General features: G+C 43.7%; 1 protein-coding gene, 1 long non-coding RNA gene and 3 other non-coding genes across 7 annotated transcripts; 3 read left to right on the top strand and 2 right to left on the bottom strand.

The window, feature by feature from the left end:
• Window positions 1-8,170: 8,170 nt before the first annotated feature.
• Window positions 8,171-10,794, top strand: LOC131705302 (uncharacterized). Its single transcript, XR_009310298.1, has 4 exons — window positions 8,171-8,434; window positions 8,635-8,739; window positions 9,225-9,295; window positions 10,111-10,794. It is a non-coding gene; the product is annotated as an uncharacterized LOC131705302 (long non-coding RNA).
• Window positions 10,795-19,487: 8,693 nt separating this feature from the next.
• trnak-cuu (transfer RNA lysine (anticodon CUU)) lies at window positions 19,488-19,560 on the top strand. Its single transcript has one exon. It is a non-coding gene; the product is annotated as a tRNA-Lys (tRNA).
• A 347-nt stretch (window positions 19,561-19,907) lies between these two features.
• trnal-caa (transfer RNA leucine (anticodon CAA)) lies at window positions 19,908-20,018 on the top strand. The gene is made up of 2 exons: window positions 19,908-19,945; window positions 19,973-20,018. It is a non-coding gene; the product is annotated as a tRNA-Leu (tRNA).
• Window positions 20,019-20,733: 715 nt separating this feature from the next.
• Window positions 20,734-20,939, bottom strand: LOC131705501 (small nucleolar RNA U3). Its single transcript, XR_009310454.1, has one exon. It is a non-coding gene; the product is annotated as a small nucleolar RNA U3 (small nucleolar RNA).
• A 17,342-nt stretch (window positions 20,940-38,281) lies between these two features.
• On the bottom strand, window positions 38,282-112,583 carry LOC117397300 (major histocompatibility complex class I-related gene protein-like). 3 transcript variants are annotated; one of them, XM_059007572.1, is made up of 9 exons: window positions 112,449-112,583; window positions 98,156-98,416; window positions 71,736-72,008; window positions 69,921-70,208; window positions 68,737-68,847; window positions 67,508-67,540; window positions 45,908-45,955; window positions 44,008-44,152; window positions 38,282-38,585 (listed from the first exon to the last, which is right to left on the bottom strand). In XM_059007572.1, the coding sequence occupies exons 1-8, from the start codon at window positions 112,501-112,503 to the stop codon at window positions 44,034-44,036; spliced, it is 1,188 nt and encodes a 395-aa protein (XP_058863555.1). In that variant the 5' UTR covers window positions 112,504-112,583; the 3' UTR covers window positions 38,282-38,585; window positions 44,008-44,033. The 3 variants fall into 3 exon arrangements, with proteins under 3 accessions (XP_058863555.1, XP_058863557.1, XP_058863556.1); XM_059007574.1 differs by lacking the exon at window positions 71,736-72,008; XM_059007573.1 differs by lacking the exons at window positions 38,282-38,585; window positions 44,008-44,152; window positions 45,908-45,955 and adding an exon at window positions 51,188-51,604.
• Between the last annotated feature and the right edge of the window lie 13,930 nt (window positions 112,584-126,513).

The following is a 126,513-nucleotide window of genomic DNA, read 5'->3' on the forward strand; positions in this document are numbered from 1 at the left end:
CCCCAAGGGTCAGTCTTGTGTCCTCCTCCTGTTCTCTCTCTCTACACCCGCTCCCTGGGCCCCCTCATTGCATCCCATGGTTTCTCATACCATTTCTATGCTGATGATGCTCAGATTTTCCTCTCCTTCCCCACCTCTGACTCCACCATCTCCTCCTGTATCTCTACCTGTCTGTCTGCTATTTCCTCCTGGATGCACTCGCATCACCTCAAACTAAACCTCTCTAAATCTGACCTCCTTTTCTTTCTCTCCTCCTCCTCCCCCTCCTCTGATCTCTCTATCTCTGTTCCTCTGGAATCTACCACACTCTCTCCCTCTTCCTCCGCTAAGAACCTTGGAGTCACCCTGGACCCCTGCCTCTCTTATTCCCAGCACATCTCCACTCTGGCACGCACTTGCCGATTCTTCCTGAGTAACATACGAAGAATCCGACCCTTCCTCACCAACTACGCCACCCAGCTCCTGGTCCAGGCCTTGGTACTCTCCCGCCTAGACTATTGCAACTCCCTCCTGGCTGGCCTCCCTGCGTCCGCCACCCGTCCGCTCCAGCTCATCCAGAACTCCGCTGCCCGCCTGGTGTTCTCTCTGCCTCGCTTCTCCCATGCAACTCCACTACTCCGCTCACTCCACTGGCTCCCGATCACCGCTCGCATCCAGTTCAAGACTCTTGTACTAGCCTACAGATGCCTTGACCAGACTGCACCCAGCTACCTCCAGACCCTCATCTCTCCCTACACCCCCACTCGACCTCTCTGCTCCGCCTGCAATAGAAGACTGGCTCTACCTCCGCTACGCTCCCCTGCCTCCAGAGCCCGCTCCTTCTCCACCCTCGCTCCGCAGTGGTGGAATGACCTTCCTACAGATGTCAGGACTGCCCAGTCCCTGACCACATTCCGGCGCCTCCTTAAGACTCCCCTCTTCAGACAGCACCCATAGAACTCCTCTTTTCCCTCTGGACACTTATCACCCTTCCTTAAATGTGCTCTATTTGCTCTTATCTGCCCATATTTTACTTCAATTAATCAGAGTACTGTAATCTGCCAAGTGTTTAATCTGTAGTATTTTGTATTCAATCATATCCTGATGTAACTATCACTGTTATCTGCTGTATTATTGAATTGTATTTTGTCACACTTGTACTTGCTTGAACCAAAGTCATTGTATTTATCTTGCTCTTAATTGTATTATTACTTGTACTGTAACACTTGAAATGTATTTGCTTACAATTGTAAGTCGCCCTGGATAAGGGCGTCTGCTAAGAAATAAATAATAATAATAAAGATGGATGTGACCATTCATTTTTAAATACATGTAATATGATTTTTGTATTTGTATTGAGGCAGGGAGGCTGCACTTGTTTCTAAGCGACAATGAATCTGGAATAACATTCTTAGGGTTCGTGTCATACGACTTTGTGTCATCAAAGCTGTTTCTGGTGACGTCCAGTGGATTATATTTGGAATCTTTGGTTCCCTTTCAAGTCGAAAATAACCATCAAGGTATGGGACATTGCCGTCAGGCAGTAGGGATTGGCTGAGCTTTATATCAAAGCTGCCGATAGGCCTCCGCGCAAGCTGCCGTGTAAGCCCGTCCCCCTGGGAGCTTACTATACGCTGCGCGCGGATAGTCACTTCCTCTTTTGCCTTCAGCCTCAGTAGCGGTAGGACTTAGAGCTCTTAAACTGATTGTACTCAATAAGCTTAGGCTTGAGAAGCTGGTTTATCCCCTTCTCCGAGTTTATTTCAGTTATACTCTTCGGAGTAATTATTATTATTATTATTATTATTATTATTATTATTATTATTATTATTATTATTATTATTATTTTTAGGATTATATATTGTTTTTACATTATATATTTCCTTCTCGCTTTGCTTCGGCATCGCGTTTCTTCGTGGTCTCTCCGTCTTTCCTCTGTTCTTATTATTATTGTGTTTGGGTTTTTGTATATTATTGTGTGTGTATATATATTGTTATATATATATTGTTATTATTTTGTTCGGACGCGTGTTGCGTTGGCCTTGGCCCACGTGCATTTTGCATCCTAAGCTAGACCGTGCATGTGCGTGTAGTCTGCTCTGCACCTCCCCACCGCGGCGCGTTCCCGCCACGTGGTATTGTACTACACCCTCTTACTTTCTGCAACGTCCTAAAAAAATAAATAAATAAATAAATAAAAAAATAAAAAACTTTTTTCCCTTTCACTATACAGAGGAAGACAACCACCAACGTGCAAAATCCCCAGCACCATCAGGTAGGTATTGCACAGCATCAGACAACGTACCAGCACTTAGCGTCTCCGCTTGGCGGGTCAGCTGACGCTCGGTACTCGTGCTTCGGCGCTCGCGCTCCGGCGCTTTTGGTGTCAGCGCTTGTGCGCTTGGTGCAGCGCTTCGGCGCTTTGTGCAGCGCTTCTGCGCTTGGTGCTAGTGCTTCTGCACTTGGGGCTCAGTGCTCGACGCTCGACGCTTCGGCGCTCGACGCTCGGTGCTCGACGCTCGACGCTTCGGCGCTCGACGCTCAGGCGCTCGACGCTCAGTGCTCGGCGCTTGGCGCCTCGACGCACGCACCCTCGACGCACGCACCTCGGTGCTTGACGCTCGACGCTCAACACTTCGGCGCCTCGACGCGCGCACCCTCGACGCTCGACGCACGCACCTCGGTGCTCGACGCTTCGGCGCTCGGTGCTCGACGCTCGGTGCTCGACGCTCGGTGCTCGACGCTTTGACGCTCGACGCTTTGGCACCTCGACGCGCGCACCCTCGACGCTCGACGCACGCACCTCGGCGCTTCACGCGGCGGCGCTCGACGCACGCACTTCAGGTGCTCGACGCTTGGTGTCCGACGCTTCGGCGTTCGACGCACGCACCACGGCGTTTGACGCGACAGTGCTCGACGCACGCACTTAGTGCTCGACGTCGGTGCTAGACGCTTCGGCGTTCCACCATGTCTGGGTTCCACCGTTGCGTGACTTGCCAGGCCAAGTTGCCTGTCAGCGACCGAAATGAGGACTGCGTCGCATGCTTGGGGCCGGACCATGCCGCATCTGCCCTGGCAGATAGGGCATACTGCCAGCTATGTGCGGGGTTTCAGACACGCACCCTTCGCCAGAGAGCTAGGAAGGCAGTTGGAGGTCGTTCCCCATCCTCGGGCTCATCCCACACCGTCTCGGCCCCACCATCATCTGTCGTGTCGCTGCCGGCAACGTCTCAGCTCCCTCTGAGCCCATCTTCCCAGCTTACAGCTGGTCAGAGGTCTCCAGTCAGGCGTGCTCGGGAACGTTCCCGCAGTCCCTCCTCTCGCGGGGCTCGCCCCCGTCGGGAGTCTCGATCTAGATCTCGATCGCCTCACCGGAGAAGGCACTCTCGCTCCCCTCGAAAGGGTAGGCGTTACCAGGACACATCTGGGGTGGCTGAGCTCACCTCCAAGATGTCACAGTTTATGGAGCTCATGATGGGACAGCAATCCCTCCTCATGACCCTAGCAAATGTGGCGCCTCGGGCCCCAGAGCTAGTAACCGGACCCATCGCTAGTCAGCCGACGGTTCCTCCACCAGTGCCTCACAGCCAACCCCAGGAAGTAGAGTGGGACGCCGATGCTGTCTCAAGGGACGCATCTGACGCAGACCCGCTCTTTGAAGACACAGAGCCTGAGGTGGCATCCCAGCACTCTGGGCAGGACAACCCTGAAGTGCTGGATACTAATGACCCTATCTGGTCAGTGGTGGAGAGGGCAGCCCGTCACTTAGGCGTGGACTGGCCTGCGTTAGAGCCAACACGACGCTCTCTATTTGAGTTGCCATCGGCTCCGCCCCTTCAGTCCAGGATGCTCCCGGCATTCCCGGATTTTATTAAGGAGGTGCAGTCCACCTGGGGAGCCCCGGCCTCCGCCCCTGCAACTTCTCGCAAGGCTTCGGCTTTCACCATGCACGGGGCGAGCGAAGCTGGGTTAGCGTCTTTTCCGCCAGTGGGCGCCGCGTTCGCCGCGCTAGTAAAGGCGCCGACATTATCGGGGCTGGCTAAGGACCCTTCCTGCCCTAACAGGCAGTGTAGGACTACGGAGGCCCACCTGAAAAAGGGTTATGCCGCGGCTACAGAGGCAGTTAGGCTGTCTAACGTGGCCAGCCTCCTGACGGTCTACCAGGCGGCGCTGATTCGCGATCTGCCTGAGTCCCCATCTGTTGGACTTAGGACCGAGCTGGGTGCAGTTGCGCAGCTTTTGGTTAAGCTGGCTCAGCTGAATGCGCGAGCACAGGGCAGGAGCATTGCTTCCCTTGTGGTGGCAAGGAGGCAGCTCTGGCTCTCGCAGGCCAGGGTACAGGAGCTTGATAAGGCCCCATTGCTAGATGCTCCTATATCCCCGGGGCACACGTTTGGCCCAGCGGTGGAGGAGATGCTGCAACGCTCCGTCAAGGCGCGTGAGGCGTCGCAGCAGTTGGCAAAGATGTGGCCAAGCAAGCCCTTCCAGCCAAGGCGGCCACAGGAGCGCCAATGGCGCAGGGCACCGCCGCAGCAGCAAGCGCACCCACAGGGCAGTAAAACCACCCCTTAGGGGGTTTCAGCACGCAGCCAACCCGCGTTTGCAAGACCGCAGCGCGGAGGGTGGCGCCCTAGAGGAGGTAGCAGACCGCGTCCTCGTGGCTCTGGCCAGGCCCCTCGTGAGCGAGCGCAGCCTAAGCAGCCCTGAGAAACCCAGGCAGCCGTTAACCCACCCCTACACTGTTCCACAGCTTCTGTTCAGGCAACAATGCACCGACGACATCTCGGTGCGCAAAACTATATTCACCGCGTTCACCCTTCAATTCCGGTTAACCCCCCCCCCCCCCCTTCAGGGGAGTGGTGGTAACTGCAGTGAAGGACTCGGTTCAGTCCTCAGCTCTAAATGCAGAAATACAGGCATTGCTCAAGAAGCGTGCCATTCAACTAGTAGACCCTGCTCTGACCGACCAGGGGTTCTACTCCAAGTACTTCCTAGTGCCAAAAAAGGACGGCGGGCTCCGCCCTATTTTAGATCTGCGACTACTGAACAAATACCTACGGGTGTTGTCGTTCAAGATGCTTACGCACAGGCACATTGTCCAGTCTGTCCGGCAAGGCGACTGGTTTACCACCGTAGACCTCACAGATGCATACTTTCACGTTCCCATCTGTCCGGGTCACAGGAAGTACCTACGATTCGCATTTCAGAGCAGGGTCTACGAGTTTTGTGTCCTGCCATTCGGCCTGTCTCTAGCTCCTCGAACCTTTTCGAAGTGTATGGACGCCATTTTAGCCCCCTTGCGGGCTCAAGGCGTCCGACTGCTGAACTATCTGTACGACTGGCTCGTCTGCGCGCAGTCAAAGGAGCAGTTGGCACAGCACACAGTGATGGTTACAGACCATCTTCAGCGGCTAGGTCTGAAGGTCAATTCAGAAAAGAGCCGCCTCGTGCCGAGCCAACAGACCGAATTCTTGGGTCTGCATCTGGACTCTGTGTCCATGGAAGCGACCCTGTCGACACAGAGAGTTGCCTCACTGGAGCGGTGTCTCTCCCTATTCAGGTTGAGAGAAACAGTCAGCATGGAGCTGTGTCAGCGCATGCTGGGGTTGATGGCTGCCGCCTCGCAAGCCCTTCCTTTGGGCTTACTACACCAGAGACCTCTGCAGGCCTGGTTCAATGCCTTCGCGTTGCATCCGCGGAGAGACAAACGCCGCAGGTTGAGGGTATCCCGAACCTGTTGGGAAGCACTGCGCTGGTGGAATGTTCCGTCGAACATCCGCCAGGGCGTACGCTTGGGTCCCATCTTCCGAAGGGAGGTTATTACGACCGACGCTTCCAACCAGGGTTGGGGAGCAGTCTGGAACGGGTCGGGGACTCGCGGAGTGTGGTCAGGACCCTGGAGGTCGGCCCACATCAATGCTCTGGAACTCAGAGCGGTGGACCTCGCCCTTCGGCACTTCTTGCCAGTGCTTCTAGGCAAGCACGTGTTAGTGTGGTCAGACAACACCACGGTAGTGGTGTATATCAACCGCCAGGGCGGCTTGCGGTCCCCCGGTCTTCACCGGATGGTAACACGGCTGTTGCTTTGGGCTCAACCGTGTTTAGCCTCTCTGCGGGCGGTTCACCTACCGGGCAGAGTCAATTACGCAGCGGATCTCCTGTCCAGAGGAGGTCCTCTTGCAGGCGAATGGCGTCTTCACCCTCGGGTGGTGGAGCGCATTTGGGACTGGTTCGGCACAGCGCAAGTCGATCTCTTCGCTTCGCGAGAGACCACGCACTGTCCCCTATGGTTCTCGGTGAAGGACCTCGACAGCCCCCTAGGAGTCGATGCACTGGCTCACGAATGGCCGCCAGGGCTCCTGTATGCATTTCCACCGATTCCGATGCTCCCCGCCTTCTTGGAGAAGGTCAGGGTAGAGCAAGCGACAGTGATTCTGATCGCTCCTCGGTGGCCTCGGAGGATATGGTTCCCGAGTCTAGTGCAGTTGTTGCAAGGTCGCCCTAGGGAGCTCCCTCTGCGAGCGGACCTGTTGTCCCAAGCCCAAGGAGGGCTATGGCACCCAAACCCCAAACTCATGCAGTTATGGGCTTGGCCCCTGAACGGGAGCGCCTGTCAGCCTTAGGGCTTTCGACGGCGGTTATATCCACCATTCAGAGTGCGAGAGCGCCCTCTACTCGGTCGCAATATGCGTATAAGTGGCAATTGTTTCAGAGTTGGTGTCTGGCTGAGGGCCATGACCCGGTCTCCTGCCCTATGGCAGTGATATTACAGTTTCTGCAGAAGCTGTTAGATGAGGGGAAGTCTCCCTCTACACTTAAAGTGTATTTGGCCGCTATTTCGGCTTGCCATGTACGCATTGACGGGTTATCACCTGGTTGCCATTTCCTGGCATCTCAGTTCCTAAAGGGCGCAAGACGCTTGCGGCCTCCAAGGTCGACCAGTTTACTGTCATGGAGCCTTGATGTGGTGCTAGAAGCACTTACCAAGGCACCGTTCGAGCCTCTCCACAGTGTGGATATGAAGTTTGTGTCTATTAAGACTGCGTTTTTGCTGTCAGTGGTATCAGCAAAACGTGTGGGCGAGTTACATGCACTTTCGGTGCATCCATCATGTACTCGTTTCGCAGGAGACGGTTCTAAGGTCTCCATGCGTCCAAATCCGGCCTTTTTACCCAAGGTCATATCCCCGTTTCACATGAACCAACCAGTCGAGTTGATGGCGTTCCATCCTCCTCCTTTTTCTTCCCCAGAGGAAGAGCGGTTACACATGCTCTGCCCTGTGCGGGCATTGACGTGTTATATTGATCGCACAAAGACTGTGAGGCAAACAGAACAGCTGTTCATATGCCATGGTTCTAAAACTTTGGGTCAGCCGTTGTCTAAGCAACGCCTTTCTCATTGGATAGTGGATGCTATTCAGTTAGCATATGATTCTATGGGCCTTCCGCCACCAGGGCAGTTGAAGGCACATTCCACTAGGGGTATGGCAACATCCTGGGCCCTCTTTAGAGGGGTGCCGATGTCTGGCATTTGCGCTGCAGCCAGTTGGGTTACACCGCATACATTTACGAGGTTCTACCGGTTAAATGTACTGGAATCCTCTGCTCCGTCATTTGGAGCATCTGTGTTGCACTCTATGACGCCTCAGGTTGCGGACGTCTAGAGTGGTTGACAATATGGTGTGACTATTCCACCTTGGGACAGGTGTCATTGCGAGCATAGACGCTGAGGCGCAGCTCCGCATATGTGTAGATGTACTGCCTACGCAGTTGCGTTATGACGTAAGGCTGTCCTACTGCCGAGAATCCTCCCTCGCGACGGCTTGGGTACACTGTTCCCATACCTTGATGGTTATTTTCGACTTGAAAGGGAATGATAGGTTGCGGATGCAACCCCGGTTCCCTGAAAGAGAAAATAACCATCAAGCCGCGAGGTCGCTCTGGAGGCCTTCACGGCCTGAAGGGCAAAAGAGGAAGTGACTCTCCGTGCGCTGCGTATAGTAAGCTCCCAAGGGGGCGGGCTTACACGGCAGCTTGCGCGGAGGCCTATCGGCAGCTTTGACATAAAGCTCAGCCAATCCCTACTGCCTGACGGCAATGTCCCATACCTTGATGGTTATTTTCTCTTTCAGGGAACCGGGGTTGCATCCGCAACCTATCGTTATACTCTCCTGGTCTGTTTGAAGGCGATACGGACTGGACCGAGCCGGTTCCGGTGCTGTGTTTGGTGAGAGACACGTCTCCGGGGCAGCACCGAGTCCTCTGGACTATCGGCGCCGAGGCAGACGCGCCGGGCAGCGAGGAGGAGGGAGAGATCGAACCCGACGGGTCCTATAGCGTGCGCAGCTACGTCACAATCAGCGCGGATCAATGGAACAGCGGCGCTGTAAAGTGCAAGGTTTACAACAACATCACCAACGTCACAGAAAAAGTCTCCGCGTCACTCCAAAGGCAAGGTGAATTACGCAGCTGAAGGGTCATTATTTGAAATTTGAGCAGAAAAAAGTTACAATGTAAAAAATCTGCTTTTGCATATTCTGTTAAAGAACACACACTTAAAAACACAAAACATAGTGTGATAATAATAATAATAATAATAATAATAATAATAATAATAATAATAATAATAATAGCTGTTGCGCATGTTTTATTTCAGATTGCGTTCCTGTGTTGTTTTACGGACTGCCCGCCGTTTTCCTGCTAATTCTGATCGTGGTGTCTGTGGCGTGTATTTACAGAAGACTTCATAAAACTAAAACCGGTAACTGCTGGATATTCTCTTTGTGATCGCTGGTGTTTCTGCATTTGAAATATCCGCATATCGTTCATCTCATATACACTAGACCCTGTTTATTGCATTTTTACGGAACTATGAAGTATTACTATAATAAGGAGGCTTGGTGGTCCAGTGTTTAAAGAAAGGGGCTTGTTACCCCAGAAGTTCCTGGTTCAAATCCCAGCTCAGCCCCTGACTCCCCGTGTGTGACCCTGAGCAAGTCACTGAACCTCCTTGTGCTCCGTCCTTCGGATGAGACGTAAAACAAACGAGGTCCTATTTGAAGTGTCTCAGCAGCAGTTGTTGATGAAGCTAGTTCACCCCCTTGTCTCTAAGTCGCTTTGGATAAAAGCATCTACTAAATAATAATAATAATATATAAAATGTCAGCTATATTTATTTGATTGCATTTTTACTGAACTATAAACTCTTACTATAATAACATGTGGTTTTTTTTTTACAATCTACAGATCACAAGTCCAGCGACGCGCCCTGCCGTCCCCAACGCCCCGCCCGACACAGAACAGTCCAGGATTACTCGGTAATCAATCTGATTCAGGGTTTTATTTATTTATTGATAGACAAAGAGAAGGAGAGGCGATACCTTTCATTGGACTAACTAAACAATAATTAATCACAGGCTTTCAAGACCTCAAAGGTCTCTTCTTCAGATGAAAGTAGAAAAGAGAGATTGATGTTTCCATGTATCACAATGGAAACATCCTTGTATTTATTTCAAATTGCATTCGCTGGAAACCCCACAGGAGCTTCAAGCAGCTGTTTTACAAAGCGTCCAGTCAGGAAGCCGGAGTAAGCGCAATGCGTGTGTTCTTGTATTCACTTCACATCATGATGTGCAATCACACGAGGCTGCTTCTAAATGACCACACAGCAATCTCTTACAAAGATACAGGGACGCGGCGCGTACATTGAGTTCTGTGGGTAGTTAGATTATTAATGCGGATAGGGATTCTCAACCAGTTCACTAATCATAGACAATACAGAAGATAAGAAAAAAAAAAACACATGCAATATGTAGCACACACTTGTGTCTAATTAAGACATGGCATGTGTACAGTAATATGTAACCAATTCACTATTGCACTATTAATATGCCATTGTAGATCATTGTAGATTACTTATTGTAATCCTAGTAGTGTTACTTACTGTGAATTACACTACATTTAAATATGAAGCTTGCATTGTAACCCTGTACTGCTCTGTAACACGTCTGTAAGTTGCCTTGGAAAAAGCCGTCTGCCAAATTCATAATAATACTAACATTCCCCTGTAGATTGAAACATGTTAAGAATGTGATCAGTGCTGATCTCCTGAACCCTTTCTCTTTCTTCTCAGACGGAGTACGCATCGCTCAATCTGTGACGGGCTCCACAAAGCAGCGCGCTCATCTTTCAATGCAGCCGTGGAGATGTTTTTCATGTGCAGAGAGAGAGAGAGAGAGAGAGAGAGAGAGAGAGAGAGAGAGAGAGAGAGAGAGAGAGAGAGAGAGAGAGAGAGAGAGAGAGAGAGAGGACTGTGCTGTATGTTTTAGAACCAAGGTCAATGTCAATTCCTGTTTTTCAATTCACTGTATACATACACGCGTAACGGTAATTGCAATGTCTTTGTCATGTCCATGTTATTAATCATTGTTACAATGTACTTAATGTGGAAATCTTTGTGCACAATTACAATGTACTTGCATATATCGCGCAAAAAACATCTACACCAAACACACTGTAACTATGAACAATAACATTTTAATGATGTGTCAGCCCACATGCATTTACCAAATACACAGTAATTACAGACTCCATGTAACGTGTTACCCTTTTAAGGAAAACAAACAAAAGAAAACAGCCGAAGTCAAATTCCAGCCTGTCATGTTGTGCGCCTACCAGGAATCTGTTTCTTTGTATTCCAAGAATGTCTCTTGTATATTTATTATTTTGCCTTGCTGTAATATTAATAGTCACTGTATTTGAATAATTGTACATTTAAAGAAATATAATAAAAAATGTGAAAAAGGATTTGAACAGATGCAGTCTTCTTCGGTGTGTTGTTGAGAATCCATATTAAAAGGTGATGTTGTTGTTTGAAGATAGCGCTCCCATTAATACAAGTACAGGAAAATGTTAGGTAACATGAGAGAATGAATTGCTCTAGGGACCTGGATGGACCTGGATTTGATAATTAAACGATTTTGAACAGGGTTTGGAACACAGACCCGGAGTGAACGGGTCCGCTTTGGCCGCCCCTCGCTCCAGCGCTTTTGGGAAGGTTTTTATTTTGTGTTTGCTCTGAACACGAAGCCCTGATTTTGAAGGCCTATCTTTTTTTTTTCTTAAATGGGAAACTCAAGTTGCATATCTAGCAGAATTTGTCCTGAAACAATGACTATTGATTAAACTATTAACTTAAAGCAGCGCGCAAACTCCCCCCCCCCCATGCAAAAACGCACCGATTCTAACCCTGCATGCACGCACGCTCGAGATATGAAGCATGCATATGCTGACGTGACATATTCATATCTGATGAAAGAAAGGAGCCACCTTCATGCAGAAATACCCTTCTGCCGTGCCGATTGCAGTCCAGTGGAAAATCACCTCGCGCTGAGAGAGCTCGTTGTGGGTTTTTGCTGAGACCACGAGTCAGTCTGAATACCCCTGTGAAAGCAGAGTGCATTAAACCGCTCCACAGCCTCTATCTAGATGCACATGCGCGGACAGAATAACTGAATACACCTGCTGACCGCAACAGAACGATAGGTTACGGATGCAACCCCGGTTCCCTGAAAGAGAAAATAACCATCAAGGTATGGGACATTGCCGTCAGGCAGTAGGGATTGGCTGAGCTTTATGTCAAAGCTGCCGATAGGCCTCCGCACAAGCTGCCGTGTAAGCCCGCCCCCCTGGGAGCTTACTATACGCAACGCGCGGAGAGTCACTTCCTCTTTTGCCCTTCAGGCCGTGAAGGCCTCCAGAGCGACCTCGCGGCTTGATGGTTATTTTCTCTTTCAGGGAACCGGGGTTGCATCCGCAACCTATCATTCCCTTTCAAGTCGAAAATAACCATCAAGGTATGGGAACAGTGTACCCAAGCCGTCGCGAGGGAGGATTCTCGGCAGTAGGACAGCCTTACGTCATAACGCAACTGCGTAGGCAGTACATCTACACATATGAGGAGCTGCGCCTCAGCGTCTATGCTCGCAATGACACCTGTCCTAAGGTGGAATAGTCACACCATATTGTCAACCACTCTACACGTCCGCAACCTGAGGCGTCATAGGTGCAACACAGATGCGCCAAATGACGGAGCAGAGGATTCCAGTACATTTAACCGGTAGAACCTCGTAAATGTATGCGGTGTAACCCAACTGGCTGCAGCGCAAATGTCAGACATTGGCACCCCTCTAAAGAAGGCCCAGGATGTTGCCATACCCCTAGTGGAATGTGCCTTCAACTGCCCTGGTGGCGGAAGGCCCATAGAATCATATGCTAACTGAATAGCATCCACTATCCAATGAGAAAGGCGTTGCTTAGACAACGGCTGACCCAAAGTCTTAGAACCATGGCATATGAACAGCTGTTCTGTTTGCCTCACAGTCTTTGTGCGGTCAATATAACACCTCAATGCCCGCACAGGGCAGAGCATGTGTAACCGCTCTTCCTCTGGGGAAGAAAAAGGAGGAGGATGGAACGCCATCAACTCGACTGGTTGGTTCATGTGAAACGGGGATATGACCTTGGGTAAAAAGGCCGGATTTGGACGCATGGAGACCTTAGAACCGTCTCCTGCGAAACGAGTACATGATGAATGCACCGAAAGTGCATGTAACTCGCCCACGCGTTTTGCTGATACCACTGATAGCAAAAACGCAGTCTTTATAGACACGAACTTCATATCCACACTGTGGAGAGGCTCGAACGGTGCCTTGGTAAGGGCTTCTAGCACCACATCAAGGCTCCATGACGGTAAACTGGTCGACCTTGGAGGCCGCAAGCGTCTTGCGCCCTTTAAGAACCGAGATGCCAGAGAATGGCAACCAGGTGATAACCCGTCAATGCGTACATGGCAAGCCGAAATAGCGGCCAAATACACTTTAAGTGTAGAGGGAGACTTCCCCTCATCTAGCAGCTTCTGCAGAAACTGTAATATCACTGCCATAGGGCAGGAGACCGGGTCATGGCCCTCAGCCAGACACCAACTCTGAAACAATTGCCACTTATACGCATATTGCGACCGAGTAGAGGGTGCTCTCGCACTCTGAATGGTGGATATAACCGCCGTCGAAAGCCCTAAGGCTGACAGGCGCTCCCGTTCAGGGGCCAATCCCATAACTGCATGAGTTTGGGGTTTGGGTGCCATAGACCTCCTTGGGCTTGGGACAACAGGTCCGCTCGCAGAGGGAGCTCCCTCGGGTGACCGTGCAACAACTGCACCAGACTCGGGAACCATATCCTCCGAGGCCACCGAGGAGTGATCAGAAACACTGTCGCTGACCTTCTCTAAGAAGGCGGGGAGCATCGGAATCGGTGGAAATGCGTACAGGAGCCATGGCGGCCATTCGTGAGCCAGTGCATCGACTCCTAGGGGGCTGTCGAGGTCCTTCACCGAGAACCATAGGGGACAGTGCGTGGTCTCTCGCGAAGCGAAGAGATCGACTTGCGCTGTGCCGAACCAGTCCCAAATGCGCTCTACCACCCGAGGGTGAAGACGCCATTCGCCTGCAAGAGGACCTCCTCTGGACAGGAGATCCGCTGCATAATTGACTCTGCCCGGTAGGTGAACCGCACGCAGAGAGGCTAAACGCGGTTGTGCCCAAAGCAACAGCCGTGTTACCATCCGGTGAAGATGCATTGATGTGGGCCAACCTCCAGGGTCCTGACCACACTCCGTGAGTCCCCGACCCGTTCCAGACCGCTCCCCAACCCTGGTTGGAAGCGTCGGTCGTAATAACCTCCCTTCGGAAGATGGGACCCAAGCGCACGCCCTGGCGGATGTTCGACGGAACTTTCCACCAGCGCAGTGCTTCCCAGCAGGTTCGGGATACCCTCAACCTGTGGTGTTTGTCTCTCCGCGGATGCAACGCAAAGGCATTGAACCAGGCCTGCAGAGGTCTCTGGTGTAGTAAGCCCAAAGGAAGGGCTTGCGAGGCAGCAGCCATCAACCCCAGCATGCGCTGACACAGCTCCATGCTGACTGTTTCTCTCAACCTGAATAGGGAGAGACACCGCTCCAGCGAGGCAACTCTTTGTGTCGACAGGGTCGCTTCCATGGACACAGAGTCCAGATGCAGACCAAAGAATTCGGTCTGTTGGCTCGGCACGAGGCGGCTCTTTTCTGAATTGACCTTCAGACCTAGCCGGTGAAGATGATTTGTAACCATCACTGTGTGCTGTGCCAACTGCTCCTTTGACTGCGCGCAGACGAGCCAGTCGTCCAGATAGTTCAGCAGTCGGACGCCTTGAGCCCGCAAGGGGGCTAAAATGGCATCCATACACTTCGAAAAGGTTCGAGGAGCTAGAGACAGGCCGAATGGCAGGACACAAAACTCGTAGACCCTGCTCTGAAATGCGAATCGTAGGTACTTCCTGTGACCCGGACAGATGGGAACGTGAAAGTATGCATCTGTGAGGTCTACGGTGGTAAACCAGTCGCCCTGCCGGACAGACTGGACAATGTGCCTGTGCGTAAGCATCTTGAACGACAACACCCGTAGGTATTTGTTCAGTAGTCGCAGATCTAAAATAGGGCGGAGTCCGCCGTCCTTTTTTGGCACTAGGAAGTACTTGGAGTAGAACCCCTGGTCGGTCAGAGCAGGGTCTACTAGTTGAATGGCACGCTTCTTGAGCAATGCCTGTATTTCTGCATTTAGAGCTGAGGACTGAACCGAGTCCTTCACTGCAGTTACCACCACTCCCCTGAAGGGGGGGGGTTTAACCGGAATTGAAGGGTGTACCCGGTGAGTATAGTTTTGCGCACCCAGATGTCGTTGGTGCATTGTTGCCAGAACAGGAGCTGTGGAACAGTGTAGGGGTGGGTTAACGGCTGCCGGGGTTTCTCAGGGCTGCTTAGGCTGCGCTCGCTCACGAGGGGCCTGGCCAGAGCCACGAGGACGCGGTCTGCCACCTCCTCTAGGGCGCCACCCTCCGCGCTGCGGTCTTGCAAACGCGGGTTGGCTGCGTGCTGAAACCCCCAAAGGGGCGGTTTTAGTGCCCTGTGGGTGCGCTTGCTGCTGCGGCGGTGCCCTGCGCCACTGGCGCTCCTGTGGCCGCCTTGGCTGGAAGGGTTTGCTTGGCCACATCTTTGCCAACTGCTGCGACGCCTCACGCGCCTTGACAGAGCGTTGCAGCATCTCCTCCACCGCTGGGCCAAACGTGTGCCCCGGGGATATAGGAGCATCTAGCAATGGGGCCTTATCAGGCTCCTGTACCCTGGCCTGCGAGAGCCAGAGCTGCCTCCTTGCCACCACAAGGGAAGCAATGCTCCTGCCCTGTGCTCGCGCATTCAGCTGAGCCAGCTTAACCAAAAGCTGCGCAACTGCACCCAGCTCGGTCCTAAGTCCAACAGATGGGAACTCAGGCATATCGCGAATCAGCGCCGCCTGGTAGACCGTCAGGAGGCTGGCCACTGTAACAAATACACTCTGCTGTACTATATTTTTATTCTGTTCCCCCTCCTCTTCCAGATCAACAGTAACCACAAGACTGTCAGTTTGGTTTAACAGGGCGGTGCCTGTTCTTTTATTGGACAATCCAAAGCCTTAGGTGATAATCCATACAGAGGTCAAACACAGTTCAGGTTCTCATACAGTCCAGGTTAATCCGCCAGAAGGGTGGTCAAAACAGTCCAAGTCATACACAGAATTATCTTTCTTCCTTTTAGTTTTAAAGCAATAATTCTTACCAGCACTTTTCTTTCTCTCTCTCTCTCACTTAACCACCTTGTACTCCTCCTCCCCCGTGCTGTGCCCCAGCCCTTTTATAGGTGGACGATTATGTCTAATTTAGGGCAGGTGTGGCTACCACACCCTGGGCACCTTGCATTGTGGGAATTGTAGTGTGCTGTGGGTGGCCATTTTGTGACATGTAGTCCTTTACCTGCTGCCATTTTGTGATGGTAGAAAGTGCTGTCAAAACCTCAGCCCTGACGTATTTACCATCTACAACCACACCCTTTACTTTATCACACCACGTTAGACAGCCTAACTGCCTCTGTAGCCGCGGCATACCCCTTTTTCAGGTGGGCCTCCGTAATCCTACACTGCCTATTAGGGCAGGAGGGGTCCTTAGCCAGCCCAGATAATGTCGGCGCTTTTACTAGCACGGCGAACGCGGCGCCCACTGGCGGAAAGGACGCTAACCCAGCTTCGCTCGCCCCGTGCATGGTGAAAGCCGAAGCCTTGCGAGAAGTTGCAGGGGCGGAGGCCGGGGCCCCCCAGGTGGACTGCACCTCCTTAATAAAATCCGGGAATGCCGGGAGCATCCTGGACTGAAGGGGCGGAGCCGATGGCAACTCAAATAGAGAGCGTCGTGTTGGCTCTAACGCGGGCCAGTCCACGCCCAAGTGACGGGCTACCCTCTCCACCACTGACCAGATAGGGTCATTAGTATCCAGCACTTCAGGGTCGTCCTGCCCAGAGTGCTGGGATGCCACCTCAGGCTCCGTGTCTTCAAAGAGCGGGTCTGCGTCAGATGCGTCCCTTGAGACAGCATCGGCATCCCACTCTACTTCCTGGGGTTGGCTGTGAGGCACTGCTGGAGGAACCATCGGCTGACTAGCGATGGGTCCGGTTGCTAGCTCTGGGGCCCGTGGCGCCACATTCGCTAGGGTCATGAGGAGGGATTGCTGTCCCATCATGAGCTCCATGAACTGTGACATCTTGGAGGTGAGCTCAGTCACTCCAGATGTGTCCTGGTAACGCCTACCCCTTCGAGGGGAGCGAGATTGCCTTCTCCGGCGAGGCGATCGAGATCTGGATCGAGACTCCCGACGGGGGCACGCCCCGCGAGAGGAGGGACTGCGGGAATGTTCCCGAGCACGCCTGGCTGGAGACCTCTGACCAGCTGTAAGCTGGGAGGATGGGCTCCGAGGGAGCTGAGACGTCACCGGCGGCGTCACAACAGATGACGGTGGGGCCGAGACGGTGTGGGACGAGCCCGAGTATGGGGAACGACCTCCAACCGCCTTCCTAGCTCTCTGGTGAAGGCTGCGCGTCTGAAACCCTGCACATAGCTGGCAGTATGCCCTATCTGCCAGGGCAGACGCGGCATGGTCCGGCCCCAAGCATGCGACGCAGTCTTCATGTGGGTCGCTGGCAGGTAACTTGGCCTGGCAGGTCACGCAATGGTGGAACCCAGACATGGTGTGTAGCCTTCACAAGCACTGATGAGCAGTAGCGTGCGTGGAACGCCGAAGCGTCTAGCACTGACGTCGAGCACCGAAGTGCGTGCGTCGAGCACCGCCGCGTCAAACGCCGAGGTGCGTGCGTCGAACGCCGAAGCGTCGGGCACCAAGCGTCGAGCACCTGAAGTGCATGCGTCGAGCGCCGCCGCGTCAAGCGCCGAGGTGCGTGCGTCGAGCGTCGAGGGTGCGTGCGTCGAGCACCGAGCGTCGAGCGCCAAACCGTCGAGCACCGAGGTGCGTGCGTCGAGCGCCGAAGCGTCGAGCACCAAGCGCTGATGGAACGTGCACCGAGCGTCGAGCACCGAGCGCCGAAGCTTCGAGCCCCAAGTGCAGAAGCACTAAGCACCACGCGCTGAAGCGCTGCACAATGCGCACAAGCGCTGACACCAAAAGCTCCGGAGCGCGAGTACCGAGCGTGGAACGCTAGCACAGACGCCTACGCGTCAGCTGACCCGCCAAGCGGAGACGCTAAGTGCTGGTACGGTGTCTGATGCTGTGCAATACTTACTTGATGGTGCTGGGGATTTTGCACGTTGGTGGTTGTCTTCCTCTGTATAGTGAAAGGGATTTTTTTTTTTTTTTTTTTGTTGGACGCTGCAGCAATAATAAGTAAGAGGGTGTAGTACAATTACACACGTGGCGGGAACGCGCCGCGGTGGGGGAGGAACACTGCAGAGCAGACTACACGCACACGCACAGTCTAGCCTAAGCTAGACCGAGGATGCAGATATGCGCGTGGGCCAAGACCAACGCAACACGCGTCCGAACAAAAATATATATACACAATATATATAACAATATATATATACACACAATAATATACAAAAAACCCAAACACAAAAATAATAGTAAGAACAGAGGAAAGACGGAGAGACCACGAAGAAACGCGATGCAAAAGCAAAGCGAGAAGGAGTATATAAAGTAAACAATATATATCCTAACAAATAATAATAATAATAACAATAATAATCACTGAAATAAACTCAGAGAAGGGGATAAACCAGCTTCTCAAGCCTAAGCTTATGGAGTACAATCAGTGTACAGCTCTAAGTGCTACCGCTACTGAGGCTGAAGGCAAAAGAGGAAGTGACTCTCCGCGCGTTGCGTATAGTAAGCTCCCAGGGGGGCGGGCTTACACGGCAGCTTGCGCGGAGGCCTATCGGCAGCTTTGACATAAAGCTCAGCCAATCCCTACTGCCTGATGGCAATGTCCCATACCTTGATGGTTATTTTCGACTTGAAAGGGAACCGTGAGAGCATGTAGTCGTGGCCAAGTGGTTAATGAACAAACAGAGTTGTCAGAAATGGAATTCGAACCCACGCTTCCAGGGTAACTGTGATCTGAACGCAGCGCCTTAGATCGCTCAACCATCCTGAATTACACACGTCTTTCTACAATATTGCAGTACACTGCTGAACCTCCGATGTCTGACGCTGCAGTAAATCATCTGGTGAGTGCGTGTACTTATTCTTTTTCTGTTTATATGAAGGAGGGCGACCTGTTTTGTTGCATTCTATATGGGATTGAGCAGTCACCCAGTGAGAGTCCTAATACCGCCACTACTAAAAAAAAATTAAAAGGTTTGGAATAGGAATGACAACAGAATGATAAAGGCAGAATAACAATTCACAAAGCTTTATTACAATGATCCAAGATTCACATAAATCAGTTCAAATAACTATACAATAAAATGTATTAAAGTTTTACTAAAAACAAGGAGGGGAAATTAAATAAAGCCAGCCAATAGCCACATTTTAAAAGCATGGAGTATTAGACCAACATATAGCAGCGATTACACTTCTCATTAAGAGTGGTAGGTGATTGAAAACAGCTCTTCCCAGCAAGGGTTCAACAACAAAAGCCAGATTGTTAATACACACAGGGTTTAACAGTATTAGGGAACGTTAGCTGCAACATAACAGGTTTAACTATATTAGAACAATTCAACAACAATACAAGTTTAGTTATATTTAAGACAATTAGCAGCAACGTTCAGGTTTAGCAGCGGTGTAGCATAAGTAAACAGAACCAAAAGGTGTGGGGACATTTACCTGCTGCTGGAACACTTTTAATCTAACAAAACAACATTTATGAGACCGGGATTTAACCACACGTCTCAGAGCTTTATTCAACACACTAGCTCTCGAATTATCCAACACTTTACTTTTGGAATATACTCACACGACTGTAACACCGCAGACACAGAAACAGCGCGTCTCCAGAACACTCATCTACAGCAGCAGCACACCGAATCTCAGGTCCCACGCACCTGTCGGTACTTCCTCTCTCGCCCCGCCTGAAACAAAGAAACTTGCACCAATCAGCCCGGCTAGCTCAGTCGGTAGAGCATGAGACTCTTAATCTCAGGGTCGTGGGTTCGAGCCCCACGTTGGGCGTACTTTTTAAATACAAATTGTAAATGTTTCTTCGAGGCAACTGAGCAATGTCTGATTCTGTTCACATTGTATAAAGTATTGTAACAAAATTACTTATTGGTCATTGTCATATAGCAATTGCTATTGTAAAATGCATGCATCGTTTATAGCTATAACGATATTGAAATAAAGAATCTTACTTTCGTGGGTTGGCTTCAATCCATTTCGTTTTTTACACTTGTCATTACATCATTCATGGAGCAAGTTAGTATGTGCATAATAAACCCAATCGGGCCTTGATACAATAGACCACCCTAGTCTGTGCTGAAATTAAATAATGCGGTTTTCTAGTGTAGCAAACGCAGCTTGTCAGAATGGCCGAGTGGTCTAAGGCGCCCGACTCAAGGACTCTGTCTTTCCAAAAAATTGTGTGTTCTGGTCTCCGAATGGAGGCGTGGGTTCAAATCCCACTTCTGACAGTTCACTTTTACTTATTTTTAAAATGAATAAATGTGTTCATTTTACTATAAAAGATTGTTTCAAGGAAATCAACAGCTGATACCAAACTCTAGTCACCTCTCAATACCATTTTAATTTCCATTTTAAATCCGACTAAAATAGCGTTCCTAAAGATTGCATTTTTGTTGTAAACAGGCTACTTGTTGAAGTCACTGAAAATTATTTTGTGTCCAAACATGTGTTATTTAACTTAAGATTGTTTTAATATTGCAAATAACATATTACTTTGAAAAACATCTCCGTCGGCCACTGGATCGTGGTCTCAGGCTGGGATGCTGACCATTGAGAACAGTATAAACGATCTATTAGTGGAAGTAGCTTACATGAGAAATGCCCTCGTTTAACATGCCAGGAAGATCGACTTCGGAATTCTCTAACTGCTGTTTACATTTTCTAACACGTTATGAGGACGAATACAAAGTTTGACCCTTTCCTTGTAAGTGGGGTTAAGCACAAGTTATTTTCAGATGTAATGTCTTTATTTAAGCTCAATCTAGTCCTGCGTAGTGCAAATCACATTACTATATTTTTTTATTAGTCAAGGCCTATTTAAAGTGTTCTTAAATTGCTTTAACATTAGCATTGATCAATTTGAAATTTGCTTATTGATATAAACAACTGAACAATTGTAGGCTTGATGGATTCTATTTTCTGTGTTTCTCCCAATATGAGATACGCACTCAAAATGTGTCCCCTTCCTTCAACAACCCCCGACTGAAGATAAGAGTGGTCATCACTAGCAGCGAGCAGGTGCCCGAAAACAACACTCATTGTCAGTTCGGTGCTGAGATGAAAACACTACCACTCCTCCTGGTGGATACCGAGACCAATCCCTTCAAAACATGTTTCATTCTAGAAATGATCCTTGCAAATATAGTCTTAACTTTTATTGGCAGACCGTCGCCCCCAACTGGCAAGCTCTACTTCATTAATATGATACAATGACTGGGCAACAACGAGGTGTTACATTAACAATACAAACTAACTTGAGACAGCCAAGTCGTTAAATCATACCTTAAGTTTGTCATGTGATATAAAAGCAAGTTTTGGCACTTTTTCATTGCCTGCCTCGTCAAACAAGCTCGAGGCACAGCACACAGCGCTGCTGCATCGGGACACAGAGGTGGATTTTAAAACGACTGAATCAACGAGCTGAGACTATTTTTTGAAGAAATTGAAAACATACCTCCAGTCGAAATATTTGCTATTTTGTTCATTAATTTATTTTTTGAATTTGCAAATCGCAGACTACATTGCCAATAAAAAACTATAGGACAATCTGAATTGCTCGTATCAAGCTGCGATGTAGCCTATGAGAATCGCTGGCACAATTCATGGGGAATTAGCTTAAATGGTAGAGCACTCGCTTAGCATGCGAGAAGTAGCGGGATCGATGCCCGCATTCTCCAAATAGTTTTAATGTATCTGCGTATTTAGTCCCAACGCATTATGGAGATTGGACTATTGCATTATGGAAAGTGTGACAATTCTTTGTAACAGAGACGCCCGGCCTACATGTGTATTTTAAAGCACAGTCTACTGTATTCCCCAGACTGAAAAACGTTAGGTTACCTACCGTAACCCTGGTTCCGTGAAAGAGAAGACGACCACCAACATTAAGTATGGGATATTCCCTGCCCTTGAGGTAGGTAATACTGAGCTCTCTATATCAGAGCTGCCGAAGGCCCCTTCCTGTGATGACGCACTCGGTCCCGCCTACCGAGGGTTTAAAACCGTCACTCACCGGAAGATCTCTCTTTTTCCGCCAAACCCGTGAGGGCGACCGGAGCGACCTCATGGTTGGTGGTCGTCTTCTCTTTCAGTAACCAGGGTTACAGTAGGTAACCTAACGTTCCCTTTCAAGTCGAAGACGACCACCAACATTAAGTATGGGATAATGTATACCAGAGCCGTCGCAAGGGAGAAGGAATGGCAGCATATGAGGGACGCACAAGCGCTGTCTAACCTAAAGGTTAGCGGTGTGAACTTACACCCTCAAGGACCCTTGTGCCCACAGACGGCACAGCAGGTTCTACCACATTAATGCGGTAGAATCTGGTGAAAGTATGCTAGCTAGCTAGCCACAGTACAAATCTCAGACATCGAAGCGCCCTTAAAAAGGGCCCACGATGTAGCCAACCCTCTAGTCGAATGCGCAGCTACTCTACCAGGTGGGGGTAACCCAGCACCATCATATGCAGTCAACACCGTGTCTGCAATCCAGTGTGACAGACGCTGCTTAGAGGGGCTGTCCTAGGGTCCGTGTTCCGTGACAGACAAAGAGCTGGTTAGATTGACGCAGCGCTCTTGTCCTAAGCACTTAACATCTCAATGCCCACACTGGGCAGAGAAAATTAAATCTCTCATCCTCCGTTGAAGCAACGGTGGTGGATGAAAAGACTCCAGTTCCACAGACTGGTTAATGTGGAAAGCTGTAATCACCTTGGGGAGGAAAGCGGGGTTGGTGCGCAGCGACACTCCGCTTCCATCCTCCCACACGTGCATGCAGGAGCTGTGCACAGACAGCACCTGCAGCTCACTGATCTGCTTTACGGAGGTGATAACTAAGAGGAAGGCTGTCTTCATAGACAGATACTTCAGCTCAATGGAGTTTAAGGGCTCAAACGGGCCTTCGTGAGAGCCTCTAGTACAATATTAAGGCTCCATTCGGGGAGAACAGTCCTCCTAGGAGGGCATAATCACCGTGCGCCTTTAAGGAAATGGGAAGCCAAAAATGCGCACACAGAGACATAGAATCTACGGGGGCATGGCAAGCAGAGATAGCCGCTGAATACACCTGCAAGGTGGAAGATGACCTTCCAGCACCAAGCAGTTCCTGCAGGAACTGCAATATGACTGGCCTAGGGCAAGTGATGGGGTCATGGTTTCCAGCCAGACACCAAGCTTGAAAATACTTCCACTTATAGGTATACAAAAAACCTAGTGGAGTCCGCCCTAGTGCTCTGCATGGTACCCACAACTGCGTCCAATAGCCCTAGGGCTAGCCAGCAGTCCCTTACAGGGGCCAGACCCGTAGCTGGAACCTGCGCGGCTCCGGGTGCCAAAGAGAGCCTTCCGCCTGACTGAGGAGATCCAACGAAGTGTAATCTCCCAGGGCTGGCTATACAACAGCTGGCATAGGGTCGAAAACCACATTCTCCTGGCCACCTGGAGAACTGACGCTTTCTCTAACCCGACTTTTCCTAGAAAAGCGGGAAAGCGTACAAGAAACGCTTTGGACCACTCGTGGGCTGCTCTCAGTTCCCACGCATTATGTCCAGTGATCCGACCAGGGTCTGCGAACTCCTCCACCTGCCCAGACCGGCCCCCCCAACAGAGTTGGGTGCATCTGTCATCACCAATTGACAGTTGTGTATCACTCCTATGCTTGCGCCTTCGCTCAGAAGAGAGGCTTGCTTCCACCAGCGTAGGGCTTCCCAGCCTAGGCGAGACACGGTCAGCTGACGGTGTCTGTTGCGCTTGGGGTGCAGCCTAAGGCACTGAGCCACACTTGGATCGGGCGCTTGTGGAGTAACCCTAGTTGGGTGGGTGATGAAGCCGAGGCCATCAGACCCAATAGTTTTTAACACAACACTAATTATACTGTGAACCCTTGTTGAACAGGGCCAGACAGTTGCAAATGGCAGTCACTGTGTCATCCGACAGGTAGGCTTGCACTGTGTGGGCCACTGCTCCTTCCTTCGACTGGGCAGATCAACCAGTCGTTCAGCTGCTTCATCACTCTGATCACTTGCAGCCGCAAGGGAGCTAGGATGGCATCCATGCACTTTGAAACGTGCGGGGGCTAAGGAGAGGTTGAACCACAGCACAGAAAACTCAGGACGCTCCCCTGTAAGGCGAAGCGGAGATACTTCCTGTGTACTAGACGAATAGCAACGTGGAATCTGCGTTCTTTCAGTCCAGTGTGATAAACCATTCGCCCGGCCAGACAGCCTGCTGAGTACGGCAGATGCCAGCGCGTAACATCCGGGGCAACCACCGGTGCAGGCGGGGTCAGCTCCAGGGCCGGCGCTATTGGCTGAGCTAGGGCCACAGCAAGGGCTTGAGCCTGCTGCCTGGCCAGGCCCAGCGTCGCGTACAGCTCAGCCGTGTACTGAAGCACTCAGGCACCAAGGACACTGAGTGAGGTAGAATACAGTACTGGTGCACCGAAGCATCGGGGCACAGAGTGCAGGTGTTATTCACATGCTGTGGTGCTAAGCACTGAGGCATGGAGCACCTAAACACCGAGGGCGCCAACTGGGGGCGCCCAGCATTAACCCCGTGAAGTCAACACAACCTGGGGTAGCGCATAGCATACACCGGGGTGGATACCCAGACTCGAGTGGCTGCGGTAGGCAACCAGGAGAGCAGTACAGGGGAGCGCACGGTGCTGCACCATGGTGCAGAGCGGCGATAACCTGGTTCTGGACCACGTGTAGTCACACAACGTGGATAATAATAATAACGTGGCAGCACATAGCGTATGCCAGGGTGGAGCACAGGCTCAAGGAGCTGCAACCTGTTATTTCTTTTTAACTGCAAAGGCAGTAACAGGAACATACAGGCTTATACCCAGCCATTCAGCTATGGGAGAAACACCTTCACCATGCCAGGCGGGTGACCAAGCGCGCCGAGTAGGCGGGCTGAAACAAGCCGGTGAATTCAACTCAACCGTGGGACACAGTAGAGCTGGGTTCCCGTGGAAGAATCAGCTTATTATTTATTTCTAACTGCCGGGCAGTAAGAAACAAATGCGCACACACACACCACAGAAGCTGCGTGGGTAAAAATATCATTCACCACGGCAACGCGGTTAACTGATTTTGTTTTGTTTTTACCAGCCCACCGAGTAGGCGGGCTGAAACAAGCCGGCGTAAGCATCTCGACAGCGGGGCTCAGCATTGCTGAGTCCCGATGGAGGAATCGCGCTTGTATAGTTTTTTTATTATTTTTAAAAATGCAAGGCAGTGAAATAAAAACACACATACACGCACACAACAGCAAGCTGTGAGGGTAATAAAGCAGACACCACAGCAACTTGAGTGAACTGAATATTTTAAGCGCACCGAGAGGGTGGGCTGAGGCAGTCCAGCAGAGTCAATTCCACAGAGGGGCACGGCAGAGCCGGTGGAGGAACACATGTCTCTTTTTCTTTTAAACTGCAACATTATTATTATTTTATTCCTTAGCAGACGCCCTTATCCAGGGCGACTTAATAGCAGAGGAAAGCAGAAAACAGTGATCGCTGTAAGGCTTTCGGAAGACTGCAATCGCAAAGCGATGTAGGCAGTTAAGCAGAAAAAAAGAGTAAACACAGCGTAGTAACTGGACAGGGGTGTCTAGTCTGGACTACGTGCAGTCACACGACCGGGGCAGCGCGTAGCTTACCGCAGAGTGAAGCACCTTCTACAGGCAGAAGGTAACGAGGCACCTCGTGCATCGAGCACCCGAGGCATTATGAGCCCTGATGTACTAAAGCCCTGCTCCTCCTACCCCCACTGTCACCTCTCGCCGTAACCTCCGCTCTCTCTCCCCCTCTGTCCTTGCCTCCACTGCTCTCTCTCACCTCCCTCCTATCGACTCCTTTTCACAACTCTCCGTAGACTCTGCTACCTCCACCCTCTTCTCCTCACTCACCTCCTCCCTCGACTCCCTCTGTCCCCTCACCTCCCGACCTGCTCGCCCCTCCCCTCCCCATCCCTGGCTCTCCTCTGTGCTCCGCTCGGCAAGAATCACACTGCGATCTGCTGAAAAGAAATGGAAGAGAACCAAACTCCCTGCTGCCCTAGACCTTTACCGCACTCTCCTCTCCTCCTTCTCCTCTACTCTCTCCTCTGCTAAATGTGCTTATTTCCAATCTGTAATCCAAGCCTCCACTAACAACCCACGTAAACTATTCTCTACCTTCTCCTCCCTCCTAAACCCTCCCCCTCCTCCTCCCTCCTCTATCTCCCCTGATGACTTTGCCTCCTTCTTCTCTTCTAAAATCTCAGATATCCGCAAACTCTTTAACACCTCTCCCTCCCCCGCACCCCCTCCTGCTCCAACCCCTACACCCACTACATCCCCTACTTACTTGCCCTCCTTCTCCACCTTCTTGCCCCTCTCAGACTCTGACCTCTCCTCCCTGCTCCAGGGTCACAAACCCACCACGTGTGCCTTGGACCCCCTCCCCACTCACCTCTTTCAAGCTGCTGCTCCTGCTCTACTCCCCTTCATCTCCTCCCTCCTCAACACCTCTCTACTTTCTGGTATCTTTCCCTCTGCCTTCAAAAAAGCCTCTATCACTCCCCTCCTCAAAAAACCTACCCTCGACCCCACCTCCCTCCAGAGCTACCATCCTGTCTCCCTCCTACCCTTCCTCTCCAAAACCCTCGAGCGGACTGTACACCGCCAGCTCTCTGCTTTCCTGTCCAACCACTCTCTGCTTGACCCTCTCCAATCTGGCTTCCGCTCTGCTCACTCCACTGAAACCGCCCTCCTGTCTGTCACCAACTCACTTAAGTGTGCCCGAGCTGCCTCTCTCTCCTCTGTCCTAATTCTCCTCGACCTCTCTGCTGCCTTTGACACTGTTGATCACTCTATTCTACTATCATCTCTTGCTGACCTGGGGATCTCTGGCACTGCTCTGGCCTGGTTCTCCTCCTACCTCTCCAACCGCACTTACCAGGTAACCTGGCGTGGAGCAACCTCCACACCTCACCCTCTCTTAACTGGAGTCCCCCAAGGGTCAGTCTTGGGTCCTCTCCTGTTCTCTCTCTACACCCGCTCCCTGGGCCCCCTCATCGCATCCTATGGTTTCTCATACCATTTCTATGCTGATGATGCTCAGATTTTCCTCTCCTTCCCCACCTCTGACTTCACCATCTCCTCCCGTATCTCTACCTGTCTGTCTGCTATTTCCTCCTGGATGCACTCGCATCACCTCAAACTCAACCTCTCTAAATCTGACCTCCTTTTCTTTCACTCCTCCTCCCCCTCCTCTGATCTCTCTATCTCTGTTCCTCTGGAATCTACCACACTCTCTCCCTCTTCCTCAGCTAAAAACCTTGGAGTCACCCTGGACCCCTGCCTCTCTTATTCCCAGCACATCACCACTCTGGCACGCACTTGCCGATTCTTCATGAGCAACATCCGAAGAATCCGACCCTTCCTCACCAACTATGCTACCCAGCTCCTGGTCCAGGCCCTGGTACTCTCCCGCCTAGACTACTGCAACTCCCTCCTGGCTGGCCTCCCTGCGTCCGCCACCCGTCGCTCCAACTCATCCAGAACTCTGCTGCCCGCCTGGTGTTCTCTCTGCCTCGCTTCGCCCACGCTACTCCACTACTCCGCTCGCTCCACTGGCTCCCAATCACCGCTCGCATCCAGTTCAAGACTCTTGTACTAGCCTACAGATGCCTTGACCAGACTGCACCCAGCTACCTCCAGACCCTCATCTCTCCCTACACCCCCACTCGACCTCTCCGCTCCGCCTGCACTAGAAGACTAGCTCTACCTCCGCTACGCTCCCCTGCCTCCAGAGCCCGCTCCTTCTCCACCCTTGCTCCGCAGTGGTGGAATGACCTTCCTACAGAAGTCAGGACTGCCCAGTCCCTGACCACATTCCGGCGCCTCCTTAAGACTCACCTCTTCAAACAGCACCTGTAGAACTCCTCTGTTTGTATCCTGGGACACTATCCCCCTTCATGTAAATGTGCTTTATTTTGCTCTTATCTGCCCCCCTATTTTACTGCATTTAATCCTGTACTTCAGAATACTGTAATCTGCCAAGTGTTTAACCTGTAGTACTTTGTATTTAATCACATCCTGATGTAACTATCACTATTTAATCATATCCTGATGTAACTATCACTATTATCTGCTGTATTATTGAATTGTGGTTTGTCACACTTGTATTTCTTGCTCTCATTGTATTACTTGTATTGTAACACTTGAAATGTATTTGCTTACGATTGTAAGTCGCCCTGGATAAGGGCGTCTGCTAAGAAATAAATAATAATAATAATAATAATAAACACCTGCCTACCGAGCACCATACGTCCTGTGGGTATGATGCCTCGCAGGCCGTACAGGGAAGGACCCCGATATGGTGCTGACTTTGTGCATTAGCACTGAGGCACTGCAAGCACTACGTTGAACAATGGTAAGTGTTAACTTAGTGTGTCCACTCACTAGCGTTACAGCAAGGTATGCACACATACCTTGTATGTATGCACACATACATAGAGGCTGTGTGGTCCAGGTATGCTGAGCCCCGTGCGCACCGAGTATCCTGTTTTCACAGATACTGTGCAGCACCGTGAGCTACGTGCCATGTTGAGCAGTGCTTACGCAATAACCCGTGCGTCCCAAGCGCACGGTGTACTGCATTCAAGATGCTAGGCAGATAGTCCTGAGACAGGACGTCTGGCTTGTGCATAGCACTAAGCACTGCTTTCACTGCGTTTGACCCACAGGTACTAACACAGTGTAAATTTCGCTAGCGCTACAGCTAAGGCTATTAACACCGCCTACCCTGCACCGGGTACCGTGGGCACAAGTGCACCGTGTACTACGCTGAGTATGGGCACTAGTGTACAACCAACTACGCCTGCACCGTGTAATATGTACACCGCGTGCAGCGCTTGAGCTGAGCTCAGTGCACACTGGTATTACCGTGCAGCACCACGAGGTATGCGCTAGTAGCTGTACTTACGCAACGAGCGCAACGTGCACCGCACTGCTAGCCTCGAACGTTCCAAACGCCTTGCGCAATGGGTACCATACACTGCGTGAACTGCGTACCGTGCGCACTGTGCGTAACTGTACTTTACAACGAGCGCAACGTGCACTGCACTGCTAGCCTCGAACGTTCCAAACGCCTTGCGCAATGGGTACCATACACTGCGTGAACTGCGTACCGTGCGCACTGTGCGTAACTGTACTTTACAACGAGCGCAACGTGCACAGCACTGCTTGCCTCGAACGTTCTAGACGCCTCACGCAGCGGGAGCATAAACTGCGTACCCTGCGTTATGTGCGTAACTTTTTGGAAGTAGCAACGAGCACCTGTGCGTTATGTGCGCTGTGAATATCCTTCTGCGTACATTGCGTACTGGGAACCAAGTACCGTGTGCGCTATGCTCCTACGCTGGCATTGGATAATACGCAGCCTGTGACAAGAGAAATCAGGCTATGTGTGCACCACGGTACCGCAGCACCGGAGAGGACGCTACGCAAAGTGTGTACCCAGACTGCGTGGTCAACACACACAACTGGTCAGCGCGAAGCGTGTACCGGGGGGGACAGAGGCCGAAACCGTGGTGGGTGAAGTTTTTGTCAAGCAAAAATTACAGTTTATAAGAAGGAAGGAAAGAGAGAGAGAGCACACCGAACGCACATGAACCGACTCACCGCAGCGGTCAGGTTCGGCCGGCGGCTCCGCTCGGACAAGGATACGGCAGTACCTAGCCCAGAGGAAGGGAGCGCGGCTGGGTCACTCGACAGCGGGTATATGGCCAGGCCTGGCCCCGAGGAGGATACTTGTGTAACTCTCTTTAGGAAAAGACAACTCACTCGCGGGTGACTGCACAGACAGCCGCTCACATACGACTGACAGTAAAAAGAGAGCGGCCCACCAAGGGGGTCCGTTGAAAGACAGAAAGATGAAAGACTCGTTGATGCCAGGAAAGCGGCAAGCCAGCTTTCAGCACTAATGCTAGAAACTACAACCGACCTTAATCGACTCGAGTGCGCTTCCTATCAACACGCTCAGTTCTAGACACAGACGTCTTACTTTACCATCTTGAGAAGGAAAAAGAGGGCGATCTTCTGGTGAGTGACAGTTTTGTACCCTCAGTAGGCGGGACCGAGTGCGTCATCACAGGAAGGGGCCTTCGGCAGCTGTGATATAGAGAGCTCAGTATTACCTACCTCAAGGGCAGGGAATATCCCATACTTAATGTTGGTGGTCGTCTTCGACTTGAAAGGGAACGTCATGTTTCAAGTTCATACCACTGTATTATTTTTTTCCCTCCTGCGATATGTGCTGTTTTAAAACATAAATAATTTGTTTAATATAAATGGTGTGGATATCAAACTGCTTGCACACGCTGGTATGTTTTAATGTTGACCAACATGTGGAATCACATGATTCGTAGATGTCCAGATCTCTGTGAAGCTAGTAACAATTTCACTTCCGGCGTAACTTCCGGTGAATGCTACTTCCGCATCTCGATGTCGGAACCGGCTGTTTTTTTTCCAAAATAAAAGTCTCTCCATCCTGTCACTCTCATATAACGGTTGAAAGAGACAGTAAAAGTTGCAGCAAGAAGGTACATTAATACATTGCTCGCCATTCATTATTAATTTAATTATTAATATTATTTTTCAGAATATTAATAACCAAGGTATCCTGTATTTATATATATATATATATATATATATATATATATATATATATATATATATATATATATATATATATATATTTTAGCTCAAAGAGCCAGCTGCCCAACGTTTCGATATGTTGTACATATCTTTCTCAAGGGAGCCTGTGTTTGAATCCAAACATTGGAGGTATTTATGGTTTTTGACGGCATGACAACTACTTGTTATTGATTACATTCAAATTCATGATTTATTCTTACATGATGTAATGGTGTTCTATATATTGTGACATCATTTTTACTTCTATCTTTGAATCTGTATTAATTCTAATTAACAGTACTTTATATAAACTTATATTTTTATTATATCATGCAATGCTGGCTCTGAGGATCAGTCTAGATTTGGCCTCCCCAGCGCATCAGCATGCACAACTTTTGAATGAATTTTGTTTATTTATTTAAATGTTATATATTTATTGAAGTTAATTAGTTCATTCTTTTCTGTTGAGTCCCGCTGGCATAATCGTGTTCAGTCTATTTATCCATTTACTTTCTTTTATTCTTCTATATGTCGCATTGTCTAATTTGAGCTGTTCTAATACTACAAACTTTACATCATTTATGTCATGTCCCTGACTGGTGAAGTGCTGTACTATTGGTTCATTCATTTTTTTATTTCTAATTAACGAAAGGTGGTTCTGAATTCTTTTATATAAAGTAGTTCCAGTCTCTCCAACATATTTGATTTCATCACATTTTTCACAGGCTATTCCATAAACAACATTGCTGTTTTTACAGTAGTTATTAGTTTTTAGTGGATATGTGGTGTTCTTATGTTTAATTATATTTTTACGTTTGTCTATGTATTTACACACTTTACATCTACTAGTGCATATGTTCGTAGAACCTATTTTGTCAATTATTCTTTTATGTTTACTGTGAACTAAAATATCACCTAAATTAGCTTCTCTTTTGAATGCTACAACTGGGGCCTTAAGAAATACTTTTTTTAATTTTTCTGAATTATGTAGAATCCGCAAGTGTTTCCAAACTATCTTAGAAATATTGGGCAAAAGTTTAGAGTAAGTCATTATTAATGGGACTCTTTTGACCTTTTTATCTCTATTTTTATCTTTATTTTTATATATATATAGTTGTTTTTGCATATACTGTATAAATTACTGTAACCTATAAATGCAAAAACAAGACGATAAATGATGATTTATTAGGCTTAATATATATTAACAGAGACCAAGACTTTCACTTCAACACCAGGTGATTTATTATTTATTAATTGATTTTGCTCTGTAGGAAGGAGATAGGCTACTTCTGAAATAACAATCATTTGGGAATCACTGCCTTAAACAATGTAATAATAATCTTTATTTGTATAGTGCAATCAATGTGTAATACAGCTCAAAGCGCTTTACAAGCAGAATTCAGCAGGGCGCTGAAAATATGACATTTTAGCTGGTATGTTGTCTATTTCAGTCAGTCCTGAAAATTGAAATGTGTTTGTTTTTTTATTGCTTTGTTTAACATCATGAATGGCATTTGCAATTACTGTATAATCTAATGGATTTGCTTTTTTTCCTTTATATTTTTTGTGTTTGGTTGGGGTTGGACTGCCTCCCTTAAGTTTAGTAATATTCTGTGTAATATTTAGTTTATTTATTCATCACATCTGCAGTCCTACCTCTCTCCTTCACCACACCTGTAGTCCTACATCTCTCCTTCACCACACCTGCAGTCCTACCTCTCTCCTTCACCACACCTGCAGTCCTACCTCTCTCCTTCACCACAGCTGCAGTCCTACCTCTCTCCTTCACCACACCTGTAGTCCTACCTCTCTCCTTCACCACACCTGTAGTCCTACATCTCTCCTTCACCACACCTGCAGTCCTACCTCTCTCCTTCACCACACCTGCAGTCCTACCTCTCTCCTTCAATACACCTGTAGTCCTACCTCTCTCCTTCACCACACCTGTAGTCCGACCTCCCTCCTTCACACCTGTAGTCCTACCTCTCTCCTTAACCACACCTGTAGTCCTACCTCCCTCCTTCACACCTGTAGTCCTACCTCTCTCCTTCACCTCACCTGCAGTCCTCCCTCCCTCCTTCACCACACCTGCGTCCTACATCTCTCCTTCATCACACCTGTAGTCCTCCCTCCCTCCTTCACCACACCTGTAATCCTACCTCCCTCCTTCACCACACCCGTAGTCCTACCTCCCTCCTTCACACCTGTAGTCCTACCTCCCTCCTTCACACCTGTAGTCCTACCTCCCTCCTTCACACCTGTAGTCCTACCTCCCTCCTTCACCACACCTGTAGTCCTACCTCCCTCCTTCACACCTGTAGTCCTACCTCCCTCCTTCACACCTGTAGTCCTACCTCCCTCCTTCACCACACCTGTAGTCCTACCTCCCTCCTTCACACCTGTAGTCCTACCTCCCTCCTTCACACCTGTAGTCCTACCTCCCTCCTTCACACCTGTAGTCCTACCTCTCTCCTTCACCACACCTGTAGTCTTACTTCCGTGCTTCACACCTGTAGTCTTACCTCCCTCCTTCACCTGAGCTGTAGTCCTACCTAGCTCCTTCTCCATCACCTCACCTGTAATCAGCCCTGCTTCCTTATTAGACACCTTTTTTCTAAGACCTTTCACCCTTACTTCACTTTTTTTATATACAATCCACATTAATGTAATGTAATGCAGCTACACATTGAGGAAATGTAATTCAGATAATAGCACAGAACTGACAATCACTCAGATTGTTTTGCATTTTTTATTGTCTAATGCCAAAGAACATCAAATTAAAACAACACAAATGAAGTTTTAATACTTACAGACATCATCTCCAGGAATAGCTCCTCCGCTGCCTTCTCGGTGGTACCGTGCTTCACCTCTGCCCACTGGAAAGGATCAGCGCTGCTGATTACTGGTGCTGACCCTCTCACAACCACACGTGGAGTGAGGCCAGGTTTACTGCTCTGCAAACCTGCTGATTACTGGTGCTGACCCTCTCACAACCACACGTGGTTATTTCACTCAAAAATAAATTAATGATTGTAACTGAAAACAATAAGATTTTTTTTATTCCTTGTATGTTATTGTAACCCTGTTTAAGCTCCTTGTTGGTAGGTGGTAGCATTAGATTTTCTGACCCGGCTTATTGTTGACCTTGGGCTTTAAGATCAGTTGTGCCAGGAATACCATGGCTGTGCATGAAGGTCCGATACCTCTCAATATCTGAACACTTCCCCGTCACATGCTCAGATCTGTGGTGTACTGATGGTGTACATCTCAGTGATGACTGTGGCATGCCTCTCCTTGCACAGCTCATGTGGTGTGCAGCTTACCAGCAACTGTTTGCTGCACAAGAGACCAAACCAGCAACAACAGGTTTGCAGAGCAGTAAACCTGGCCTCACTCCACGTGTGGTTGTGAGAGGGTCAGCACCAATAACACTATGTAACACAATTTTTGTTCCTGGGTAGTAAGTGTTATTTCCTAATTGCTTATTCCTCAAAAGTATAGAAAATGGCTATTATTCCCCACAAACTTTGCTTTTGTGACCAGGGCAGTGATATTTTGAAATTTACCTATTTCCAGTGAGAAAACGGGCGAATTTGTGTCTTTTCGTTCACATAAAGTCAGAAAAAAACAACATATGAATCCAAATTAACATGTATTTATACTAAAGTAATACAAAAATGACTACAAAAGATTTAGAAGTGAGTAGTTTTTCGAGATTTACGATTATACTGTAAATCACTTTCACGAATCAGCCCCCAAATGTAGTCTCCCATCATGTTCTCGTTATACTGTCCTTGGTAGCGGCATTCAAAGTCCAGTATATCCTGGTGGAAGCGCTCACCTTGCTCCTCCGAGTACACTCCCATGTTCTCCTTGAATTTATCAAGATGAGCATCAAGGATATGGACATTGAGGGACATCCTACAGCCCATTGTGCCGTAGTTCTTCACCAGAGTCTCAACCAACTCCACATAGTTTTCGGCCTTGTGATTGTCCAGGAAGCCCCGAACCACTGCGACAAAGCTGTTCCAAGCCGCTTTCTCCTTACTAGTGAGCTTCTTGGGGAATTCATTGCACTCCAGGATCTTCTTTATCTGTGGTCCGACGAAGACACCGGCTTTGACCTTTGCCTCAGACAGCTTAGGGAAGAAGTCTTGAAGGTACTTGAAGACTGCCGACTCCTTATCTAGAGCTCTGACAAATTGTTTCATAAGCCCAATTTGATGTGCAGTGGTGGCATCAGCACCTTCCGGGGGTCCCAGCCGTACTCATCATACTTCAAGGCGTCCAGCAAGGTCTTGATGCGGTTGTAATCCTCTTTGAGGTGCACTGAGTGAGCCAGGGGAAGAGACGGGTACTTGTTACCATTATGGAGCAGCACGGCTTTGAGGCTCCTGGATGAGCTGTCAATGAAGGACAGTATAACGAGAACATGATGGGATACTACATTTGGGGGCTGATTCGTGAAAGTGATTTACAGTATAATCGTAAATCTCGAAAAACTACTCACTTCTAAATCTTTTGTAGTCATTTTTGTATTACTTTAGTATAAATACATGTTCATTTGGATTCATACGTTGTTTTTTTCTGACTTTATGTGAACGAAGACACAAATTCACCCGTTTTCTCATTGGAAATAGTGATATTTTGAAATTTACCTGTTCTGGTCACAAAAGCAAAGTTTGTGGGGAATAATAGCCATTTTCTATACTTTTGAGGCATAAGCAATTAGGAAATAACACTTACTACCCAGGAACCAAAAAAAATTGTTACACGGTGTAATCAGTAGGTTTGCAGAGCAGTTAACCTGGCCTCACTCCACGTGTGGTTGTGAGAGGGTCAGTACCAGTAATCAGCAGGTTTGCAGAGCAGTAAACCTGGCCTCACTCCACGTGTGGTTGTGAGAGGGCCAGCACCAGTAATCAGTAGGTTTGCAGAGCAGTAAACCTAGCCTCACTCCACGTGTGGTTGTGAGAGGGTCAGCACCAGTAATCAGCAGGTTTGCAGAGCAGTAAACCTGGCCTCACTCCACGTGTGGTTGTGAGAGGGTCAGCACCAGTAATCAGTATGTTTGCAGAGCAGTAAACCTGGCCTCACTCCACGTGTGGTTGTGAGAGGGCCAGCACCAGTAATCAGCAGGTTTGCAGAGCAGTAAACCTGGCCTCACTCCACGTGTGGTTGTGAGAGGGTGTGGCGGAGTGTCCCGCCCCTATTTATTATTATTTATATTACTGTTTGCGGCACAGATAACAGCGCCGCGCATTTGTTATTTGTTTTGTATATTTAAAACCCGTGAGGATGCATGGCTGATCAGCTACTGATTATTTAACTAGCTGACAGTCATGCATCCTTACCAAACGCGTGCAGACTGTGGCCGAGGGGTAATAAGATAATTAACAGCTAGTTAATCCCTCGGCCAGAGTATAAGAACCTGCAGCTGTCAGTACTGCGGGGTTGGGTGTACAGAGAGGAGGTACAGGGAGATAGAGAGGAGACAGAATTTAAGATAACAATTGCTAAAACGTGCTGGATTAGCCAGCACGACACTTACTTGTTTGTCTGTCTGGTTTGTTTGGCCATCGCGCCTTTTTGTTTTGTGTTTTGTTATTGTTTAAATCTTTTGTTTTGTTTATTTATTTATTAAACACGCTGAGTGCCATAGAATTCAGCTTCACCCGCCCATCCACTGTTTTGGTTCAGTTACTTCCTGGTCCGTGACGTCACCACACCTCACCACTGCAAGCCATCCTGCCACAGAGGGTCAGCACCAGTAATCAGCAGTGCTGATCCTTTCCAGTGGGCAGAGGTGAAGCACGGTACCACCGAGAAGGCAGCGGAGGAGCTATTCCTGGAGATGATGTCTAAGTATTAAAACTTCATTTGTGTTGTTTTAATTTGATGTTCTTTGGCATTAGACAATAAAAAATGCAAAACAATCTGAGTGATTGTCAGTTCTGTGCTATTATCTGAATTACATTTCCTCAATGTGTAGCTGCATTACATTACATTAATGTGGATTGTATATAAAAAAAAAAAAGTGAAGGGTGAAAGGTCTTAGAAAAAAGGTGTCTAATAAGGAAGCAGGGCCTATTACAGGTGAGGTGATGGAGAAGGAGGTGAACCACTGCCGTATAATGCAGAATCCATTGCTTATAATACAATAAGTTTCTACATTATTTTCCTTTTAATGAGATTATTTAAGTGAATACACTTTTAAAAACAAAGGACCCATATTGTTGTTTTTACATCTTGTTTAAATGTTTTTATATATCTTTTTTTATTTAATAGTACTTTTTTTCTATTTCTGTATTCTGCTTACCAAGTGCTTTGGGCTGCTTTTAATAATTGTACTTTTTGTTTCTGTATTTTACTCTGCTGAATTCTGCTTGTAAAGCAATTTGAGCTGTATTACACATTGATTGCACTATACAAATAAAGATTATTATTACATTGTTTAAGGCAGTGATTCCCAAATGATTGTTATTTCAGAAGTAGCCTATCTCATTCCTACAGAGCAAAATCAATTAATAAATAATAAATCACCTGGTGTTGAAGTGAAAGTCTTGGTCTCTGCTAATATATATTAAGCCTAATAAATGATCATTTATCATCTTGTATTTGCATTTATAGGTTACAGTATATGCAAAAACAATAATCTAATACAGGAGAGTTTTTTTTTAAAATAATTACATGGTATAAAGTAGTTAGACCTGGGTGATTAATAATTAAAAATAATACTAATTAAATTTAATAATGAATAACAAGCATTCACCGGAAGTTACACCAGAACTGAAATTGTTGCTAGCTTCACGGAGACGTTGGTCCCGACAACAATTGGTCCCCACGGTAATTCGTCCCGGTGACAGTTCGCCTCCGTGACAAATGTTCCCCAAAAGATATTCTCCATTATTCATTCATAGTAACCACGTGCAAGTGTTTAAAGCTGTTGGAATATCATTGCGAACTGTAAAGAATCAATTATAAACGGGGCGTGTTGGGAAATGCGGGTTGTGTATGGTTTATGCCTCTTGCTGTTGCTTAAGCTGTCAGGTCTCTGTCCCTCCCTGCTGTGCGTGATCAGCCGCTATGCTGGTCTGAGTTCACCTGGTCTGGTTGGTAATATGCAAATTGAGACTGCAAATATGAGCCAGTAAGTGTGTCTGCTACAACAATTTTATGATAAATGTATTTGTTATTGTTGTTTTTAATCGCTTACCTCAATAAGTTTCCTTGCGCAACCTTATCTTTTAATAAGCTGGCCGCTAACAGGAATTCTAACAAATGTTATAAGTTTGCTACTGAAACGGTGCGGTGTAGAGGAACTCCTTACAGAGTGCAGATAGTCATGGTTACTATGAGGTCCCTTGTCCACTGCGGTCGTCAGTTGGTAGTGCTTAGGACTCAGTTCTCATTTTTCACTGACTGCCAGCTCTGCTCCTCGTTAATGGAACTCTCAGCCAATTCAGATTTGCTCTTGCAAATAATTTGCACCTTTTAGGTCACAGCTGAAGATTGATCTGTATGAAGCAGCTTTCAACTGACTATTGTATGTTTATTTTGGTTAATTGCTCTTTAGCAATAGATCCATGGCTAGACTTATCTTTCAAACCATGGCTGAAGCTGTACACATCATGCTTTTACAATATCCTTTTAACTTGTAAAGAGATTTGGAATGTATTTTCATGAAAGACAATATATAATGTTGTTGTTGTTGTTGATGAAAGAAAGTTACCTTTAATTGGGTGCTCATAAAAGGTGAGGGAAGATGGTAAGTGCTGCATACAGCCAGGCACAGCTTCTCATCTGACAATGCTTTTGAAATATTTATTTACAAAAATATTACAGGTACACTGAAAAGATCACATCTTCTGTACATCTCAAACCCATGGTTGCAAAGTAACCATTAGTTATACTCCAGTAAAATAAAAATCAATTAGATAAAGGAATTCTACAAATGACTACAAATTCTTAATTTGACACAGATGACTGCAACACAGCGTCCTTGCTTATCGGTTTGTCCGATCGCTCTGTGTGGCAATATTAGGTATAATGAAGTGTAAAAGATGAAGCCTCAGCTGAGTCATTTATTCATTTCTGTGTCAATGGTGTCACACCTGTAACAATACAGAAATGGAACAAAGAGACTGTGGTTAGTAAAGCACATGGGTGAGAAAAGCACAATGGAACCGGGTTTGTTATACATTCACAAACTATCAAGAATGTTAGGTTATTATCATAACCCTGGTTCTCTGAAATAGAAAAGTATCCATTGTATAATGGGTTAAACCTTGTTTCACCTGAGAACTGAAAGCTTGTACCAAAACCGTTACGTGAAAGTGACGTTACAGCTGCATCTCCATCCCAAGGAGAGAAAGCTAGCTGTAACACGCAGCTCGGTGCCAGTTTCTTATAAATCTTCAGCCTGCTGCGTGAATGCACACAGACACCGAAATTTGGAAGGGAACCAGTGCTTGATAATAACCTTTCCCTTTCAAATACGAAAAGTAAGAATACCCAAGCCGTAGCAAAGTGAATTACTCGCAGGACAACTGACAAGGGGCAGACTCAGCTGCCCAGTATTAATGTTATCCAAATAACTGGATACTCAATAATGTTAATGTAAGCCAGATAAACTGGGTACATAACAGGAATTAATTGCCTGTATGTGCTTCAGAGATCGGCCTGGAAGCCACCGTCAGCACTGTTCCCAAAGCCAGGGTTTTGAGGATCCAAGACATAGAACCTCTGTAGAACCTTGTAAAAGTATGAGGTGTGGCCCATACTGCAGCTTTGCAAATGTCGAGGACAGATGCACCTTGAAACAATGCCCAAGAGGTAGAGAGACCTCTGGTGGAATGACCAGTGACCTCAAAGGGAGGGGACAAGTTGGCCTGCTTATAGGCAATCTTGACCGTCTAAGTGATCCAGACAGATAGCCTCTGTTTAGACAATGCTTTTCCATGGCTTTTTGCTCCATAGCAGATAATCAATTGCTCAGATTATCTCCAACTTCTAGTTCTGTCAACATAATTTACTAATGCTATAACAGGGCAAAGCGTATGGAGCTTATGCTGTCTCCAACTACAAAGGAGGGGGATGGAAGGCCTCCAATTCCACGGATTGGTTGACGTGGAAAGTTGAAATGCATTTTGGTAGAAAGGCAGGATTTGTCTGGAGTGTGCTCTTAGTCCTGGACTCCGTGAAAAACAAGCAAGCTTTCGCCACAGACAAAGCTTGCATCTCGCTCACACGCTAGGCAGAGCTGATGCTAAGCAAAAATGCTGTCAAGACAGGAATTCAAATTCAAAAGGAGGTTTCATGAGTGCATTCAGCACATCGTTCAACCGCCACTGAGAAACAGTATCCTTCTGGGGGGGATGCAAACCCCGAGCTCCCTTCAGGAATTGACTGGTCAGAAAATGAGCTCTGGGGAAGACAGATTCAATCTTAACATGGCATGTCGAAATCGCTGCCATGTAGACCCTCTACATGGCAGCTATTTCCCTCATCAAAGAGGTCCTACAAGAACTGCAGAATGACCATCATGGGACACGTTACAGGGTCAGACTGACGTGTTAGACCATGCCTGGAACACCCCCCATTTATAGCCATACTGGGCTCGGGTAGAACCGGCTCTGGCATTTTGTAGAGTTGCAATAACTCCATCTGAAAGCCCTAGCTGGCTCAAAAGACTCAACAGGTCGCGGCACGGACGCAATTGCCATGGTTGGCCGTGCAGAAGCTGCGCCAGCATAGAGAACCACCCTAACCCTGTCTTGCCTGACTTTTTCCAGGCACATCGGTAGCAGTGCTAGCGGTAGATAGGCGTATTGAAGAGCCTTGGCCATTTGTGGGCCATGGCATCCATGCCTAGCAAGAGCCCCGTTCTCTCTCATGGAGAACCAGAGGGGGCCATGGGCTGACTCCAGGGAGGCAAAAAGGTCCATCTCCGCTCTCCAGAATCCATTCCGCTCAGGGAATTCTGTGATAGGAGGTCCGCTGCCCAGTTTGTCACTCCGTGCAGGTGAACTGCTCTGGAGAGACAGGAGATTGTCATGTACCCACAGCAAAAGGTTGCAGGCTACAGGCAGGAGTTTGGGTGACCTCAGGTCGCTCTGGTGGTTGATGTAAGCCACCACTGTCGTGTTTGTCTGTCATGATCAACACATGTTTCCCTTGAAGCTCCTGGGAGAAACTCTGCAGGGCTAGGTCAACCGCCTGTAGTTCTAGGACGTTGATGTAGCAACCTAGCCAAGGCAGGTGACACAAGTCCTGCTCCTCATCCATTCCACACCGTGCCCCAACCTGAGTTGGAGGCATCAGTGCTACTCACCTCTCTCCTGGTGACGGTACCCAGTGCTGCACCGAGGCGCAGATGGGACAGTTGTTTCCACCAGGTGAGGGCCGCCATGCAGTGACGAGTCACTGACAATCGGCAGTTGGGGTTCACAGTAGGTTGAAAAATCTGAGAGTTGAACCACGCTTGGAGGGGGTGCATACAGAGGAGTCCCAGAGGAAAGGTCTGGGAAGCTGCTGCCATCAAGTCCAGAAGCTTCTGGAAGGTGACTACCTTCAGGCTCATGCCGAACTGAAAAAGCTCTAGACAGGCCAAGAGCCTTTGAATTCTGTTGTGTGACAGAATGGCAAGCATATTGCTTGAGTTCAACCAAATCCACCGGTAGGTGGTAACCTGGGTGGGAACTAGTTGGCATTTCGGCAGGTTCACTGAAAGCCCCAGCTTGCGCAAGTGACCAGTGACCAAGTCTGTGTTAGCTGCTGCCTGCCCTGGCGACTCGGCACAGATGAGTCCAGGTAATTTAGCACTCTGATTCCTTTGAGTCTCAGACGGGTCAGAATAGCTATGGATAAAGCGCGGGGAGCCAGAAATAGGCCGAACGGCAGGACATGGAACTCGTAAGAAGTCCCTTAGAAGAAAAACCGCAGGTATTTCCTGTGGCCCGGTAGAATGGGGATGTGGAGGAAGGCATCTTTCAGGTCCACTGAAGTGAACCAATCACCTGGCCTGACCGCTCTTAAGAGTTGCTGAATAGACAGTTTTCTATGCCTCAAAAAAATTGAGCTGTCTGATGTCAAGGATGGGTCGAAGGGCACCATCCCACTTGGGCACCAAGAAGTACCGCGAGTAAAAACCGTACTCCGTGTAGAGAGGGTCCACCACTTGGATAGCCCGTTTCAACAACAGGGACATCACCTCTTGTGACACTGCCAGGGCGTTGTGAGGGTTTGTGACCGTGGTCACGACCAACCCTGAAAAGGGGGGTAGGTTCCTGTTGGAACTGGAACTGGTAGTCGAGCATGATGGTGTGTAGCACCCAGATGTTGGTGGTGCACAGTCGCCACTGAGACAGATCGTCCTCTGAGAAGGCACCCTGGGTCTGTGGCAGCAAACCCCTAGGGCTGCTGCTGCACAGCAGTATTTGCCTGCACCTTCCGAGCCTGCGGAGGGCGGTGAAATTGGCGGCAGTGTCCGTGCTCAGGCCGAGCACCTCTAACAGAAGGAGCTCCTCATGCTGCTGAAGCGGCAGGTTGCCAGTTCAGAGGCTGTTGGGCCCTGGGGTGCCACTGGGGCGCAGGTCTATGAGGCTGCAGTATTTGCTTGGGCAGGAGGTGAGACCGCTGAAGGAGCTTGTCAAACGCTGGGCCAAAAGTATGGCCTGGGGTGATCGGTGCATCCAGCAAGAAGGCTTTATCTAAATCGGGCATGTGTGCCTGAGGGCCACAACTGCTGTCAAGTGGTGATCAGAGTCGTGAGGCTTCTGTCCAAAGCCTGTCCATTAAATCGAGACAAGTGAAGCCAGCTCATCCAGCATGTGCTGGGACGGTCGATGGCCTGTAGACAGGGACTGGACCAGCTTGGACTGGTACGGCCCCAGTATACTGGACAGGTTGCCAATACGGGTGACCAAGGCCTCTGCCGCATAAGCCTTTTTGTGCAGACTTGGTTACGCGGCATTGCTTGTTCAGGCAGGCAGCATCCTTGGCTAAAACAGCCAGGTGCGTAGTCTGGACCAACGTGGCAATAGAGGCATCCACTTGGGGGAAAGCGCCAAGACCCAGCTTGTCAGGGGAGAGAGAGGGGAAACCTCTGACTCCACGTCCTTTTGACTGTACGTCCACGTGTGACTCATCCAACTCATAGGCCTTCTCTGAGGCATCGAGCGACAGCGTGTCCTCATCTTGCCACCCAGGAACCACCTCTGCCTGTTGCTGCACCGGGGGGGCGACAGGGAGGGCAGGGGGAACAGAGCGGGACTCCAACAACTGAGCAAGCATCGTCTGCTGGGCGGAAATAGCTTGTTGCATTTCCTCCAATTACCTATGTGTGTCATTGGCAAGGCGGCAGGGTTGCTTGCCTTTCTTCCTATTGCGCTGAGGCGAGGGAGAGGGAGAACTCGAAGAGGAGCTCCTGTACCTGGAGCGCTTAGTCCGGGCAGGGGAACGCCTGGGCGAAAACCTGTCACGTGAGGCCGATGGACGGTACCGCTGACCAGGGGTCAGGGAGGCGTCAATGCCCCTCAGGATACGCTTGTGACGAGCCTCGATGGAACACTTGGTGAGAGAAACACAAGCGTCACATGAGGAGGCATCCTGGAGAGCAAGCTCTGCATGCTCCAAACCCAGACAGGCTAGGCATAGCTCATGCGGATCCTCATTTGGCATCTTCCCCTTGCACTTGGTACACAAGTGGAACCCAGGCATGTCTGTGGAACTCGGTGTAAGCACTAGTATTGGGGCATGGGGGTGGCTGCGCACGGTGCTCCTCTGTACAGAGCACAGAGCTCTCAGTGCACTTAGGTGCAGAGAATGGAGCTCTCATGCACTGTTTAGTGCAATACACAGAACGCTCGGTGCAGAGCATGGATCACTCAGTGCACTGTCTGGTGCAAAGCACAGTGCTCTCGGTGCACTGTTATGTGCAGAGGACGGAGCTCTCGGTGCACTGTTCAGTGCAGCACACAGAACATTCGGAGCACTTGGTGCACTATTTAGTTCAGAGCACAGAGCTCTCGGTACACTGCTCGGTGCAGAGCACGGAGCTCTCTGTGCACTTGGTACATTGTAATTATAGTTGTAATTATTGTACCAATTGCAGAGAAAATTTTACCAAATAAAGTATAGGCTATGATGAGATTAAAACAAATGAGATCAGTCAGAATTTGACTATGAATGGGACACAAAAGTGTACCTTTGACACTGGTGTCGTGTTATTCATGTGAGACACATAGGAAACACAAAATCTCATGTAGCTCAGAAGAACCATCCAACTGTCAGTTTAAGAAATGACAAACTGTAGGCTATAGTATCTATCTCAGCTGGTTCTCAAGAGAATACTGTAAGTATATAACTTTAAAAAATCCCTACATTCAATTTAGCAAAAAAAGCTCAGATTTTGAAATGTAAGCGGTGCTGTGTTTAATACATCTTTTTGGGTTATAATTGATTGATGTTGAAAAAAATAAAAAATAAAAAATAAAAAATAACAAAACACAAAAAGTTATGAAGGAAATTACCAACCCATCTACGACTTTGTCGGCTGAACTTCAGTCAAACCCTCGTGCTTCCTCAGCTGACCCTGCTAGGGAGGACATGGAGACAGCGGCTGTGGCTTTCTGAACATCCTCATCGGGAAGCGGCGCAGTGGATTGGGAGCACTGGATTCCTAAACACAAAGACTGTTCAGGTACATATTGTCTGTGTTCTTGTTAGTGGTGTGACTGGCAGCTGATCGACCAGCACGGTTTTGGATCACGGTAACATATCATCTAGATTCACTGTCACCCACACGAATACTTTTCAAACTATTTAGTTATTCACTCACCCACACAAATACTTTTCAAACTATTTATTTATGTATTTATTGCATTATGTCCCGGAGCAACTTTGAAGAATGGACTGAATACCGGTAACCTCATCCCCTCACACCCTTCATTCTGCCCCTCCCCACCTCTTCTCACTGCGTGCTCCTATTGTTTATGTTATTATTATTGTTGTCACTGTAATCAAAATGTGATTCTTACCATAAAGTCTAATAAATACATAAGAAATTATATTACGTTCTACTTTAAAATACAATTGATAATGGAAGAAAACATGTTTTAACTAAGTTACAGGGCTACAATTGGTAAACTCGGTATGGAGGTACATACTGTTCATTTTATTTGTGCTTTTCTGGTACTTTCTTGGAGAAAGTTATCTGCCGGCTCAGGGGTTTGACTGTATGTAATGCTTAAGGAGGGCCTGGGCTCAGACACACATTGCTGTCAGAGTCATGGCTCTAAAGAGTTTTGAGTTTTTTCAAACTAGGGGAGCTTTCAATGCTGGAATTCTCCTGCGGCTTGAGTTTTGTATTTATTGTTGGTTTAATGTTTTGTGTTGCAGAGCTTGCACCTTTTGTGATATTCAGAATGAAAACTGTTTTACAAGTCACGTATTAGTATATGTTTGTGGAGGAGGGGTCTCTCGCTGTCCCATTTCAGCCATTATAATGATGTTTGTTAATACTGTGTCCTGGAATGTGCAGGGATTGAATTCTCCCATCAAATGTACAAAATGCGTTCACTTTTTGCATCTATAGCCCTATTACAAGAAACACACTTTAAATCTTTTAATGTCCACCGTTTTCAAAATAATTTTAGCCTACTCCTGCGCAACAAACAAAACTAAGGGTGTACTTAACCTTGCAGACAGGAAATTGTAGTTATCTACTGAAGGGGTGCCGACTTAGGTCGATTTGTATATTTATTGGCCATGTTAAATAATGTTAATAGTTTTGGTCAGTTTATGCCCCTAATGAATACAATGCTATTTTTTGACCAACTTTAATATTTATAAGCATTTGCTAATGGAATCTTACAAACCCCTAGCTGTCACAAAAATCTGGGAGCGGGAATTGGGGAGTTGAGGTCAAATTCCTAATTGGGAGACTGTTTGATACACATTTGTGGCTCCTAAAAAAATGTGCCCAATATATTTTAAACTTATTTACAGAGCTTATGCAACCCTGTGTAGATGCTTCCAGATGAAAATCATTCCCAGTCCTGCATGTAACCACTGTAAACTTGGCACACCTGGCCCCAATATGCATACGTTCTGGGAATGTCCCGTCATTGTCACTTTTTCGAACTATGTAACTTGGGTGTTATCTAAACGGACTAGTTCACAGTAAGGAGCGGAACCTTGCTTTTTGTTACTTAACAATGACTCATTGAGTAATGTTTCTTTGACTCTGTAGAACTCTACTTGGTGGCCTAACCGCCACTAAAGTCAATGGCTCCTGGCTATGTATGTTTAGGGATATTGTTCCTTTCTCTGTATATATTTCTGTTTTTCAGTATGACTCCGAAAGCATCATGTGTGTGCTCAAATAAAAACAAACAATCTATCACAAAAAAAGTGAACGAAATGTAATCTTTACCTGAGTCATTGTTGGTGCAGTTGAATGATGCATCACTTTGTTCCTTTGCTGAAATAATAAATAAATAAAAAATCAGAAACCATAAAAAAACCTCTTTTTTTTCAACACTATAGTATTTGTTTTTAAAATGTACACATTTTAGCTGACTTTGTCTTTATGTTTAAAATTAATCCAAAAATACATTTGTAGTAGTAAAGAAATGAAAATAATATTTTTTGGTTCAGGACACTCTCTAAAATATAATACAACAATAATACAAAACTATAAAAAAATATTTTTACTGATTTTTACACTCCAATAAGAAACAAAAATCTAATATTTTTTCAAAAACTTTTTGAAATGTTTTTTTTAAAGTATTCAGTAGATTTTTTTTTTAATATAAAAGGCACAAAAACATTTTTTTGTTACCATTTTATTTTGTCTCCCTGAAAGTTTTGTTGGAAAAATTTGAAATACGGGCAACATACAAGATTATTTCACCTGAGTGATTTTATGAATTGAGTCTTTTGTAAAGATTTGTTTTTATTGGGTGTAACAAAGAAACAAGAACTCCCCCTCTAATTTTCTACCCCCCCCCCCACTCCCAGAACGTCCCCGTACCTCCCAGTACCCCCCCCCCCCACTCCCCCGAAGCAATAATGGACACTACTATCGATTAGTAGTAGTTATAAATAAAATAGTTAATTCCATTATTATCAGCAATAATGAAAAAATAAATAAATAACATACAATTTTTGTTCATGATACATTCTGCTTAGTGACTAAACACTGCCAAATCACAGATGTACTTAATCAATACTTTGTACAAGTATTTACAAATGAGGATTTATACAATATACCAAAGTTAACAGAATGTACACAAACATCATTGCCAGAGTTTGTTATAGAAGAGCATGAAGTACTAAGGGAGCTAGCAGCACTTCAAATAAGATCCACAGGGCCTTATGGAATCTGTCCAGGAGTCCTCAGGGAAATTAGAGAACAGATTTTTAAACCAATATGTTATATATTCAATAAATCTATAAATAAAGTAGCCATCCCACTGGACTCGAAAATTGGCAATGTTGTTCCTATATTTTAAAAGGGAGATAAATCTGCCACTGTGAACTACAGACCTATAAGTTTAACATCAATTATATGTAAAATCATGGAAACTATAATAAGGACCAAAATGCAAGAATATTTATATAGAACAATATTATAGGAGACAGCCAACATGGCTTTAGGAAGGGTAGATCTTGTTTAATCTACTAGATTTCTTTCAGGAGGTGACTACTAGAGTGGACAAGGATAGTGCGTATGACATAATCACCCTTGCATTAAACGAGCAAGCATAGGTGGGCCTAATGGCTTTTTCTCATTCTAGAATTTATTATGTTCTTATATCCACTCTTTTCTTGATGTATAAACATTCTAAAACATATATAATTAAAACACATGAGACAGAATAAATGTTCTAATATAATTATAAGTCAAATACTTCGGATTTGTGTCATGTGTTCTCTCTCGGCACTGCTGAAAACCTTCTCCGCCCTTTAAAAATTAAATGCCCCTCTCAGTGACGTCACACAAAAAAAACTATCAAGAAGTGAAACTCAATCCCTCCCCTATCCAATGATGTGTTTTTCCAACCTGCAATGCAAAGTATAAGTGGTCCTATAAGTCAACAAAGTGCTCCTTTTTATCATGTTTACCCGATCACGGTCCCAGAAAGACACCAGTATGATACCCGATCATGGTCCCAGAAAAAGACTTCATTTATCTATCTATCGTGATTTTTTTATCAAGAAGTTGCGGTTTCATAAATATAAACAGTCTGCACATTATATCTATATATATCTATCTATATATATATATATATCTATATATATATATATATATATATATATATCTATATATATATATATATATATATCTATATATATATCTATATATATATATATATATATATATATATATATATATATATATATATATATATTTGCTTTCAAGATGGATTTTTGTTCATTTGTTCAAAAACATACAACTAGACAACCAAAGCGTATGTTCTTACAGGGGTGGGAGTGTTCCGTCTATAGACGATTTTCCATCTTAAAAATATTTTGGGAAGTATATTTTACACAACTTGAAAATGTTGCTGAATTTGTCTCTCAAGGTTGTTTTAAAAAATCTATTTTTGTCTGCTTATTACATTTTTTTGCAGCTAAAACATTTACAAAACATTGATACATTTTTAAAGATTGTTTCAATAGCGACTTGAGTTTGTAATGTTTGAATGCCGTTTGACTGCATATAGTGATCAAAACCACTGGTACAAAATCATTCTTATACTAACCAATGTAAAATAATCTGCTTGTAAGAATCAAGCAATCCGCTTATAAGAATCATTCCGGGGCAAACTGATTACATGCAATACGGTTCTGTATCCAGTGCAATGACGTGTACAGCCAATAAAAGCTGTTTTTGAATTTGATCACATCTCGCGCAATTAGGCACGTACGCAGCGTGGATCGTGCAATGATGCAGAAAACACTGGACAGGTTTGTAATCAAACGGTGACTGCACCACTGCATTGTGCAGGTATGTTTTTTGTGTTCTTTGTTAGTGAAAATGTGTTTTAATAAAGTGAATACACATTCACTGAATACATACCGAGTACAGTAGTGTTATTGTGCTTTGTGTCTCTGCTTAGTGAAAAACTGTGAGATTTGCATCGCAACTGAAAATAAGTAAGCCACAGATGCTTAAATGCATTGGTGGTCCTGACAGTAAACTACTGTACTGTAGTGTCATTTTAATTCAAAGGCCATTACACATAACACTGCACGGCAGTTAACAAGTATACTGTAGTAAAATAGGATTCTGCAGCCTTGAGTAAACCTAATCGTGATCATATAACGATTGTCAGTGATTGAGCATCATTGACATCTCTATACTGTATTTAAACTGCTGATGGCACTCTTTTGCTAATTGTAATGTGACGTGGTCGAGGACAGTGTAAATGATCAGGCTGGAGTCTTGATTTACAGTTTTAAACCGTGTGTTGGTTTTATTTTTCTTACACTGCAGTGGCAAAACAACTGCTAACAAAACAACCAAATAAACCTAGCCCTCAGTTGGAGCACTAACTAACAGTACTTTGTGTGGATCGTACTCGAGTTTTGGTTTCTTTCTGTTACTTCTGCTTCCTTACGCCTCTATACCCCCATCACAATGCTATCGGCTAAGCCATTTTTTCTATCGAGGTGTCATTAACTTTAACAAGCAGTTAACAAACTATTATCCTTAAATCGTTAAGGAAAGCAGCTGTGGATTTTTCATGGGTGTGCATACATGCGGGAACTCGTGACATCTAGTGGTCAACCCATTACACTGCAGCCAGGGAACAAGCTCATACTAAGTTTGATTCTGCACCATAGCAATCGTATCGGTCTGCTTTTAAGAATCAAATGCTTATAAGAATCAAAACACCTGTGATGGATGTGATTCTTATAAGCGGACTGCACTTCCAAGGTTAGCTCAAAGATATTCTATTTAATAGAATAGATATAAATAGAATACCTAAGCAGCGAGAACAGAGTTCTTTGACGGGCTGGTCTGACAGTTCTTTCCCAGGGTTGGGAAGTTGGCCAGTCTGGATGAAGACGAGACTCCGTTGCAAGAACGCATTGACCCAGAAGGGAAACTACGTGGCAGCTGCAGATTGGAGAGGCGGTTGCGCTCAATTACCAAGGGGTCATGTGTGACAGCATAAAAGGGGACAGAGAATCGCAATCTGTTCCTTTGCTTTGTATTTTAAACCTGAAAGGACCAGAGAAAAGAGCAGTGATTATACGTATCATGAGTGTTTCTTTGTTTGTCTATATTATCTTGTTTGTTATTATTAGATGGCTAATATGTTCTGGAACTGTCGCCAAGGGCCAGCACAAAACCCGGAACAGGACTGCACTATTGTCACTGTTGTAAACATGTATCACCCACCACGAGCACTACTGCACGCACCCAGGACAGGTGACTGTGTCAGTATATTGTGGGACGGATATTTGTGTTTATAATTTAGGACTGCAACCCTGTTGTTATTTACTCTGTGCACTGCACATTGTTGTGAATTGCCGGGGATTATTATTTGGTCACCAGACCTGGATATATAAATAAAAACTGTTTCCAAACCAAATTTAAATCGTCTCTATCTGCTTAATTACACTCTGCATCACTCCTGCTCCTGTATCCAATCAACCACTTTGCCACACTCACTCACAAACTTGAACAGCCACCATAGTATTTGTAAAACAGCAATAATCCTTCAGTCACAAAATTTAACAGTAAGAACAGTACTTGCATCACGGCCCACAGTCTTCTTTCCTGTGGCTAACCATAGCAACGGGAAAGAAGATCACTGATTGGCTAGAGAGGATGAAAAGGCATACCAATCCCCCACTAGCAATCATCATCTTCAGCCTTTTTTAGTCCACTGCCTGATGAAGGCCTCCCCAAGATTCTTCCACAAAAGCCTGTCTGCTGCGTCCCTCAACCACGTTGCTCCAGCATGTTTCCTAATTTCATTTTGCCATCTTCCTGGAGGTCTTCTTCTTGGTCGCTTTATATCTCTTGGGATCCATTCTAGTATCTCCTTGGTCCAGCAATGGTTTGTTGTTCTTGCTACATGTCCAGCCCACTGCCATTTCAGTTTTTTCGCTCTTAAAATAACATTGCATACTTTTGTTTGTGCTCTTACCCATTCCTTCCTTTTTCTGTCTCTTCTTATTCCCAGCATGCATCTGTCCATACTCCGTTGAGTCGTTTTGTAATTTTTGAGCCATTTTTGCATTGTGGGTCCAGGTTTTGCATCTGTAAGTTAGCACTGGCAGCACGCACGGGTTGAAGCGAGGCATAAGGGCATTTCCCTTTCAGAACCATGCTTAATCTCCCAAAGGCACTCCAGACCATTTTTGCTCTATTGGTTTCGCACATTTGGTTCTCTGTTGCTGAAACTAACTGTTTACAAACAAGAATACAAGAACTACACAAGGTTAGCATCAAAGCGGGTTTGAAAATGAACCTGAAGACTCAAGTGATGTTCAATAAATATACCACTTCACAGGCAATTGAAGTCAATGGGATCAAGCTTGAAGTCAATAACTACATAATTTATATATATATATATATATATATATATATATATATATATATATATATATATATATATATATTTGAGCTGGATGCTCAAATAATTGGGGTATTCTGACCAAACTTTGCACAAATGAGAACCTGATACTGTAATTCGATTAAAACAAAAATTAAACTTTATTTACAATAAACAAATGGCACAAAAACTGAAAATATAAAAATAATGAAAAGAAAACCGAACCCAATTTCAGGTATTAGCTAAACTCACTTCTTGAGCCCTCAGTATTCTGTTCACTAATAAAAATCAAAACAATATAACAAGGACTGGAAACAAAAAAGTGTGTTTGGGAAATCTCCATGTGATTTCCCCTTTGGATTCTTCTCCAGGTATGTATCTGTGAACAATTATAATCCACGGTTTTGTGTCGTCTCCTTTTAATCCACCTATTTCTTTCAGATCTCTATATCAACAGGTAAGTTCCCAGGTTTTGTCTCCCTCTGCTGGAGACCACTTGTACTGCAGTCTGGTCCTAATCCGTTCCAACTTCGGACTCCTTCTGCTGGATCACCCTGTGACTCAGTACAGTTTATTGAGTTAAACAGTTTAAATCCTGGTTCTTTGTCAGTTTCTTTTCAAACAGTTCTTACACAAAGGAAGACTGCTTGTAGCAAACACACCAGATAAACAGTTATGTGTTAAAACCACCTCAACTCGTCTGCGTACTTTTGGGATTCTTCATTCACCAGGTTAGCACACCCCCGGTAAACCACACAGCTTCAACTATTAATTTATGCCTGCTACAGTCCTCCTGAACTGCTGGTTACTTTTTGGTTTACAGCGCTACACTCCTGCGCTGAAAACAGGCATTCAAATCAAGCTATATGGTCATGCTGATAGTCGTTACGTTTGGAGAAAGTCTGGTGAGGCGTACAAAGAAAAGAACACCATACCTACTGTCAAGCATGGAGGTGGTAATATCCTTCTATGGGGCTGTTTTTCCTCTAATGGCACAGGAAATTTAGTTCCAATACATAGTAAAATGGATTCCATAGCATACCAAAATATATTGGCCAATCATCTGAAACCCTCCGATACAAAACTTGGTTTAAAGCACAATGTTGGACGTTCTAACACGACAATGATCCAAAGCACACATCAAAACCTACTTCAGAAGTGTTAACACCAGCACCGCCACAGCCGCTTTTTGAACGGCTTTAGCAATTCAAATATCTCTGCATATATGAATATCTTGTGCATGTCCGTTCTTAAGTGTTACTAAATATTTGAATTAAATACCCATACAGTGTTTCAGCTGCAGAATCGTAAAAATGAATAAGTTATAAGCACTTGCCTCTTCAACCGCCAGACCCACAGTTTATACAGCATATTGAAATCTATACAATATAGCCCGACAATTTAGTCTGGGCTTTGTAATAAAATCAAAGTCATTGTGAAACGTATTGTATACTCCTGTCGAGTGCTGAAACACTAATGAAAGTCATTCTACACATCATATATTATTATTATTATTATTATTAGCAGTTATCACAAAGTCTACACATTGAATCACAATACAGTGTGATATAGCTACACTACTTTTTTTCTCATCTGCCTGTCCTCTGAATCAGCTCAGCAAGTTTGTAACTGTCCTTTGTAATTCAATCTTGAGAACGTTGTAAACCCAGGTGTTGTGATCAATGCCTTGATCAGTCACCTCTTGAACATGTATGCTAATTCTTTTGTATTAGATGTAGGGCTGGCGACAGGATGGCTGGTGTTAGCGTGTATAAGACTCTGCTGTGGGCACTCCAATTCATTATCTGTAAACTGACTGAGAAGATGGCTCAAAGAAGAGTACAGTAATGTTGTTGAAGCTGACACCCTGGGATCCTTCAAGAAGCTGCTTGATGAGATTCTGGGATCAATAAGCTACTAACAACCAAATGAGCAAGATGAGCCGAATGGCCTCCTCTCGTTTGGAAACTGTCTTATGTTCTTACTGAATATGGAAGAAGAGCTTGAGCTGTTACAAGATTTGCCTGAAGGAGATTCTGATGGCGGGGTGACTGATAACGACAGCAACACATTCCTGGGCTGTCGAAACCATCAGTTCCAACAGTGAAAGTGAGGACACTGAGCCGGTTTTACCTGCAGATCAAACACAACAAGTGCTGACCAGGGGTAGAGGGAGAGGCCGTGGCCGTGGCAGATCCAGATCCAGTACTGGAGAAACAGCTGCTGTCCCTGCAGCTCCTCTTGCATCTGCCGCTTCAGCACCACATAATTGGCACAGTGGAGCTTTGAGAGAGCAGCTCATACCCAAACGGCAATGAACAGTGGTAACCCAAGCCTCCATATGGACTCTGATTTATCAAATTTAGACTAACGAACGTCAAGAAATACAGAGTAACATTGTTTAATCTCATTAGTAATAAGGTACCTTACTGGTGCAGGTTTCTTTGTGCTCCTCGTTGTTTGAATGTGTGAGTTCTTTAACATTGCTCTGCCTTTCTCTCCCTGTAGTCTGCACGCTGAACACACAAGTTATTTCCCACCAACGAAAAAAAAAGGTCCAGCCCAAGACTCTCTGGACAGCCAGCGTTCTCTCCTATAGCTTTCAAAACATTATATCATCACCCAAATAGATGACTCCTCAGTACTACCGCGTACTACTAACTGAAACAGTTAAGTTTTAAAAATACCAAATATATATATATTTTTTTGTTTTCTTACTATATTATTTAAGATGTTTAAAGTAAATTACTAACAATGAATTAAGATTGGTCTCAGAATGCATATAAAATGACTCAAAAAGGTCAAAGGTCAAGGGTAGTGCATTTTAACAAGACCAACATCTATTTACATATTTGTTCTTAACCAATTTGTTGTCTAAAAACGATGACTGTACATTGAATTTTGTTTTGTGAACTTTATCAAAGACATACCTCAATTGGTTTATGCATAAAAAATCTTATATTATTTTTTAAATATACAAGTTTGTCTGCTTTATTTAGCCTTCTATGGTATACAGAAAAAAAGTAATACGGTGACCTTTCAATTTTATAGCTTAAACATTTCTTTACAAAACAAACAAAAAAAATCCATGTCTTGTCTTCTGGCAAAATACTAAGATATAATAAATTATATGCAGTAAAAAGCACTCATGAGGTAAGGGTCAGCAGCATATGGATTTCCTACAAGAAATCAATTTTTAGGAATTAAGAAATGTTTTCTATATCTGGGTGCCTCATTGTTACTCTTAAACAATGTTAGCCTATTCAGTCCATCATTTTTTACCACTTTTTACACTTACAATTACATGCAGCACATTTCGTGTTGACATTGTAACAGGATTTCTGAAACCTGCTTGCTGTAGAGTGGTGGTTTTTTCAGTGTCTTTTTTGCATATACGGGATATGGTCGCTCGTTGTGATCAATTCAACTTCCTCTGCTGGTACATGTGTGATCAAGGACGTTATTCTAAACAGAATGAGGTTTAAAAACCATTTGGAAGCAAACTTTCCTTTCACTCTGGGCACTGGTATCTTCCCGCACACTGTCAGAACTGCCATAAGTGATACAAAACACAACGCAAAAGTATGCACATTAGCGAAATGGTAACAATTCATCACACACACGTGACCTTTCCTTAGCCCTACCTTAAATTAACATAATATTAATCCCAGGGATCATTTACTCGCCAGCATCTGTGTATGGTGTGCCATTTGTACCAAAACTATCCAGCCGTTAGTTTGTCAATTTGTTTGTCAATTCGCGAATTAGTCAATTTGTCCAGCAATTCGTCCATAAATTTGTCAATTCATACAGTAATTCATAAACATATTTGTTAATTCATCTAAATTCAATTCATTAATACGATACTCGACTCCGCTGATTTTCAATAGAGACTTCCTTCTCACTGCGCGCAAAGCATTGTGGTATATAGAGAGTTAGACAAAATAATTTATGGAGAGTCAATGCAAGCGTACAAAATGGTGCTGATTTTTGCCATGTTAAAAAAAAAAATGCTGGTAGTTTGTTTACTGTACTATATTGCTGTGTCTTTGTGTTTGATATCAGCCCTTTAAACGGCTGTTGCGTTTTTCTAACTTGTTTTTTACATTGACAATGTTTTGTTATAGATATCACTTCTTTTTTTTCCTTCATCAAATAACGAATAAAGCGAGGGAAAGATATTAGAGAATGTGTATGGTAAATAGATAGACAGACATACAGACAGACATTACAAGAGAGTAATATAAGAGAAATGAGAAGATTTGAAAGTAATTTCCCAATCTTGGTCCCGAGGACCCAGTGTTTGCTGATTTGTGTTCCAACTGAGCTTTAAATTACGAATTGAACCCTCAATTGAATGAATAAAATGTCTAAATCAGAGCATTTGAATTATTTGTAGAAATGGCAGGCTGCACAGGCCTCAATTAACACTAATTTAGGACTACTTAATGTTATCTCAGGTAAGGTAGTCCAAGATTAGTGCTGATCAGGGTTTGTGAAAGCAGCCAAAAGAGTTGGATATTTCAAGTTATTTCTAACATTGCATTAAGTCACTAATTGTTAGTTCAATTGGGTGATCAATTTAATAATTGAGGACTCAGTTGGAACACCTTGCCGACGGCAAAGCACCACTCCTCCCCTTTGAGGCAGGTTTCCTGATCCACCTGCGGCGATGGTATGGCCTTCAGATGGATCCACTCCTCCGCGGTCTCCACCTCACCTCGATCAAAGGCCTGCACAAAGAGGGGGTCTTCATATGGGCCCACCTCAGGGAGGTGCCCATACTCCAGGCAGGCAAGGCACCATGTAGCCCCTCCTTCCTTCAACTCCCTCTGATGATCATGCCACCTCTCCATGTAGGTATCCACTTTATCCATTTTTTATTTTATTATTTTTTTTTCCTCCAAACACAAAAACACTTATTTGAAAAAAAAAAACCACGAACAAAAAAAAAAAAAACCTTTTCTTTCCTGGTTTGGCTCCTGGAGACGTTGTTTGTCCCACGCAGGACACCATATGTGACCGAGATGCTGTTGAGTGGCGTGTGTGGTGATGTCACGGACCAGGAAGTACCAGAAAAACAAAACAATGGATGGGCGGGTGAAGCTGAATGCAGTGGCGCTCAGCGTATTTATTAAATAATAAAACAAAACAAAAGATTTAAACAAACAACAAAACCAAAAGGGCACGTTGGCCAAACAAATAATCAAACAAATAAGCGTGCTGGTTTTAGCACCAGCACGATACTTAGCAGTTGTTTTTTAATGAGTTTTTCTCTCTCTCTCTCCGCTCCCCGTACACTCTTCCCCCGCAGCACGGACAGCGGCTGGTTCTTATATTCTCGCCGAGGCCACAGTCTGCATGAGTTTAGTAAGGATGCGTGACTGTCAGCTAGTTAAATAATCAGTAGCTGATCAGTCACGCATCCTCACGGGGTTTTTAAAAAATATAAAAAACAAAAATCGTCTTTCGCCGTAATAAACAAATCATAATAAAATAAATAAACAAAGGGGCGGGACACTCCGCCACAATGTCACACTCTGCTTATTCTCATCAAATTGAAATGTCCCGGCCCGAATATAATGCATGCTGTGACTTTGATGTTTTGTTTTTAAAATGTATTAATGTTCAATGCATTGCTGAGTTTGTTGCACTTACATATCAGGTGGTGTCAGGAATGATCCAAATGCAATTAAAACAGCGGATGGAGGCGTAAAAATAAATATATTTATAACTTCTCTTATGCAATTATTTCAATAGCGATTAATACCCTTTGCGGTCCATTTCAATAAATGAAAAGTAAATCAGCTCGTTTTTGCTGTTTAATCTACTATTTGTTGTTAATACAAGTAAAACTTCAAAGAAAAGTTTGAAGTATCTGGTATTGCCAGGTAACCAAACATGCATATTATTATTATTACACAACAAAGACAAACCACGACTGTTGAAACTGCAACAAGATGCATGATCATTATTATTAATTTTAGTACAACAGCAGTGTCCCCTACTTGGGATTGAACCCAAGACCCTCCGGTCAGGAGTCCAGAGCCCTAACCACTACTCCACACTGCTGCCCTTCAACAAATAACTAGTTTTCTGCTCACAGGCCAGATAATTTGTGTGTGTGAGAGAGAGAGAACATGCGTGGGCGTCTCATAATTTAGTGTGTGTAAAGAAAAACTGGTTTTGTCACTTGCACAAAACCCTGTTTTTAACATTTTGTTTTTCAAAGTCAGCATAACGCTATACAACACAGTCCGTTTAATTACTGTATGAACATAGCATACAAGTTTTAAATTCGATAATATTGCCGAATTTGTCACTCAAACTTGTTTTGTTTTAGTCACTTTTATCTGCCTTTTACATTAAGCCAACACATTTAAATGACCCTTGTTTGTTACATTTTAAAAGATTGATTCAAACGTTACAATGTAAATGTTGACTCAGTAGCTACTATTAAATGTTTCAACCTCGGTGACTTTCTTTGATGCGCTATTAATTTTAGGCAACTTGCAATTATATATATATATATATATATACATACATACATACATACATACACACACACACACACATTATATATATAATTTACTACATGGAACTTGTACTTTTTATATAGGTATATAAATGTCAATTGCTGTGGATAAACGCATCAGCCAAATCAATTAATACGAGATGTAGTTTTCTAGCTTGCTATTTATTAATTTAATTTATACATTTATTTATTTAAAACAATTATTTATTTCTAAATGTATTTATTCCTCTATGCATTTGTTTAAATCATTGATTTATTTTTACCAAATAAATTATTCCTTTATTTATTTTTAATTAAACGAGGAACTACAATTTATAAGAGATCAGAGATTTAGACAAGGAAGCTACATGCCACTCTTGTGTGGAATTCCATTCTATGGAATCTACCAAACAAACAGGCAACTAGAAATTTTCAAACAGGAAATCGAACATTTCTAGAATCGAGCAGCACCTTCAGGTTTTCAGCGAAAGCTGGTCAGGCTTGGATGTAAGCTTAAAAAATGAACGCATTTCAACAACTGCGCAATGGCGCAGCGGGCTAAGGTCGTGTGCTCTTCAACAATGTCATGTTTCAAGTTCAAACCATCGTATTTTTTTCCCTCCTGCGATATGTGCTGTTTTAAAACATAAAACATAAATAATTTGTTTAATATAATGGTGTGGATATCAAACTGCTTGCACACCCTGGTATGTTTTGACGTTGACCAACATGTGGAATCACATTATTGGTAGATGTCCAGTTATTTAGCTTTCCTGTTTGAATAGTTGCTACACACCCTTAAAAAGTAGACGGAAGAGGAAGGAGGAGAATAACAATTTCACCTTAGTTTGACGACTTATATCTCATTGTGTATAAGAGGTATTTACATTTTTTTCACATTTGAGGTAAGAAAGTTTCAGACTTTTGATACTGATACAGATGGTAAGTGATTTAGTTTTGCCACTGCAACAGGGTAACAACAGCTAAACTCTTTGAGCTGTATAGAGACTCTCGGTAGTTTCAAACAAGTTTTTCTAACTTGTACGAGGAACTACCGTTCCTCTCAATGTTATGTACGCTTGTTATGCTTCTTTAGAGCGATGTTTCTGCGCATGCACCAATGAACGGGACAGTGCTCAGAAAATAGCATTTTTCATAATAATTACGTATTGTCATAATTTGCTAATGTTGCCGTTTTCTTCAAAAGGCCTTGGGCAAATGTGAAATCTACTTCAAAAGTTGTATGCATTTTTTTTTAACATGGTGAAAACCAGCAACATTTCGTACGCCTGCATTGACTCTCCATAGATTTTTTTTTTTGCCTAACTCGCTATATACCACAATGCTTTGCGCGTGTAACCAGGCAACCAGAGGGAAACATGCATGTTGTATTTGGTATTATATTTCTTAGACTTACAATTGTTACAAGACATCACATTATTTTTACATACAATTACCCATTTAAACAGTTGGGTTTTTACTGGAGCAATCTAGATGAAGTACCTTACTCAAGGGTACAACAGCAGTGCCTCCTCACCTGGGATTGAACCCATGACCCTCCAATAAGGAGTCCAGAGCCCTAACCACTACTCCACACTGTTGCTCTGTGTAGGTAATTAGATAGCTAATTGCAAATGTAAAAAATAACTAAACAGCAGCTGAACAAGCTGGTTGCTTGCGTGCCTTGCAATGAAAGAAAAGTTCCTGACTGTATGCTGCCGACGCGCTGTAATTTCGATGCTATAGTATCAAAGACGTAAGATCTCATATCTCAGCCGCCCAATCACCAATCTTTTTTTCATAACCATGACAACGGTGCCGAGGTGGGTGGGACGGATATATTTTTTGAACCACAAAGATGAGCTAGACTCGCCGCAGCGGATTAGAGTCTGATACGGTTTGGCGTTAAATGTTTTTAACTGTCAATCGCTCCAACTGGGTGGGCCCATGAGCAAAGTGGGTGGACCCAGGCCCCCCAGGCCCAAGCGTGGCGCCGCCCCTGGCCCCGAGAAACGGTAGGCTTTCGGGCTATGCTGGAGGAGCACTGGTTTTAGATGGCCTCCAGCGCGTGAGTTTACCGTTACTAAGATTCTAAAGCAGTGAGGGGGGGTTACATGCGCAGTGAGATGGAAGTCTCCATTGAAAATCAGCGGAGTCGAGTATCTTAAAATATCATTGGCTGAAGCAGTTTTGAGTGAGGCTGGATTTTCGTTGATTAAAATATTAGTGTGTGCTCCCATTGGCTAGAAAGGTTGCAGTGTTTTCGGCACAGTGCGAGATTGACAGTTGGAAGTTTGCAGGTCCGTACAGCCTTTCATTATTAATGAATTGATAAATTAATTAATGAATTATTAGATGAATTAACAAATATGTTTATGAATTACTGTATGAATTGACAAATTTATGCACGAATTGCTGGACAAATTGACCAATTCACGAACTGACAAACAAATTGACAAACTAACGGCTGGATAGTTTTGGCATAAATGGCGCTCCATAACTGTGTTTGTCGTGTTTAACTGTAATTCCCCTTTTAAAATGACCCTGAGCACTGTTTAATGGGTTTTGGTTTCTGAATAAACACAATGTGCAGAGGCAAACGTCAGGCAGATGTGACAGAGATCGAATGGTGCTTGGTGTTGGATCTCCCTCTCGACCTGTGAGGGCACTATGTAACGGGAACAGAGTACCCTTAACTAAATGGCATGACAATTTATTCTGTAGGGTAGGTGGAAGTTGGTCATTTAGGAAAGGGGCGCAGCTACGGTATCCAAACTCAATGACCCAGACGGCCATCCAAGGATTGGAGGAGCGGATGCACTCGTTAACCTAGGGGTCATGAGCGAGGATATAAATAGGGGTCATAGCGGACATGATCTGTTCCTTGGTAAATGGTCAGTGTTGAAAACCTACAAACTGTCGTCTGTTTTTAATAGACTACCAGTTGCACGATCCAGAGCTGTAGTGAAAGCCAGCATAAACCCGGACATCACTTTCACCCCTGCATTTCACCACTTGCACGTATTCACTATCACCAAGAACTGTGTTTGTGTTTTGTGTTTAGTGTTGGTGTGTAAAACTGGACTTTTTGGTTACGGGTCAAACCCGGGGAATTACAAATACCGAGTGATACACGCTGCTGTATCACTCCATCATTATTATTTACAGGTGTTTGCCATAAGGCTCTGGACATTGTTAATTAAATCAATAAACACCCTTGCACCTGGAAATCATTGTCTGTCTGTTTTATATTCGCTCTGCACTGCACTCACCTGTATTCAATCACCACTTTGCCACACGTGGTTGTCAGAAGAGGGATGGACTACGCAGCACTGTAGACGCGCTGCTGAGGAGAGACGGAGAGAGGAGAGGTACGCGGTGCTAATTGAGAGGGTCGGACTGGGAGCACAGACAGAAGCGGTACCCGTCATGACGGCCCCAAAGGCGAGGACTCACAAGATGACGGTGGAGGATGACCCAGAAGAGTACTTGGTGGCATTTGAGTGGTTGGCTAACACAGCGTCATGGCCCAGAGAGTTCTGGGCAAGCCAATTGGGACACTGCCTGATTGGAGAGGCACAGGCAGCTTACCAGGCTATGTCGGATGATGACGTCGCTCAATATGACACGGTGAAGCTAGCCATCCTCCGCCGTCTGAATAATATGGAGGAAACCCACCGAGTGAGGCTCAGGGAGTATAAGAGGTCCCCGAATACACGCCCCAGGGTGGTGGCGCAACAGCTCTGTGACCACATGGTACACTGGCTCACCCCGGCACTGAAAACAAGTGCGCAGATGGGTGAGGCCATTGTTATCGAGCAGTTTTGCCATGTGGTCGGCACCGAGACCCAGGCGTGGAAACGCCGCCACAACCCCAACACCCTGGACCAGGCAGTAAAACTCGCAGAGGACTTCGAGGACTCCCTGGTGTCAGCCCAGTCCGGGCTACTCACCGCTCCAACACCGCGGAGCATCTGAGCATCACCCCCTCTCTCTGCACCTCCACCCCCACCACCGGGACCGGCTCAACGACCTTCTAGACCTCCAGCCCCAACCGGGCAACCTTGCCTCCCCTCCATGGAGACCAAGGTTGACCCCCAGCTGGGGTAAAGGTGCTGCCCCCGCCCCGTTTCCATACCAGCAGCGGGACAGATATCTAACCTCTGTGCCCTCCTTTCCCCCTACCTGTTTTAGGTGCCACCAGCCGGGTCATCAGGCCAGGTCGTGCCCATCTGCGATGTGACGTGGCCGCATGCAATCTGGCATCTGAAGTGGGTAAGCGAGGGGAGCATCTCCCTTGGGTGGTGTGTTGTGGCAGCCACAAGGTCAGGTGGCTATCTCCTGTATCCATGGAGACACGGCAACATACCCCACAGTCAAAGTAGATTTATCAGTCGGTCTGATAAAACGTCACCTGATAGTGGGGCTGGCGGAAAGGTTACCACACCCAATTATTCTGGGTCGAGACTGGCCAAACTATAGAGAATTGGTGAAATTAATGGCAGTCCTGACCGCACACATAAACGTGGCAGAGAAAAACGAAAGGGAAATGATCGGTAATGTGTTTCCCTTTCAAACAGAAATGTTCCGCCCAAGAAAAACAAATAGAGAGAAAGATGCGGAAATGGGAGGGAGCATTAATGAGACAAGGCTGGGGGCTGGTGGGAACTGCTACAATGGTAACAAAAACCAGTCAAAGGTGGTCGGAACGCAGTATGACCGAGAGGGCGAGGTTACTGGGCCATCAAGGGCAGATGTTACTCCCGCCCCTCTCAATATACCGGACATGTGGCACTCAAGCACGGACATAGTGTGGGGCCAAAATAACGACCCCTCACTAGTGCACACTTGGGGACAGGTCCGGTCTATTGAAGGTAAGGAAGTTGAAGGCGCTGGGGCACTAGTATTTCCACATTTCATTATCAAGGGGCAATTACTGTATAGGGTAAATCTAGCCAGGGGCACAGGACAGCCTGTAACACAATTATTTGTTCCCCCGTCTTGTCGACTGGAGGTCATGAGGCTGGCGCATGATATCCCTTTTGCGGGGCACCTTGGAACTGACAAGACAAGGGAGCAAATATTGGCTCGATTTTATTGAGTAGGACTTCATAAAGATGTGTTGAAATATGTAGCCACATGCCCAGACTGTCAGCGAGTAGCGCCGGGTGGAGTGCGCCCCGCTCTTCTGGTTCCACTGCTGATTATTTCCACTCCCTTTGAGCGCATTGCAATGGACATAGTGGGCCCTTTGCTACCTTCCGACTCTGGGTATACACATATATTAGTAGTGGTAGATTACACAACACGATACCCAGAGGCAGTTCCATTGAGGTCCACTAGTGCCGCTGCAATAGCCAAAGAACTAGTGCAGATTATGGCTAGAGTTGACTGATCATGGAACTAACTTCTTGTCTAATACGTTACAGCAAGTTTACAAAATATTAAAAATACGTCCCATCAGGACGTCTGTTTATCATCCAAAGACAGTCGGTTTGGTGGAACATTTTAAATCAGACCTTGAAGGCGATGCTGAGACGATTTGTGAATCAGGAGCAAAAACATTGGGCATCACTTCTCCCCTACCTCCTGTTTGCAGTGAGAGAGGTGCCGCAGAGTTCGACAGGGTTCTCCCCCTTCGAGCTCTTGTACGGGCGACAGCCTTGCGGCATCCTCGATCTGTTGAGAGAGGGGCAGGAAGAGCACAAAGGCTCATCCAAAAATGTAGTGAAGCATGTGCTCCTACTCTGTGATCACCTGGATTTGGTCGGCATTTTGGCCCAGGACAATCTCAAATCGGCTCAGCACCGACAACAGCAGCATTACAATCAAAATGCATTAATTCCAACCTTTCGACCAGGAGACAAGGTAATGCTGCTACTTCCCTCCTCAGAATCAAAACTATGTGCTAAATGGCAAGGGCCATATGAAGTGATTTGGGCTATAGGAAAGGTGAATTATGAAATTAGACAGCCCGATCGCCGTAATGAAAAATAAACTTATCATATAAATTTATTAAAGCCCTGGCAGGCAAGGGAGGCCTTATTTGTAGCCCCAGGCAATATAGAAGATGATTTGGGCCCCCGAGTTAGAGACCTCTAGCACAAAGGACATTTCGATGGGGGAACAGTTACTTCCTGATCAGCAACATGAGCTGCGTATGTATTGAGGAATTCAACGATGTTTTTTCTGACGTGCCCGGTAGAACTAACCTTGTTGAATATGCCATTGTCTCTCCCCCAGGTGTCACAGTGCGAGAGACACCTTATCGGATCCCAGAAAGTCAACGGAGTGGCGTTCGCAAAGAGGTATGGGACATGCTCGAACTTGGGGTGATTGAGCCTTCCAGGAGCGAGTGGTGCAGTCCAATTGTGATAGTGGCCAAAAAGGACGGCACCAACCGCTTCTGTGATGATTTCCGCAAGGTAAACGCTATTGCCAAGTTTGATGCCTGGGTTCGACAAGCTTCTAGATAGACTGGGGACGGCAAGGTTTATTTCTACTCTGCATCTGATGAAGGGATATTGGCAGATCCCTTTAACTCGTAGTTCTAGAGGGAAAACCGCATTTTCAACACCAGAGGGGCTGTTTTATTTCACAACCATGCCGTTTGGGCTACATGGTGCGCCCGCTGCCTTCCAGAGACTGATGGATCAGGTTTTACATCCACATCGTGAATATGCGGCAGCGTATATTGATGATGTGGTGATTTACAGCTACACCTGGCGAGAGCATTTGGCTAGGATCACAGCCGTCCTTCAGTCTCTAAGGGCAGCCCGGCTGACAGCTAACTTGCAAAAATGTATATTTGCCAAGAAAGAGACACAATATTTGGGATTTATAATGGGGAATGGCAGGGTGAAACCCGTTGTCACCAAGGTCCAGGCCTTGGTGGACGCGGCAATCCCCAAAACCAAGGCTCAGGTGAGGTCTCTACTGGGGTTAGCCGGTTATTATCGCCGCTTTATCCCCGAGTATGCCACAGTGGTTAATCCCTTAGTTGACCTCACCAAGAAGAGAGCACCAAGTTCAATTAAGTGATCAGAAGAATGTCAGGGGGCGTTTTATATTGTTAAGCAGAGACTTTGCCAGGCCCCTGCTCTCATCACTCCAGACTTCACTAAGAGATTCATCCTCCACACCGATGCTTCGGATGTCGGTTTGGGTGCAGTCCTGTCTCAAATGGTAGACCGAGTAGAACATCCCATTCTGTATAAAAAGTAAGAAAACACTCTCTCGGGAGCGCAACTACTCCGTTGTCGAAAAAGAGCGTTTGGCCATCAAATGGGCTACTCACTCTGAGATACTGCCTGCTGGGGCACTCATTTGATCTCGTCACTGACCACGCCCCACTCAAATGATTAAGCACAATGAAGGACAGCAATGCCCGGATAACTCGGTGGTATCTGGCATTGCAGCCCTTCATGTACCACATGGTACACCGTGCGGTGAAAGACTACCAAAATGCAGATTATTTTTCCCGGGAGGGGGGAGTAATGGGAAAGGTAGATTTAGCCGAGTGTTCCTTCGGCTCCATTCTGAGCAGTGGGATATGTGACAGAGATCGAATGGTGCTTGGTGTTAGATCTCCTTCTCGACCTGTGAGGGCACTGTGTAACGGGAACAGAGTACCCTTAACTAAATGGCATGACAATTTATTCTGTAGGGTAGGTGGAAGTTGGTCATTTAGGAAAGGGGCGCAGCTACGGTATCCAAACTCAATGACCCAGACGGCCATCCAAGGATTGGAGGAGCGGATGCACTCGTTAACCTAGGGGTCATGAGCGAGGATATAAATAGGGGTCATAGCGGACATGATCTGTTCCTTGGTAAATGGTCAGTGTTGAAAACCTACAAGGAGTCTGTGTGTTGTTTTGTGAACTGTGAGTTTTGTCTTGTGTTTGTTAGTGTTTTGTTAACTGCCATCAGTTTTTAACAGACTACCAGCTGCACGATCCGGAGCTGTAGTGAAAGCCGTAAACCCGTACATCACTTTCACCCCTGCATTTCACGGAGAACCAATACACCACTTGCACGTATTCACTATCACCAAGAACTGTGTTTGTGTTTTGTGTTTAGTGTTGGTGTGTAAAAATTGACTTTTGGTTACGGGTCCATTATAATTTTGTTGATGCAAAAGTATTGAACTGCACAAGTGTTATGTTAGAAAAGAAGAAAAAAAGACATTTGTAGATATCAAAGAAAATTTATATTAAATTAAGGATAATAAATTTGAGCAAAATTGTATTTTTTTTTTTGGTGCCCCTACATTTCAGTGCGCGCTGGTTTTGTAAGTTGCAAAATAAGTAACATCTTATGCTCAAATGTACAGTAACTAGCAAGTGAGCAAGTAAACTCCACATTTTGCAGTTAGGTGGACTAGCAAATGATTTTACATTTAAAATAATTGTCGGCATGTAAGGTACGTGCATAACAATTTCTGTTCAGTTTGCAGTTTGCATTATTTTGTGCATTTTAAGTATGTTACAAATGATGATAGTTCCGTGATTTCATATAAGTTCAGTAAAATAATTAATGTAGCATAATGCATTCTGTTAACGGTAAAGTAATATTTTATGTAAGGGCTGGGAATCGCCAACCTGCTTAAGTATAATCTCTGTTTAAGTGTATAAATATTAATGAAAAAAATCAATTATTATATTATTATTATGTGCAACACGCTTAATTGTATAACAGATTTTTCAGAAATGTTATACTGCAATGAGAAATCTCGGAACCATCGGTTTATAACATGTTTGTTATGTTCACTAATGTTTCAATAAGAAATCTAGTTGTTATTAATGAACAGCTAGCTTGTGCTAGTCCTTTCTTGACATGCTTTTTTTTTTTAAGTCCCCCACCAAAACTTCCTGTATCCTGGAAAACTACTTCATAACTTACTGTCAAATCTAGTACTGACACCTTGTGGTCATGATATGCAACTGCACATCATTACAAAGTTTAAATGCACAATAATGAAAACTGCAATTATCTACATGTAATTTTAGTATACTTGAAAAATTAGCAGAAATCGTTATCAAGTTTGATTGCAAGATCGCTAGAAATATCAAGAACATTGGTATTGTGTTAAACTATTACAGTATACTGCAGTTTCGATAGACCAAGGTCTGTGGAAAAGGTGTGTGTGTGTGTGTGTGTGTGTGTGTGTGTGTGTGTGTGCACGTGTGTGAGAGAATTTGTCTGCCTGGGAATTGCTGTGTTGTGTGTGTGTGTGTGTGTGTGTGTGATCGTGTCATGCTTTCCCGCCTGTTCAGGAATAAAAAGGGTGAATGCGAGTCTGCGTGTGGTTGTTGTCTGAGAGAAGGGCTGCCTGTGCTGAAGCCAAGCCGTGCTGTTTGCTCGGTTGTTGTTTGGCTATTTCGCTCCTTAGACTGGGCCATTATTATTAATGCTTCTCTTTGTCAAACCACGTCTCCACCGTAGTACCGTGGCTCCCCAGAGTGCAGATATGGGGACCACAACATTTTGCTATTGCGGTATACCATTGGTACCAGTACTATCGCCCATCGCTGTCCTTAAAGGGTTGAAGCCCTTCTCACTTGGGTTTATATTGGAATGTTTGCTATAGTTTAGTAGATGGCAGATGTGGCATTAGAAAACAATGCTCTCCTAAAAGCAGTGCAATCCAGGTAGAGACAGCTATGGAGAAAAATATTAACTCTGAACCACTCAGAAGGAGTAGAACAGATATTAAGAAGGTACAGGCAATTTATACAAATCTGTTTTCATGCAGCGAAAGTTAAATTGCTCACAAGAACAGTATTTAAAGAACTGCATTCTTAACCACTATAAAAATCTTTTAAGTTTTAATTAATTATTGAATTCAATTCTGTTTTTTTCTCCAGCCTTGATCTTCAACAAATTATAAAAATGATTTCTTCTACTTAAATCTATACAGTCAAAACACATCCAAAATACTCACTCTGCGCTGGTGTGTAGTCAGGCCTCCTGGCACCTAGGAGCGAATTACAAAAAACTCAGGATTACTGTATTTACAAGTGAATCAAATCAGCAGCTTCATTGAGAAATGTATTGTCATTATTCCAGACACTGCAAAAATCTCCACCATCTGGAAAAGTTTCAACTGGAAAAGGTTACAATCATATTATTTGTGCACACATGCAAGGGCTGGACACATTTACTTTCCCTGCACCCAGTCCTGCTTTTTAGAACTATAGTACTTTATTGAGATGCATTTCTAAAAGCACTCCCTAAAACCACCCAGAACAGCTGACCCATTTCTGGCATCCCAGTGCACTAAAACCACTGCAGATATTTTTCTGAAGATTCTACCAGATTCTACTCTCCTTCACTGACTTTTAATTTTTCATACATTAAAAGAACAAAAATAGTAGCCCAAACAAAAAGTCATGACTGGCGGCACATCATTTCTCCTTCCAAGACTAGGGTGACCCGTCCAGCTTTGGACAGGACTGCCCTGAAATTGTAGGTCCGTGTCTCTGTCCAGGGCATCCCAAAATATCCTGTTTTCCCTAAGTTACAGCTACTGCAATGAGATAAAGACTAAAGAATGGACAGTAGGTCTAGCTATACGTTGCATTCAGCCTCTGTGTCACTGATTTTTGGATTCTTGTTTTAAAGGGCACTTCAAAAATACTAGATTAATGTCCTTATCGGCACCATTCAGATTCCTGTTGAGCTTACAAGCACACATTATTTACATGTTTGCCGAGAGCATAGAATGTGTGTTAAACTGGTACCGTTTCCAGTGCACTACAAAACTGGAGTACCATCAGTGGTTAAACAACAGAAAATCCTAGGGCGAGCTGTTTCAGGAGTTAGGACTATATCCCATCCTCACACCCCCAGTGGTGGCAGCAGTTTAAAGTAAGATGACATTTGCGCCTAGAGAGGACTGTGGAAGACAGCTCTTCAAATTCCTGCATCGAGAAATCAGCAGCGCAGTGCAAAAACTAGTACAGGTACCTTTTACACATTTACTGCAGGAGAGACCACGGACGTAAAAGAATGTGATAAAACTAGAAATGGGAGTTTTTTATGTTCATTTTCTTACAAATTTCTATTTCATGTCTCCATCATGTCTATTCTGTACATACAGAACACAATTCATAAAGGAATTAGAAATACAACATTAATAAAGCAGCTCTTAACCCCGCCTCCCTCTCTCACCTGATGCTCTTTTCTTCCAGATGTGAACTCCTATGATCACTGCGATGATCAGACCCAGAGCAGCCAGCACACCACCAGCAACAAACCCCATGTTGAGAGCAGCCTCTGGAACTGCAAACACACAGGAGACTGTTTAGCAAAAGCAATCAGTGAAGATAATGACCCACATCCCTGCAGCGGGCATCAGGCTATATTTACAGCATAATAATAACAGTGATGTAAAAGTTTAACACAGTATTTGACAGCAGTTTAGCATCTTTTCCCATCCTTACACTCTGCATTTGCAGTAAAAACCTGTCCAATCCAGCCCCTCTACATACTGGCATTTTGTATAGTTCCACATGATTTTTGGGTCCCGACCAATTCCCTATTGAAATGAGTGGTGTGATACCCTCTGCAATCTATCTATTCTGAAATCCGGCCCGATTTCTAAATCTCTTCTGCCTAAAATCAACGTAACTGTGCAATCCAGCACCGGGTCGTGTGATATTTCTTTTCTACGTTAACAAAACAAAAACAAAAGCAAGGTGTTGCGTATATTCTCACATGTCCCGTCATCACTATTCTGAATTGTGCAGCTGCTGAACAGCAAATAAATGTCTGAAAGTCCACACAATGAGCCATCTCTTGAAAGAAAATTTGCACTTATCAAAAAAGCTGAATACCAAAACTAAGTAAAGAATTCAAAACGCAAGGCAAATACTCTGTAATCCAGCACACTGTCTAATTGGGCACAATTTTCTGGTCCCCAGCGACGCCATATTGTACAGGTTTTACTGTACCTTGTTTTACTGTAGTTTACCTAATTCTCTGTGCTTTGCCATGCTTGCCTATATTTTACCTTGCTTTTACCATAATTGCACAATGCTATGCTAAACTTAGCTAATATCAAGGTATACCAAAGTTAGCTTTCATAAAGATACATCCATTAGATAAACTGATCTAGCACCAACTGTTTTTTTTAAAGCAGATCCCTTTGTGAAGTGGTATCAGGAGGTAACTTCAACTGGAAATTCTTGTTGCAATAAAAAGCTTTTGAATTGAAGAGAATGGCTGTAGTGTTTTTGATTTCAGTTTTTCTGAACCAAGTACTCTCATTTTATACTTCAGGTACAGCCTCCCTCTCCTGCTCCTACAGTCTATTTCAGTGAGTAGCTGGGTCTCTCTGTCTCTCTCTCTTTTACCCCATTTCACAATCATCTTCTCATCCAGACTGGCGTGGTCCACCTGGCAGGAGTAGCTGTGTTTCTTCTGCTCCTCAGGACTCACTGTCAGGATCTTTCTCAGCTGGTAGGTTCTGTCCCCATTGGGAAGCACCTCCCCGCTCCACACCCCCTCATCCAGCAGATGCTCTCCATCTCTGACCCAGTTCACCTCAACCTCTCGGGGGTAGAACCCTGTCACGTGGCAAATGACGTCCGTTCCTGGAGAGTTACGAGCTTTCCTTGGTATCAGCATCACTTCAGGGCGAACTGGTGAATGAGAAAATCAGTGCTGTTAAAGTTAGACCTTCTGTATTGTTTTATATAGTATTCAATCACACTGTAGAAACATCCTACACTGATTGGCTGAGAGGATGTATGTAAATGGTAAACTACTGAATGGCTGATCTGAGTGTAGCTCTGGCATTCTGGTAAGTTTAAATTGGAACTGCTCTCATAAAAAGTGATCAGCTCAGTAGTGTCTTAGTTAACAGCAGAAAAAAACAAGCATTTTCATTTTACAGGTATTTTGTGTTTATAGTAATTTTAGGATGGCAAAATATTTCTTTACTGTTTCTATAGAGGGTTTGTTCTCATGTTTCAGAATGCTCTCTAACCATAGCTAAAACATATAATGACAGTGTGAGCTTTCTAAAATGGGCCCCTTGTGTGATTAATATATGTTGGACCTTATGTATCATAGTGTTTGCTGTGACATTCATAAAATAACTTCAGGGTTATTAGGCTACTTTACCAAACTTCCCAAAGCTGAACAGCCCACATATAAAGAATGCATTGAGTAGAAAGAGATGTGTGGAAACTGAATGAACAAATAAAACTCATAGAAAAAATACTTGTCATATAGTAATACAAATACCAAGCAATGGTTTATAATTAGAGATTCCTTTTAAAGAAAATCACTTATTTTTTTCTTCTCAGAAGCTGCACACAGCACAGGTAGGCCACCATATCACACTCGATTATGAATATCACTGTATCTCTGCCACATTGAAACTTTACTGTTACTTAAAATTGTGTGACAAACTGCCCGACGTTCTTTTTAATGTGTTATTTAGCTGTTTGCGAGATAGCATTTGACATAACTAGGTAGCAGGGTCTTCATGTAGTCTAAAGCGTGTGTAAATCCCATACCGTGTAAATCCAGGTATGTCACTGTGGTTAAAACAACCAAGGGCTGATTATCTGCAGGTTCATTTATTAATGCAGCGTTTGCATCTCGAGTTTGAGCAGCAAGTAAGCACAGGCTGTAAGCTACACACATATTGAGGGTCAGTTAAGCTTCAATGCGACTTTATATATGGACTTATAATTTTACTTAAATTTAATGGAAATGAATCATACAATGATATTAATTAGTATTATGTATGTGTTAGAAAGAAAAAAAAAACATTTCTGACTTAGAGAAACATGACCAGTTAACACCAGTTGCACCAACAGGCTAGCACAGGTTTTTACCTAAACTAAATTTATGCTAGAAAAACACATTACACATAAGGATGCAAACAAGAATGAGTCATGAATGCTAACTTTGGGAACCCAATGGAAGAGACAACCAAAATTAAAACATTAATACATTGCGGGTTGTGCTGCAAAAGTTGAAAAAAAAACTAGATAGGAAGTTAAATACAATGATTAGGGCCCATTGTCTATGTTGTGTCTATTTATTTAGACTCTGAGTGTAATTAAATCATGTGTGAAGATTTAAAACTATAAATACTCAGTTAGAATCTGATGAGTTAAAAACACAAGGAATACTGTATGAGATTGTTACTTTACCTTTCCTCTGCAGGGTCTCATTCCCATACTTGAGGAACAAGTTCAGCAACTCAAAACACTTCTCTCGATAATACTGAAAAAAGATATGTTGCATAGCTGTGTCAGCTTCCTGCTTGCGTTTATATAAGACAGCCTGCGGCACAGGAGCAACCCAGGTCATGGTCTCTACATCAAGACTAACAAAATCCTTCCCATCATATGCTTGATTCACATATGCCCGACTGGTCCCATCGTCATCCAGCTCACAGCGACTGATGTGCTGGTAAGTGTGAACTGGAGTAAACAGACAAAGACAAAAAACAATCTAGACATTAGTGTCTGTTAAAAGTAAAGCTTTCTGAAATTGTAATGTAGAGGTTAGCACTGTGTCACAGGGTTTTCCTCAAGTTAGCCAGGATCGGTGCAGGATATAAAACAGCTGGGACAACATTGTGTAATTTAAAAAAAGTGCAGGGTTTTTATTTTATATTGCAGGTTGAAGACATAAATTACAGGAACAGGTATTCACAATGAAATTAGGGTTAGTGTGGAGAGCATAAACAGCTAGCTCTCTAGACACATCTCTGTCTCACCTAGAGCCCTCTGGCTCTATGTTGCTCCACCCCCAATTACCAAATCAATTTACTTTTAAAGCAACAGGCTAAAATACACAAACCCATTCCCAATAATACAACATTATACATACTCAGTCCTTGTCCCCCTACATTTACGTCATGGTTTCATTTGATAATAAACATTGCACTACCAAAGCAGGACTGGTTTTCTAACCTGAAAATACAATTAGTGTTGTTTGTAAAAATAAATGAATAAAAACCACTAGCTCACTGTAAAATTACGGTAACACTTTAGATTGAGTGTCATCAATAGATGTTTAATAGATATTCAATACATTGTTCAATAAAGTTCAATAGCATGTTAATTAAATACCATATATATATATATATATATATATATATATATATATATAAAATAAGGATGTCAATAGATGTTTAATAGCTATTCAATTAATATAAAGTTAAAGTTTAAACATCTATAGATGTGCAATAAGGATTTCAATACATGTTTAATATATATTGTTCAATAAAGTTCAACAGCATGTTAATTAAATATCTAAAATGCCCAGCAACTGCTGTGAATATAGTGCAGCTGGCAACAAGGGAAAGACTTCGTGACAGCCTGGAGAGACAGCTGACAGGAGGAAAGAGACCCCATTGGGGCTGGCAAGGGTTAGCTACCCTTGTTGGCAGTATCCAGCTCTGTTTACAGGATGCTGGAGACACCCGCCCAAGGCTTCTAAGCAATTAAAGAGAACAATACCCCTAGAGTCTGCGAGAGCGGGGGCGGAAGACGACTCAATGTTGGACAACACGGTTAACGACTTAGAAACGGAAATGGATATGAGAATGGAGAGAACTTCACAAAAGACTAGTTCAAGATCTGCAGTTAACAAAGACATGGAACTCCAGGTTTGTGTCTGCGGCTGGAGCAAGGTCACAACAGTCAGGGGTTTGAAGATTCATCAAGGGAGAATGAAATGCTTGAGGGAGAAGGGACAAGGGCCTCGCATTGATCAGTACTTCTTACGAAGTCAGTCAAGTCAGTCGAATGAAATCCAGTGACAGGAAGCAAACCACAGTTCTCAGGATATCAGCACCCCTGTCATAGACGTGAGGAGGACTTGCATGGATACAGTTAGTGATGAACCTAATGATCCTTGTGAACCCGGTCAGACAAACCAGAATAAGAGAGAAAAGAACCTCAATGAACACAAGCCTGGAGTTAAATGGCCAAGAGCTTGTGAGAAAACTGCGTGGGACACAGTAAACACAGATCTCTGGTTTGCATTGGAAAGGTTAAGTGGAACAGTCGAAAATAAGCTGGATAAATTTGGGGACATCATCTACGCACATGGAAGCAAGAGGTTTGGAGTTAAAAAAGAAAGGAGAAAGTACAAACTATTCCTGTAAAGTCTAGATGGCAGCAGGAGATTGAACTCCTAGTTAGAGAAAGGAGGCAGCTGAGGGAGCAATGGAGAAGAGCAGAACAAAGTCAGAAGAAGGGACTCAATCTGATATAAAGGGTCATAAAAGATAAGCTAGCAATATTGTGCAGAGCTGAGCGCCAACGGAAACACTGCAAAAAGAAGGAGCGTGTGAGAGCTAACTTTTATAAAGACCCATTCAAATTTGTAAAGAAGTTATTCACCAGTGAGAAAAATTGCATACTAAAATCATCCAAGTTTGAGATGTATATATATTTGGAGGAAACACATAGATTCAGAAAAGCAGGAGCCTATGTCAATTCATTCAGACATCCCACCTATCAATCCACCAGAATACCAAATGGAGGACTGTGCACCTAAGTGGAAAGAAGTAGAGCAAGCTGTGAAAAAAAGCAAGGGCTTCATCATCACCAGGGCCTAATGGAGTTCTGTACAGAGTGTACAAGAGTGCTTCAGGAGTGAATCCTGTGGAAACTGATGAAAGTGGCATGGGAAAAACAGGTTGTACCAAGAGCATGGCGCCGAGCAGGTGGAGTCTTTCTACCTAAAGAAAAAGATTCTACAAGCACCTGTGAGTTTCGCTCTATTTCCCTATTTAACGTAGAAGGCAAGATTTTGTTCAGCATTATTGCTCAGAGATTGTCAACTTACCTATTAAAGAACTGCTTCATTGACACTTCAATATGAAAAGCGGGCATTCCAGGTTTCCCAGGATGTTTAGAACACATCAATGTGATCTGGCAACATATTCAATCAGCTAAAAAGGAGAGGAAGGAGCTCCACGTGACATTCCTGGATTTGGCAGCATTTGATTTTTTCAGTGTACCGATGACAATAACAAATTTAGTGAAAGCCTACTTTGGAGATTCGCAATTTAGTTTTTCAACTTCAGAATTCAGCACTACATGGCAATGCCTAGAAGTTGGAATAATGGCAGGATGCACCATTTCTCCATTGGCTTTTACCATGGCAATGGAAGTAATCATTAGGTCATCAAAATGGGTAGTGGGAGGAGAGCGCTTGGCTTCTGGAATGTGACTACCACCATTTCGAGCATACATGGATGGCATTACAACCATGACTACAACAGTAGCCTGCACTAATCGGTTATTGGGCAAATTAACCAATAACACTGAATGGGCACAAATGCAATTCAAGCCCACTAAATCAAGGAGCATCTCTATAATTAAAGGTAAAGTAGTAGATAAAAGGTTCTACATTAATGGCGAGGCAATACCAACAGTGTCTGAGAAGCCAGAGAAAAGTCTTGGGAGATGGTATGACGGGGATCTAAAGGAAACACAGTTTGTGTGGGAGAAGTTAGACCAAGCAGTGGAAGGGTTGAAGAGCATAGACAGCAGCGCTCTACCAGGCAAACTAAAACTCTGGTGCTTTCAGTTTGGTCTACTGCCAAGGTTGCTGTGGCCACTGACTGTGTACGAGGTTTCTTTGACAACAGTAGAGAAACTGAAAGCCTTAAATCAGTTCATGCATCAGGAAATGGTTGGGAGTTCCACGCTGCCTCAGCAGAGTGGGACTTTATGGTAAAGAAATACTGCAACACGCACTTGCCGATTCTTCCTGAGCAACACCCGAAGAATCCGACCCTTCCTCACCAACTATGCTACCCAGCTCCTGGTCCAGGCCCTGGTACTCTCCCGCCTAGACTACTGCAACTCCCTCCTGGCTGGCCTCCCTGCGTCCGCCACCCGTCCGCTCCAGCTCATCCAGAACTCTGCTGCCCGCCTGGTGTTCTCTCTGCCTCGCTTCGCCCACGCTACTCCACTACTCCGCTCGCTCCACTGGCTCCCGATCACCACTCGCATCCAGTTCAAGACTCTTGTACTAGCCTACAGATGCCTTGACCAGACTGCACCCAGCTACCTCCAGACCCTCATCTCTCCCTACACCCCCACTCGACCTCTCCGCTCCGCCTGCACTAGAAGACTGGCTCTACCTCCGCTACGCTCCCCTGCCTCCCGAGCCCGCTCCTTCTCCACCATTGCTCCGCAGTGGTGGAACGACCTTCCTACAGATGTCAGGACTGCCCAGTCCCTGACCACATTCCAGCGCCTCCTTAAGACTCACCTCTTCAAACAGCACCTGTAGAACTCCTCTGTTGTATCCTGGGACACTATCACCCTTCATTTAAATATGTTTTATTTTGCTCTTATCTGCCCCCTATTTTACTACATTTAATCCTGTACTTCAGAATATTGTAATCTGCCAAGTGTTTAACCTGTAGTATTTTGTACTTAATCATATCCTGATGTAACTATCACTATTTAATCATATCCTGATGTAACTTTCACTATTATCTGCTGTATTATTGAATTGTTTTTTGTCACACTTGAAAAAAAAAATTATTGTATTTCTTGCTCTATTGTATGACCTGTATTGTAACACTCAAATGTATTTGTATTTGCTTGCGATTGTAAGTCGCCCTAGATAAGGGTGTCTGCTAAGAAATAAATAATAATAATAATAATAATAATAATAATAATAATAATAATAATAATAATAATAATAATAATAATAATAATAATAATCAAGTTTTGTAATCTATATGGAGAAACCAGTTTTACTTGCCATGGGGCAGGAGCAGTAGGGTCGAACCAAACAGTAAAAAAATGGGTAAATGCATAAATACAAATGAGTTAACTTTATGGAAGGATTGGCGGTTTATTAAACTGTTTGCATACTCAATGGGTCAATTGCAACGAACTTGCAGAGTTAGTATGGAGCTGCGTACTAGCTAGTACGGTACTATCTTGGGATCATCCCCAGTTGCGTACTAAGTTAGTACCAATTGCATCGAAAAAACAAGCGGAACAAAGTTGGAGACTAGTTGATCCCCAGCTTTAGTACAGTACTAAGGATCAAGCATTGTTGTTGTTACCAAACAGGAACTGAAGGGGGTTCTGAATCATTCTTTCATTATCAGAACCGCTTTATCCTTTCACAGGGAGCCAGACACGGCACAAGGTGGGATGGTTCTGAATCAGAACATTTGAAATATTTGTAACAGTAATGTATGTATTATGAGCTAATAATTATTTTTACAATGTTACAAATAGGCTAATTTGTCTAACATATTTATATGTGTGTACATATTTTTTTTTCTTTTTTTTTTTAAGATATGCATGGTAAAACACTCCAGATCAGGGCACACGGACTGCCTATAAAATACTCAACCAGGTGCAATGCCATGAAATAAACTAGCAAAGCTGGTTTAATTTTGAATTCTGTTTTTGATTACAACATACAGACAGTTGCAGCTCGTGCGGTGCGGCCCAGGCTGTTTTAAAGGGAGTAAAGCAAGGGTGCCCAATCCTGGTCCTGGAGGGCCGATGCCCTCCTGGTTTTTGTTCAAGCTGTACATTAAATTGATTAATTGGACCAATTAAGCTTCTAATAAGGGCTTGATTGGTCCAATTAAGTAATTTAGGGCACAGTTGCAACAAAAGCCCGGAGGGACATCGGCCCTCCAGGACCAGGATTGGGCACCCCTGGAGTAAAGGATAACCGTGGTCAACACACACGGGCTGTTTCGACACCGTTCTCATTGGACCACAACAAGTACAAAACAGGGAAGGGGTGGCATTCCAAAGAAGTATCATAGATAATCACTTCTAAAAACACCTGAGAAGAGCACTGTTTATTTTATTTTTCAATGTGTCGCCAGGTCCTACTACGCAAAATAACACTTAACTCACATTTTACCCACTGTGCCCCTACTCCTCAATATCCCTGCTCGCCCCTAAGAACCACCAGTGTCGAGTCCCCTCAAATTAAAGGGAATGAAAAGACTTGCTACCTTTTCTCTTGACTTCCCTACTATAAATGATCAGATAGTTGTGATAACTCTGCAGCCTGAAATGGAGAATCCAAAAGATGCAGGACCAGTTTTTCATCTAGCCAAGCACTCAGCATTCCCTGCATAAACTAGTTTGAACTGCCTTGATCTGACTGCAACAGCTCAGGTTACACCAGGCTTGTGTCCCCAGAAAACAAAACTAAAAACTTACATTTTGCATTGTTTATATGTAAAACACCCTAACAATGCATCAATTACAGAAACATTGGTCTCTCTGCTCAAAGAATTTTACACAAATTTGCTATTGACACTTTTTCTAAAAGGAATAAAATGTAAGAAGTCACAGCAGATATGCTTAATATGTATATATGTTGTTGTGGCAAAGTGCCCCGCCCCTGTGTGCATTTGTGTGATCTGTGTTGTATGTTGGATGGTGCGTATGTTAATGTTGGTGTATAGTCATTGGTACACGGGATATAAACGGGTCTGTGTTTCACGTGTATTTAAAAAGTGTAGATTTGTATTTAGGCACGAGGAGAGCACAAATCACTTCACGTGCTGGTTAAATGTAATATGTGAGCACGGGGTTGCACAGAATTAATTCACGTGCTGGGATTCAAGTGAATAATTAATTAGTAATTGAATCCCAGCACAATAGTATATATAGACGCACATTTCTTGCACTCGGGGTTAGGTGTTCGGTGAGTGGAGAACGGGATTGGAGACGGAGGTAATAATAAGAAGAAGAAGAAGAAGAATAGTTAAAGTGTTTTCACTCACCGTGTTTGTTCGTCTGTGTGTTGTGCACTGTCTAGTCCGTTTTGTTTGTCCTTTTATTTTGGCATATAGTGCCGTGTCCTGTTTTGTGTTCTGTTTGTTAAACCTTTTTATTTATTTGTTATTAAACGCTGAGTGCAACCATCGCACTCAGTTTCTCTCATCATCACCGTCTGTCTGTGTGTTTCTCTCTCTGGTCTGAGTTCCTCCCTGCAGCCGTCTTTGTGACACGTGGTGTCTTCGTGGGATAGCCGCGCCTCCAAGCGTCAGACCAGGAGGGGTCTGGATTAAAAAAAAAAAAAAAAAAAAAAAAAAAAAAAAAAAAAAAGGGATTACAAATATTGTTTTGGGAAAAAAAAAAGTCAATGGCAGAAGATGCCATCAAACTACGGGGCTGGTTCCTTGAGAATGCTGGGCTGGAGGCCCAGTCTCTGCCCATAGTCGTCCGGGCCCTGTGGATGATGGACAGTGAGAGATGGGAGGTCTATCAGGAGGAACACACCCCAAACACCTTGGAGGAAGGTGTGGAGTTTGTCCTCAGCTACCTGGAGGCAACCATAAATGGAACAGCAGCCCGGGTAGCAGGACCACCAGCAGAGGAGTACCTGCTGTCCCCATCTCCACCAGCAGAGGGTGAGTACCTGCTGTCCCCATCTCCACCAGCAGAGGGTGAATGCCTGCTGGTTTTGCCTTCACAGCCCAAATGGGAGGAGCCCGAATGTCCTACGCCTGAGTGGGAGGAGCCCGAATGTCCTACGCCTGAGTGGGAGGAGCCCGAACGTCCTACGCCTGAGTGGGAGGAGCCCGAATGTCCTACGCCTGAGTGGGAGGAGCCCGAACGTCCTACGCCTGAGTGGGGGGAGCCCGAACGTCCACAGCCCAACAGGGAGGAGTCGGGGCGTCCACAGCCCAACAGGGAGGAGTCGGGGCGTCCACAGCCCAACAGGGAGGAGTCGGGGCGTCCCCAGCCCAAAGGGAGGCAAGTCGGGGCTTCCACAGCCCTGGGACCCAAGCCACCAGCAGAGGGAAAATGCCTGCTGGTTCAGCCCCAAGAGCCAGAAGGGGAGGAGTTACAGGCTCAACCCCCTGAAAATTTTTTGGGGGGGAGAAGGGCAGGATGCTGGTGTCCCCCAGCAGCCTCTCGCTATGCTGCTGAAGGCAGCACGGCGTGCACATGCCCAGCCGCCACAGCAGAGGGAGCCAGCACCGCCAGGAGCAGAGGAGCTGGAGCTGCCTCTACCTCCACCACCTCCAGGAGCAGAGGAGCAGGAGCTGCCTCTGCCTCCACCACCTCCAGGAGCAGAGGAGCAGGAGCTGCCTCTGCCTCCGCCACCACCACCGCAAGGAGCAGAGGAGCAGGAGCTGCCTCTGCCTCCGCCACCACCACCGCAAGGAGCAGAGGAGCAGGAGCTGCCTCTGCCCCCACCACCTCCAGGAGCAGAGGAGCAGGAGCTGCCTCTGCCTCCGCCACCACCACCTCCAGGAGCAGAGGAGCAGGAGCTGCCTCTGCCTCCGCCACCACCACCGCAAGGAGCAGAGGAGCAGGAGCTGCCTCTGCCTCCACCACCTCCAGGAGCAGAGGAGCAGGAGCTGCCTCTGCCTCCACCACCACCACCGCAAGGAGCAGAGGAGCAGGAGCTGCCTCTGCCTCCACCACCGCCAGGAGCAGAGGAGCTGGAGCTGCCTCTGCCTCCACCACCGCCAGGAGCAGAGGAGCTGGAGCTGCCTCTGCCTCCACCACCGCCCGGAGCAGAGGAGCAGGAGCTGCCTCTGCTGCCCGTACCTCCGCAGGGAGTACGGTGGCCGGAGCCCCAGAAAGGGGAGCTGCCGGCCACGAAGAAGGGGGAGGAGGTCTGGAGACCACTTTCCCCAGCAGCAGTTTCGCTGCAGGAGTTCTTGTGGCCGGAGCCCCACAGGAGGGAGCTGCCGGCTACGAAGAAGGGGGAGGTCGGGGGACCACCTGCCCCCGCAGCTTTTTCGCTGCAGGACGGGACCAACAGGCTGTCAGCCGTGCCACTACCGGCAGGGGTGCTGACAGCATTGCCAGCCAAGGGCCCACTGAAGCCTCCCTTCCCAGCCCGAGACTTTGTTCTGGACTGCTGGGTTTTTAAGGGGGGAGGTGGCCGTTGAGGCCATGTGTGCTGCGCACAAGGGGGGGTATATGTGGCAAAGTGCCCCGCCCCTGTGTGCATTTGTGTGATCTGTGTTGTATGTTGGATGGTGCGTATGTTAATGTTGGTGTATAGTCATTGGTACACGGGATATAAACGGGTCTGTGTTTCACGTGTATTTAAAAAGTGTAGATTTGTATTTAGGCACGAGGAGAGCACAAATCACTTCACGTGCTGGTTAAATGTAATATGTGAGCACGGGGTTGCACAGAATTAATTCACGTGCTGGGATTCAAGTGAATAATTAATTAGTAATTGAATCCCAGCACAATAGTATATATAGACGCACATTTCTTGCACTCGGGGTTAGGTGTTCGGTGAGTGGAGAACGGGATTGGAGACTGAGGTAATAATAATAATAAGAAGAAGAATAATAGTTAAAGTGTTTTCACTCACCGTGTTTGTTCGTCTGTGTGTTGTGCACTGTCTAGTCCGTTTTGTTTGTCCTTTTATTTTGGCATATAGTGCCGTGTCCTGTTTTGTGTTCTGTTTGTTAAACCTTTTTATTTATTTGTTATTAAACGCTGAGTGCAACCATCGCACTCAGTTTCTCTCATCATCACCGTCTGTCTGTGTGTTTCTCTCTCTGGTCTGAGTTCCTCCCTGCAGCCGTCTTTGTGACACGTGGTGTCTTCGTGGGATAGCCGCGCCTCCAAGCGTCAGACCAGGAGGGGTCTGGCTCATCACAACCACCGTCTCTGTCTGTGTTTGGATTCCTTTCTGGTCTGACGCAACCCACTCTGGCCGTCTTTGTGACAGTTGTGTATGAGGAGATCGTACTCAATAACTTGCATTTTATGTCAACATTTACAGCTCTAAAAAAAAAGTATAGTATCGAGTATAGAGGCCATTGAATATACAGACATGCTCAAATTTGTTGGTACCCTTACAGCTCATTGAAATAATGCTTCATTCCTCCTGAAAAGTGATGAAATTAAAAGCTATTTTATCATGTATACTTGCATGCCTTTGGTATGTCATAGAATAAAGCAAAGAAGCTGTGAAAAGAGATGAATTATTGCTTATTCTACAAATATATTCTAAAATGGCCTGGACACATTTGTTGGTACCCCTTAGAAAAGATAATAAATAATTGGATTATAGAGATATTTCAAACTAATTAGTTTCCTAAATTAGTATCACACATGTCTCCAATATTGTAATCAGTCATTCAGCCTATTTAAATGGAGAAAAGTAGTCACTGTGCTGTTTAGTACCATTGTGTGCACCACACTGAACATGGACCAGAGAAAGCAAAGGAGAGAGTTGTCTGAGGAGATCAGAAAGAAAATAATAGACGAGCATGGTAAAGGTAAAGGCTACAAGACCATCTCCAAGCAGCTTGATGTTCCTGTGACAACAGTTGCAAATATTATTAAGAAGTTTAAGGTCCATGGAACTGTAGCCAACCTCCCTGGGCGCGGCCGCAAGAGGAAAATCGACCCCAGAGTGAACAGAAGGATAGTGCGAATGGTAGAAAAACAACCAAGGATAACTGCCAAAGAGATACAAGCTGAACTCCAAGGTGAAGGTACGTCAGTTTCTGATCGCACCATCCGTCGATTTTTGAGCGAAAGTGGGCTCCATGGAAGAAGACCCAGGAGGACTCCACTTTTGAAAGAAAAACATAAAAAAGCCAGACTGGAATTTGCTAAAATGCATATTGACAAGCCACAATCCTTCTGGGAGAATGTCCTTTGGACAGATGAGTCAAAACTGGAGCTTTTTGGCAAGTCACATCAGCTCTATGTTCACAGACGAAAAAATGAAGCTTTCAAAGAAAAGAACACCATACCTACAGTGAAACATGGAGGAGGCTTGGTTATGTTTTGGGGCTGCTTTGCTGCGCCTGGCACAGGGTGCCTTGAATCTGTGCAGGGCACAATGAAATCTCAAGACTATCAAGGCATTCTGGAGCGAAACGTACTGCCCAGTGTCAGAAAGCTCTGTCTCAGTCACAGGTCATGGGTCCTCCAACAGGATAATGACCCAAAACACACAGCTAAAAGCACCCAAGAATGGATAAGAACAAAACATTGGACTATTCTGAAGTGGCCTTCTATGAGTCCTGATCTGAATCCTATCGAACATCTATGGAAAGAGCTGAAACTTGCAGTCTGGAGAAGGCACCCATCAAACCTGAGACAGCTGGAGCAATTTGCTCAGGAAGAGTGGGCCAAACTACCTGTTAACAGGTGCAGAAGTCTCATTGAGAGCTACAGAAAACGTTTGATTGAAGTGATTGCCTCTAAAGGTTGTACAACAACCACAAAATATTAGGTTAGCGGTCCCATCATTTTTGTCCATGCCATTTTCATTTGTTTTCTTATTTACAATATTATGTTGAATAAAAAATCAAAAGCAAAGTCTGATTTCAATTAAATATGGAATAAACAACTCTGGATGCCAATTACTTTTGTCAGTTTCAAGTTATTTCAGAAAAAATTGTGCATTCTTCGTTTTTTGTGGAGGGGTACCAACAAATTTGAGCACGTCTGTGTATATATATATATATATATATATATATATATATATATATATATATATATATATATATATATATATACATATATATATATATATATATATACATATATATATATATATATACACATACATACACACACACACACACACACACACACAGTTAAAAGTTTGAGTACACTTGCTGGAAACTAGGTTTTTTCATAATTGACAATGTTTTACGTCGTATACGTTTCTGTAAATACTTGAAAATGAAAACATGTTACAATATACAAAACAAAACATAAGGAGTATCAAAGCAATGTTCAAGAAAATTGAAAATTGTCTCTAAATCTTGGATTCCTCAAAATAGCCACCCTTTGCCTTAATAACAGCCTCACAAACACGACTGCCCAACTAGCCGTAATCCTGATGGAATGGCATGCCTCTGAAGTATGCCATGATAGCCATGCTGGTTGAGCTTGCCATGGACTTGGTAAAGATCACCAACCCTGTCAACAGCAAAGCAACACCAAACCACGACACTGCCTCCTCTATGCTTGACAGTGGGAACCACATATGCAGAACTCTTGCACTCACCCTCTCTGCATCTTACAAATACTCGGCGGTTGGATTCAAATATTTCAAATTTTCACTCATCGGTCCATAAGACCAACTTCCACTCCTCAAACGTCCAGTTTCTGTGTTTTTTGGCCCAGTAGGTTCCGTAAACAAACAAAAAAAAACGACTTCACATGGATGTGATCAGTGCATCAATGTGAGAACTTGGAAATTGCGTCACTGCAGAGGCGGAGTTATAAGGGTGACAGGCTTGGGGTGTCAGGAGTATGTGGTCCGTCTTGCAAGTATACACTATACGAGAGGGAGATCTAACACCAAGCACCATTCGATCTCTGTCACACATGCCCTTAATGTATTGCTCAGAACAACATTTCCCCTGATAAGCTTTTTCCATTGTTAGTAAACATGTCAGATTATCATGTTTCACTGCATCAGATTCTATATCCAGCCAGGTGCAAACCATTCTCTAATACATTTCCAATGTGCAGCCCAATTATAAAATCTAAGATTTGGAATTGCCAATCCACCTATTTTTATTGGTAGTTGGTATCTTGGTTTTTCCCCCGCCCATGTTCTTATTGCCTGATGAATATTTTTTAGATCCTTGCTCAGAAGTGGTACTGATATCATTTGAAGGACATATACAATTTTGATTATTCCTGCTCTTCGCATAAGAGACAGAGTCCATCTTTCTAAGGTTTTTTTTTTTTTTTTTTTACTTTATTGGGGAAAAAATATCCCTACTGTAAACAATTTGTTTGGTGTGGAAGCCAAATTTACAGTCGGAGAGAGCACACAGGACGAAAGCAATATAATAAACTGGTAAGTTTATTTATATTTAAACATGAATAATGAAAAACAACAAATAAACAAAATACACTTGTTTCCCCCCTATCTAGCCCTGCAGAAGCTAACCTTCTTAAAGGTAAAAAAAAAGTCACTTCGTGTCTGGATTACTGAGTGCGGTAGACTCTGGTATATTTCTTCAGTATACCTCGGGGAATCTCTATTGGGGCCAGCAGGTGGCACTGTTCCCCAGAACAGTGCAGGAACACAGGTAGGTATTCCCATTTGCCCTCTGGTGGACACTGGTCACAGTTGCAGCCCCATAGGTAAGTATAGACCGTGTCCACGTTTTGGCAACCCTCAATGTATTATCAATTTGTAATCCTTTGTCTGCTTCTCCAGGTTGTTTAAATTTTCCCCTTGCTGTGGACCACTCTTTCCCTGGAGCGGTGCTTTTTAACAGCCAGCCTGGTGTATTCACAAATTACTAAAACTACAACGTGTTGGCTTCCGTGGGTTTCTTCAAAAGCAAATAAAAACACTTGTTCCAAACCAAATAATAAAACAATCCTTAAAACACCAACTTTCAGGCATCTGTTTCACACACCACTCGCCCTCTATATGTAAAGCACTGGCTAGACATACGCACAGGGTTTTGTAAATATTCAGAGTCCCAGGTACTACCTTCCCCTGCTTGGTATTATCACCAGTAATTTATAATCCTGTCCCGAATTTATGGTTTTTACGACAACAGGATATTTTAAAAAACACTTTCCCCAGGCTGGGTGTTTCATTTATTACTTCATCCCGCAGCTTTTTAAATCCGTTGTCATGACGGACAGTGCAGCTGTAATTCCACTCGGCTGTACCGATAGTACACTCACAACAGTCAATGTTTTGGTTTAGCCCAGTTCACCAGGCAGGTTTCACTCAGCAGTACTTCAACGAAACAGAGAGTAGTTTAAATGCTGTTTACCTCTTGGGTGCCGCTATCCAGGATGTAGTACTCACGGCGTTTTCTATTGCTCCTAGTAATCCTTTGCTCCACACAATCCTTTTAACGTCACACACGGTTCTTTCACACGTTATCTCTTGACCAAACGTAGGTCTGACAAAACAATAAAACGGTACTACTCGCCTGTAATACCTTATTCTCTTCTACTTTTCGAAAGTCTCACAGCAACCCAGTTACATCCTTGCTACAAGCTCCTACACCCACACTTGTACACTCCGGGGGTCCTTTTTTATCGTCCATTTTCCCTGCTACCAGGTTACCTGATCTCTTACTGTGCTTGGGCTTTTGGGAACTGAAGTTTTGTTGTTTTGGTTTTCTTTTATATGAGGGCGAAATACCAGTTTCCCCACGTCCCTGGTACTCCCTCCACTTATTATCGTCACGGGCAGCAGTGTGGAGTAGTGGTTAAGGCTCTGGACTCTTGACCGGAGGGTTGTGGGTTCAATCCCTGGTAAGAGACACTGCTGCTGTACCCTTGAGCAAGGTACTTTATCTGAATTGCTCCAGTAAAAACCCAACTGTATAAATGGGTAATTGTATGTAAAAATAATGTGATATCTTGTAACAATTGTAAGTCGCCCTGGATAAGGGTGGCTGCTAAGAAATAAATAATAATAATAATAATAATAATAATAATAATAATAATAATAATAATAATAGCCTGACCATTCTTCACACTACATAAATTCCCCAAACATAAGTATCCATATTCCCAAATATGTCATACCTCTTGGTGACCACCGAAAAGGCGCCGAATGTAGAGGGTGAGCCTGGGAGGAGTTTGTTGGCATAACATCTTGTATCCTGAGAAAGCTCCAAAGGATTCAATCACTTCTACTAGTCTAGGTACTGAGAAATGAGGTTTAGTCAAAAAGATTTATCGTCTGCATGGATTTGTGTGTCACATATGCCAATGGAGTTTGTATGTCATAGCTAAATACCCCTGTGCCATGTATTTACATATCCTAAATGAAATACAAACTGAAATTAGAATTTCAATGTAGATGTAAAATAAAAATACAGGCCTGCATAAGATAGAGATATGAGGTTTAGAGATATGAGGTTTAGTCAAAAAGATTTATCGTCTGCATATAAAGACAGGCGGTGTTGTGTTCCATCAATCTGAACACCATGAATTTTGGGATGACACCTCATGTCCTCAGCCAATGGCTCAATTACCAAAGCAAACAGCAGTGGCAAGAGTGGGTATCCCTGTCTTGTACCCCTACCAAGAACAAACTTTTCATAACATAGACCGTTCGTGATTACAGAAGCCATTGGATTCTGGTACAGAAATCTAATCCATTTGATATACCTCTCTCCCAGGCATGTACGTTGCAATACTTCAAACATATATGGCCACTCCACCCTATCAAATGCTTTCTCAGCTTCCAAACCAACTATAACAGTTTCTACTTCTGTATTTTGTGAGTGCTGTATTACATTCAACAGGCGTCTGTTTTGTATGAATCCTGTCTGATCTGGGTTAATAATATTAGGTAAAATACTTTCAAGTCATCGGGCTAGCACCTTAGCAAGGACCTTTACATCAGTAGTCAATAAGGATATGGGCCTATATGATGTAGTTCTTTGGGATCTTTTCATGTTTCAAAATAAAAGCTATATTGGCTGAGCTAAGTAAGGGGGGCAGAATGCCTTTCTGGAATGCATCATTAAACATGTTAAGCAACGGCTGATTAAGGACAGAACACATTTTTTTATATAGAATTCTATTCCAAATCCATCAGGGCCTGGAGATTTGTTATTGTTTAGACATTGTCTTGCTTCTGTGAGCTCAGTTTTGGATAGGGGCTCCTCCAGGCTACATCTCTCACTGTCCGAGATCTGTGCTATATTGATTCTATCTAGGAAAGCACGCATGTCTGAGGTGGAATTTCCACAATTAGATTTGTATAGGCTCTCATAATATTGCTTAAAGATATTATTGATGTCTTTTTTAACATTTTTCTATTTTTATACTTCTCTTTAATAGATGATATGACGTTACTCTCTCTATGACCCTGCAAGAATTTGGCTCGGTATCTTCCTGGTCTATTGCCATATTTATAGAAGCGCTGTCCTGCGTATAATAACATGCAGCCTGCCTCTTGTCTGACCAAAGCATCTAGTGAAGCGCGGGCAGTAGTTAATTCCCGAGCAATCTTTTTATTGGGGGATGCTATCATTTTCTTTTCTCATTCAGTTATAATTTTTTTTCTAACTGTCTTGTATTTTCCGTTGTTTTGGGGTTTTTTTCTTGCAGGAGGAGTATGATATTATCAGTCTCCTAGAATAGGCCTTCAAAGTTTCCCAAAGCAATGATGGATCCATACCAGGTAAGTCATTGGTCTCTAGAAAAAATGCAATTTTGTCTTCCATGTAAGAAATAAACAAAGGGTCCTTAACTAAATGGGGTTTGAAACAACAAGAGATTGTAAAACTCTTATTACAAGAACTGTTAAAGAACTGTTAAAGAAAGTTCATATATTTTACTTTTCTATTTTATAAATACATTTCACAATGGTTCACTATACTTCTGTTGTCTTGTGTCCTTCCTGCTACTTTAACCAAGCGGGCACCCTAACAACCTCTCCCCCTCTTTTTTAAGTATAGCTAGTGAGTGGACTGGCTGAAAACTGTGTGCATTTTATTGTCTTGTATCTTGTATTTTACTTTGTCTGTTTTTACTTTCTTTTAAGGTGCACTAATCTTTACTATTCTACTAAAATACTGGGAAACACTTGATCTGGTTGTTTGCTTGGGTTTGTTAGCTATTTTACATACTTTTCTTTATGCAGTTATTGTTTTGGTTTGAAGCACAGTTCCAATACACTATTTATATTTACTTTGTTTATGATCACTTGGTTAGTTATATTTAATATGGGTTTTAGATGTCCAGTGTTCCCCTTTTAGCCTATTAAGCGCTTTACAGTTGGAATTAGTTTCTGTCCTTTTTATTGGAACAGCTACAGATAAACTGGTGGTGTACCTATATTTAAGATTTGTTATAAAAAAGCCTTGATTGTTTAATCTAATTCCCTTTGTCCTTGCCTTGCTTTACCTGCACTCATTTAAGGTCTCTTATTGTACTGGACCTCTCCGGTTAATCAAAGGCGGTGGCTCCAACACATACTACCCTAATCTTAACCCATTTGGCTCTCACCTTGGGGTTTTTGAAATTATAGTCTTTATTAAGAATTGAACAGTTTAATAGTAGGAGTCTGTTATAGGCAGTGTTATAATCGTAAATGGAAACTCACTCTGATAAAATCGTGAAATAAATTATTCAGTTAACAACTATAGAAACAAATGGAATGTAGAAAATAAATGAAAAATAAAACTTAAATAGAAATGAACACAACGGGGTCCCAGAGCGGCTCACCTAGTAAAAGCACTGCTGCAGCGTGCAGGGTGAGCTATACAGTCTGGATTCGCCGGTTCGAATCCAGCTGTGTGAGACTGCCGGTGCTCGCTGGGAATTCCAAAAGGGGCGCTGCATTGGCTCTGGTGCCTCCGGGTTATGGAGGGGGAATCCGGCTGACACTGTTTCTCCTCATTGCTCTTCAGCGACCCTACAGGCCAGGCGCCGAGTGAGCCTGGGGGTGGATATTTGCTGGGCTGGTCTCTTGTCCTCCAGGGACCGGTAGCCTGCTTACAAGTTCTTTGGTGTAAAAAGGAAGCCGGCTAAGGACAGCGAGATTCAGAGGACTCTCGTGGATTCCTGTGGGTCCCCTGAGCTGTGTGGGGAATTGCCGCGGTGAGGAGAAGAATAATTGGGCATTACAAATTAGGGAGAAAACTGGGGGGGTAAGAAAATCTCTGATTCTAAATAAAAAATAAATGAATACAACAAAAATGAAATTAATAATAATAATAATAATAATAATAATAATAATAATAATAATAATAATAATAATAATAATAATGCTGAATGGGTTTTATGTTGCCGTTTCTCATTAGGCAATTCATATGACAGTGAACATAATAATAATATAGGATTTGACTAGAAGAGCGAAAACAGAATTAGAGAGGCAAGTAGCAGTAGATAGTAAACTTAATCTAAAAGGGTTTTTCCAATACATTAACGCTAAAAGGAAAATAAACGAGGAAGTTAGCAGTATACATGACAGCAGTGGTAAATTAGTGATTAAAGACAATCAAATCGCAAATGTACTTAATCAATATTTAGTACTTTACAAAAGAAGATTTACACAATATACCTAAGTTAACAGAAGCTACAAAAACATTGCTACTGGAGTTATTAAAGTGAAGGAAGTACTGTACTAAGGGAGCTAGCATCACTTAAAATAAAAAAATTAAAAAATCACTGGAGCCTGATGGAATTTATCCTGGTGTCCTCAGGCAAATTAGAGAACACATGTTTAAACCATGATTGATTCCAGGATTGAAAGTCATATGAAGATAGACTGAAAGAGCTGAATCTATACAGCTTAGAAAGAAGTAGAGTTAGAGGTGACTTAATAGAGGTATTCAAGATTTTTAAGGGATAAACAAACATGGCGGGTCAATTTACACGTGAAATAGCGATGCGTGTGCACGTTTGGGAGAATTACTTGGGTAAATCAGGTTTGTGGCCGAACAAAATGGCCAAAGACAGGGATAGGGTAAATCTCATTTACTCGTGTAAATGACGAAACACACAGGAAAATTCACGCCCAGTTTCGCATGGAAACCTGCATTTCATGTGTAAATGTTAATGAGTGTGTTTATCCTTAACTATAAATATTGCAAGGGAGCAGGTCAGTTGTTACTGTGGATTCCAAGATGGCAGAAAGTAGTGGCTGATGGGCGATTTTATAGTTAGCAGTGTAGTTCACCTTAATGCGGGTGGTTTTTCTTTATTATTGTTTTTTGCTGTGTCTGGCCTGTCATGTTGTATGTCTCTTACTTACAACATGACACTCACTTACCATGAACTGCGTTATGCCCATGTTATAATATTAATGCAGCTGTTTGAGAATACCCTTGCTGTAAAAACTACACTAAAGTTAAAAAGACAAAGAGCAAGTGAGCTGCTTAAATGTCTAACTGAATTAATTCCCGTCCTTTTTTTGATCCCAGCTATGTCCAAAGACAACGCGTGTCTGCCCTCCACGTTAGTAAATATAGTTTGTGAACTGGATATCATGAGCCTGCTCGATCGCCCAAAACAGCACAACAACATCCAGCAAGTAAAATTGTAAATGAACGTATGGATTGTGTTTTATTTGTTTGCATCATTAATATTTGACAATTAATTTGACACAGCAGTAAATCCAACACAACTTAAAAGAAAGGAGAGCATCTCTGACAGCACAAGCCTCCTCAGATTTCTCCTGTCAAATTGAAACTGGCGACTGAGGTAAACTTCACAGTTGCCAAGTCCGCTTATAATAAGCGGGATTGGTCTTGTTTTTGAGTCGTGGGTTGGAGTTTGCATAAACATCCATACTCGTACACGGGGCGCTTGTTTTGGGCTTGTTTTGAAAGGTAGTGCCGCTTTTTTTTTTCTCATGAGATTTGGCAACACTGGTAACCTTCCCTGTGTTTCTCGCAGGCAGCCTGATTCCTGAATACCTCATTTTGTTGTTAAGATACAGCAGGCAGTGACAATTTTGGGAACGAATTGATGCACTTCAGTCCATTTCATCAGTATCTGCCACCTCCCTTTCAAGTGCCCACTACCGCGGTGTTGAATGCTTCCTCAGCAGCCGTGGTAGTATACGCTGCATCACCCGATTCCCTAAATGCTGTATTGCCTGAATGAAAGGGACATATACAGTGCCTATAGAAAGTCTACACTCCCTTTCAAAATGTTCACTTTTTGTTGCCTTATAGCCTGTGTAAGGGCGAGCAGCTCTGTACATTGTTTTGTTTATTTTTAGATCGGGGTCTCCCCCTCCGCCCCTGTGCAGTGTATTTATTTTGTATTATTTTTATTGTATTGTATTTATGTCGGAGAGCGCCGTATGTGTTATTGTTTTGTATTTTGACGGCGTAGCCATTGGTTTATTTTATACTGTTTAGTAATGTGGATGGGAAACCCCATCCACATGGTATATAATTAAAACTCGTGCAGAAGGTGGCCATCTCCCGAATTAATTAGGCGATTTAATTTGTTGCTAATCGGGAGATGGTCACCTGTTATAAAAAGCCTGCAGCTCTCTAGTTCAGGGTGGGTGTTGTAGGAGCGAGAGCGAGAGTGATCGTGTGAAAACGAAACTAAATTTATAACATACAGGAACAGTGACAGCGACTGCCCAGCCTGACCTGTATGGTTTATTTATTATTTATTGTTGATTTTGTGTTCGAGATTTGTGTTTGTTTACTCTTTTATTTTAATCGGTGAGCACAGTGTTTATTTTTGTTTAAATATTTTATTTTTGTTTGCTTTAAATAAAACGGCGCCCACGCCACTGCACCGTACCTTTTGTTTTTGTTGTGCCTTCTTCTGGTCTGACATCACCACTAGCGATTCCTGTCACAGCCTGGAATTAAAATGCATTAAAATAGTTTTTTTTTTCATTTATCTACACATCCTACCCCACAACTTCCAAGTGAAAAAAATTCTAGAAATTTGTAGAAAATTAATTAAAAATAAAAACTGAAACAGCTTGGTTGGATAAGTGTTCACCCCCCTTGTAATAGCAATCCTAAATTAGCTCAGGTGTAACCAATCGCCTTCAAAATCACACACCAAGTTAAGCGGCCTGCACCTGTGTTAAATTGTAGTGATTCACATGATTTCAGGATAAATTTAGCAGTTCTTGTAGGTTCCCACTGCTGGGTAGTGCATTTCAAAGCAAAGACTCAACCATGAGCACCAAGGCACTTTCAAAAGAACTCCGGGACAAAGTTGTTGAAAGGCACAGATCAGGGGATCAGCTCACGGACGGATGGCCTGACATTCTCCTCTAGAATCTTGTGATACAATGCAATATTCATGGATGTGTCAATGATGGCAAGCCGTTCAGGTCCTGAGGCAGCAAAGCAGCCCCAAATCATCACACTCCCACCACCATGCTTGACGGTTGGGATGAGGTTCTTCTGTTTGAACGCAGTGTTTCGTTTTCGCCAAACATAACGTTTCTCATTGAGGCCAAAAAGTTCTACCTTTGACTCGTCTGTCCAGAGAACATTGTTTCAGAAGTCTTGTGGATCATTTATGTGTTCTTTGGTGAACTCCAGACAGGCAGCAATGTTCTTTTTAGAGAGCAGTGGTTTCCTCCTGGCTATCCTTCCATGAACACCATTCTTCTTCAGTCTTTTTTCTGATAGCTGAGTCATGAACACTCACATTAGCCAAGGTGAGAGTTGCCTGCAGATCCTTGGATGTTACTCTGGGGTTCTTTGTGACTTCCTTGATGATTTTCCGGTTTGTTCTTGGAGAGATTTTGGTAGGACGACCGCTCCTGGGTAGAGTGACTGTGGTCTTCAAGTTTTTCCATTTGTAGACTATCTGTCTGAGAGTGGATTGGTGGAGCCCCAAATTCTTAGAAATAGTTTTGTAACCCTTTCTAGACTGATGAGCATCAATAACTGTTTATCTGAGGTCCTCAGAGATTTATTTTGATCATGGCATTACGTATTTCCACACACCTGTATGGTGAAGACCAAACTCACAAAGTTTCTGATCTTTATATAGGGTGGGGCCTCTTAAACTCACCCCTGAAGATCTACCTAATTATTTAAACACCTGATTCTAATTATCTCATTAAAATCTTAAATGTTATCTTATTTTATACTCATTTCATTTTTACTTAATGAGTCACAAGATAAATTAGTTGAAACAGTATTCACTACTAACGACATGACACCATGCTTATTGACCCGGAAGGGAAACGATGTAGCAGCTGCAGACAGTAAAGACAGCTGCAATCATTTACCAAGGGGTCATGCAATAATGGCATAAAGGGGCGGGAGAATCATAAATCTTTTCCTTCGCTTGGTTTCAGAGCTGGAAACTGGAAGGACCGGGAGAGATCCTCTGTGAATTATTGTGAGCAGTATTCGTGAGTGTTTTTTTTTTGTTTTTTTTTTGTCGCTGTTAGTAATTGTCTTTTGTTTTGTAAATTCACTAGACAGCTAACACGTCTCCCGAGCTGTCGCCTTGGCCAGCACTACCCGGAACAACAACACCACAGTCACTGTTTAAATTGTTATCACCCACCACCAACACTACTGCATGCACCCGGACTGGTGTATTGTATTGTATTGTGGGGCGGATAACGTGTACTATTATTTGGTTTGCAAAACCAGTTATTATTGTTTGCTGCCGTGCTCTACACACTGCTGTGTATTGCCGGGGGATTATTGTTTGGTCACCAGACCTGGATACGATTAAAAACTGTTCCAAACTGGATTATAACTCTCTGTGTTTCATTATTGCACTGCATCACCCCTGCACCTACCACTTATCACTTTGCCACAAAACCCCATGATAGTTACTGCAAAGAATTATGTTTTCCAGGTCTCAGAAACCAGGGGCCACGGATGGAAGCTGAAGAAGGGCAAATTCAAAACGGAAGGGAGAAGGAACTTTTCCCTAGAAAGGGTGGTGAACCATTGGAACAGGTTACCGGATGAAGTTGTTGAAGCGGAAGACCCTCTGATCCTTCAAAAAGAGACTCAATGCTGCCATGAACACTAATATAAGGAGGCTGTGTGGTCCAGTGGTTAAAGAATAGGGCTTGTAACCAGGAGGTCCCCGGTTCAAATCCCACCTCAGCCAATGACTCATTGTGTGACCCTGAGCAAGTCACTTAACTTTCTTGTGCTCCGTTTTCGGGTGAGATGTAACTGTAAGTGACTCTGCAGCTGATGCATAGTTCACACACCCTAGTCTCTGTAAGTCACCTTGGATAAAGGCATCTGCTAAATAAATAAATAACCCTTTCTGTGACCACTATAAGACCTTTAGCTAGCCTGTCCGGAGGAAGGAGGATCCGCCTAGCCATGGATTCCCAGAGATTTTATTTCCACAAATAATCTGGTTTAGCTTTTCCTCTCCTGAGTGCTAATGGATCACACTATACATGTGTGAATGTGGTTATCCCTAATGAGATAATTAGGTGTCAGTTAGGGAGGGCCACATGGTATATAAGGAAGCTAAAGAGCTCATTTGCGGCAGTAACCCTGGAGAGAGAAACGCTCCTGTCTGTGTTGTACCTCACCGAGATAGCACTGCTTGGGTGAGGGTTTTTGTTGTTATTTGTGGCACCTGATATTTGTTATTGGTTATTTGTTAATAAATACGCACTTCAGCCCTTAAACTGCAGCATTCTGTATCTGAGTCTCGGTTCAGCTTCCTAACCAGTCTCACCACTCGAGTCATCCTGCCACATCATTGCTAACATATTTTTTATTTAAAAATATCAGTACAAAACCTGATGTAAGTGCCAAAACTAAGTTTAACTTTCATTATATTAGTCAATAAATAATAATTTTTTTGAAAAATGAAATATTTTCATTACTGTGTAATGTCTAATCAATTTGATGTATATTTGTATTTATACAGTTAAGTTACGGTAATGACTTTATGATGATTTATGTGCGAAAAGAAATTTGAACAAAATATACAAAAATACATAACAATTTCAGGTCGGCTGAGTACTGTGATATGCTGATAAGTTTTTTCTTATTCAATTCTGGTTGTATTACTAAAAGAAATATCACATACATTTCTCAATTTTTTTTCGAACCCCAATTTGTTCCCTTTCTGTAGACTGACCCAATAATAATATTGTAATGCGTGACCATAACAAGAAATACACAAAGGAGCATCCGGGGACCCAAAACAGTAATACACAAGTCTTCTTCAGTTTTGTCTAAACGTATGTTAAACTTTATTTAGTTTCTTTAGTATTACTGAAGAGTGTAATATGTGTGTTTGAAGTTACGGATGTATAATAGATCTACATGTTACTGCAATAATAATAAAGTGCAATATACGTCATGGACAAAAACAAAAAACATAGAATTTTAAATGTTGTGACACATTTAAAAAAATACTATATTCTCTGCTTACACCTTCCTTAAGTATCTGCTTCATTATGTGCACTGTACGTTTATATACTCTACCAGAAAACAACCCAGAAAAAAATTAAAGTATTTTGAAATGGAATTACAGTAGTATCAGAATTAATGTACAGTGCCTTGCGAAAGTATTCGGCCCCCTTGAACTTTGCGACCTTTTGCCACATTTCAGGCTTCAAACATAAAGATATGAAACTGTAATTTTTTGTGAAGAATCAACAACAAGTGGGACACAATCATGAAGTGGAACGAAATTTATTGGATATTTCAAACTTTTTTAACAAAAAAAAAACTGAAAATTGGGCGTGCAAAATTATTCAGCCCCCTTAAGTTAATACTTTGTAGCGCCACCATTTGCTGCAATTACAGCTGTAAGTCGCTTGGGGTATGTCTCTATCAGTTTTGCACATCGAGAGACTGAAATTTTTGCCCATTCCTCCTTGCAAAACAGCTCGAGCTCAGTGAGGTTGGATGGAGAGCATTTGTGAACAGCAGTTTTCAGTTCTTTCCACAGATTCTCGATTGGATTCAGGTCTGGACTTTGACTTGGCCATTCTAACACCTGGATATGTTTATTTGTGAACCATTCCATTGTAGATTTTGCTTTATGTTTTGGATCATTGTCTTGTTGGAAGACAAATCTCCGTCCCAGTCTCAGGTCTTTTGCAGACTCCATCAGGTTTTCTTCCAGAATGGTCCTGTATTTGGCTCCATCCATCTTCCCATCAATTTTAACCATCTTCCCTGTCCCTGCTGAAGAAAAGCAGGCCCAAACCATGATGCTGCCACCACCATGTTTGACAGTGGGGATGGTGTGTTCAGGGTGATGAGCTGTGTTGCTTTTACGCCAAACATAACGTTTTGCATTGTTGCCAAAAAGTTCGATTTTGGTTTCATCTGACCAGAGCACCTTCTTCCACATGTTTGGTGTGTCTCCCAGGTGGCTTGTGGCAAACTGTAAACGACACTTTTTATGGATATCTTTAAGAAATGGCTTTCTTCTTGCCACTCTTCCATAAAGGCCAGATTTGTGCAGTATACGACTGATTGTTGTCCTATGGACAGAGTCTCCCACCTCAGCTGTAGATCTCTGCAGTTCATCCAGAGTGATCATGGGCCTCTTGGCTGCATCTCTGATCAGTCTTCTCCTTGTATGAGCTGAAAGTTTAGAGGGACGGCCAGGTCTTGGTAGATTTGCAGTGGTCTGATACTCCTTCCATTTCAATATTATAGCTTGCACAGTGCTCCTTGGGATGTTTAAAGCTTGGGAAATCTTTTTGTATCCAAATCCTGCTTTAAACTTCTCCACAACAGTATCTCGGACCTGCCTGGTGTGTTCCTTGTTCTTCATGATGCTCTCTGCGCTTTAAACGGACCTCTGAGACTATCACAGTGCAGGTGCATTTATACGGAGACTTGATTACACACAGGTGGATTCTATTTATCATCATTAGTCATTTAGGTCAACATTGGATCATTCAGAGATCCTCACTGAACTTCTGGAGAGAGTTTGCTGCACTGAAAGTAAAGGGGCTGAATAATTTTGCACGCCCAATTTTTCAGTTTTTTATTTGTTAAAAAAGTTTGAAATATCCAATAAATTTCGTTCCACTTCATGATTGTGTTCCACTTGTTGTTGATTCTTCACAAAAAATTACAGTTTCATATCTTTATGTTTGAAGCCTGAAATGTGGCAAAAGGTCGCAAAGTTCAAGGGGGCCGAATACTTTCGCAAGGCACTCTCAGTGGTATGTTATTCCTATTTGCTTATATTGATTGTGGTAATATGTCTACATAGTTTATGTAACATTTTAGTACACTTGTAACCCGTTTCCCACATTTCTACATTTCACAAACTGGGTGGGATTGTTAAATCAGTTGGTAGTGGTCCTGGCACAGTTCAGTAGTGTACAGTGCAGAGAAATATTTAACTTAGGGGTTTTATATTCAGGATCGTTTTCTGGCAAGAGGAGAAAAACACTACAACACTACAGCAATGGAGGCTGTCATCATGAAGTGGGAACTTCAATAAAATGTAAGCCCAGAAAATGTGATGAAAAGTATTTTTACTTTACTTGGCTTGGATCCACAGATTCCCCTTATAAAAATTTACCACAGTATTTCTGCATGATTTTTTTCCAGTTTTCCCAGTTATATAATGCATTTACCATGTTTATTAATAATATACTTTACCATACCTCGCTATTCTTTACAGTGCTTACCTATGTTTTACCATGCTATGCTTTTACTATGAGAAACTTTTGTAATGATCAGTGTGATGTGTGTGCAAAAGTGCAGCATCTTTTACACATTGAAGTTGTTTTTCAGTTTTAAAAAGGGGGGACGTGGGGTTAGTTTTTCTTAACCAAGGGGGATCTACTATCCCAGAGTTTGATAAGCCCTGCTCTAGACAATGATCTCAACAAGAGGAAGGGACTATGGCTAGAAATATTTCAAATGACTGACAATGAAAGGAACACAGTGTGGTACACAGGTCGGTTAAGTATAGCAATCTATTCCTTAAATGGGATCTAAACCTGCAATATTAATTCAGAATGGACCTGTCAACACTGCACAGTGAAGAGTGATTTAAAACAACACTTTAAAATAGTGAAACACCTTCATATTGAATACTGACTTATGCTTTTTATGTCACATGGACTGAATTTCCTCTGAACAGTTTTATGCTACATTCCATGACAATAATCAGATTGTGTCCCCTGTGTGCCCCTAGCAGTGCTGATAGAAGGGGCTGTGTGTGTCTTTACTCACCCCCAGTATGGTTAAAGTGCTGGACTATATTTCTCACTCTCCATTTCATGATATCATGACCAAGGAGAATATGCCAAGAACGTCTGTCCCAGAACTCACGACCCATAGTTGTAGTCATCCAGTCAAACATGGGGATAGGTTTTCCCACGGTGCTGTTAAAGTACGAGTATTGCACATCATCCACCATTCCCACAGCTATGTGCTCTGAAAGTTCAGTCCCTTCTGACGTCGCCACTCCAAAAGAAAGCAGTGAATGAGTTCCTGGAAGAGGAATACAAATGCTAATTAGTGACATATTGTAATAATCCCAGAGTAAAACACACAGTGTCAGTGAGCAGCTGACATTTACCAGTCTCTCCAGAATTCTGTGATCACAGAAACCAAGAAAGAACTCACACAAGGGTGCAGAATTCTATGATGGCCCCAGGAAACCATTAACCACTGTAGAAATGTGTACTTTATACTTTATACTTTCTACAATCTAGTGAAACAATGATCTGGTGGAATTATTTCAGGAAAAGGGCGGATCTTTCTTCAGTCTGTTACATATACAGAAGGTGCCTATATTACACAGGTGTGTATTTAAAGCCAACTTTAATAAGATGCAATAATTAAGCTGTAGGGCTCATGTGTTGAATATAGTAACTTAAGAACTACATTGATTCACTTTGAAAGTGCCATCGACTGCCATGGTGTTTGTTACAAATACAACTCTTGCCTTCGGCACATCTTGGCAAGAAAGTGTAATTATCTTCAGACCTGCCCAGTCTCCATATTTCTGGTTGAAATATTTGACCTGTTCTTCATTTGTCCCTCTTTAAAAGCAATTCTTAACTCATATTTGTCAATGGGACAACCAGCAATTGCATTCCAATTTCATGAAAAAAAGAGACTTAATAATAGTAATAAATTATATGATTTTTTATTTAACTCCGGACTTATTTGGGACCATATATTTTGTATACTTTAATGCTTTTGTACATTAGAAATTTGATTTCAGTTGTACTCTTTGGTACAGGTTCTGTGCAATGCACTCTGGTATGTAACCAGACAAAACATTACCATTTATGATGCATCCTTAAAGAAAGCTGAAGTTGTGCTGATCCCCCGATCTTTGACAACTTTCAGGGAGACAATGATATGAAAAGAAAAAAAGATTAAAGAACAACCAATGGATTTGCACCAGCTGGCCAGTCCTGCACAGTGTGTGGAGCAGGCTTATGATGAGAAGCACCCCTGAGTGGGTGGAGGCTTCTAACTGCATTAAAATGAAAGTCATTTTGAGAACAGCATGCAGCGGCTGAGATGCAATGAGCAACTACAGCTGTCGTCATATCTACCGATACGCTCCTGGAGCATTACACACTGCTGTTATCTGTATTGCTAGTCCCAGAACAACGAACAGACACCCAAAGATTATCGCATTTGCGTCACAGCCGACATTCTGCCCAGACTGCCTGAATTTCATACTCATCTGATGAAAAAGGTGTTCAAACAAAAACTGGATGCTAGTCCACATGTTTCTCCTTCCGTTCTGGATCTCATATACGAACTTGCTTTGGATGCATCTGCAGCTGAACATCCTGAAACACAGCAAAGGCTAATGCGTATATTCCTTGGTGAAGCAGGTCTTGGGGATTTAAAAAAGCTGAATGCTAGTAGACCAACAGGCACTTTTGCTGTATTTCTTGCAAAATGTTTCAGAACGGTTGTCTTTAAAGGACCTACTGTAATTCCATTTCTAATCCAAACACAGCTATCTTCCACATTGGTACGTCTTCAATTCACCCCAAGAAACCCTCACACACATGCTGCACTCAGCTTCACCTCCAAAGTACAGGTGCACAAGTACAAAATTCAGCGTAGGAAACTTAACATCTCTCACCAAGATGAACATCACTGTGCATCCCAGCTGAAATATCTCCTATTAGCACTCCTATTATCTCCCAACTGTGTGATGTTTTACTATGAGCCAGCTGCAATCATATCAACTGAAGGCAAACATTCTTACTGGACAAAGAAAACACATCAAACTCTCCTTTTTTGCTGTTGTATATATACAAATTATACTAAGATATAAAGGAACAATGGATTGTGTAGATTTTATTAAGAGATATTTTTTAATTGTTTCAGTGTACGCAGCTTCAGTTGTTCAATTCATTCGATTTACAGCCGTGAGATTGGCTGATGCAGGTCAGAAAAGGGTCAGAGAAAGTAAGGTAACTGTAATCCCAAAAAATGATTTTTAAAATTTTGAATGGTAGGCAATACAGATATTTGACAAATGTATTTGTGGCAGAGTAGGGCTCTGCCCTTGTAAATATTGGCAGGGATGGGGTTAAATTCTCCTCCCTGCCCAGGTTTATTGCATCAGGTGGGAGCAATCAATCAATCAATTAACACCCAGCCACCTGACATAAAAGGAGGCCTCAGTGCCTCAGTAGGGAGAGGTAGCTGAGGAAGCAAGGGTGTTTTTCTTTGTGTGCTGGGGTTTTTGTTCATTTTGCAATCCAGTGAAGGCAAATCTAAGCCTGGAAGCCTTATTTTTTGTAAGTTTTACTTTGTGTTTATTGTCTTTGTGTTTAAGAACCTTTTTGTTTGGCCCTCGTGCCAGTTTATTTTGTGTCTTTTATTAATTAAGTCTTTTGTTTGAACTGCAGTCTGTCTCTGGGCCTCATCCCTTGCGCCTTCCTGTCACAGTATTGTACAGAGAAAGTTCTGAGTTTGGTTGTAATTTATTATTATGTTTTGTAATCCTACACCTAATTGAATGCACTCTGTTGCATGGTCATTACTTTCTGAAAAATCTGAATAAATCTTTGTGACAGAAATAGAATGATTCTTGGTGGTAAATCTCCCTCCTGACCTGTGAGGGCTCATGGACTGTTTGGCCTGACAATTCATTCCCAGAGTTAAAAGGAAGTCGGTCACCTAGAAAGGGGGCAGAGCTCTGGTGCACAAACTATGACATGGCTTTTGCTTTGTGAAACTTGAAAGAAAGCCTTCTGCATGCTGTGTCGATTTGCTACAATCAATAAACTGAACTTTTTGAAATGCGAAGATGATGAGTTTATTTCAATTGGCATGAATAACTGAAGTACTGTGCAGGAAGACTAAATGCCCACGAGAAATCGAATTACCATAGAGAATCCATTTATAAAGTACACGCTTACACCAGAAAAGTGAATGTGGATGTGCAGCTGCAACTGCAGAAAAAACAAAGAACCAAGCAAGCTACACATTGCTTTTGTTTTTTGTAGCAACTGAAATGTATCCAATATCTTATGAGACAAGGGCTGGCAGTTAGGGGACATACAGATGATCAAAGTAACTTGCAGAGGCTATAAGAGCTTGTTTCGACAAACAAGCAGTCAGAAATATTTTTGGTTGTTATTGACGAAACCAAGGATGTAAGTAGTTATGAAAAGCTTGTGTTTGCCCTCCGCTGTGTTGATGATAGCTACACTTGCTCGAAGACCAATGTGGTGTCTCGCGTTAACACAATAAAATACATATTGTAAAGAAAATCCCAAAGCATTATTTATTCATTGCTTAAATCACAGCCTTATTAGTTGCCTAATGGTTAGAAGTGCATTTGAAGCAGTTCATGAAGTCCACAACACAATTCATGCCTCTGCAAAAAGTCTGTCTCTATTTGAAACCATGCAAGCACCATTCCCATTAGAGAGCCACAAGTCACTGAAACCTTTGTGTCAAACACAGTGGACAGCAAGAACACCAGCTATCAAGTCAATGCTGGAAAACTATCAAGCAATCCTCAATACACTGGACACTGTTATCATTGATGGGGGAGAAATGGAAGCAGTGAAAAAATCTCCAGGACTGACTTCTCTTATGGAAAAATTTGATACCTTCTTTGGACTGAAAGCTTGCCTTCAAGTTTTTTTTTTTTTTTCTGCCAGTGAGGAGGTCGCTAAAGTATTGCAATCAAAGACTGTTACTGCAGAGACTGCCATGACTTGCACTGCCACCCTTCAGGAACACTTAACTAGAATGAGCTCCGACACATACTTTGCTAAACTGTATGCAGATGCTTTGGATGCTTCAAAAGATGTAACCAACCCACCATCACTGCCAAACGGATTCGACAGCTACCAAGACGCATTGATGATGGAAGTGCACCGCATGTATTGATGAGGGGGCACACCAACTCCTTGCAGAAGTTGATAAACATATTCGCCTCTATTTCACAATCCCATGTCCAATGCAACTGCAGAACAAAGCTTTTCAGCAATGCACAGAATTAAAACTTACCTGAAATCTACAATGGCACAAAACCGTATGAATCATGTAATGTTTCTACATGTACATAAAGACATTACTGATGCTTTGGATCTTGTACAGGTTGCAAAGTGGTTTTGTGGATTTAATGATTCCAGGATTTCTTTGGAAAATGGGATTGTGACAGGGTGACAGAGGTTGAGACTCAGAGACAGTGTGAAAAGTTCAAAAATAAAGCTTTTAATACATAAAAAACACAAAATAAACAGGCACAAGGGCCAAACAAAAGGTTTCTAAAACACAGACAATAAGCACAAAACGAAACTTACAAAAATAAGGTTTCCAGGCTGGGCATTACCTTCACTGGACTACAAAATTGAACAAAAACAGCACACACAGAAAAACACACTTGCTTCCTCTCTTTCTAGAACTCCGTCTCTACTGGGAGGCTGAGGCCTCCTTTATGCCAGATGGCTGGGTGATCATTGAATAATTAATTAATTGATTGCTCCCACCTGACACAATCAACCTGGGCAGGGAAGAGAATTTAACTCTATCCCTGCCAGTATTTTTAAGGGCAGAGCCCTACGCAGGCCGCAATCAGCCAAACCCCCCCCCCCCTTTGAACCCAAGCCCTCCCCCCAAGAGTCCCCTTATGTCCTTTGGCTGGGCTATTTCAGCGGGCGGTGGTGGGCGGGGTTGATGTCAGATACCCCAAGCTTTCTTCAATAGCGGGGGCCCCGGACCTTCCAAGCACACGAACGCTGGCAGGGAACCTGGACCCTCCAGCAGGAGCAGCGCTGGTGTCACCTCTGGTGGCGGAGGCGGGAACGGCAGCCCGTCTCCCCTCTGGTGGCGGAGGCGGGAACGGCGGCCCGTCCCCCTCTGGAGGCGGAGGCAGGAACGGTGGCCCGTCCCCCTCCGGAGGCGGAGGCAGGAACGGCGGCCCGTCCCCCTCTGGAGGCGGAGGCAGGAACGGCAGCCCGTCTCCCCTCTGGTGGCGGAGGCGGGAACGGCGGCCCGTCCCCCTCCGGAGGCGGAGGCAGGAACGGCAGCCCGTCTCCCCTCTGGTGGCGGAGGCGGGAACGGCGGCCCGTCCCCCTCTGGAGGCGGAGGCAGGAACGGTGGCCCGTCCCCCTCCGGAGGCGGAGGCAGGAACGGCGGCCCGTCCCCCTCTGGAGGCGGAGGCGGGAACGACGGCCCCTCAGGAACAGCGGGCGGAGACGGCGGCCACTCCAGCAACGGCAGTTCCAGCTCCTCCAATGGCAACGGTTCCAGACACAGGCATTGGCGATGGTGGCTGGGGCCATTCTAGTGGCCTCTGAAGTCGGGCTGGCACCTCCTGCCGTCGCAGTTGGGTGCATCTCCCCTGAGCTCCTCTCAGCAGCATGTGCAAGGGCTACTGAGGGGCTTCAGCCTTCTCCCCTTCTGACTCTCGGGTCCGTGGCTCCACCCCCTCTGGCTCTTGGGACGGCAGCTCCACCCCCTCTGGCTCTCGGGACGGCAGCTCCACCCTCTCTGGCTCTCGGGACGGCAGAAGCAGGGGAACCAGCAGGCATGCTCCCTCTGCTGGTGGCGGCGATGGAGGCGAAACTTGCAGGTACTCTTCCTCTGCTGGTGGAGGTGGGAGCGACACACAGTCCTCCCACGGCGGTGGAGGTGGAACCAGCAGGAACTCTCCCTCTGCTGGCAGATACCTGGACTGTGGACGTTCGGCCTTCCCCCTCTTGGGCTCTGGACGCCCGACTCCCCTCTCCTGGGCTCTGGATGCACTGACTCCCCCCTCTTGGGCTCTGGACATTCGGGCTCCTCCCACTCAGACAGAGGACGTTCGGGCTCCTCCCACTCCAGGTCTGTGTCCTGTAACACCTCCGGGCAGTAGAGCTCCTCGTGCCCGTACTGCATGCATTGGGTGCACCACTCCTCTTCCTCCCATGTCTTCCTTCCTCTCTGCCTCCTTCTCCTCCCCTTTGTTTGCGTTGGGCAGATGGCCACTGTGTGCCCATATGCCTCACAGCCGGGGCACAACTCTGCCGCGAGCCTTTTTAAAAACAACTCCCAGACGTCAACTGCCTCCTCCTGGGCCAGGGCGTAGGAGCATCCTGTCCAGTTGTGGCCGTAGACCTCGCAGCGCCCACACCAGTCTGCTGGTGGCACCTCTGGGCAGGATCTCTAGCGGTGGTCCTCATTCCCACACCAGGAGCACCAGGCAAAAAGGCTGGCTGGGTCCTCCACCTGGGGTGGCAGCAGCTTTTGATGCTGCTGTTGCTGCTGCCGCTGTCTGCTTCTTCTGCCCATTTTTTTTTCTCACAAAACTCAAAAAAAATAAACAAAAAAAAATACTGCCCTGACCCACCAGGTGGCATTTTCCCGTTTCTGACCTCAAATGTGACAGGATGACAGAGGTTGAGACTCAGAGACTGTGAAAAGTTCAAAAATAAAGCTTTTAACACATAAAAAACACAAAATAAACAGGCACAAGGGCCAAACAAAAGGTTTCTAAAACACAAACAATAAGCACAAAACGAAACTTACAAAAATAAGGTTTCCAGGCTGGGCATTACCTTCACTGGACTACAAAAATGAACAAAAACAGCACACACAGAAAAACACACTTGCTTCCTCTCCTTCTAGAACTCCCTCTCTACTGGGAGGCTGAGGCCTCCTTTTATGCCAGGTGGCTGGGTGATCATTGAATAATTAATTAATTGATTGCTCCCACCTGACACAATCAACCTGGGCAGGGAGGAGAATTTAACTCCATCCCTGCCAGTATTTCTAAGGGCAGAGCCCTGCTCTGCCACAGGGATTAATTGAATTGGACTGTTTCTTGAACATTTGTTGCTTGTATATAGTTCCCACTAGTTCTACAACTTCATCTTCTTGAGTGTTCTAAGTTACTGAAAATTACCCCACCTACCGACAAGACCGAAGACTAAACTGATGAAACAACTTAACAAAAGCGACCCAGACGTTACCGTAAGTTGCCTTTAAAATAGAATAACTAAAACAGATTTTAATGTTTTTGGTTTACTGCACTGGTTACATAACATGCCCACTGTAATAATGCATAGTAACAAAATAAGAATGCAAAAGAATGAATTAAAGTATACTGTAAATCTATATATATATATTTTTTTTTTCAAAATCGTTTTATTATTCGTTTTATTATTTATACCTGCATTGGTAATATAGTCTATATAAAACAAATATGAAGTTATTTGATATTGTAGCTATACTTAATACTGTCATTTTGTGTATTGAGTGATCAGTGATATTTTCTTTGGCAGCAAATAGTTCAGGTTTTCTTGCATTTCCATTTAAGTGTTATTTGAATGTTAAAAAGTGTTTTAAGATACGCTGTTATACTTACAAAGCAGATAGACCAGTTAGAGACTATTATTATAATAATTTAATATACTTAGCAGACGCCCTTATCTAGAGAGTGTTATCGAACTTGGGAGGTGCCCCTCTACTCTATCTCTATTTTTTAAAATCGTGATTCCTTGCCTAGGTAATTATTTTTTAAATATATAACAATATAAATGTTGCAAGTTTCGCTGTTGCTTATTATATCTTAGGACTTGTAATCATAGTTTCGAGAGTCGTATTCTTGTGAATTACACGGTATATGAGAATTAGTTACATTGTTAACTTATTAGGCTCACACAGATTTTTTTTTTTTTTTTAATGTACGTTTTGAAGTCGTTCTGGCACCATTGGCATGAACTGTGCATTCAATTGTGTTTAACAGCTTTGCACTGGAATTATTACATTTCTTGCTATGTGTAGGCAATGGACCAAATCACAGATGAGAAACTCGAGCATCTAAAGCAGCAGTTGGGTGCTATGTTCCCAAACCTGGATGTAGGGAAACACAATTAATCGATGTGCCGATTATTATTCATCCATCCTTACATTTCATGAGGTTTGATTACATATTGGTGAACCAATGCATAAAATTAGAGTGTAGTTTCAATTCATCGATTCGCATGCTGAACTGGGATATTTTTCTTGATGATACGATTAGCGACAGTGACCCCTGTATCAGTACACTGATACCTTTTATTAAGGTAAATGTGAGACTGCATGCAAAAAACACAGTCTACAAACAGTGATGTTTATGCATATATTTAGTTATAGTGTCTGTATTGAAAATCCAAGACTAAAATAAGAACATAAGAACATAAGAAAGTTTATAAACGAGAGGAGGCCATTCAGCCCATCTTGCTCGTTTGGTTGTTAGTAGCTTATTGATCCCAGAATCTCATCAAGCAGCTTCTTGAAGGATCCCAGGGTGTCAGCTTCAACAACATTACTGGGGAGTTGGTTCCAGACCCTCACAATTCTCTGTGTAAAAAAGTGCCTCCTATTTTCTGTTCTAAATGCCCCTTTATCTAATCTCCATTTGTGACCCCTGGTCCTTGTTTCTTTTTTCAGGTCATAAAAGTCCCCTGGGTCGACATTGTCTACACCTTTTAGGATTTTGAATGTTTGAATCAGATCACCGCGTAGTCTTCTTTGTTCAAGACTGAATAGATTCAGTTCTTTTAGCCTGTCTGCATACGACATGCCTTTTAAACCCGGGATAATTCTAGTTGCTCTTCTTTGCACTCTTTCTAGAGCAGCAATATCCTTTTTGTAACAAGGTGACCAGAACTTAACACAATATTCTAGGTGAGGTCTTACTAATGCATTGTAAAGTTTTAACATTACTTCCCTAGATTTAAATTCAACACTTCTCACAATATATCCGAGCATTTTGTTGGCCTTTTATATAGCTTCCCCACATTGTCTAGATGAAGACATTTCTGAGTCAACATAAACTCCTAGGTATTTTTCATAGTTCCCTTCTTCAATTTCAGTATGTCCCATATGATATTTATAATGCACATTTGTTTTGCCTGTATGCAATACTTTACACTTTTCTCTATTAAATTTCATTTGCCATGTGTCTGCCCAGGTCTGAATGTTGTCTAGATCATTTTGAATGACCTTTGCTGCTGCAACAGTGTTTGCCACTCCTCCTATTTTTGTGTCGTCTGCAAATTTAACAAGTTTGCTTACTATACTAGAATCTAAATCATTAATGTAGATTAGGAATAGCAGAGGACCTAATACTGATCCCTGTGGTACACCACTGGTTACCTCGACCCATTTTGAGGTTTCTCCTCTAATCAGTACTTTCTGTTTTCTACATGTTAACCACTCCTTAATCCATGTGCATGCATTTCCTTGAATCCCTACTGCGTTCAGTTTGAGAATTAATCTTTTATGCGGGACTTTGTCAAATGCTTTCTGGAAATCTAAATAAACCATGTTGTATGCTTTGCAATTATCCATTGTCAATGTTGCATCCTCAAAAAAGTCAAGCAGGTTAGTTAGACACGATCTCCCTTTCCTAAAACCATGTTGACTGTCTCCCAGGATATTGTTACCATATAGGTAATTTTCCATTTTAGATCTTATTATAGTTTCCATAAGTTTACATATAATAGAAGTCAGGCGTATTGGTCTGTAGTTACCTGGTTCGGTTTTGTCTCCCTTTTTGTGGATCAGTATTACGTTTGCAATTCTCCAGTCTGTCGGTACAACCCCTGTGTCAAGAGACTGTTGCATGATCTTGGTTAGCGGTTTGGAAATAACTTCTTTCATTTCTTTGAGTACTATTGGGAGGATCTCATTCGGCCCAGGGGATTTGTTTATTTTAAGAGCTCCTAGTCCCTTTAACACTTCTGCCTCTGTTATGCTAAAGTTATTTAAAACTGGATAGGAACAGGTTGACATGTGGGGCATGTTCTCCGTGTCCTCCTTTGTAAAAACCTGTGAAAAGTAATCATTTAATATATTTGCTATTTTTTTTCTTCATCTATGATTTTGTCATTTGTGTCTCTTAGACATTTAACCTCCTCTTTGAATGTTCTCTTGCTGTTATAATAATGTATTAGTAAGTACTCTAGCAGCCTCTCCCCAACTTTTCAACCCCTGTGTGTAAAGGATGTTTTTGGACCGGAGCGCGAGGTGGAGGCGGGTTACTGTTGATCAGCGCAGCTAATTTAATGATGGAAGGTACCAAGGTGAATGTGAGGAGTCAAAGGGGTTTCGGTCTGTAATTCAGCCTCCCGACAGTAGAAGGCATCAAACCAACTCGGGACTTCCCTTAACAAGATCTCGTGATCATGACGAAAGTCATCTTTATGAGGGGCGGCACCTTGGTGAGGGGCGGAAGTACGAGTATGTAAATTCCAGCCACTGGAGTCAAGTGAGGTTCAAGGACACTTGTTAGTTTGGAATTGGTGTTCCACTGACTACCGGGGCGGGGCTTTGCATACTAAAGGGAACGTGCTACTGTGTCCGGGGTTGGTCCAACAAAGTAAAGGCGGAGGAAAGGCTGGAGGGAGAGAAGCAGTGCCGGGTTCTCTTTGTTTTTATTATCACGGACGGAAGCTTTACTAACGTTCTTTTTGTTCTGATCTTTTGTTTTTGTTCAGCATAACAAGAAGAGGACTGAGAAGCTTCCGTTCCTTTCGTTTTGTTTTTCCAGCACTCCCTTCCTCACATCCTTCTTTTGTTTACTTGTTATTGCGTGTAAATATTAATAAAGTAACATTTTTATTTTACACGTAAATTACTGTCTGGAAATTCCATTATTACTCACACGCCTCACAGTGAAATTTGACCTTTGTGTCAGCAGTGTGGCCAATGGATTTTTTTTCCCCATCAAGGACGTACCTTGTGTTCTAGTACCGGTACTCAGGGAATACAACAAATCTCATTTTAAATGACACCATCAGACTGACAGTACATTAGTTTAAGATCATCTTCATCATCATCCCATCGTCTACTACATGTTATTTATAACCTACACTGGAAACATTAAATCGTTTAACTATTTTTTATTTATTTAATTTTAAAAAATTTAGAATCGCCAATTGCTTTAAAATGCTGTGCCCCTTTTGGAATCCCCAGCGAGTACCAGCTGCCTTGCAGTCAAATCTGAGAGGCGGGCCTTGGGAGATTGCTTGTCCCATAAGAACTGCGCTTTGCTGTGCACTCGGGTGGCCGTGTTTGGGGATTTACTGTGACGCTGACAGAAGAGGCCAGAGTGAAACAATGATCAGATGAGCCCAGCTGAGGGAGACAGCCTTCCTTAAAAACTAATTTACAAAAGTAAAATAAATCATTACGTACCCGAGGGGATGTGTGTAGGTATACGGGGAACCCTGGCCACCCCTAGTGTATAAGCACAGCGAAGCGTAGGACGGAGACCCGTGCTGACCGGCTTAGCGGCAGTGGGGACACTGCATAAGCAGCACTTTTGTTTGTAGTTTTATTACTGTGTTTTATTTTCCCTTTTTCTTTCGCCTTCTGTTTTCATTATTATTTTCTAGCACTTGTATGTGCACCGAACAGTATACTTGTATTGGTAACCCCGTGGTCTTGTTTTACTGTCATCAGTATTCAGGTCACGGACAACAGCGCCCTCGGGCACCTGTGCGGTGTTTGCAATTAAAATCTTCTGTCTCCCGTGTCAGTGAATACCCCCACCCTTCCACAGATATGAATGTAGAAATACAAATAATACATATAACAATTAATTTTACCTTCACATTTCATTTTGCTACGATATTAAGGCATAAAAGTTATAACACAAGTCTCCCTCATGATCAAAGCAAACAAGTGTTTTTTTTTTTCCTCCTCTTAAAATCTTTTACATAAAGGAACTTCTGCTAAACAGGGTTATCCATTAGATATCTGCAATAACAGCACAGTATTAAAATACTTGACATTTCTAGTGGGAACATCATAAAACCATTTCAATATGTGAAATACACATTTACAGAACATCGCTGACTTATTCAGGACTTAATCTTTCTTTATCAATAAAAGCATTTTAGAAGAAAAACTCAATTGTTTTTATTATGAAGCTGCTACTACTTAAAGCCTCGCTGTATAACAGAACAGGACAGATTTCTGTTACTTGTATGTTGCTGTTTTAAATCAGTGTCCTTAAAGAAACAATAAAAACAGGTTTTGGCCCTACCTACCTACCCTATTCTTTCAATACTGTTACCGGAACCGAACAATTACTTTGTTTGTTCTTATACAGTGGAGCGAGACAGGGGTGGCCTTTGTCCCCCCTTTTATTTGCTACTGCCCTGTTTTGAAGGCAAAGGGTGGTCACACCAAATATTGATTTGATTTAGATTTTTCTTCTGTTCACCCACTTTGCATTTTTTTAATTGATAAATATAAACTATTAACATGTCTATTTTTGAAAGCATTCTTACTTTACAGCATTTTTTCACACCTGCCTAAAACTTTTGCACAGTTCTGTATTATATATATATATATATATATATATATATATATATATATATATATATATATATATATATAGTAACAAAACTGCTACTACTCTAGGTTCGTTGGCCCTTTAAAAACTCCGACCCAGGACACAGGAATGGATTTTCAAAGCTTTGCACTATTTTTTTAGTAAACAAAAACCAAACAAAACACAAAATAAACACCTAGCTCAAGCACATCCGACGGGAACCTAGGCTAACTAAAACAGGACAGCTAAGCTGTTTCCCTGTCACAAAACCCAAAACAAATAAACACGGTTTTCACACAACTCACAGGTTTCACTATACCTTCCTTTGTACGCCTGCACGTGCACGCGCACGCGCACACGCACACGCACACACATGCGCGGGCTCTTCACACAACAGCCTTGAGCCAACTGACTGCACTCCTTAAATACCCTGCACCTGGTTCTAATTTAACAATAAGTACCAGGTGCAGGTGATAATTAATAATAAAACAATTAACAAAACTAATTAAACAATAAAGCAAATCAATAAACTACTAACAACAATGTTTTACGCAGGGAGGATTTTAACTCACCCAGAGGACTACTGAGACACAGATATCGATATATATATATTAATAATAATAATAATAATAATAATAATAATAATAATAATAATAATAATAATAATGCAGAAAAAAACGTCTTTCAGCTGGAGGGCAAGGCTGCCTAGATAAGACAGATAGAGAGGAGACCAAAGAAATAATAATTAAAAAACACTAGTTTAGTGATACTGAAGCGATACGGTGAAAAAGGCACTGTATCCTGAATGCAAATGTTCTGTATCCTATTGTTTTATTGATAACACTTTTACGCGAGTATGCATGGTAGCATCATGGTTAAGAGGCTATGTGCATCTGCCAATACATACAGGTGTTTCTATGGTGTCAACAACTACAAAGGCCGTGTCACAACTAACACATTTTAACAATAACATTTTGAAATGCGCTGCTATTACAATCATCAAGGTACAATGGAACGCACTCCACAGTCAGCTCATCAAGGTGGGAAAACAAAAAGCACAATAGAAATTGTTAAATAACTCTTATTTCATGTAAGTTTATACGCCCGCGACATATACAGTAAAATGATCATTCGCTGATACCTAATCTATTTGATCTGTTTTCTAAAAATCTTCGATCCCCGCTTCAAAATTCCGATTACTGATTCCAGATATTTGCACTAAGCTACACGTCCCTTTGAATCCATGTGCTTATTTTTTTTCTAATTATGGACCCGGGTATAACACGGTTTTCCTCAAATTACAATGAAGTTGCTCCATGCCCGCACCTTCCCTTTCGCTTCGTCTGCAATCTTCGCCAGTTCACTGCTTATTCCAATTTCACTCTTGTTCAGGACCAAATAACATTTTATTTTCTTTCAATACTTTTGCATTGGCAGCTTTATTTAGTTTAGCGTCATTTTTTTATGATTATTATTATTATTATTATTATTATTATTATTATTATTATTATTATTATTATATTAGGTAACAATAGTAACAGGCGCAACAGACTCGTCAGAAGCATTGCCTTGTTAACGTTCCCCCCAAAGTAGTTTTAGTTTCAGAGTGACTGCCACTCTCAGACTCTGTTTTTCATAAAGCAGCAAGTCCTGTGCGGAAGTCCCAGTATTTATATTTATTTGAAGAAACTAAATGTTTCTAGTGTAAAAACTCACCTGCAGCAGCTGCATGAACCCAGCAGAGAACCCCGAGTACACTCATTCGGATCATCTCCAGTAAGTCTTCAGAAAGAAATATATTTAAATGCCGATTATGAACAATGCCACTTTTTAGTCACCAACAAGGAACTGAAAAACTAGCCAGAAGCTCTCTCAGTCTACAATTTTGTGATTGGCTACACAAACCTGGTTCAGCCAATACAAAGCGAGTGTCATGAGGATCTAGGTAAAAATTCATTTTTGTATGACTTTACTAGTATGTATGGCTATGGAAGCCCATTTCCGCCATAAAATAAATAAATAAATAATAAAATAAAAAGAAGCTATCTCAGAACTCCAATTTACTAAGTCAAAGTCAGAATTCTGAGATTTTTTTTTTTTTTTTTTGTTACAGGAATGGGCTTCCATACTATACGAATTGTTCATTACAATAAATAAAAATAGTAATGTGCTTACTTACATTACTGTGATATTAAACGGCATAAACATACAACCAACTTACAAATGAAATATTAACATCCGTTTCATTCTAACTAACCAGCAATATAATAATAATAATAATAATAATAATAATAATAATAATAATAATAATAATAATTATTATTATTATTATTATTATTATTATTATTATTATTATTATTATTATTATTATTATTATTATTATCCCAATTAGAATTCCTAAACTAATTACTAATATAATTTATTACTTAACTATTGCTGGTATATGTTTAATTTCCATTCATATGTCTTTGGAAATTTGAAAAATGTAAAAATAAATAAATAAATAAATAAATAAATAAATAAATAAATAAAACTATTTTAAAAATCACACACCTAATAAAAATTTAAATCTAATGTTGAAAAATCAAGCGACAAAACTGGCAGGTGGCAGTGCAGTGCACACCATTATTGGATGAGCAAATACGGGAGAACTGAGGCTGCTGGGGGCTCAGGGAGCAGTTGTACAGGTCTGCCAGGCAGATTGGTTCTAGGAGGTGTTTGTCATTTTTTGCTTTTAATTTGTTTCATGGGAGCTCTAATAATGATGCAGGGGCCCGGGGGGCTCTAATAATGATGCAGGGGCCGGGGGGGCTCTAATAATGATGCAGGGGCCCGGGGGGCTCTAATAATGATGCAGGGGCCAGGGTGGCTCTAATAATGATGCAGGGGCCAGGGGGGCTCTAATAATGATGCAGGGGCCGGGGGGGCTCTAATAATGATACAGGGGCCCGGGGGGCTCTAATAATGATGCAGGGGCCCGGGGGGCTCTAATAATAATGCAGGGGCCAGGGTGGCTCTAATAATGATGCAGGGGCCCGGGGGGCTCTAATAATGATGCAGGGGCCCGGGGGGCTCTAATAATAATGCAGGGGCCAGGGTGGCTCTAATAATGATGCAGGGGCCCGGGGGGCTCTAATAATAATGCAGGGGCCAGGGTGGCTCTAATAATAATGCAGGGGCCGGGGGGGCTCTAATAATGATGCAGGGGCCCGGGGGGCTCTAATAATAATGCAGGGGCCAGGGTGGCTCTAATAATAATGCAGGGGCCGGGGGGGCTCTAATAATGATGCAGGGGCCCGGGGGGCTCTAATAATAATGCAGGGGCCGGGGGGGCTCTAATAATGATGCAGGGGCCAGGGGGGCTCTAATAATGATGCAGGGGCCCGGGGGGCTCTAATAATAATGCAGGGGCCGGGGGGGCTCTAATAATGATGCAGGGGCCAGGGGGGCTCTAATAATAATGCAGGGGCCAGGGGGGCTCTAATAATAATGCAGGGGCCGGGGGGGCTCTAATAATGATGCAGGGGCCAGGGGGGCTCTAATAATAATTCAGGGGCCGGGGTGGCTCTAATAATGATGCAGGGGCCCGGGGGGCTCTAATAATGATGCAGGGGCCGGGGGGGCTCTAATAATGATGCAGGGGCCGGGGGGGCTCTAATAATGATGCAGGGGCCAGGGGGGCTCTAATAATGATGCAGGGGCCCGGGGGCTTTAATAATGATGCAGGGGCCCGGGGGGCTCTAATAATAATGCAGGGGCCCGGGGGGCCCTAATAATAATGCAGGGGCCAGGGGGGCTCTAATAATGATGCAGGGGCCTGGGGGCTCTAATAATGATGCAGGGGCCCGGGGGGCTCTAATAATGATGCAGGGGCCCGGGGGGCTCTAATAATGATTCAGGGGCTCTAATAATGATACATGGGCCCGGGGGGCTCTAATAATGATGCAGGGGCCCGGGGGGCTCTAATAATGATGCAGGGGCCCGGGGGGCTCTAATAATGATTCAGGGGCTCTAATAATGATACAGGGGCCGGGGGGGAGGCTCTAATAATAATGCAGGGGCCAGGGGGGCTCTAATAATGATGCAGGGGCCAGGGGGGCTCTAATAATGATGCAGGGGCCCGGGGGGCTCTAATAATGATGCAGGGGCCGGGGGGGCTCTAATAATGATTCAGGGGCTCTAATAATGATACAGGGGCCGGGGGGGAGGCTCTAATAATGATGCAGGGGCCCGGGGGGCTCTAATAATGATGCAGGGGCCGGGGGGCTCTAATAATGATACAGGGGCCCGAGGGGCTGTAATAATGATACAGGGGCCCGGAGGCTCTAATAATGATTCAAGGGCTCTGTTAATGATACAGGGGCTCTGGCAGCTTTTTTAAAGTTACAGGGCGTCTGGTCATGAACAGGTTTTTACTTTTCTGCATTCCCCCCTTTTAACACCATCAGCCGCAAGAGGTCAACGCTGAGGGAATAATGGTAGTTCCACTTTTTACTCCAGGCAGTTGGACATGGTAATAGACCAGGGCTTCTCAAACTCGGACCTGGGGCCCCACTGTTTCTTATACAGTTGCAGATTTCAAGTTAGCTATAAAATTTTATAAGTAACTTGAACTCTGCAACTGTTAAGAGCTGAAAACAATTATAAAAAATGTCTAATAGAAGCAAATTATCAGTTCAATTAAGGGTGTAGTTATGTAATTGGGAGTTTGGTTGGAATGAAAACCAGCAGACACAGGGGTCCACCAGAATTCTACTCAAATCACATAATGACAATTATCTCAAAAGTCAATGGAAAATTGATCTCATTCAGGCCTCTGCAGGCATGTATTGCAATTTTGACTGATTTGTTTGAAGGTGGACTGCAATTTTTAGCACAAGGAAAGTAAACAATAGGGGAAAATTAAGAGTCCAGTTTATGAAAGGTGTTTTCCAAAATCGTCCAACGAAGCCGAGACATGCCGAGTGATTTTGAGTTAATAACAAATCCTAGATGTTAACAGGTTATTAATAAAAGAGTTAACTGGTTATGTTATTAGCACTAGTTAGTGCTCAAGTAGTTCAGTCTTTTCAATGCTAGATTTGAACATGATGACTAGATTTGAAAGGTTAAATAGGGTTACCATCTGGCTCCAGATTAACCGGATGCTTTGAGACAGACCGGGATTTAAAAATTCCCCCTAAACTGAAAGTAATTCACGTATAAATGAGCTCCACCTTTGATTAATCCTGCTGTGGTGGAATTGCTTGGGCGCAGCAAACAAGTCACACTGATCAGCTGCTTCTGATCAGATCTTAATGAACGAATAGCTAATTTATTGATAGAGCAACGAGATGATGAGGCGATTGTATTTGCAGAATAATATGGGCGACTGAATTTGAACAAACAGAAAAAAATAGCGACTGGCTGCAATTCATTCTTAGTATAATACAATTATTTGACGCGCATGTGGGTATTTAAGCACCATTATTAATTGTAGCTAAGGATGGTTCATTTACACATTCATTTATTTCAATTTAGGGGCAAGTTTGAAATCCTGTTCTGTCTCACAGCATCCGGTTAATCTGGAGCCACATGGTAACCCTGAGGTTAAAACAGAGCAGATCTTCCATTAATAATTACTTTATTGAACTAGAGACATACACGTGTGACTGAAGCCACCACAATTTAAGAAAGGGCAGAAGAGACACAAAAAGCAGAAGGTTTATAAAAAATATAAAATGCTTAATTTATTTTGAACACTCACTCTATCTGTGGTGCATATTTATGTTTAATATTGTCTAGATATGATTCTCAACAAAACACAGTAGATTATTTATTTTCTAATGGGAGAGACCAAATATTTATCAATTAATTAAAATAAAGCTCTCTCTCTCTATATATATATATACACACACACACATTTTTAGGATCCTTTTTCAGATAAATTATAATTTGTTTATTTAGCAGACGCCTTTATCCAAGGCGACTTACAGAGACTAGGGTGTGTGAACTATGCATCAGCTGCAGAGTCACTTACAACAACGTCTCACCTGAAAGACGGAGCACAAGGAGGTTAAGTGACTTGCTTAGGGTCACACAATGAGTCAGTGGTTGAGGTGGGATTTGAACTGGGGACCTTCTGGTTACAAGCCCTTTTCTTTAACCACTGGACCACACAGCCTCCTTTATTATAGTGCACTGTAGGTCAAACACAAATACTTACAATAATAACTCAAGTTAAAATAATACACCTGATACCAAGAAAAGAAAAAAATATCTAGATTACTATATCAAAACATTAATTTCAACTACAAGAATTTACTGGTATAGCAATGAAAAATGAATAAGCATTCTAAGGCACTTACAAGTGAATTTCATTCATAATTACCCTTACTCGTAACAATTTTAATAAGGCAGTTCCTTGAAGAAAGGTTGATTTTGGAGAAAGCAAGAAGCAAGTTGGTTTGAAGAAAAAGAGCAGGTTGACTGAAAACAGGCAGGCTTGAAAACTTCACCCTGTCGGTAGGTTGCAGTGTAGCAGGCATTTCATTATTGTTTCCTGGATGTCGCGGAGATGTTGTAGGGAGCCCAAGATCAGAGGCTGGCAGCAGATAGCAGATAGAACTTACGCTGGGACTTCTTAAACCTGGCTGGTTCTGGTACAGCTCATCATCACAGCATCAGAAGTTGATTGCAGGCATAGATGATCCAGGACCTTCAGGTTTACATTTTCAAAGAAGACCTGATATTACATACCCCAGGTACTGGGATGTTGACTCCAAAGGTTACATTGTTGCAAAAGAAGACTTGATGGGTCCCAGGTATTAGGATGCTTTCAAAGACTTGATGTTGACCCCATGTTTACATTGTTGAGAAAGAACACTAAGAATTTTCCATCTGTTCCATATTTATAGAACGACAATAAGCAAGAGTATATTGCTGCAGAACGAAGGCTCCCACAAAGTAGATCTCACTGGGAGCTCACACAGGGTAGTGCTGCGTGCGCAACACGTAATTTATGTTGTGCTTCATTCACCCACAACACCCCTACCACGTGACCATAAACAGGGTGTGGGAAGGGGAGAACACTGAACATAGTGATTGCTGATTACCCTGTGAGAATTAATTGGTGATCTACAGCCAATACCCCACAAACCTTAGGTTTAGGGTTAGGTTATTGTTATGAAGTCAACTTAGTTTTAGTACCTAAATTCATCACCATTATCATGTGATCGGGCTGTAGCATATAATGATGACATCTGTTACGAGTTGCGCACGCAGCACTACCCCGTGTGAGCTGCTTGTGAGAGTTTAGGCCTATGCTGTGGGAATATGCATTCTGCAGCAATGCCCCTCTCACAATAAGGAGTGTCTTAGTTTAATTTTATTACCTGTGATAAAATTTAGCGATTGGACCGAAATGCAAAGTCTCTCTTCAATAAGACGATTTGAAAAAACAATAAAATTTCAAGCGCACAACTTTGGTTAACCACGCCGGTTTCTCTAGAGACAACAGAGGGATGACATTGTCAGCACGTTGCTATGGTACAAACCTGTTAGCCTCTGGATCCACATTGGACAAGTCACATCATTTAAAAATATTGTATTTACATTTTAATGATTTAAAAATGAAAGCTGTTCAATTATTTTATTTTTATTTTAAAAAATTGAAGAATCTGACATTAATTTTTGGATGGAAAAGCAATGTTTGGCAATTTATTGAATTGTGTAGATGGTAGATGCTTTTGACATTAAATGTTAAAAGCATTAAAAAGTAAATAACAGGCATATTTCAAATTGATTAAAAAATAAAAAAGTGGTATTATTATTAAAATCGTAAAGGGACAGATGGTGCAGATGCAGGCATATTTGTTTTTTTCACTCCTTTGAATTATTATTATTTTGAAATCCTCATTTAAATGTAAGTTGTGCTTTGCTGTTTAACTATTATGCACAGCAGCATTTTTAGTTGTTGGATCTTCTGATAAAAATCGTAATGTTTGTTCTTGATTTTGAAAAATAAAATGTTGTTGATGCATCGATTACTGTCGATAAATGCGTACATGATAATCAATTAAGAAATAAGGTTGCCGATTGCACCACTATGGGGAATTGCAGCACCAATTCACAGAGGTCTAAAACTCACCTAGCAGGGCCAAGAAATACTGTCATCAACGGCAATACAGGTACCTATATATAAAAGGTTTATACTGTGCTTTATTCATGTACATAAAAAAGCACCCTAAGTCATGGCATGAAGTTAAAAACGAATCTAATTCTGTGATGTGCCAGCTGGGTTTTGACTCATAACACGAGTCTTTGTTTTAAAGTGGATGTGTTCTGATGACAGTTGCTGCTCCCCACCGCACCTGCCAAATGAATAGCTGCAGTGGCTGCCTGATCCACAGCTGGATGAAAATGACTTCTACAATATCCAGAACAATGTGCAGACTCTATCAGACTATCTTTGAACAGAAAGAAGGCTACATTGAAAATCTGTATTCGCTTTAACCTACAGTATTTAGCATTTTATAATGCTACAGTTAAATGATTACTTTACAGGAGGTTGCCATCCAGACAGATCTCATTCAGTAGATGAAAAGGAGTTTGAATAACCGTGCAACCTTTCCTGCAGATCTGCCTCTCCATGGAGATTCTTCCATCTGCACTGCACAAAATACCAAAGCAGCTGCTGAGTGTACAGAGCGTACTGCAAGTCACAACTTAATGATCTCCAAAAGCTTTCACTGGCCATTGCACTGGAGGAAGTTCCTTACTATAGCTCTAAACTGGACAGCACAGATGTATATAGGTGCGGTTATAGATCCCAACAAGAAACTTCTGTCTGTCCTGAGGAGTGCATCAGTGAGGACATCAGTCACCCTGTAGCCGTCCATTTGGACAAGTCGGGGAAGAAATAAAAACTGAAAGATTTTTACATAGTGCAATTCAAGTATACCTTTATACCTTTAAAGGACAGGCATATTTCAGAGGTAAAGTACTCTAACAGAATCTGTACTAGCTTTAAACTACACGAATGGTCATTTTATAATGCCACTATTACATGGTATTCACAAGGCTGAAACAAGGTTATTAGTATATGTTTTCACCCAGAGGTCCCCTCTGTCCCAGTGTGGAACCGCCTCGTGAGAGGTGAGGCTTGAGAGCGGACGATACCTCCGAGGCAGGGGTGTCGTGAGGCATTATCTCCAGAGGGACTCCGCTGAAAAAGCGGTGGGAGGGTGGGGAGTGAGAAAAATACAGACACAGGGTAAGCACATCTCTTGGCTTAAATATGATATATTATGCTCTGTTTGGAAGAGCCATTGCTCTACCTTTTGAATTTTGCTGGCTGCAATTAAATTATTACTTTACAGGAGGGTGAATGTAGAAATACAAATAATAACTATCTACCTATAACAATTAATTTTAAAAACCGCACATCTGACTGGAACAAATTCAGCCGCGTCAAGAGATGTACCCTACAAGACCATCCATGCAAAACGTTGTGCCAGTCCATTTAACAGGGTCGAAATTATTAAAGTGCAAAAATTGTTTTTTAACAATAAAGTGCCTACTCAACCCAATACTATAATACCAGACACACTCAGAGTAGCATTTAATCTGTGAGTAGAAGCGCAGGAAATCAAAGTTTACATTTTTATAAATGCAGTAGAAAGGTAAAGCACATATATGTGCACATAAATCAGCTAAAACAACAACATCTGATGAAAACCAACACTGTAACCTCCTTATTGACTCAGATTATCAAATTCAGACTAACAAACTTCAACAAACACAGAGTAAAATTATTGTCTCTAATAAGGTACCTTACTGGTCCTGATTTCTTCGCGCTCCTGGGTGAATGTGTGAGTTCTTTAACATCGCACTGCCTTTCTGTTCCTGTAGTCTGCTATTGAACGCACAAGTTATTTCCTGCCAGCGAAAAAAAAAAATAAGGTCGTGCACAAGAATCTGTGGACAGTCCGCCCCGTATTTGAGCACGACAGCCAGCTTGTTATCCTTTTGATCAGCTTGGTGTGCTTTCCAATAGCTTTCAAAAATATTATCATCCGAATAGATGATTCCTCTGTACTATTATGTACCGCTAACTGAGAGCGTGAAATTAACTTGAGATTCTCCTCAGGAGTCATTTACTTGCCTGGTGCCGGTAGGGTTCCAACTACCGTTCATCTAACTTTTTTTTTTTTTTAGCAAACTTGGATTCCCCCCACCTCCCTTTGCTCTCCCCTGCAGTCGCCCATGGCTGATGCATTTCCTAAAGCATGGTAGGCCAATCAAGGTCCTGGAGGGACACTTCACTCCAGAGGTGCCTTCAACGAAGCAAACGTTTGTAACTTTCCCCAAAGTTACTGAACTTTTTTCTGCTGGTGGTCTGCTAGTGGCTAACATTCGTGAACAGAGGCAAACGGCAACAAGGAAATTAGTTGGACTCTGGGGCAATGGACGCATTTGTTCAGTTTACTGTATCTGGAACCTGAAGAAGCTCAACAAATGATTTATTGATAAAATGTTGAAAATAAAGTATGTCAGAAGTCAGAATTCCTGTATAAAACTGTAAAATCTGGGCATTTGGCTTTATAATTTTAGCCTGTGTTGTGCAGTTCAAATTCTAAATTGCATTTTATAGTAGCTAAAAAAACATGCCTGTAAGATATCAATTCTAATGTTATGATACAGAGAAAGAGGGCAGGAGGCAGTGTTTTCAGCTTTAGAGCCCCTATCACCATCATCACAGGAGGCAGTGTATTCAGCTTTGAGCCCCTATCACCATCATCACAGGAGGAAGTGTGTTCAGCTTTGAGCCCCTATCACCATCATCACAGGAGGAAGTGTGTTCAGCTTTGAGCCCCTATCACCATCATCACAGGAGGAAGTGTGATCAGCTTTAGAGCTCCTATCACCATCATCACAGGAGGCAGTGTGTTCAGCTTTAGAGCCCCTATCACCATCATCACAGGAGGCAGTGTGTTCATCTTTGGAGCCCCTATCACCATCATCACAAGAGGCAGGAGGCAGTGTTTTCAGCTTTGAGCCCCTATCACCATCATCACAGGAGGAAGTGTGTTCAGCTTTGAGCCCCTATCACCATCATCACAGGAGGAAGTGTGTTCAGCTTTGAGCCCCTATCATCATCATCATCACAGGAGGAAGTGTGTTCAGCTTTAGAGCTCCTATCACCATCATCACAGGAGGCAGTGTGTTCAGCTTTAGAGCTCCTATCACCATCATCACAAGAGGCAGGAGGCAGTGTGTTCAGCTTTAGAGCTCCTATCACCATCATCACTAGAGGCAGTGTGTTCAGCTTTATAGCTCCTATCACCATCATCACAAGAGGCAGGAGGCAGTGTGTTCAGCTTTAGAGCTCCTATCACCATCATCACTAGAGGCAGTGTGTTCAGCTTTAGAGCTCCTATCACCATCATCACAGGAGGCAGGAGGCAGTGTTTTCAGCTTTAGAGCTCCTATCACCATCATCACAGGAGGCAGTGTGTTCAGCTTTGAGCCCCTATCACCATCATCACAGGACGCAGGAGGTAGTGTTTTCAGCGTTAGAGCTCCTATCACCATCATCACAGGAGTCAGGAGGCAGTGTGTTCAGCTTTAGAGCCCCTATCACCATCATCACAGGAGGCAGTGTGTTCATCTTTGGAGCCCCTATCACCATCATCACAAGAGGCAGGAGGCAGTGTTTTCAGCTTTGAGCCCCTATCACCATCATCACAGGAGGAAGTGTGTTCAGCTTTGAGCCCCTATCATCATCATCACAGGAGGAAGTGTGTTCAGCTTTGAGCCCCTATCATCATCATCATCACAGGAGGAAGTGTGTTCAGCTTTAGAGCTCCTATCACCATCATCACAGGAGGCAGTGTGTTCAGCTTTAGAGCTCCTATCACCATCATCACAAGAGGCAGGAGGCAGTGTGTTCAGCATTAGAGCCCCTATCACCATCATAACAGGAGGCAGTGTTTTCAGCTTTAGAGCTCCTATCACCATCATCACAGGAGGCAGTGTGTTCAGCTTTAGAGCTCCTATCACCATCATCGCAGGAAGCAGTGTGTTCAGCTTTGAGCCCCTATCACCATCATCACAGGAGGCAGTGTGTTCAGCTTTAGAGCTCCTATCACAATTATAAGAACATAAGAACATAAGAAAGTTTACAAACGAAAGGAGGCCATTCAGCCCATCTTGCTCGTTTGGTTGTTAGTAGCTTATAGATCCCAGAATCTCATCAAGCAGCTTCTTAAAGGATCCCAGGGTGTCAGCTTCAACAACATTACTGGGGAGTTGGTTCCAGACCCTCACAATTCTCTGTGTAAAAAAGTGCCTCCTATTTTCTGTTCTGAATGCCCCTTTATCTAATCTCGATTTGTGACCCCTGGTCCTTGTTTCTTTTTTCAGGTCAAAGAAGTCCCCTGGGTCGACATTGTCTATACCTTTTAGGATTTTGAATGTTTGAATCAGATCGCCGAGTAGTCTTCTTTGTTCAAGACTGAATAGATTCAATTCTTTTAGCCTGTCTGCATACGACATGCCTTTTAAACCCGGGATAATTCTGGTTGCTCTTCTTTGCACTCTTTCTTGAGCAGCAATATCCTTTTTGTAACGAGGTGACCAGAACTGAACACAATATTCTAGGTGAGGTCTTACTAATGCATTGTAAAGTTTTAACATTACTTCCCTAGATTTAAATTCAACACTTCTCACAATATATCTGAGCGTCTTGTTGGCCTTTTTTATAGCTTCCCCACATTGTCTAGATGAAGACATTTCTGAGTCAACATAAACTCCTAGGTCTTTTTCATAGTTCCCTTCTTCAATTTCAGTATCTCCCATATGATATTTATAATGCACATTTTTATTGCCTGCATGCAATACTTTACACTTTTCTCTATTAAATTTCATTTGCCATGTGTCTGCCCAATTCTGAATGCTGTCTAGATCATTTTGAATGACCTTTGCTGCTGCAACAGTGTTTGCCACTCCTCCTATTTTTGTGTCGTCTGCAAATTTAACGAGTTTGCTTACTATATCAGAGTCTAAATCATTAATGTAGATTAGGAATAGCAGAGGACCTAATACTGATCCCTGTGGTACACCACTGGTTACCTCACCCCATTTCGAGGTTTCTCCTCTAATCAGTACTTTCTGTTTTCTACATGTTAACCACTCCCTAATCCATGTGCATGCATTTCCTTGAATCCCTACTGCGTTCAGTTTGAGAATTAATCTTTTATGCGGGACTTTGTCAAAAGCTTTCTGGAAATCTAAATAAACCATGTCGTATGCTTTGCAGTTATCTATTTTCAATGTTGCATCCTCAAAAAAGTCAAGTAGGTTAGTTAAACACGATCTCCCTTTCCTAAAACCATGCTGACTGTCTCCCAGGATATTGTTACCATATAGGTAATTTTCCATTTTAGATCTTATTATAGTTTCCATAAGTTTACATATAATAGAAGTCAGGCTTATTGGTCTGTAGTTACCTGGTTCGGTTTTGTCTCCCTTTTTGTGGATCGGTATTACGTTTGCAATTCTCCAGTCTGTCGGTACAACCCCTGTGTCAAGAGACTGTTGCATGATCTTGGTTAGCGGTTTGTAAATAACTTCTTTCATTTCTTTGAGTACTATTGGGAGGATCTCATCTGGTCCAGGGGATTTGTTTATTTTAAGAGCTCCTAGTCCCTTTAACACTTCTGCCTCTGTTATGCTAATTATTTAAAATTGGATAGGAACAGGTCAACATGTGGGGCATGTTGTCCGTATCCTCCTTTGTAAAAACCACTTCTAGCCAAGCAGTGCTCTTAAGTTTAAACTCATTTTCAGCTGATGCAGTTTCTTTGCCATTCAGAAGAAAAACTGAAAAGAAATCTTGCAAGCAAAACAAATAAAAATAGCTTATAGTTTTCTTTGTGTTGAGTTTGTACAAACACACCTATTTCTCTCTCTTCTCCCTTCTCTCAAACAATTCATCTTAGCCACAGCTGCGATTACACAGTAATGTTACTCAGTATAAATAATTATTAATTGTAAAATATTAAAATCAGAGCTGCAGGTTAACAGATACATCATAAACTTTGTGAAATCAAATCCATTCAAGAAGAAAACATTTTGATTTTGCACATTGCTAATGCTGAGTGAAAAGTTTCCAGTTTTTTCCTGTGGACCCCGTGGACTGTCTCTGAGGACCCCAGGTTAACCTGTCAAAACCCCAGCCCCTCACAGGCAATTTCCGCCTGGGGGGCTGTGCCCTTAAATAAATCACAATATCTTCCAAAGTATAGACAGCACAGGCATGGTTCAGGGCTTGAATTCAAGGTAACCCCTTGGGCATCAAGACTAAAACCTCAGGTGTGATAAAAGTCTTACTCAGTACCACACTGGAAGGAGATATCCAGAAAAAATACATAAAAAACAACAAACGCTTTTCATTTTTTTATGTTCTATAGTCATTTTTTCAACTTGTAGCATATGAAAAGAGCCAGATTTTTTTCCAGTGCTTCACCAACATGTCTACTATACTGGGTAAAAATTTGGAACTGTTTGAACAAAGGGATCAAATTCTACAGGAGTTTTTACAAAGCTAAGCCCAAGGGTCCCCAAACCTCTCCAAAAATAAACATTGTGTAAATCTTTATGTCAATTGATACACTAAGTTCTAAAAGGGATGTTATCTTCTGGCACCTCACATGCTATCCATTGCCACATGCATTTGCCTTTGAAAGGCTTTTTTTTTTTCCCTTATCTCATTCAAGAGGTGGGCGTGTTTGTTTGCACATCGATTACTCTGTGATGGATTGGGCTACAAACAAAGTAAAGGTATGAATGGAAAGCTTGTGACCTCCCCTACAACGTGATCAGGGAGACTTCACCGTCATCAAGGTTGTAAGACCAGAGCAGCAAAACGCAAGCTAGTCGATCACATTTGTTTTGGAAGCATGGGGGTACTAGACACATTGCGAATGGGATATCTCAGCGGTGAAATGACGGATTCGAAAAATTCCTTCGAGGTTTGACGGTAGGTAAACAACGATTTTGATATTCATCAGCTTTTTTTCTCTTTTGCTTTTGTAATAATATTACAAATGAGTTATGAAATATAATGTTTACGTGCAGTTCCGTGTTCCGCCCGCGGGACTAGAGGGCGTAAGAGAACCACTGCTCTGGATTAAAGAGCATAATTTTATTACTCTCTCTCTCTCCCTCTTGTGGTTACAAAGTGTAGTGCAGGTAGTTCTGTTTGGTGTTTTGACGAAACTTTGACGAGAGTCCCTGCAATGGGGGACCTGTATGGGTGGTTCCATGGTGTAATGGCTAGCACTCTGAATACAGCGAGCTGAGTTCAAATCTCGGTGCATTCGTGTTATATTGGTCTCACAAAAACACTTTATACACTGGTTTTGGTTAAAATAACTAATGTTTTAAACTCTGGTTTAGTTTCTTTCATAGTAACTAATATTAGTATATACACTACTGATACTGCAGATTCATCCCTCGCCCCGCAGTGGAGGAGCGACCTTCCTACAGATGTCAGGACTGCCCAGTGCCTGACCAAATTCTGGCGCCTCCTCAAGACACACCTCTTCAGACAGGACCTGTAAAACTCAACTCCCCCTTCTGGACAATATAGCACTCTGCCTTTAATGCACTTTAACTTCACTTACATGCTCCCTATTTTACTGTATTTAATCCTGCACTGAACCCAATCTGTAGTATCTAATTTTTTAAAATTTTAGATTGTGTGTGTGTGTGTGAGAGAGAGAGAGAGCTTCCTGAG

The sequence above is a fragment of the Acipenser ruthenus genome, chromosome 35, assembly GCF_902713425.1.
Source record: "Acipenser ruthenus chromosome 35, fAciRut3.2 maternal haplotype, whole genome shotgun sequence".
Taxonomy (NCBI): Eukaryota; Metazoa; Chordata; class Actinopteri; order Acipenseriformes; family Acipenseridae; genus Acipenser; species Acipenser ruthenus.

Excerpts from the sequence above, each read along its gene's own strand:
- LOC117397300 (XM_059007572.1), bottom strand. The coding sequence starts at position 112,503 with ATGATCCGAATGAGTGTACTCGGGGTTCTCTGCTGGGTTCATGCAGCT. Across the intron at positions 68,848-69,920 it reads GAAGATGATTGTGAAATGGG|TTCCAGAGGCTGCTCTCAAC; the intron begins GTAAAAGAGAGA and ends GTGTGTTTGCAG. Across the intron at positions 67,541-68,736 it reads CTGGAAGAAAAGAGCATCAG|GTGCCAGGAGGCCTGACTAC; the intron begins GTGAGAGAGGGA and ends ATTCGCTCCTAG.